Source organism: Xenopus tropicalis, chromosome 1, assembly GCF_000004195.4.
Source record: "Xenopus tropicalis strain Nigerian chromosome 1, UCB_Xtro_10.0, whole genome shotgun sequence".
NCBI classification, from domain to species: Eukaryota; Metazoa; Chordata; class Amphibia; order Anura; family Pipidae; genus Xenopus; species Xenopus tropicalis.
Window position 1 is genome coordinate 92,394,072 of NC_030677.2, and position 144,179 is coordinate 92,538,250.

Below are 144,179 nucleotides of genomic sequence, written 5' to 3' on the forward strand. Positions count from 1 at the left end.
AAACAAAGGTTGAACTTAAAGGTTGAAAAAAAAACCTCCTTATCTACTATGTTGTTATATAACAGCTATCTTAAGACAAATTAGGCAGCTTATACTTAAAACATGAGAGTTCCTTTTATTTCAGTAAAAAAATGTCAATGGGAGATAAGTTATATTAAGTGTAATAGGTGTAAAATAGGTACATTAGGTGTAAAAAGTAAAATGCTCTGCTACTCTGTATTGCTATAATCCAGACCCGTGAAAGGGACCTAACTACCAGCAACTTCTGGTTGGCACTTATCACATTAGACTTTATATCCTAGGGTGGGCCCTTGCTTGATATGGAGGAAGGGTTTCCATAATGATGTGTGCACACAGCATTCACTCTCACAATAACTTGGTAAAATGGTTTATTGAGTAACTTCTTTACAATCACTTTTGGTGGAGTGTGCTCAATTGATGATAAAGAATATAGCACAAGTGACAACTGGTCTTTACACATATAATACTCACAAGATGTCCCTTTCGTCAAATTCAGAGGTAGTATAGCCTGCCTCTTGGTGGCCAATCTCCATCACTAGACGTAGCCCACAGAGGTGAATTACTCCAGGATCGATCTTGTCCTGAGTCTAACTGCTCGGGTCCATATAATGGCAGCGTCTCCTCATCGGAGTACTGAGCTGCTCACTAGCTTCTCCTGAACCTTTCACTCCTACAGTACCTGTTACAAACTCTGACCTAACACTTGCTTCTTCTCTACTGGGCTTACCTCTGCCCAGGCCTTCTGGAGCACACCTCACTTCTTGCAGTGAGTTGGCGAACCAAAAGAGACAGAACATCCATGGGCTACCCTTTTTATTACCTTGGGAAACTTGAAACCTTTCTTACTAAGGGAACTACTTCCCCTCCCATTTTATGAGGACCCAAACTAACTAGCTAACTAGTCTCAGGGAATAAAGAACTAAAGGCTCACAAGACCTACACAAGTTTTAACAAACTTTAGTAATTTAGAAAAAGTGACTGTAAATCATTATGTTTCATTGTTTGGGTGAGACTCACAGTTATACACTACAGTGTCTGTAATGAAAATGGCAACCCATAATAACCCATAACATAAGAACATAATAAATTGAGCGTTTCTGACACTGCAGGCATTGGGTACTGACAGTCTAACTACATTATACAGTATAGTGAGAACAGTGGATATTGGCAAGACAAATATATAATACCATAAGATAAAATGGTTACTGATAGAACAAAGGGGCCTTTCAGCTTGAGAGTTCATAAAGGAAATCCTAGTGTGAGTTCATGAACAAAAAAAAAAATTCGCACATCACTAAAGAGCAACCAATGCTTGGTTTAAACAGTTTTGGATTGACATCACTGACAACCAATGAGAGTGGAGTAGACCTGTCAATCAAATGAATTTGACTCTGATGCAGAGCTGCCTAAAAGCTGGGTAGGAGAGAAGCAGCTTGGAATGGGAGTTTAAAAAAAAAAAAAAACTGTATACACTTTTTAGTACACTGTATTTAGAGATTTTAATAACTTGATGTTTACCAGTTATTAATTTTGTGATGGTTCCCCTTTAATATGGAATCATACTACTATGCTTTTTAACATATCTTCTCTGTCATGATAAAACTGAATCAGCTAGGAATAAAGCATGCCTGTTGAAAAAATCTGAAGAAAAGTGGTCTTCTTCTGACATTGAATAAATATGTTAGTTATTTTTACCCAAAATAATTTTATTGTTGCTGTTGCTTCTGGTACAAAAAAAGTTAAGTTGTACAAATGTTTCATCTTATGTGCCCAACAACAAGCAGAACAAAAAAAAAAAAATACAGCACACTTTTGACTGTATCAGAACACATTGGAATGAAATCAAAAGCTGTTTTTTTCAGAAATAACATACTTGGCTCAACACAAGACTGAAAATAAATGTATTCAAAACAAATATTATATGTGTAGCACCTTTTAGTAAGAGGTTCGTTTCTTGAATGTTTTTTTTTTTTTTTTTTTTAGAGCTAAGCCTTTTGTTTTTCAAGTTTGATTTTCGGCAAGAATTACAGTATTCACACATATGTCAGCAAGTGGCTGCCCTTAGGAATTACAATTTAAAAAACAATTTAAAAAAAATCAACAACATGTACCAAATAAAATATATATACTACAGGAATATGAACTTACAAAAAATAGCAACAGTTAACATTTGTGGTTATACATAAATATAAAAAAAACCCAAAACAAAACAAAAAATGTACAGTGCAGTAACCAAGCCGTTTCAAGCACTGGATGGGTGGTGGAAGCACCGTGGGATGGATACAGCATTGTGTCAGGTAGTATTGTGTATGTATAATACTATAGTGTAAAGTAGCACCATTCTTTTCTTTTTTTCTCTCTTTTTCCATTAAAAAAGAAAACAAAAATAGCACACTGCATGAAGCAGCTTTAGCAGCTGCCAAAGAACGAGTTTTGTTGGACAATGACTGTTTACTTGTTGTTGTTCCCTGGTGGTGATGAGGAGGGTTTATAAAAAAAAAAAATACAATGCTATGCAAACAAACTTATAAAGTATTTGATCCCATACATAAACAAATTTGTGTTGTAAAGTTATTAAAAGATGGTTTCTATACTGCTCTTTGTCATCTGTAACTGGGTCAGACTGGGGGGTGCAGCCCCCAGGGGCCCTGCAGGTGCCCCTGCTGGCCGCATCCCCCGCACCCCCCTAATCCCCACAGGGGCCCCCGCAGAGCCTCCCTTACCACCCGCAGAGCCTCCCTAACCCCAGGGTCCCCCACTTGATGTCCTCCCCTGAGTGCGCATAAGTTTAATGTGCCTGGGGAGGAACTTTCGGCCTGGGGAGCGTCACAAGAGTTTGATCTAGGTTGCCCGGCCCACTAGGTCTGACCCTGTCTGTAACAGACAAGAATCTGCTCCTTCACTTGCTTTTAAGGAGATACTCTAGAAAACTCTAGCAAAGGACTCATTTGGAACATTACCTGTTTCAAAACAAACAGATGGACATTTTTAGTATTAAAAACTACCAGGCAACTAACCATTATTTTTCCTACATCTTAACATTTATGTTTCCCACATCCTAACACTCTTAAATTTGTTTTGTATTTTGGGAGACTTTAAATATCTGCAGCGTCTAATACATTAAATCATTCTAAATAAAGCTTGAAATGATTTATTGTGACTTATTCTGATGAAAACACAATGAACAATGAATGTTTGCTGTCTTGCTTTTTCACCACAAACTTCTTTAGAAAAAAATAGCACTGAAAGAGGCAAAACCTCTGGGATCACTTGCCTTTAGAAATTACATAATCAAGTGCTTGAATTGAATATAACTGGAAGCAGTTGTTACCCTTATCCAATACAGATTTTTTTTATGTGTTTCAGAAAATAATTTGTGTTTTGCAGGTCTTCTGGTAATGCAAAATGATAAAATGCATGTATAGCGCCATATGTTGTTCTTAAATGGCAACTTTTTTGTCCACATTAGGGTGACCCAACAATACGCAGCACTCAAGTTTTAGGAATTGTTACCTTTGAAAATGTTTGTATTCTGTTTATAATCAGGTGCAGAAATTTCCAGGGGTAAGTAGCATATTAATATGTAATTAAAAGTAAATAGAACAAAAAATTGCATTATTATGTTAATTTGGTATTGGGTCTACCTTCTTTACAAATCATACCAAAGGTGGGGATTTTTGCACTACATTTTATGAAACCATAGTGAATCAGTGTCTTTTTAAAACTCTAACCTGCAGCATATGCTAAATTTTGAAGCAGGGGTTAAGACACAAAACCCTTTTCTGCCACTGGGGCTTTTTAAGCTTAATATTATATTATAAATATGTAAAATATAAGACACCAATTTTGCTATAAGTCAATAATTCTGCGCTCTGGAGGGTAAACTGTCTTTTTCTTGCTTTGGGACTGCAATATACCTGTAAGTTAAAATCCTTCTAAGCAATAGGAACCACCTCATTATTGCTTCAACAGCAAAATGCCAGTTTTACCGAACTAACAATTACAGAACTAAATGTATTTTATTTATATATCTAATAATTTGAAATTAATTTAAGTATATGTATTGTTTAGAAACTTTAAAGACACATGTACACGGTTCAGGAGGTTTTTAAGCAAATCTGTCAAAAATATTTTCACTTTTTGGTTCAAATAACCCTTGTCCAAAATGACTTAATGTTAACAGATGCATTGTACTATTAAGGCACTGTTTATAGCGGCAACTACCTTCCAACCCACTTCAGAATTATTAGGAAAGGGGAAAACCTGGAGACTCTGACACACCATCCATCTATGATTTGTATATCGGCTGGCATCTCCATTAAACTCAATGTATCTTCATTAGATTTAAACCTTTTCCTTCAATTTTATTTTCATAATTTCATTCCCCAATTATATAATAGAAAGAAGCTGTGACAAGTAACCTTAAAATGCATTGGTCACTGCTGGACCCATATTTCACTGGACCCATATTCCACATTTCCCATCGATTTTATGCTTTAGTGCTGAGGTTTCTGACACAAAAGCTTGCTATTTAAACATAACACAGAAGAAGATTTTTCCTAGAAGTGTACAGTTCAGGTCTCTTGAAGGAATGTTTATTTTTGCTTTCAATAAAGATGTATATGAAGTTTCATCTTGAGTGTCTGGCCTACTTCTCCACTGAGGTAGTTGTGGTCCTTCTCATCCTCCAGTTTCTGAAGTTCCTTCTTTCGGTATAATGGTACACTGGCAATCTCCAGGTTGTATATACCTGGGGCAACTTTCTTATGGCCTAGATGTAGATAGCTGATACCATCTTTTTGGTGTACGCGGAAAACGCCACCCTCATTACCATGGGATATTATGTAGCGAACACGGTTCTCTAGTGATTCCAAAGCTGGAATGAACTCCAAGATATGCTGCTTGTTGGCAAGATCTGAGATGTTTAAAGTCATGTTAAGTGGAGCATCTATGTCAACACTAGCAAGGCTAACATTCTGGATCTGTTTGCAGGAACAAAGAGAGAGAGAGAAAATTGATAAATGCCAGTTAGCAAAATATTAAGTCATTAGCAGTTAGGCCCAGTTAAATTGTTTGGGTCAGTACTAGGGATACACCAAACCCACCCTGATTGATTCTGCCAAATCCTAATTAGCATATGCTAATTAGGATTTTTTAAAATTAGGATTGGGAAGGGTAAAAATCCCCCCCCCTAAAGTTTAACCCTTTCTGAATGCTAATTAGCATATGCAAATTTATTCTAATTAGGTTTGGCTGAAACCAAATCCATCAAAAAAGGGCTGGATTCGGCCCGAATCCCGAACCTAATCCGGTATTCGGGGCATCCCTAGTCAGTACCCAAACATCAATCACAATATTGTTCAGGGTAGGTTTCTGTGATATAGTCAAATTTATAACAAAAACAGTCAAACTGTATGTGTAATTTAGATGGGCCTTCTGAGAACAAGGTTTAGAATCCTGCTTTAAAGTAATCACACTGTCCTCATTGCAGTTATCATAATATTATAAAATTATTATAGTCAAAATGTTTGCATATCATGTACAAATTTACTTATTGTTGAAGTGTTATATCATTTATTTGTTTTAGAAATGTATTTTATTTATTAAATGATCTCAAACTTTTTACTGGTCATTATTGGCAAATACAGAATGAAGTTTTCACCTTCAGATTACATAGACAATTCATGAGAATAAATATATATATATATAAATATTTTTTTTTTTTGTTAAATTAAAAAAAAATAGATGGCCTATTTCCCGAATGTCTTGTCTAGGCTGTATATTGTTCCTTTAGTAAAGTGTAAATAAAATATTTTGTGAGATCAAATTTGTACAGTATACATATGTGAATCCTTGATCCTTTTGAGGTTGTTATACAAAAAGTATACTATTTTACCAACTCTGTACTATTTATTTATTTTTAGTTATTTTGCAACACTTGTACAATGCAAAAAATCACTGCAAACAGTGTTATAAGTTCCATAAGAGTTTTGCTGAAAATAATATACTTAAACTAAGAAAATAAAGCATTTTCTCAGAAAGACAGACAGCAGCCCACAAGAACGGATGTTGCTCTTTTCCTGTATATCTTGAATTCGCAGCAAACTTACCAAATCTTTTTTGTTTTCAGAACAAGAAGACTGTATCAAATTCTTAGTGCAAACTAAATTAAAGCAGAAATAAGCACACAATGTTCTATTGTGTGTTTTGAAAATATGATGTTGATGAATGGACAATAATCTGGGTCAACACTATTGCTCTAAACCACACACCAGGCCAAAAGTTGCCAGCCCCCTCCTACTGAATGTGCCATCTGATAACCATCTGAAATCTTGCAAAGTTATATCTATAGTGAAGTAATCATAAATGTTGTTTTTATTCTTTGTATATATGAATTATGTGATATCAAAAATGGCTGAATCAATATTTGAGGACCTTACCTCATTTCCATTAATTTCATCTGCATTTCGCCTCTGCCTTCCTCTTTTAGGGTACCCATTAATCTTGCATTCATAGCAGTTTTCTGGGGACAAGACATTCTCTTCATCTTCTTCAACCGGAGCTTGTAGGTAAGAACCCTTCCCAAATCCCATTCCTGTGACACAGTGCCTACATAAAAAAAAAAAAAAGTTTTATTGAAAATAAACATTTTTTATACTTGTTTCTTTGTAAAGAATGATATCAGTCAAACAAATCCAATACAAAATATAAAATACAGTTACAAATATGAATTTGGTAAATTAAGTTATTAGAGAAACTCTAATTCCACCCAGTCCATTACAATCTAATACTGGCATCAAATCTAAACTTCTCACCTATAAAACTAACAATGTTCTACCTTCAACATTTCAAGCCATGCTCTCAGGATTGACTTTAGTCCTCTAATTATCATTAACTTACTTCTGTCCTAGTAACCTCTTCAAACAAATGTTGCTGGCTCATCCTCCTCAATTACACTGGGGTATACTTATCATGCTGTGTAAAACATTACTTGTTGGTCACAGCAGCCAATTAGATACTTTGCTTTGGTTTTCTAACTGTTGAAATCTATTTGCTGATTGGTTGCCATAGGCAACATCACCGGTAATGCTTTACTCCATTTTTTGCACAGCATGATAAATATACCCCTTAAATGTTTTCAAAATATATACTTCCCCCACAGCTATATAATATTATACATTGTGGGTCCATTTAGCAAAATACGATAGAAAAAAATTGTATTCATTTTCTAACTTTTAGAACTGTGTATACACACACACACACACACACACACACAAACATACTCTCTCTCTCTCTCTCTCTACTAAAAGATTCCTGATTTCCAGTGGAACACTCAGCCCTTGGCTTGCTCTAAAGAAATTTCAGCTATCTACAACTCAGAAGGTGAGGGTGCTGATAAGCATGCATAAATTGCTACTTTAAATTGACATTCATTTTTCAGCCTCTGCCTCAGTCATATAGTATTCTCTTTTTACTTACCCTTGTCCAGCTCGAAAGTATCCCCCTGGGCAGCCACAGAGGTAACCACCATCTGTGTTGGAGCAGCCATAACTGCAAGGATTTCCCCCTCCAGAAGAGCACTCATCAACATCCTGACAGCCACCAAATGACTGATCAAAATCAAAGCCAGATGGACAGACACATTTAAAACTTCCAAGTGTGTTATAGCAGGAGGCAGACCCACAGGTAGACTGGGAAGTGCATTCATTCTCATCTGGCAAGAGAAACAGAATTTTTTACTAGTGTAGTAGTGTAAGCTTCACATAACCATAGCAATCCATCAAATCAGGACATATTCAATTTACCCACACTGTAAACTGTACAAATATTCAAACATTTGGTCCACATATTTAGCTTGTGTTTTGTCAGTTTTCAATCCAAATAAAAACAGAATATTTTTCATAATATATACTGCCACACAAGGTCAACAAACAGTTAGCCTGTATGTTTTTGGAGTGTGAAAGGGAAATGAAGTAACCAGAGGAAGCACATGCATGTATATGGAAGTAAAGTCAACTATGTGGACTAACCCTTACTATAATACTTTTATAGCTTGACCTAAACAGTATATTAATACATACTAGTTGATAATGTGTCTCTGACTCATTACAAGTGCAATTTCTTGTAATGCCTGTACAGCACTGGTAGTAGCATTAAATAAGTATGTGTAGGCAATAGACTGTTGTACATAGTAATAGAAAATGCCAAATAGCACTAGATACCACCCATATCTATTGCCAGTGACATCAATGGCATCCACCTGTCATTGTGCACACAAGGTGGATTTCTTAAGGACTGGAATCCAACCCATGTGTGCAGTATCAGTGGGTATCGGTGCTTTCCCTAGCTGTATTTTTCAGCAGAGAAAACTCAAACATTAACAAAATGAGACAAACATTCACTCCAATTAAATTTGTTTCATTATTCTTCCACGTTTTCTTTGCCCTTTTCTTTACTCACCTACACACTGATTCCATTGATAATGTTGAACATAGCCCTGTGGGCACCCACATCGAAAACCTCCAAGGACATTTTGGCAGCCATGTTGGCACCGGTGGTTTCCATCACATTCATCAACATCTAAGGGGTAAAACCATAAGTATCTTATGTTTATCCCTAAAAAACAGTATACATTTGCCAAGGCATTTAAAAAAATAATATGATTATTTCTTTTCCTCTGTATATTCCACTGTGTATTATGTGTGGCTAAAACCCAATTACCTGGAGGTAAGCCATGTAAGCATGGGAAGAATATATAAACTCCTTGCATAAAGCACCTGTAGGGAAGGGTTAATTTACACTTTCCCTGAACACACAACCCTGTGTAAATCTGGGACAACCAAAAACATGGCTGCTGGCTGTACTTCAAAGGGACAGTTCCCAGTCACAGCCTGGCCCAATCAGCAGGAGGGATTTGCTTCTGACCTTGCGACCCTGCTGAAAGAGGTTTGGAGCCAAAAAGATATGAAAGGAGGCAGATCTTGTCCAGGAAGAGAGTAGATGGAAAGCATGGACTCTACACATTACTACTGAGAGCTGCCTGAGATTTCTGCATCTTTCCTGTGAGTGTTTCTGTGGATCTGTACAAGCAGGGAGCTAGGGTTCCACCTGTAGAACAACTACCCATATAGGGAACCCCGTAATCAGAGCATAGGGAGTTAGTTAACCCTTCCCATTCAGCTATTTAGTGAATGGCATTATTGCAGCATGCCTGAGCTATTGCTAGGGTAGTTATCCCTGTTGGATAGTTAGGACTTCAGCCCTGTAGTGAGTTGCCAGAGTGTACACTGGATCTGGATGTGGGATTACCCATCAGCCTCGGTGACACCTGCATCTCCATCAGGATCCCAAGAAGCCTTTCTCTAACCCAGCATCTCAAACTCAGTGAAGATTAAAGCTGCCAGACTGCTTCCCTGCGTCTGCTCTTCCCCACAGGAGCTGTTCCTCTTTTACTGCCACCATGAGTTTGGTGAGATTTTACAGTTACACACCCTGGGGTGCTACAATCTGGTGTTGCAACACATAACTCTGCTACCACTGCCTTCATACATGAAGTTAACTTGCGCAGACCCATAGTGTGCATACTCAAGGTTCTTAAAGTGACAGTGAACATTTCTTACACAGAGGGGAATATTGTCAAATATTATATGTGTTATGTTAAAACTGTTATTCACTGTTCTTATTTCATTGCATCTTGCATATATATTACAATTTGTTTCATATCTATCAATTGTGTGGTTTATTGTCCATTACATTTGGTGTATTAATCACTGCCGTTGCAGTTTCCAGGGAGTTGTTGCCCACTAGTACATGGCTTAGCCCTGGGTGGAGGCACATAAACATTCCAAACCCCGCAAATCTCCCACTTAGTGGAGGCTTGGGATTTTTCCTGTTTGCGCCCCAGTGTGGCCCTGGATATCAGTGCCAAGAGAGGGTTATACACCATTGGATAAAAGAAGATAGGACTGCTATAAATAAATATATAAAGGGAACATTCAAAAATCTTTAGTGACTAATTCACCAATTGATCTAATAGAACAGAAATAGCTATGATCACTTTCAGGCTCTGCTGAAAAGTGAAAATCTGGTACAGTGTACAACAAATTACCAGTCCACAAATAAGCCCTATGTACAATGACCTTGCTCCTTATTTTAAAGCGTAATAAAGGCTGCCATTTAGGGAAGGAAGGGGATTGTTTATACAAAGCTTTTTTCTCTATTTGAACAATTAGCCTTTTTTATGCAGTTCAGAGGAAATTATTTTTAATGACAAAGAAAGAGGAAAATATAAATGTCTTAATTTTTAAAGCTACATTTTCAACACAAGTCCTATTTATGGTGCTCATGTTTACCAAAGGTGTTTAAGAATGTGAAGTATGAAACTATGTAGCTGTAATTTTTTTTTACTGTGTGTTGACAGTAAATGAAGAGCAACGTTTTTAATAATTTGGTATTTTTAAAGCAAAGCTTCTGACCACATGATTGTCTTTGTGGCTTACGTCTTAGTGCTATTTCTTTTTGGGCATTTTTTTACTGCATAGATTTGTTAAGCTATGTATATTTCTAAAACAAACCATGATCAGAAATACTAATTAATATTATTTAATTAGATATAGTAGAAACGAATGCAACTAAAAGATATACATACATACATACAATATAAAACGTAATTTAACAGTAAATTATGTTGTTAGCACTATTATGTCTCTCACCTTCACAGTTGCTGCCGGAGCTGTCTAAAGAGAATCCTTTCTGGCATTCACAAGTAAAGCTACCGGGGTTATTCTGACACACTCCACGTGAACCACACAGGCTGGGTTGAGAACTGCATTCATTGTTATCTGTGCATAAATATTAAAAGTTCTTTAAAATTTTCCCTCTTCAATGCACTGGTTGCATATGTCTGTTATAATGTTTTCATGAGAATAATTTGGTTAATTATCCCAATAACAGAAATCAACAGTTAAACAGTTAAAACAGGTCAAATATATTTAGTCTATGCAGGATATGTCTTCTTTGTGAACCAGCCTCTAAAAAAAATGCATATGTGGTTTAAAACACAGCGGCTAAATACAGCTTTAATAGCAGTAAGTTAAATTATTCCTTGATGGAGAGGGACCTCTTTCAACATGTGAGTAATGGGCTTTACTGTAGCAAGCAATGCCAATTTTAAACAGTATATACTGCTGATGATTGGAACAGTTTTATGTAGGAGCCAAAACAATTGCATTTATGCAAGATCTATTATCTTCTACAGGGGAGTCTGAATAAGATGGTGATCTCATCATCTAAATGGTGAATGTGACCAATGTAGGAATATATTCTGGGGTTAAAATATCCAGTTTCTCTTCTGCTTGATGCAGAAGCACATATGAGTGCTTGTGAATAATGAACAGCAGAAAGCAATGCTCTAATCTGTATTAAAGGGACATAATAAATTCATATGAGTAACGTGTAATTCTTTCACTTAAAAGAACGGATAAAAGAGCTACAGAGTCCAGAAAAGTTGATAAAAGAATGGAGGATCTCTGTTATGAAGATACATAGGGTGCCTATGTTTGGATTATGTAAATTAGAGAAGAGGAAAACAGATGTTTCCAGATGACACAATACACCCCTTAAGATTAAAAGAAAGAAGGAGGTTTCTATTTATGATACAAAGCATTACAAGCCTTTCTGCTCATGAGAAAATACAAACATTTGTAGTTTAGTCACGATAAAAGTAGTACAATTTTTGGTTTTGGAGTCTTGGAGATTTGAACTTGAAAACATTAACTTTTTCTAGCTCTAAAACTATGCAATTAGAAAATTACATAGGTATTGAATCAGTAAAATAAAAATGGACTGAAAAGTTTACCAATCTTTACCAATGCAAGAGGACTGGTGCTGAGTAAAGCCTGGTGGGCACTTGCAGTTGAAGCTCCCGATGGTATTTACACACAAGAATTGACAATTGTGTTGTTTGGTTGAGCATTCATCAAGGTCTGTGGAAATAAAGTAAAACGTTAGAACAAATTCTAAATACATTTTGGTGTTATTCCTCCTAACTACATCTGACCTTCAGGGGTACTATCCATTGTGCAGGTATTTACATAAGTATAATTAAAAGTATACTGTTGTCAGAATAAATGGCTTACTCAGCTACTACTTGGAATCAAGGGGGGAAATGAAAATAATTTATTTTTCAAACACAAATATAGAAATAGTAAAAAATAAAAATAGAAAGCAGCAGAATAATTTATTAGTTATTTTATAGTTATTATTTTTGGAATACTATTTCAATACAATAAGATAGTGAGTTACAGTATATGAAAATACCTTTGCATGTCTTTCCATCTTCTTGCAGAATGTAACCTCTGGGGCAGGAGCACTGATAACTGCCTTCGGTGTTTTTACAGATGAAGTTGCATGGTTTGGGAGACTGGGCACATTCGTCCAGATCTGGTAATTTGAAGCAAATGTTTTGTATGGAGCATTTCATTTACAAAGAAAAATATCTTTCCAGCAGTTACATGTTAGTAGAAATTTTAAAAAATTGCTTAATTTTGATGCATTACATTATTTTATTCCAAAATGAAAAGCATTACAAAAGCACTTGCACATTATGCAAATATATATAAAGATATATAATACACAAGCAGCATAAATACTGTATCCTGAAAATTATATTCTATTAAAGAGCGCTTAGTGATGTCATCAGTTATAATTATTGCTTAGTAATAACATTTCTGCCCTGTGTATTTTAATAATGTACCCTCTGTTGTCAAATCTGAGGATATTACAAGTTGTCTTGTAGTTCCATAACTTGTATAAAAGCACTCAACCTTGGAACTCCTCAGTGACTTAAAATATCCTTATATTTTTTAGTTAGGTGCACATTATATTTTGTATGAGAGCCTCTGAATGAATAGGTAAAAAGGTATTATTTGCTTCTAACTGCATCATAATAGGATAAAATAATTCTCTGTAAAAAAAGGTTGCTGTTCTTGCTGTTCTCTGGCCTGCAGATCTCCCGACGAGCCTAAGATAAGAATAATGTACGTGCGCTCTGGGGAGGGGGTTGGGTGGGCAGTGGGGGCCCCCGGGGGTGTGGAGTCAACAGCCTTGGGGGTGGTGGGCCCCCTGGGCAGCAGCCCTGGTGGACCCTGCACCCCCCAGTCCGATCCTGAATGAAACACTCCATTCCCCTGGTTTAGCTTACATATTGGAGGCTGAGATAAGTTGAGATTTATGATAGTGGGCAACTGGTCTATTATTAGGTGACCGTGTACTTGTGTGTGGGGTAAATCAGGGTGATTCCTAAAAAATACTGGTGAGTTGACATATCTGCTTCTCCCTCCGAGGGCTTTACGTCTTGCCAGGTTGTGCTAAACATTAATCTGTTTTTCTTCATAAAACATTCCTATTTAGTCTAGTTAAATATGTGCCATTTTCTACATTTTAATGCTCTAAATAATTTCAGGTTATTTTTTTATTCATTTTTTAGTAAAATAAGCATTAAATATTTTGAAGTCATTTAACTATTGTATAAAGCTATTTGGCTAAAGCAGTATGCAAGGTGGGTTGCACATCCACAAATGGGAAAATACTGTCTGACATAATTAAACACAAGCGAATAAAGGTTCCTTACCTACACAGGTGGTCCCAGTAATGTCAGTGGTATAGCCCAGTTTGCAATGACAGCGGAAAGACCCAATGGTGTTGATACACTGGCCATTCTTGCACAAGTTGGGCAGAACTTTGCACTCATCAATGTCTATATGACAGAAAAGAACACTGTAAGATGACAATTAAAGGAATTCATATAGTAAGTGGTAGAAGAATTAAAGCGGGAGTGGATTGTGAAAGAAGATCAAATGGTGAATAAATTGGTGAAATAAATTAGGACTTGGGCATGTACTGTGTATCTGTTTGGGAAAATTAGCTTATAATGGGGCACCGACTAATGTTTATTGTGCAATTTATGTTCATGTACCCCCATTAATGTTGACAAATCACCAAATGTTATGTAAAATGCAAAATAATGGTCATGGATATGTAGTAAAGTTTTTTTTTTTATTTGAATGTGATCCTATGTACTAGTATTAGATAAAAAAAAAACACACTACTATTAAAAAAAACATTCTTACCTCTTCCATCAGTGGCGAAACCAGGACCATGAGGGCACATTTTTTTGAAAGCTCCAGTCCCAGGCAGGGGGCATATTTCACACTGATTGCCCCAACCTCGTCCACTATTACAACAGCATTCAGATTTAGTCACCATATTACGGTTGGTGGAGGAGAGCTGGCACATGGTTTGGAGAACTTCAGTAAAGCAAAATCCTTGACGTGTATCTGTGGAACAACATTAAACCAGTTTTATGGAAGAGAAACTAATAACACTTGACTGTATTTAAGTATTTAATCTATCTAAGGTAGTGTCATTGTCTTGTAGTTTGCACGCTGTATTGGTGCTAGGCTCTGTAGGCAGTGAATTGTGAATTTTGTTCAAATCTGCACAAATTTAAACACAATTCTGCATTATTTAGTCCAAGTGGTGCACTCTTTTGCCAAAGGAATAAATTCTAGAATGCACAAAATATAGGCAAAAGGAAAAAGGTTGTCATAACTCAAAACAAAAAACAGTGGCTTGGGGACTTCACCATCTGCTGACCCAGCTCCCCCCCCCCTCCCTTTTGGCACTTTGCCTGCTTATAGGAGGTTGAGATTTACTCCACTTTTAAGGGAGGCTACCAAACTTCAGACCCAGTGGCACAGACCCCTCTATCCACTGGGCCCCCTGCATGGTAGTTAAATGGCAAAAATGTTATATATCTTTATTTCTTTTTTGGTAGAGGGTGTTCCTCATCAAATATTTTCATATAAACTGTTGTTTCTCCTACTCCATGTAACTGGAGGAGTCATCAGTCAGACTTGGACTTTTTATTATCGAGTGCTATTCTGATAGCTACCACTTTTAACACTACAGAAAAGTTGAAGTACCCACACTGGGACATGCAGGCGAGTCAGCTTATATGTATATGGGCATATAATTCAAAATATGCACATAGCCTATTTTTAATGCTATACAGTAGCTTTATTAAAACAACTAATAGTATGTCAGTGGTGCATCTTAAGCTGTTGGAAGCTGTTATATGCACACTGAAAACCTGTTGTTAACTGCATTAAGGAAATGGCTGTGGTACTAGTACTATAGATTCCTGTATCCTTGTGCAAATTTTAAACTCTATGTGCATCAGGTGCCAAAGCTCTGTAGGCTGACAATATCTGTGCAAAAAACTATGCGAAACTAGTAACTCTATACAAGCATGTAATAATAGCAAGTGAATAATGTGCTGTATAATTGGAGTCTGTTACACACTGAAGTCATGTGCACATTGCACAGTACTTATATTTACTTACCCACACACTCTGTCCCAGAACTGCTGACTTGGAAACCTTCATTACAGTCACACTTGTAGCTGCCAACAGTATTTACACAACGCCCATTGACACATATACCTGGCTTGGTACGGCACTCATTTTCATCTAGAATAACAAAGTATAACTGTGAGGTATCAACTTATGTGACCTATCCCTTCTGTTTAACATAATGTTTTGAAAATGGAGGCTGTGCAGGGGTTGCTTTTCCCATAGTAATGGGTTTTGCACTTCTGTATCAGTTTGAGGTTTTCAAACTGACACCCACAACCTATGCTGCACAAATATTTTTAGAATCACAGATATATGACACAGAAATGTATAGACATATAGTTTTAGTATGTAACCAATAATAAACAGCTCTTTTGGACTGTTTTTCAAACCTTTAAGGCCTCTCGTTCCCAATAAATCAAGAAAGCAAAAGAAAAATATCTAAAGTATATAATTAGAATAAAAAGAATGGTTTCTATGACATAACAAATAACACTGTGAAAATCTTTTGTATATGTTTTGGTAAACTGTTGCAATTATGCAGCCACAGGAATAATGATGTTGATATAGTTACTGTAGTATGGAAAATAGCAAAGTATATGTATCTATTTTTTATTATTGTTCTTTATTAATTTAGTGCCGACTTATTACATAGCCCTTTACATAATGCTCTTATTTAGAGTCATGGTAAATTAAGTTTGTTAAATAACAAACATTAAGATATAGTAATACCTATGCAGATACAGCCATATGCTCATACCATAAGAAATCCATATTAAAATAATTTTACACAAAATTAATGGCCAAGGTTTAAATTTTTATTAGTCTTGTTGTTTTTCTTCACTTTGTTTCCAAAGTGGTACTGAGCTAGGGAATTATGCTGTTAATACTAATGTGTAGTTTATTTAAGTGAGCCAGTCAAAAAATAAGTTAAAACTGATTAAGTTTAGTTAAACTGCAGTAAGGTAGAGTCCATAAATTATTATTTACTCACCCATACATCCCTCGCCATCTGGTCGACGTTGCATGCCTGGTGGACAGATGCACATGAAGGTACCAATGAGGTTCTTGCACATCATTCCACGTGATTCACAGTCATGAAGTCCTTCGGCACACTCATCCAAATCTGAAAAATGTTGATGTGAAACAATGTTATAACTTTTTCTTGGGTAGCAATAGTCAAATAGATATATAGTCAGTAAAGATCAACCCTTCAAAGAGGTAGTCTCATAGCATCCCTGTGAGAAACAAAAATGATGTTTTCATTCTGTTAATGTCCTTTAAATACAAGAATATACTTTATTAGCCATAGCAGACACTGACTGACACAGCCTAGATTAGCAGAGCCTGACATCCATGCACCGCACCCAAACACCTCAGGCCTCCAGCATTGTCCTATTTTTCATATGACTTATATTCATCTTGTTTTTGCCTTAGCACAGCATGAATGCTGCCAATTTTCTACTGAGCCCCCATATTTATTAAAATCACACTGCAAAGTGGAGACATCCTGCATGCAGAGATGCCAATCCAGATTTGTATCCAAATTCAGATGCATTGTAGCCACGCCTAACTGACCCTATGCCTGTTCTGCCCTGTCCCTGCCCCATTCCATCCAGACCCTGCCATACACTGGCCTCCACCGCTTCTGGCAACATTTGACTATAAGAACAAAATATTTTATTCTATATTTCCAAGAAATGGGTAAATTAGGTTTTGGGTGCAAAGTAAAGATAGCAGGAGATACATCTGCTATTTGAATGACTGGCTGAGGGGGCTTACATCAGGATGACTTAGAAATATACTGGTTTGGTGACATGTCCGTGCATGGAACCTGTGCTGACTTTGCAAAATTTGGTGTCAAAAGCAAACATATAGAACAGTGCCTATCACATATCATTTCTTGGAAAGTAACAGAGTAAAGGGCAGTTTACAAGAGCTTTTAGGCCACACATGGCTTGGATAACCATCCTTCATTGTTGTAAATAAATACAAACTTTCAGTTTCACCGTTCAGTTATATGTGACATAATGGAAACATATATAATGGAGTGAATAGAAAATGATCTCCTACCTTTGCACATTCTACGGTCTTCTCGCAGGGTATATCCAGAAGGACATGTACATTCATATGAGCCATATGTATTTATACAACGGAAAGCACAGAGAAGTGGGTTTGTGCACTCATTAATGTCTGTAAGAGAGAACATCATTATTTATGTTTCTGAGGCATATGTATTTCTTTCTATCTTTAAAAATAAATACAAAATATGTAATTTTGTTATATTATGTTATAGTGTTATGTTATATTATTATGTATCCAGAATACATTATATATGTACTACATGTTTGCATTTTCTAAGGTTTTTGTTTTACCTTCGCAAGTCATCATGGGCCCGGGTTCAAAACCTTCATCACAAGTACACTCAAAGCCTCCAACAACGTTGGAACAGGTTCCATTACCACATGGGTTTCCAATAGAGCATTCATCAGTATCTGCAAAACAAACACTTTAACCTTCAGGACTAATTTAAGGTTCAGTTAAAAGACTATTAGGCTGTGAAATTTGTGGGGTCCTTTTTAAAGCCCATCTTCAACTCCCCCTACCCGTATCAGGTTTTGACACTCTAAAAAAGCTATTTAAACCTGGATTCCATCTATCCAAAAATCTGTTTCAACCAGAAATTTCTTATCCATCTAGTTGGCCCCGTTCACAGAATAACAATGTCGAGGCTACAATTGAGAAACTATATTATTTTAAATACATATCCTACGGTCCTAGTTTGAGTGACTATATATTGGTATATTTACTGCTATTTATATCTCGAAAGGAAAAGAGCAGAGACATTATACTGTTTATTGATGCTCAGATCACAAAGGATTTATACTCCTCTGTACAAAACTTAGTTTGGGTGAGGGGGATATAATTTGTTCAGCAAAATCAGTAATTTAAGTCAAACTTTTTAACCTGCAGATGTATAAGTAGGATACTTTTATTCGACTCACCAACACAATTAACTCCTGTGTAATCTAGATTATATCCAAAGGGACATTCGCATCGGAATGAGCCATCAGTATTAATACAGACTCCATTGACACAGATTCCAGGGCTCTCAGAACATTCATTTACATCTAGAGAAGAAAAGAGGAATATGTTTTTACTGCAGAGTATTTTTCTAACATTAATATCATATTTCAAGTCCACTGCATACTATAACGATATCTTAGAACAGACTAAATGTTTTACATTATTTAACTGATAGTTTATTAGGAATGCACCAAATTCATAATTCTTGGATTCTGCCGAATACTAAAACCTCCACAAACAATTTAGATGAATACCAAAACAGAATCTGGACCCTAGTTTGAATATTGAAATATGAGCTAAATCTAAAAAAAACCTTGAATTATCAGAAAAACATTTAAAAATTACAAGGCAGATGGTAACTATGCTTCTTTTAGGACCTACAAAAATAGAAAAAAAGGAAATGATTCCTTCACATGCCCAATGTTTTGTATCAGTAATAAAAAAAAACTGAAGATATTTCAGGGGGCTCTGATAAATAAGCTCTTATCATTGATGTACAGAGAGGGTACATATGACGCAAGATACAGTACTTAAAAATCAAAGAAAATATATAGGGTATAAATATACCCTTAGCCAGTGGTCTAGCTAAAAGTGAATTAAGATTTCTAATATTCTCAGACTTATTATTGTCTGATATGGTGCCAGTGGACTAAAGAAAAACTGCTGCCATCCTCATATATAAAAATGGATGTCAATCTTATCCTGGCATGTAGTCATGTATATTTGGCATTTGGTGTGACCAAGTTATTTGAAGGTTTGTTAACATATTCAAAAGTATGCTCTGAAGAATTATATAAACATTAGTAATCTATATGGCTTTACAAAGGATAGATTGTGTGAACATTTGCCACCTTCAGTCATTCAGTGTTCTTAAGTCACATTACTTTAAAGGTTTGCATTCAGTTCATCTAACCAGTATGCTTTTAGCTGCAACTGAATAAAGCAAAACGTGGTAGTATTTTCCTGTATTTAGTGCATCTGTACAGTTTAAAATACATTACAATATAATTGCTATTTTTTATGGTATTTTTCCCAGTCTCTGTATAATGTCTCGCTATTATAAATAATATTATCAATAAATTCATATTTACCTTCTCTGGTGTCACCCATGCCAGGAATGGAGCCATGACCGTAAGGACAAAGTTCCTGAAAGGCAACTGGAATATAGAAGTTTTAAAGTTTAAAATATATGAAGCTCAAAACATTTGTAAAATAAAGATACTCTTAATTAAATTCCAATAAATAGACTCATCTTTTTTTAGTATTAATTGCTTATAAAAAAAACATGCTCTAGTGTATGGACTCAAAAAGATTTGTAATGAAGACAGACATTCAACCTTCCCCAATTCTTGTATGTCAATAGGGTTTAAGATTTTTTTTATAAATATTATCATAATAAAAATAATATGAAAAAATGATTTCATGCTTAAAATAATTCTGCAGTTTCTAAATTAATAATGCTTAAGCTTTACATCAAAACTATGTTAGAGAACCCGTAATTGCTTTGTTGTCTATAAATCAGAATGGGCCAAAACGGCATGACTGCGGCCCAAACATAAGTGAAACTTATTATATTTCACCTTCCTGGTCACTCCACTAAGGGTGACAGAATTTGTTCCTTTCCTCCAGTACCCCTTTTAGCCATATTAACACAGTTTGTTATAGAGGTTTGCACTTACTCAGGCAAGATATTATTACCAATACACGGCTCACTGTCTTAGAGGACTGCTGTCCTTTGTAATAGGCTGAAGATGTCTACAGTCCTCTTTGATGGAAAATAATGCTTATTACTAGGTAAAGTAGTATTGTTGAGATTAATGAGATAGACTCCCTCCACACTAAATTGAGTCTCTTCATCCTCAAACTGACCATGAAACCCACACACTAGTAAGTTTGAAATTCCTATTCATTCTTATGTAAGCATTGGTCTCTTTCTAGGTAATGCTTCACCATCTCATTCTTACCACTTCCTTCCTGTGGACATAGTTCACAAGGGTCACCCCAACCCTCTCCAGGCATCTTGCTGCAACAGCACCGTGCCTTTGTTGTGTTAAATGCTTTTGGGACAGAGCATTTTCCATTATCGAATCGAGTAAAACAGAAACTCTGACGGGTATCTATAAATAAAATATCATACAGTTAGCCAAAAGAGTATGGTGGTGGGTTATCTTAAACTACTTTCACAAACCCACGACTATACGTAAGGCAAATATAAAAGTTTGTAATCAATATCTGCTGAATGCATATACAGCTGTAAATGCTATTTGATTTCTTCGAAGAAAAGTCTTTTAAGTGTGCCATTATAATTTCCCCTACATTTCGTCTTTATGTCCTGGCAAGTATGCACTTTTTATCCACCTTTAGGCAGGGGTGTGGGGATGGATGTGCTGGAGGGCCTGAAGCAAAAAAGAGAAGCCTGCAACTTTAAGGTAAAGGTAGGCCACCCATGAAGGGGCCAAATCAATGATTAAATCAGTGAATTAAATACTGTAAATAAAATAAACGTGAAGTAAAGTAAACACTTTACTCGGCAAATGTCTCTGTTATTTTTTTTCTTCAAATCCTTAAACTATTTAAAATTTCAGTGGCTATGTAATTTATTATTTCATTCCGCACTTACCAAAGCATCGACGACCATTATCAGATAGAACAAACCCAGGTGGACAGACACACTGGAAACTACCAGGTGTGTTTGTACATGTCCCAAATAGGCATATATTAGGCTCCTCGTCACATTCATTGATATCTGAAAGTAAAAATACATTAGGCATTTAAAGGAAATGTAACACTAAATTTTTTTAAGTAAAAAAGCTATTCTACCCTGCACCAATAACTGCCCTATCCTGCAAACCACTTAGTATTTGAAATGCTTTCATAGAAAATACCTGCTAAAACTTGGCTTCCTGTCAATTGAACTACAGCGATATGGCAAAAGAAGGAGCTGCATCCACTATGCGACGATCGATTGATCGAGCCTAGCCTGACTTCTTCCTATACAGAAAGAAGGCTAGGCTCGATCAATCGATCATCGCATAGTGGATGAGTGGATAAGAAATACAAATCAGAGGGAACAAAAGCGGCATTTAATAAATATAAACACTATAACAAGTGTTAAGGGGTGATATGATAACTATGTATAAATATATAAGGGGATCATATTATAATCTTTCTAATGCTTTATTTACAAGTAGGTCCTTCCAACGGACACGAGGGCACCCATTCTGATTAGAAGAAAGGAGATTCTGTATAAATATCTAAATATATCCTCTATATTTACGCCTCTGTCTGGTAAAACCTTCAGGGTGGTCAATCATTTTCTCAAATGGATCTTTAAATGCTATTAGCATCTAGTTTGTTGATGTTTTGTTGCAGCCTTCCATTAAGCAAATGAGCAGATACAAATGAGTTTTTAAATGAGTTTTTAAATATAAAAAAGGCTAGATTGAATTGACCCAAAGTACTGATGTGTTTAACTGAACTAATATTGGTTACCCTGATTACACAAATCTCTTTTATTTGCATTCCCCATAATTCAAAAGCTGTACGTTCTTAGAAATGTTATATCCTAAAAAACATAGAACAATTGAATTGTAAGCACGCTTTGTTTAGAAACAGCAAAAAAAAAGTAAAATGAGTGATATTACAGCACTGTGGAATATGTTGGCGCTTTATAAATAAATGTTAATAATAAATAATAATAATATGAGTGTGTGGTAGAGTTGTACCCTAGGGTAATAGGGCCAATCCACAAAGCTCCAATATAAAGGATAGTATTTGAAAACAATTGGAAATCATTTATATTAATAAGAAATTCGGTCTCAAGGCACACCACATCCAGAAATTCGAAAGAATATCTGAGCCCCTCTGATCCAAACTGAAAATACACAAGTCCCCTGCACAACATTTAAACAGGATGCTATGTACATCTGTCTAAATGACATGTACCACTTCTTTGGTAATTTACAATGTCTGTGTTACCTTCTATATTGTAGAAAACATGAGGAAATAAAAAAGAAACAAAAAAAAAAAAGCTGTGGCCAAACTATGGTAGAGGCTCAACATGATCCAACAGTATTTAGATATATGCCAAATGATCATGTCTTAGCAAGATCCAGGAAGGAACAAACCAAAAGGCTTGTTTGCTTTCTCATTTATCGTGCAATATTATAAAATGATTTCTAAAACCAGTACTGAAGTTGAAAGTAAAAAAAAAAATATTAAATTAAGCCTGTGCTAAACTACATTGACTATAAACTGAATTTACAAAAGCATAATAATGACACCTACTGGTGAGATTATATATTGATTCGCTGAAAACACTAATGCTAATTTTGTTATGGGCACCAAAGATTTATCTGTCAGAAGGGTCCAGTGTGGGACCAAAACCTTGGACTGGTAGACATGACTGAATAAACATATCAAGTGTGCTACTCCTGAAATGTTTATTATATTGTCTATCCCTCCACACTAGGACTTGGTAATAAGGCAAAATATTTGTCACAAAGTAATAACACACTAAAAAACAAAATTCTATATATACTAATATACACCAAGTTATGTGCATAATTTAAAGAACATTTTGTGTTTTTGTGTGTGCTGCCCTCAAAACTTGTGTGTATGCACCAGTGCTTGGGTCCTTTGCCGCACTGAGGCAGCCAATTTAATGGTGATGTTTTTAAGCATCCGAAAGGGTTGAGGGAGGTACGCATTGCTAGTGCAGAGTGCACAAAACATTGGAATTTTGGCTCAGGAAGTTACCCTGGTAAGTTGCCAGGCTCTGCCAACTGAGGCAGTAGCAACCCTGGTGCACAAGTGCACAGCTTAGAGAGAACATTGATATACACATACCCATAGGTAATATGTTACACTGTAAATATTCTGTATATACATACCCTGTTGTACTTGAAGCTACCTTATTTCTAGGAAGTATTAGAAATACTTTTGGAGGATTGATTAGTTACATCAATAACATGTAGGTGTTGGTAACAAAAACTTGGCTAGTCTAGTGCACATACCCTGAAGCTACTATTAGGAACTCTGTAAAGCTGTTTTTCTATGTCAAGTTGGGTATAGGTGGTGTGACTACACTATCATGGTTAGACCAATGGCAACAGTAGTGTTAGGGTATGGGTAGTCTGTAAATCAAACCAGTATAGAAATCAGAGTAGATGGTGACGGTGTAGGCATTGGGACTCTACTTGGCCATGATAGTATGTAGATATGTAGTCTCACCTATACAGTTGTCATTCTGTACTTCAAATCCAGGGGGGCAAATACAGCGGAAGGATCCTTCCAGGTTCTGGCAAGTTCCAGGAGAGCACGTTCCCGGTAGACTGGTACACTCATTAATATCTGTTAAAAAGACACAGAGACTTGTTATTTGTAAATGGCAACACACTGAAATTTGCCAAATTATTAAACATAAATCAACACAACTTTTTTGCTATATTGCAGTGAAGGGGTAGGATTAAATACATTCAGGAACAAAAATAATAATGCTTAAGATTTTAAATTTAGTTATGTACGTAGGTATTTGGATGTAGCAGCAGCACACTCACCCATGCAGTTCTTTCCATCAGGGGTGATTTCATAACCTTCCTGACAGAGACACTGGAATGAACCCACATTGTTTATGCACTGGCCATTGCGGCAGACTTGTCCCACAAGAGAATAGCACTCATCAATATCTGTGCAGGAAAGAGAAACTCAGATTAGCACCTAGACAGATACTTTTTCAATGGCAATTACTTTTACATGTAACTTGAATTCACTGAATTTAATATGAATTTAATATAAATACATTGGAAAATTGCTTAGAATTATTGACTTAAGTAGTGAGTACATTTTTAACACATATGTTTCAAAAAGTCATTCAGAAGCCAAGTTCAGAAAAGGGCAACCAGATTAATTAAGATATGTAATCATGATATGTGTGTAGATCTATGTGCCTTTAGTTTCTTACCCATGCAGTCGTTGTTGTGAGTGAGTTCAAATCCTGGGAAACAGAGGCAGTTGTATGAACCAACTGTGTTCTTGCAAGTTCCATTGCCACAAGGCTGACGATCACACTCGTCAATATCTAAAAATATGATTGATGCGCAATTATTAAAAAAAATGCCAAATATATTTGTATTTTTACCCCTGCTTAAATAGAAAAACTACTCACCCATGCACATAGTTTGGTCCCCACTGGCTTTGAACCCATTATGACAGACACAGATGTAGCTGCCTTCTGTATCCATGCATGTTCCATGGCTGCAGACATTAGGAATCTCCTGGCACTCATTGCGACCTACCGAGAAACACAATTAGTAGATGAACCAAAATACCCCCCACAGTGTCTCAGGAAAACAAAAGTACATAATGTGCATTCTTACCCACACAGGCTCCACTGGGGGACAGTTTGTATCCACTGGAGCATTCACACCGGTAAGACCCAGGGATGTTGATGCAATCAGCATTTCTCTGACATAGGTTTTCTCCACTGCTGCACTCATCAATATCTACAGGAAGTAAAATAATGTGGTTTGTTCCTCACATCATTGTCTCATGACATGTTCATTTGCATGTAGAGATGTTTGTGCAGGAATGTTTCAGTGAAACATACAGTATAGTGCTATTGCAGGTAGTTAATGGACTTTCTAAAACTCTGCTTGATTAGCTATGACTTTTCATCAGTATGTCCTTTAACACACTTCAAAGCACAGAATTCCTTTGTAAATGTAGGCCAACTTTGACAAGGGTATTAATTTATAAAACACAAAAATATCTGCATGTGCACATAAACATAAATGAAAAAAGGGGATATGGCAGGGGATATGGCATAATATGTTATTATAAGTTATTTAATATTCTCTATTTATTCTCTCTGTCTCTCTTGTGGATGTGTATCATGGCTTGAACAAAGGAGGTGTCTGAGGACCACAGAAAAAGAGTTGTTGATATCCATAAAGCTGAAAAAGCTTATAAGACTATATCTAAAGAGTGTACAAAGATAACTCCAACTGCAAGGTGTCTAATAGTCTGAGATGTTACAAAGGAACCCAGAGTAACTTCTAAACAACTAAAGGCCTGTCTTACATTGGCAAATGTTAAAGTTCATGAGTCCACCATCAGGGTCATGCAGAAAGATCCTAAACACACAAGTCATTCTACCAAATAATGGTTAAAGAAAAATAAAGTGAATGTTCTGGAATGGCCAAGTCGAAGTCCTGAAACAACAACAAGTCAAAGTCCTGACCTTAATCCAATTGAAATGTTGTGGAAAGACCTAAAGTTAGTGGCTCATGTGAGGAAACCCACCAACATTCAAGAGCTGAAGCTGTTCTGTATGGAGAAATAGGCTAAAATTTCTCTAAGTTGATGTGCAGGACTGATCAACCGTTACCGCAAATGTTGTGGTAAGCTGCAGTTAGTGGTTGCAGTTATTGCTGCACAGGGGGGTCACACCAAATACTGAGAGCGCGATTTACTTACTTTTGCCACATGCAGATAATTTTTTCAATAAACACAAGACCAAATATAATATTTATTGTTTAACTAGGTTTTCTTCATCTACTTTTAAAACTTGTTTGAAAATCAGATGATGTTTTAGGTCAAATTCATAAAGAAATATAGAAAATTTGACAGGGTTTACAAACTTTCAACGCCTCTTTATCAAGTAGCAAGATAATGAACCTTGGTCGATGGGTATTCTATAAGTAGGATTGTGAAATGTCCCTACTTGGATCCAGTAATTTGTTGGGGGAGTGATCTTTGGACTTGCCCCTATTTATATCTTGTGTGCTTTGTGTTCATTATCTTGCTACTTGATAAAGAGGCGGGAAACGTTGTAAGTAATGCAGTAAAGATTTTTTTCTTTTTCATTTAAATGAGTCTGGACCTTTTTGTTTCTTATTGTACGTGAGTTCGGACTAGGTCTTCAGACTGGTACGTTAGCTCCACTTCAGTTCGTACAATTATATATACAGTATATATATATATATACAGAACCAACTTAATATTTCAGGACATAAATTTGTCTGCTTTCATTGTCATACAACATGCAGCACAGCAAAGAATAAATGCCAACTTACCTTCACAGATGAGAAGAATGTTATTATAGCTGAAGCCCATTGGACACTCGCACCGGAAGCTTCCAATCTGATTGATACAAACACCATTGCTGCAGATGGCTGGAATCTCACTGCATTCATCAATATCTAAGAGGGGAAAAGAAAAAAATCAAGCACATTTCACATTTGTAAACTCTCCCTTATATGCTATAAATATGAAAGCCTTCAATAATGCGCATTCCTTACCCATTGGTTTTCCAGTACGGATATCAATAATGAATCCTGGGGCCTGATTTCCACAAAGAAATATATATTCAGCTGAAAAAGAAAAAAATACATATGTAGAAAATGAGTACACAATTTTTTCCCTTCTATGAGCTAGAATGGTACTTCTTAATACAAAAGTACACACATTTCTAAACATAGAAAAATAAAATAACTAACAATGTTTTTAAATTTGGGGGGGGGGGAGGTATGTCTGGGAATGTGTAAAAAAATGTAAAAACACCCCTGTTATGACTTGAGCTACAAAACAAATCTTGAGGAGGAGGGACCCATTAAGAAAACCTTGCTGCAAAAACAGGTGGCAGGAGTTAGAATAAGTCCTAGCATATCACTGATCTATAAAAGTAAAATACATACGAGTTGCAGGTGAAGGACAAGGTTCACATGGCTTGTTCCAAGCCTTGCCAATGTTATAGGAACAGCAGCACATTTTCTTGGTCATATTCGACGATAACTCATTCTCACAAGTGTCATTATAGTTGCGGTAGCACACGCTCTTTCTCATATCTACAAAGCAAGAGTAGGGGTAAGTTAGGAATTATGTTTTTACAAACAATGCACCTTTGAATAATGAACAAAATTTAACCACCCAAAATGTCAATACAGGTATGGGGTCCCTTATCTGGAAACCCGTTATCCAGAAAGCTCCGAATTACGGAAAGGCTGTCTCCCATAGACTGCATTATAAGCAAATAATTTTAATTTTTAAAAATGATTCCCTTTTTCTCTGTAGAAATAAAACAGTACCTTGTACTTGATCCCAACTAAGATATAAATGATCCCTATTGGATGCAAAACAATCCTATTGGGTTTAATTACTGTTTTATTGATTTTATAGTAGACTTAAGTTATGGAGATCCAAATTACGGAAAGACCCCTTATCCAGAATACTGTTGGTCCCGAGCATAACGGGTCCTATACCTGTACTTGTTTTAGTTGTTAAATAAGCTTTTCCATAGCATATACTGTGCTAAAATAAATCTGGGTTAAGAATTGGAAAACAGGAACTGTCAGGAATAAGTTAAAATCTCCTAGCCCCTAAACATATGACACTTAGATTGTAAGCCCTACAGGCAGGTACATCCTTCCTAATGTGTTTCATACCACATGGCACTTAATCTGTTATGTGTATTTATACACATTCATTAAGTATAAATTATTCATTGTATTCATTCACTAGTGGTTTTTGGGTTAAGAATATGACAAGAGGAACTGTCAGCAATTAGTTAAACTAACCTAGCATATGACACATATAACATTTAGGGGCAGATTTACTAATCCACGAATTCGAATCACGAATGGGAAAAATTAAGATTGGAAACGAAAATTTCTGAAGATCGCAAATATCCTGAAAATGCTTACGAAAAAAATTGTATTACTCACGATAATATCGTATTGGCAATCTGAAAGCCACCAAATTTTCGTACTGACCACAGGCAGCAGAGCCTTTCCAAATTTTTCAAGCGGCCGTGAAAAAATCGGCAAGAATACACTCGGAGCATTCGTATGATTGCTCCGAGCGTTCGTGACTTAGTGAATCTCCCCCTTAGATTGTTATATTGGCAGGGAACTCTTTCCAACTGTGTCTCATACCAAAGGGCACTTAATATGTGTATTTATAATTGTATTTATTATATATCCTTCCTGTGTGTACTTTTGTACACTGTAAGATTGTACAGTGCTGCATATTCTTGTAGCGCTTTATATATACACATGCATACATACAGCTCTACCCACAACTGATACAGTCTACTCACCTGCAAAGGTCAGGTTGGACTTTGAACTTAAAGGGAAGAACATTTTATAGGAAGTAAGGAAGAATAATAGTAAAGTGTTAAAGAGGAGAAACAACATATAGCTGACATACCCATGCAATTGTTTCCTCCATTGACTTGCATATACTCTGGTGGGCAAACACAAGTGTAATTGCCGAGTGTGTTATAGCAGGTGCCAGGACCACAAATACCAATATGTGCAGAGCACTCATCAATATCTGGAGGAACAAAACATGCTTGATTTCATGACTTGATTTCACTTTTTTAAAAAAAAGCTGATAGTACCAAAACCCTCCTGATAATAGTGTCAGGTTTTTTTAAGCAGACCCAGTAACTACATACATAACCAACATTCTAACTCTAGTTTGGCTAATACAAAAAACAGTTTAATGGCATGTACAACATAAAAGTCAAAGACGTCCTTACCTATCTCATAGGTATTCAGGGCTCTCAGAATTAACAAAATAATGTTGTTTACTACTAATGAATACATATTATTAGCATGATATTAAAATGTGACATCAGAATACCTTCACAGATTCTAGTTTCCTCATTCAGGTAGTATCCAGCTGGGCATTCACACTGGAAGCTTCCAAAAGTGTTCACACAGTTTCCTCCCTGGCACAAGCCTGGAAGTTCTTGGCACTCATCAATATCTGTAATGAGGAAAATTAGAAAATTATACAATAAGTTATTTAAGTAAAATACTTGTGAAGTTTTATATTTATATTGAACTATTGTTCCTATATTTCTTACCTTCTAAAATTACAGTGATGGGGTTTGGTCTGAATCCCTCCCCTCCTGGACAAAGTGTTTTGTATTCAGCTGTTCCACAAAAACAAAACAAAATGAGTCAGTTTTTCACTTTTAAGTAATCTCTTAATTTCCAAATACTCAATGGTTATTATGTTATGTATGGTTATACTACCACATAAATGTCCAAAGAGATTATGAATAGTTCTGGTTATTACACATGGAAGTGGTTACTGCATATTGTGCAAAATTCACCTTGTATGAGTCTGCCATTAAAAATATTTCTTGAGTGCTGTCACAACAGATTAACTATTAATTCCAGCTATCTTGACATAAGTTTTAGTTGAAACTGTTTTCACAAATCATGGCTTTTTTGTGCTAAACATTGTGGATTTTACTAATTATATGAAAACTCGAAAAATTTGTGTAATTCGTGGTTTTAGAGATTTTCTGGTTTTTGTGTTCTTTTTGTTTTCCTTCCACATTTTAATTCATTTGTGTTTTTATATTTGGATCTTTTAATAAATGAAGAGACATTCTTGGTTTTAGTGGAAATGAGTTTATTTAAAAAAACTCTAAAACCACTAAAATCAAAATGTTAAAAATTGGGTCTCCCCAGGTATAAGATATTAAATGTTTATTTTTAAAATAGTTTTATACAGTTCACTTTAACTCACTTATAAAGTACCAGCATATTCAATAAAGACAGAAAATACTGCATACATTGGATACTTAAGTAGGCAGTAGACTTAAGTGGGAAGTGGACAAAGGATAGCGAGCAGATGAGATTTGGTAAAAATGACAGGTTGTAAGTTATGAGAATAAAAGTTTGGGGTGTGAAAAATACACCTCAATTTCATGAGAGGGAACAAAAAATATGATACTTGTTATGGTATTTACTTCCTCCAGGTCAGCTCAGTACAATCTATACTCCATACTGTTAAACACACATCCAAACCGCCTGATTTCATTAGACAAGCTCCTAATTAACCCTGTTCACAAGTTTACTTAGGAAACATTTCTAATGAAAGTATTTCAGTAGCATTCTAATACAGCAACTGACTAAAGTATACAAGTGTTATCACAAATATACAATGGCATAAACCGGAGAGAAAAATTGATGAATTATGTCTGAAAGAGTCAGACTCAAATTCCCTATTCATATTTATTCATATTCATATTTCCTATCATTTTAAAATATTCAATGTGGGGTACCAACTTCTATCTTAAAAATTACAAGGGAAATTACGTGAGCAATATATTTTAATATATGGGACATATATTGCATATCATATTGATTTGTGAGGCAATGATTCTCCTCAGTGCAGTGCTACTTACTGGAGTTGGCAAAAGGGCAGAATTCACAGGGATTGCCCCAAGCACGGCCAAGGGAGCAGCAACAGGATGCCCGTGTGACACCCACTCCAATCTCAGCACTACAAGATAAGCCTCCATCACCTCGTGGCTGAGTTTCCAAGAAGCAATTTCCAACTCTTGTATCTGCAGATGAGAGGCATGATATTAAGTTCATCAAGCACAGTAAATTACTTTGTTATAAAATGGTTTTTTTCTGGTATACTTACCGACGCAGCCAACTCCAGTAGGGTTCAGCTCAAAGTCTTGTGGACAGTTACACAGATAGTTGCCAGGAGTGTTAACACACAGCCCGTTGATACAGTTCACTGGGTCAGCACACTCATTTACATCTAAATGGCAAAGAGAAAAGTGTCACAATTTATATTTTCCATCCTTTATTAATACAGATTTCTTCTAATGCTACTCCATATATTGAATAACTTGCTTTTAAAAAAAATAAGCTTTTAATTTCCTCTGTTGCAGATATCATTTTGTTTTCCTTTCCTTTTTCAAATACAAACTACAAGAAAATAAGAAACAAGAAAAAAAGAAAAAATACTATACAACAACAATACCAAATTTTCTTTCAAGTGTCTTTGTTTCTAACTCAATTTGTAGTGTCATGAAAAAATTGTTACAACTTACTTACAAATATAAAGCCATTTTTAACTGCTAAATCATAACAGAAAACATCTTACCAGTGCAGTTTCCTCCACTTCTATCCAGCTCATAACCATCATCACAGATGCAACGGAACATTCCAGGCAAATTCTGGCATGTCCCAAAAACACATATATTCTGGAACGTACACTCATCAATATCTGAATAAAAAGCACAAATTGAGTAAGTGGTGAACAGGAAAGAAAGCTTTTTTTTTTACCTCTGTTCTGCTAAAACATGAAAACTTACCTTGACATGCTTTACTGTCCTCAGTAGGAGTAAATCCCATCTCACACTCACATCTGTACCCTCCAGGAGCATTCAGACAATGCCCGTTTTCACACAGGTTTACGTTGTCTGCACACTCATCAACATCTTTATTAAATAAAAAAATAATAATCAATATATGGCTTTGCCAAAGATGGTTAAATCTTGGTTCACAAAAGACCAATTTTTTTTACAACAGTAATGTCCCTGTGGGCATTTGGCAAGTCAAGTGAGTAAGTGTTGTGTTATGTTAATAATGCTGTGTTAAAGGGCTGGTTCACCTTTAAGTTAACTTATAGTTATAGAATGCCCTATTTCTATAATTTTTGCATTTCATCTTCTCCTCCTCTAATCCACTTGGCTCCCTCCCTTGGAAATTTACTTTGATTGTTGGCTACCAGGCATGCTCACTTCCAAGCTATAAAGCAGTGAATCTTCTCAGCTCAGATTACTATACACATCCCCTCCAGTCTAGCCACCAATGAATAGATAGTATTGCTGGTTCACATAGAAACTCTGCTCTAGCTGTCTGCTCCTCTTTTTCCTCCTAACATTTAGGGTAGTTCTTGATTTTTATGAACTAAAACAAGATTTCCTCATGTTTCTCAAGCTCCATTTTAGAAATTTCTAGCATGCCATGACTTGCCCAACTGGTGGGTAAGGAAAGAAAGCAGATAAATAAACAAGGGCATTTTGGAGTGGACATGTAACTACTATCATGTTGATCAAAATTCATCTTATACTCACACAACTGACTCAACAGTAATGCATAAATAATGCAGCTTTAACTTTAACAGGAACTTTGTCCATTAATTGGCTGACATGACCTAAAATGTATGTGTGTCCTTGGTTTGTTTGTATGCACTATGAACTGCATGATCCTAGGGGGCAGCCCTTAGTACTGAAAATGGCAAGTTTCTATTTATGATTACCCAATGGCACATACTACTAAAACAGTACAATTATTTAATTAATGAACCAGGGTTTTACATATGATCTGTTTTATGCAATATATTTTATTATTGTTGTGGGGTATAGTTTTCCTTTAAGCGCTACTATTTTGCCAGGTCAACACAGCACCTGGCATAATAACCCTAAAGTCATTTTCTAAATATTACTATGCTTATGTATTTGAAGGTTTTCCTTTGTTCGAAGATTGCCTACCGGAACAAATGAAGCCATCACCATTAAATCCCTCATTGCAGGCACAGCGATATGACCCGGGGGTATTAACACAATTAGCATTTGCATTACATTTGTGGTCTTCAGTAGTGCATTCATCGAGGTCTAAAAGAAACAATAACAAAGGCAACAAAAACAAAATTAATATCTGTATACAGTATAGCAAACAAACTGTTCATCATCATAAAATGTAAATAGTTAGCTAAAGGATTAAATGGATTCTGTCTGGTGTGTGCTTCTAAGAATATGTATATATATATATATATATATATATATATATATATATATATATATATATATATATATAATATATATGGATTTAATATATCAATACAATGCATTTTTGCGCTTATGTCGCAAGTGTTCCATTATTCATTTTCTGATTTTGCTTTATGTTGTAGCACCTGGGCTTTTTGTTTTTGTTTTGGGAAGTGCCCTTTACTTTAGCCCCAAATATTTACATAAAGAAGCAATGAATCCTGACATCCTTGGGCCATTTTTACCCTTCCAAAAAGGAAGGCTATTAAAGGTTTCAGCAAATTAAAATTAAAGTTAAAATTAAACTCAAATTGTCTACATTGCTAAAAATACAAGCAAATAGGGCAAAACTGGGTTGGTAAGGATTAGAAGGTGAGGCAATAGGTGCCAGAAATTTCATTGTGCACTGTGGATTGATCTTAAAAGCACATGATCATGCATAATCACCTCAGATGCCTGCCCATGAAACCAATTTTAAAACAAAAAATATATACATTTATTTATTTGTGAATAATCTTTTAAATGGTTAAATTAATTATTTGCATTGTTTACTATATAATGTAACATTAAAAACTGCACCATAACAGAATCCCTTTAATAAAAAACATGTTTATGTATCATGTAACCTATACCTTAGAAGAAAGTCTGTTTGCATTATAAAGAAGAATATTTATTGTGCTCCTGTGTTATAATGTACTAAAAAGAGATAAGATAGCAGGACATAAAATATAATCAGCTACTAAGGCTCTACACACTTTACTTACCAACACAATTTAAGCCATCTCCCACCCAACCAGTTTGACATTGGCATTTGAAGCTTCCAGGAACATTGAGGCAAGAGGCATGAACATCACAGTTATGGGCTCCAACTTCACATTCATCAATATCTGTAGTAATAATAATACAAACACAAAATTACAAATTACAAAAGACACAAATTCACGAGGAACTAAGAAAGTATTAAATAACTATTCTAGAATAGTTTTACCAATACTAATGTCAGTCTGAAAGTCTGAAATAAAAGTTAGGTTAATCTCCAAATTGAATTAAAGTCCCTAATATCCTTAGCTCTTTTATGTATTATATACATAAAAAGTGAAGCACATTAGTGATATAACTTCTTCTTCTAGTAAATGATATAAAGAAGTTAGAAGAGTAGCCAGTATTTTTGTCTTGCTTGCTTACTCGAAACAAGATGCAATACCCTAGCGAAGCTAGTATCTTGATTATATTGATTTTCCATTCAGTCCTGCAATTAAGTAAATAAAAAGAAAGCATTGTACCCGTGCAGCCTGTGGTTCCTTTCTTCACAAAGTAACCTAGCTGACAGTGGCAGATGAAAGAACCTTTGGTATTCTCACACTCTCCATGTAGGCAAATGTTAGGGTTGAGGTCACATTCATTAACATCTGCAAAACAGGTTTGATGTAAATTGATATTAGATTATTTATTCTCAGTTTATATGAAAGCGGGCAATATATAATAATACATGTTTCCATCTTAGGTTAGTATTCTCTTCAAATGGAACCGTATTTACTCACCTATACAAGTCTTCATGTCTAGAGAAGCCATGAAACCATCAAAGCATAGGCACCTGTATTCTCCTGGGATGTTGGTACACTGCCCCCCATCACAAATATCTGGATTGTCTTCACACTCATCAATATCTAGAAGTGACCAAGAAAAAGAATATTCATATAAGAATGCTGTGAGCTGTGAGTCACAATAGCTCAACATCTATGGCTTAAACATTGCTTCCAAGAACACTATTTTTTTTTAAATGTATTTTGAGAACATTTGATCAAATATATGAAAATGTAGCATATATTACCTGCACAGGATCTCTGATCTGGCATCAGAGCATAACCCTCACTGCAGCTGCACTCATAGCTGCCTTCAGAGTTTGTACAGTGAGTATCACATCCTCCATTCATGATGGTACATTCATCAATATCTGTTGGGAAAAAAGAAGGCATCCTATAACTTTGTGCCTACTGCTCCTGTCTGGGTACGGAAGACAGCTCAAGTAATTAAATGAACTGTATGAAAATGCAGGGGACCTTTAATAAATATCTAATCTTTATATTTGTTCCTTAAACAACAGTTGGATTGTGATTAACCATTGAATATAGTAATCTTTCTGTTCTTACTTACTTCTTATTTAGCAGACTGCATGGCTATGGGGGGGGGGGGGGAGGATTGGGAGCAGGGCATGGGGTCTGCCCTGTTGTAGTCACTGATGCTGTTATAAGTTTGCCACCTGCCACAAATAACTGCAAATGGGCAAAGAATTTTTTTTGCCATTGGCCTGGTTTCTTGTAGTTATGCCTCTGCACAAAAGAAGCAGCTCTATCATGATTTGTTACTGAAATTCTATCTGGACCTTTTTGTCTATATTGACATTTAGAATGATAGCACACAGGGCATATTCTCCATAAAATTAAATACTTGAAAAAGGGGATACTTTTTATTATCCATGTGTAAACATGTATGCACATTAAATTAGTATTGGGCATTTTTTTCTAAACTATATAGTCAGCAAGTGCCTTCATTTATTGTTCTCGCCTTTTGAGAGATTTTTATCTAAACAACTTAAAACTAAGGCCTAATACTTAAGGGCTATGGCACACAGGGAATGTTCACCACTTGTGTAATTCTAGCCATCGCTTCTGCTGACCATTGCTATTAATAAGAAACATGTGCTAGCCCTAGGGGCACATTTACTAAGACACGAATTCGAATCCGAATTGGGAAAATTCCGATTGGAAAACGAACATTTTGCGACTTTTTCGTATTTTTTGCGAATTTTCGGCGCCTTTACGACTTTGAGGAAATTATCGCGACTTTTTCGTTACCAATACGATTTGCGTGAAAAAACGCAAGGTTTTCGTAGCCATTACGATGCGCTCGTATCTTGTCGCGGCTTTTTCGTATTGAGCGCTCGTAAGCGGCGGGCGAAACTTTAAGACTTAGCATGATTTTGGAAGCCTCCCATAGGACTCAATGGCACCCTGCAGCTCCAACCTGGCCCAAGAAAAGTCACCATACTGAAGCTTGAATGAATCCGAATCTTTCGTACTCGGCGCGAAAGCTGCGAAAAAGTCGCGACTTTTCACGCAAGTATTAACGCTAAGAAAAAATCGCCAGATTTTGCGCAACATTCGGAATGGCAACGAAAAAGTCGCGACAATTATCCGAAAAATCACAAAATACCGATCATTACGAAAAAAACGCAATCGGACGCATTCGGCCCGTTCGTGAGTAAGTAAATGGGCCCCCTAGTGTGTGCTCTAGTAAGTGTTTTCCACTGAATCATTTAAGCTCTGTTATGCATTTACTATTTAAATAAAATGTGGTATACTGTAACCTGGTATAAAGAGAAGCTTTGTCTCAGATTACTTACCCACACAACCTTGCCGATCAGGAGTAGACTGGAAGCCTGAGTCACATGAACACTGGTAAGTTCCAATCATATTGATGCAACGACCATTACGACAGAGATTATCACTCAAAGAGCACTCATTTATATCTATGGAAAATAAAATGCTTATTAGTTTTCAAATTGTTTTATGAGACACTTACCGCAATGTCTTTAACCACTAAATAATTACCATAGGAAAAATATTTACATAGTTGTTTATAAATTAAATAGATATGATGGTTGTCACTTCTTACCCACACAAGCATTTCCTTCAGAAGTCAGTTCATGGCCAGGTGGACAAATACATTCAAAACTGCCATCAGTGTTAATGCAAGTTCCTCCTCTGCAGAGCAGTGGGTCTCTTTCGCACTCATCAATATCTAAAAAAAAGTATAACTCAGATTTCCATATAGAAGCAGCTCTCAGATATTCAATTTGATTCACAACTATCATTTCATGTTTCAATGCCTTTATTATGTTAAAATTAAATATGTCCAAAACGATTATAAAAAAAAAAAAATGCTTGTAGTAAACATATACCTATAGTATAAACACATCTTTATGTACAGGGTTGGAATGGGCCGCAGGGACACCAGGAAAAAAACAGACCCATTCCTGCCCGGCTGCATTAAACTTATACGTGCTCAGGGGAGGACGTCGGGTGGGGGCCCCTGCGGGGGTTAGGGAGGCTCAGTGGGGGCCCCTGCGGGTGGTTAGGGGGGGCAGGGGATGCGGCCGGTGGGGGGGAACCTGCACCCTCCCGGTCCCACCCTGTCAATGTAAAATTGGTTAATATTCCAGCAGGGAAGCAAAATGTTCGTGACACAAGGCTATAACATGCTATCATGCTATAACAATGCATGATTTTTATTTACCCATGCAGTTCTTCATCATCATGAATCCACTTTCGTAGCCATCGAAACATTCACAATCAAAGCTCCCAGGTGTGTTTACACAAGTCCCATGTCCACACAAGTCAGGGGAAATTCTGCATTCATCTATATCTGTAGGAAGAAAGAAAAGACAAATTAAGTTATGGAATAAACCCTCAAATAGGGTTTGAAAAAAATAATAAAACACATGGGCTCACACTTTAAAGCATGTTAAGCAGCCTTTTCTAAATTATAAAACATGTTTTTGTATCAAAGTCTATTTACACTGAAAGCACTGAGAAAATGCATGCACAATTATGCCTCAGAAAAAATAAAAGGAAAAAGCCTAAATCTACATTGCATAAATGCTGCCTTACTTGAGTTTACATTCTTTTTTATTCTCTGTGGTATTTAAAATTTATTTTAATAAAGGCATAAGCATACCTGTACAGTTCCTTTCTTCAGCATCCAGTGCAAAACCACTGTCACAGACACATCTGAAACTGCCAATGCTGTTCCTGCATGTTCCATGAGTGCAGAGGCTATTAAACACTTTACATTCATTCACATCTATTTAAAGGAAACAAACAAACTGCATCATTAGAAGTACAGAGACCTGCATTTTTTCAAAACAAAACAAAGTTTAATAATTTAAGCCAGAGGTATCAAGATGAATGTACAGGTATGGGATCCCTTATCTGGAAACCTCTTATCCAGAAAGTCCAGAATTACGGAAAGGCCATCTCCCATAGGGTCCATTATAGGCAAATAACTTGATGGTCGTTTGTCTTTTTTCAACCCACATGAACTTTGTAACTATTATGTTTTTCACAGGCTGGCACTAACCTGTGATAAAACTTTGTGGCATATTTAACCCCCCAGTGAATCCAGCTTTCCTTGTATTTCAAAAATGCATCATCTTTTAAAATGCGTTACAGTAGAAGCAATATATTTCATTTGTAACAAAATACTTTCCTAATTTTAAGATGACCCATAGACTATTTACATTTAGTATATACTAGTGAAACTGAGACTTTATATTCAATTAAATTACTTAAGGTTTCTAAGTACATAAAATAGGTAAGGTGGATACTCTGGTACTAAACAGCACTAAACAGTATCTAGCTTATGTGTCTTTGGAAATATATTTATGTGCAAGGTCAAAACAACAAAAAAACTTTATAATAATAAAAAGCAGACCTACTTAACTAGAAACATGTAAGCAAATGTAGAAGCTGAAAAGAAAACATAAACAGAGGGGGTGGCTACCTTTATAGAAGGGACGGCCTGAAAGAACATCTCCTCTATTTGCAAAACCAGGTCCTCTTGGGCAGAGTGCCTTAAACTCATCACTGCCAGGTTTGGGACATTCTTCACAGTCAATGCCCCAGGCTGCTCCAACTGAGCAGCAGCACATGTCCATCCGGTATTTACCAGGAAGTTGGGCTGTACATTCATCTTCATCCCATTTCATATAGCACTGTTCTACACGAACATCTAAAAAACAAAAGTATGGCTTAAGCACTGTTCAATAGTAAACAAGTTTGTTTTTATTTGTTGCATCACAGTTTTTGGTTTCAGCTGAATATCAACTACTCTAGAAAAATGCAGCCAACTTAACAAACTAAATTAAAGCTCTTATTGTCACTCACATTTTATTGCATTAATTGCAACATTTCCCTCAAATTTAAAAAAACAAAACACCAAAAACGTAATTGGGTATATTCAATCAATAAAAAACTTTCAAAAAACATGTCAAGCTTTTCATTTAGAAAAAAAAATGTGATTGCAGATGAAAAAAACATTTCTTGATTCTTCTTACTTTGTATGGCCTGAACCTAGACTATGATGTTACAGCATGTAATAACTTAGCACCTAAGTGTCCAGATTCAGTTTGACTTAATATTTTGAATTTGTTTAAATCAAAGTCAGAATTATGGGATTAAGTCAAATAATCATCAAATAATGTCAATGCCAAGGTTGACACTTTTTTGAGTTTGCCTTATATTAACCATTTAGTAAATAGAGTTTGTTTTTTTCCTTACCTACACAGTTTCTACCAGAACCATCCAGCGTAAGACCTTCTGGACACTCGCATTTAAAAGAGCCAGCAGTGTTCACACAACGTCCATTTGGGCACACTCCAGGGAATACCTCACACTCGTTTACATCTAAAAAAGCAAATGGGATAAAAAAATGTTTAAAATGCTTTTACTGTATCATGTTATATTTATATTATATTATAATATTATGCTCAAAGAGTTATTTTTAAATACTACATCAGATTTTAGCACTCTCTATATACATTTCATGTAGCGGTATTGTGATGTAAGTAATAGGATTTTACCTAAAACAAGCAGAATCTACAGATAGGTTAAAAAAAAGTAAAGGATTGCACAGTATAAATACAGTATAAATATGCACAGTATAAATAAAGCCAAATATGGCTTTATAAAAGTTTACCTTCACATGCAACTCCTTTTTTCCTGGAATATCCTCTTGGGCATGCTGGATCTGAACAAAATATAAAATGTGTTTATAATAGAAACAGAGATGCAATATTTGCATGTTACAGTTAGAACTGAAAACATGCATTATTCAAGTGATGTTACTCACCAATCTCACAGCGCTCACAAGGACTTCCCCAGGCAGCTCCCAAGGTAGCACAACACTCTGACTTCAGTGTAGCCCCATTAATGTTGACCTCACAACGACCATCTTGAATATTTAGCCAGCAAGTTCCCTTCATACTGTCTGCAGAGTTAAACAGACAGTATAAATGTTTTAATTTATTTGGTACAGGTATGTATATTTTAGGCGTGTGTGCAAAGTGCAATTTCAGATGCAATTCGCCATGTTTTTTACATTGCTTGGCGCAATTGCATCTTATGCATCAAAATGTAGTGTGAAGCAGATCAATTGTGCAGAAATTGCATCTGAATAGCAAAATTTCTAACCCTTGTCATCAAAATGATTTCTGCACCAAGTGCAATTCTGCTGCATGTATGCTGCTGTCTGCATTAAGAGCCCTCAAGCTGAACCTTTAAGGTGCTTGTAACTCCAGGGTTCTCGTGGGTCAATTGGTGCATTTGCACACCAAACACTGGGTGGGATATGACACTAGGGACCAAAACACGCAAGTTCAAGGACCGTGTTTGTATGCATATACAATAAATAATAAATGGTGTTAATCTGGCCAATAACTGCGCCCATTGTAGCATGACTGCAGCTGCGGTTGCAGTCCTAAATGACTCTTTATGTGGCTTAAACTAGTTAAATAAATCAAGAGCAAAGCATTAAAAAATTACAAGAAGACAGTTTGACACTTAAGTCTGCTCAAGTGTTCAGTTCTGTTTTTCTAAGACTCTTTTCCAATGGAAACCAATGGATTGGAGGAAGATTATGTAATTACAATATTTAGAAAATTGATCTCAGTCTGGCAATTATACATCTGTAAGTTTGACATCTGTTGCAGTTGCAGGTTGCAGTTATTAGAAGGTTTGTTAGGGGATCTTTTAAAAATTATGTTCTGAAGAATAACATTATAAGTAGTAATCAGCATGGCTTTATAAAGGACAGATCATGTAAAATTTAATGTATTGCTTTTATGATAAGTTGGATCTTGGATTTTTGCCAAAGCTTTTGCTATAGTGCTGCTATAGTGCTGCATAAACAAAGGTCCGATCCTCTTGGTTTGCACATGGATACACAAACTGATGGAAAGAATGTGTACAGAGGAAGTCTGTCAAAGGTATATATTGTACAGTTTGTTAATTACTTGAGGGGGGCAATGTAAATAAAGTATCTGTGTTTGCAGATGAATCTAAACTATGCAGGCCATGAATTCTTTGTAGGACGTTAGCAATCTGGAAAGTTGAGAGATGAGACTGGCCTCATGGAAGAAACAGCACTGCTTGTGAGATATTTTAAGAGGAAACTCTTAATGTTGTAAAGTAAAATCATGGCTACCACTGACCATGAAAGAAATACTTTTAACTTAAAGGCAACTATGCATGATTCTTACCAACACAAATAGTTCCTGTTGAATCCAGTTTGCTTCCAAATGAGCACTCACAGACAAATGAGCCTGCATTATTTCGGCACACACCATTAACACAGGGGTTTGATGCACACTCATTGATATCTATAAAAGGGAGGTAATGAGTCATTATTCATTAGTAATCAGGAAAAGTGTTACTTATCTTTGTTTGTTCTTTCTTTAATAAACTCCTATAAATAAATAGACAGCAGAACATATAGTACCTAGGTTAATGAGCAATGCCTTTCTAATTTAACCTACAGATGGATCTTGTTTTTGATATTACAAATCTCAAATTATTTACCATGGCGCACCATCACAGTATTAATTTACTGGAAATGTGTGATATTGTATTTAAATGCATGATGGGTCAACTGTCCACATAAAATTTACATAAAAAAGCAAACTACACTAATGAGCTAAGCAGCTTTTAAGTAGTTGAAGCATCCTTGGGTCTAACATAATCAATCACAGCCCTTATTGGTCACACCTTAGAAACTTTTTTCAAGGTTGCGTTGCTCCTCAACTTTTTTTTATATTTAAAAGTGCTCACAGGTAAAAAAGGAGGAGCCATTATCTGAGAGAAACAGGGCCCTGCACATATAAAAGTCAGGTGTCCAATGATAATCGACACAGTAATAAAAGTGATCCCTGTTATTACCACCTACATACTATGAAATTGTGTTTAGTCTGATCCTGTCTTTAGTATATAATTATAAAAATGTATTATTAACCACTTATTGCAGCATGTATAATAAGTTGTTTGTATTAGTATTCAAATAAATAAATACACATTTTGTATAATACTGCAGAATACAAAGTTGAACAAGTGCACTATTAGAAGTAAATTAAAAACTAGGATTAGCTTCACAATCAACCAAACTGTGTATTGCTATATTTAAGCACACTGCATAGTGCAGTTGGTAACTTGCCCTTGACTAAAATAAAAAATTACAGTGGATAACCAATGAAACCATATTGATAATTACTGCCAGAAACCACACCTGTACTGAAAGCATTTCTTGTACTAAATCATGCATATCCATTATATCTTTGTCATGCTCCCTGGCATAAGTGTGAGGGGACAAATCAAAGTAAATTAACAAAACAGGGTAAAAGAATAAAAGGGATGAGACTAGTATAAGTAAAAGAAGAAGGAGGAATTAACTCTGAAAATGGCTCCCATAAGCAACAGACCTGTTCTGGTTTTTGCCACCAATATTCTAAAATTGGAACAATCACTTTATATGAGATTATTATTTTTGTAAATCATTCATTAATGAGTGTCAACAGTTTTCTATTACTGTTTTTTAGAATTTGCTATACAGCAAGTAGAGGCTTTTTTGTTCTGAATAAACTTAATGATAAATGGGCGTGCTGTTTTCTAGTGCAAGAATAATTTAAAATTAAATACTATGAAGGAAAGTAGTAACAGTACGCTGCTTACCTTCACAGGTCTCTGAGTCAATTTTGAAGACATAACCTTTAGGACAGGTGCAGGTATAGCTGCCAGGAGTATTACGGCACAGGCCGTTATCACAGAGCAGGCGGTTGACAGCGCACTCATCAACATCTGCAGGAGTGGGTTATAGGTTAAAGACACAATGCCAGTATAATCTGCTCCTCAGAAAGACTAGAAAATATGTTATAGGTGAAATGTTATGTTAATGCTTACTCTTGAGTACTAAACCAAGTTATATTCAACTCACCCACGCAGTTCTTTCCACTAGCATCTGATTCGTAGCCCAGGTTGCATATACATCGATAACTGCCACGCAGGTTCTCACAGATACCATTGGGGCAGATCTCAGAGTTAAGGGCACATTCATTAATATCTGGATTAGAAAACAGGTAAGGAGAAGGATTTCCGTCATATGCACAATGCACATATGAAATACATGAGAAACCTGATATCTCAAGTTGGTTAAAAATATGAAAACCTTCCACTTAGTATAACATGCTTAGTATATCATACTAGAGATGAGCAAAATTTTTCGACAGCCATGGATTTTCTGTGAAATTCCACATTTTGCCATTGGTGATTTTCAACATGTAATAAAAATGAATGAACAAAATATGAACTAATGTATAACAGCAGTAAAAAATGTTTAAAGGAGAAGGAAAGGCAAAGTGACTTGGGGGTGCCAAAATGTTAGGCACCCCCAAGTGACTTTAATCGCCTACCTTTTCCCCCGGGCTGGTGCCCCTGTTCAGAGAGAACAGCACCAGCCTGGGGTAGCTGCAGCGCTTCCTCCTTCCTGTATCGCTCACGCGCGCATACGCAGTAGAGTGAAAAGCCGAACTTTAACAGAGAAGTCGTCTTTTCACTCTACTGCGCATGCACCTATTGTGCAGCAAAATGAAGCCGGAAGAAGGAAGCGCTCGCTCCAGGTACCCTGGGCTGGTGCTGTTTTCTCCTAACAGGGGCACCAGCCCGGGGTAAAAGGTAAGCAATTAAAGTCACTTGGGGGTGCCTAACATTTTAGCACCCCCAAGTGACTTAGCCTTTCCTTCTCCTTTAAGGTTATTTGGTTCAGGAAAGAAAATGCTGATTTTTAATAGGTCTGGGAAAGAGATAAAGTGTATGGAGGTTCTGAAGACCTATAACCTTAGTTCTAGGGTAAACTTACCTCTGCCATCTGCTGTGATGCCAATGCCACTGCTACAAAGAGCCTGGAATTCAGCTAAGAATACAAACAGAAATATACTTTAGAATTCCCACAGATTTGCCTTCATAGCATTTCCCAAATGCTTACGGGCAGCACTCCATAATATTAAAATGCTGTTATTATCACAACACAGACAACAGCAACGTTTCAAGCCTAAGCTCTTTTGGGCAGGGCCCTCTTCACCTCCTGTTACTCTGTATGTCCAATGTATGAAACCCACTTATTGTACAGCGCTGCGGAATATGTTGGCGCTTTATAAATAAATGTTAATAATAATAATAATAATAAAAGGCTAATTGGCTTTTTATCAAGCTCATAGCATTTCCCTCCATGCAACAATTTTTTGAAAGTTCACACTATCTTGCTGTAGTACTATATAAGGTACATTAATTCATGTCTTTAGTACACAGAATTTTTCCTTGGCGCTAAACCCCATCTAGTATTGGGGAGTCTATCAATGTCAGAATCACAGAGTGCATGTCATAAAAGCGGACCCTTGAGAACTTTCAATACATATTGTTAGACAATAGACAGATTGTTCTCTTTCCATAAATGGTGTCTCAGCACAGAGCTCTTTATCACCTAAAAGCAATGATGACTAAAATTGTGTTATTTCTAATAGAAAACACTACATAATGCCTATAAAAGAATATACCAGAGTTTTTGGCCGGGCAAGGTTGACAGGGTTCTCCAAATCCATGATCAGGACTGGCACAGCAACATTCAGACTTTGTAACAGCTCCAGGAAAAGGACGAGCACAGGTGCCCTTTTTGATAGCGCCATAACAGGTGCTACGCATGTGGGTATCAACACAGACCCTTCCATCTATGCCAATGGTTAGACCACCAAGACATTCACAGCGGAAAGAGCCTTCTGTGTTGATGCAACGCCCGTTCATGCAGATGCCTGGGGTCTGGCATTCATCCACATCTGAAAAAAGAGACAACCACCATGTCTGATCAAAACTTTTAAGATTCTGGTGTCCACAGTGCCTCTTTAATTAAGAAAAACCACCCATTATGGGGGTGCTGCAAGACATTGCTTGACATTAAAATATACATACTTTATTTTGTCTAATAATATCATATATTCTGGTGTGTGCCTGCAATTTCATTAAGTGAACCATAAAATTTAAGATGGCTATAGGGCTCATTTACGGACAACTGGGCAACTTGCTTCTTTCTTTCCTTTGCTCACTGCATCTAGTTATGTGAATGCACCCTAATGTATTATGCCTTTAATTTTCTGATTTTTTCAGTTTATTCCCCCCTGACACTGCTGTCAGTGTTATTTGCTTCAGTTAACAGTGGTATGAAATAAGCCACAAGTATGTGACTTGGTGTAGATATTGGTGAAAAACATTGTCAAATATCACACTTGGCACAACATAATCCTACTTTTTTAGAATAGGTAGTGTACACAAATTCTTAATAATGTATTATTATGAAGAGGTAGACATACAACCCTCAAAAATGGAAATTGTTTCTCTATTATTAGAACAGCAAAATTATACTTTGAATAGAAACACAAATGATTCCAGTTCAGTATGCATATACAGTATGGTAGCACTAGAACCTTTGCTAACTTACCAACACAGTACCGCCCGTTTGGTGCCAGCACAAATCCTGGTTTACAGATACATTTAAAACTGCCATCCTCATTGATACACATTCCATTAAGACACATATTTGTAGTAGCACATTCATCATGATCTAGGGAGCAAATGACATAAAAGAAAAACTATGCTGAATATAATTTTAAAAAAAAATTAATATAAAGTTATCTTAATTAAATTCAATTTCATGATGCTTAAAAAAATAAATATACAGTTCATGTTTACTAAAATTTTTGACATGGGCCAACTATAATATCTTTTATAAGCATTCCTGTAGAATATTACACACTATGTAACCTGAAACTTCTGTACTATAAAGCCAGATTTCATGTCTTTAGGAGGCAATACAATATCTTCAGAAGCTGGGGGGAGGGGGTTGGATTAATAGATATGTGAGATTTCAGAAATAATGTATTATTCATAATTACTTACTGGGAACTAGGAACATTTAAGAACTGAAAAAACTGGTGCCACACAAATTGGCCTCAGAATAAGAAAAAATAGGGTTTTTGTGGTTATGTGAATTGATTTATTTTGATTGGCTTTCCAACTGAAAAAAACAGGCGTGAATCCCTTTTATAAGGCCCCACAGAAATCATTATTTTTAACAGAGCTGAAAGAGGTTACCTAAAGGCCTTTGCTGGGGTTAGAATACAACTTTTTAACTTTTTTCCAAGTAGATGGTCAATTAAGTATCTAATGGTCTAATTCACCACATTTAATAGGCAACTGAAACAAATGATATCATGCAGAGAAATACAGGGAGCTCAGGTATTCACACTTTTTGTGTTAAGCCCATTAAGTTAGTTTGAGCCCCATCTTAGCTCAAAGCAGGGTTACACATTTATGAAATATGCACATGTAGTTCTTGTGATATTCTTGATAAATCCAACCCAGATCTAAGACTGGATCTAAGGCTGCACTTGGTCCCCTGAGGGGCAAGGCCCATACTTTAGAAAACAACTCTTATAGAGCTGGTCAATGTATTTTCTTCTGCCTTCCTTATTGGACTGTATCAGTAGTGATGAGTGAAATTTTTGGCAGGCATGGATTCGTGGCAAATTTACGCAATTTACGTTTTCTCGCTAAACAGAAGCAAAGATTTCCTAGTCAACAAAAAAAGTTGCACATGTAAAAAAAAGACGTGCGTCAAAAACAAATAATGTGTGCGTCATTTTTGCGTTTCGCTAAGTTTTCGGCGAAAAATCATTACTCATCAGTATATATCAGACATGAACTGCAATATAAGTTCTCTTTACTGGAATTACATTTCATCTATCTACACAAGCACATACATTTTAGTTTGGTTATGATTGCACAAAACATTGCATTATTATAAGATAGCTGTTGAAGTATTCTATCTATGAAAATGTATCAAAGTGATTATGCTATAATGTACTGTTGTCCTGCACTGATTAAAGTTGTGTGTTAATAGAAGAAAAGGCACAGGTTACATAGCAGATGACAGATAAAACACTATTGTAGTTTATCTGTTATCTCCTACAGAACCTGTGCCTATTTTTCTAGCTCAAATGGCTGCCACCATGGCTACACAGCAGCTTATTTATATATATTGTTCCTGAAGCAAACACACCAGTTTTACCAGTGCAACAGTATATCATATTTAACTGACTTTGAAACTTTAATTTTTTTGGTGTTCCTTGAGTATAAGTGTAAATTAATAGTATGTGCTTATCAGCCCCAATAGCCTTAGTATGTAAAAAACTAAACAATGACAAGACATTTTCTGTCAACGTTCCTTTAAGAGTTTACACTTGAGGATGAGTGTATATTAATAATATGTGTTTATCAGCCCACTAACCTTAATATGTAAAAAAGTAAACAATGACAAGACATTTAAATAAACACAAATGTTCTATGACAGTATGTGAATAAACTCACCAACACAGTTCTTTCCATCTGGGGTAGTTTCAAAGCCAGCATTACAAATACACTGGAAGCTACCCTCTGTGTTTACACAACGCCCATTTCGGCACATCACACCATTCATGATACACTCATCAATGTCTGAAGGAATAGAAAATTCTGGGCTCAGTAGGTTGTAATTTAATTTCAAAATTAAATTAAAAATATATAACAATTTTCAGTTGTATCATTTATGTGGTATCAATAGAATTTTCAGTGTAGAACGAGTTTAATAGCAATAGAGGATTACACATATTTAAGCCCCTGAAAACTTCTGTATTATGACCATCTTTTGTGTATTAACTAGGCACTACTATTTCTTCCTCCCCGTTGATGCTCATGTCTTAACTCTTTTGTAGGTGCCAAAACCTTGGTATGAAGATTCAAATTCGTTTTGTCTTTTATTGCTTCTATTAATGATGGCACATTTGTAGATTTCCATTAAAATGTAATTATCAATCTGGCAGCTGTGGTCATATGATTAACAATTTTTTATACTCAATATATATTAGAATAGGTCTTGATAACAACAAATGTACAGATTCTATAGTGAGCTCGAAATTAAAAGTCTTTTGAATAAGTAGTGACCTCGAGCCAAACATTTTCTCTCTTCGTACAACATTTTGATATATTTTTGAAAGTCTTTCTGGGGTTAAATAACATCCAGTTAGTAACTAGTATATACATTTTGTCTTCTACATGTCACTATTTTACTTAGATCTTCCCACATTTTAATTTCAGAGTGAAAATTCCTTCCCTAATGTGATATCCCAATATTGCATATATATGTTTTGGGAATGGTTCCTTTGCAGTAATTATTATCAACGTATATAGCTTTAAAGTGAACCCTTTATAATGATATGGGCTCTAAATTTCTGCCTGTGGTCAATTTTAATTTAATTTGGATTTGTGAAAGTCCAAGTATTTGTTGAGTTTGCCAGTAAATCTATAAAACTGAAGATCTTTTTCTTGACCAGATTTATATACTGGATTTACTATCACTGAGGTCAATCGATTGTAAATCAAATGGGTTTTTAGGTTTAGGTGTTACTAAATAATTATTTATTTATGTAAGTGGATCCACTGTTGATGACAATTTAGGACTTGGTGAATATATAATGCTTCAAAATATTATTACATTTGTCACTGATAGCAATTCTTTCTAAGATCTTTCATGATTTATAATAATAGTAGAAAGTTCAGTCGTGTTGTTTTCACATAATAAGCTGGAATTTTCTTTTGATTCTTAATACTAAGCAAAAACTGCTATCTAGTATTTTCTTCTGTTGAACCCAGTGTGCATTAAATGAGCAAAATCAACTTAACTGATAGTGGCCCAGCAGCTACTGAATGACAATCATGACAAAATGCCAAATGTGTAAAATGACCATAATTATGATAATTCTCAGTATGTAATATTACTTAAGCAACATTTTGCTACAGTTTACAAGCCTTAGGGGCACATTTACTAAGACACTAATCTGAACCGAATTGGAAAAATTGCGATTTGAAAACGAACATTTTGCGACTTTTTCGTATTTTTTGCGATTTTTTCGGCGTCTTTACGACTTTTCGGAAATTGTCGCGACTTTTTCGTTACCAATACGATTTCCGTGAAAAAACGTGAGTTTTTCGTAGCCATTCCGAAAGTTGCGCAAAATCTGGCGATTTTTTCGTAGCGTTAAAACTTGCGCGAAAAGTTGCGCCTTTTCCGTAGCGTTAAAACATAAAAGGTGCGATGTTTCGCGCAAGTTTTAACGCTACGAAAAAATCGCAACTTTTTGCGCAAGTTTTAACGCTACGAAAAATTGCCAGATTTTGCGCAACTTTCGGAATGGCTACGAAAAACTCGCGTTTTTTCGCACAAATCGTATTAGTAACGAAAAAGTCGCGACAATTTTCCGAAAAAATCGCAAAATACCGATCATTACGAAAAAAACGCAATCGGACGCATTCGGCCTGTTCGTGGGTTAGTAAATGTGCCCCTTAGTGTAAATAAGTAAGGGTAACTAAATATATGTAAAAAAATCTACTAAGTAATATTTCATTGCAAGGAAAGTTTTAAAAATTCCAGGTACTGTTTGGTGCCTCTAAAAATCTGTTACCCATTGCATTTGATTGGAGACATTTTAATGACCTAAGACAGACTAAGAAAGGTTGTTACCGTATATACTCGAGTATAAGCCGAGTTTTTCAGCACACAAAATGTGCTGAAAAATGTACCCTCGGCTTATACTCGAGTCCCAGACCCAATGCTAGCAAATCCTGCTGCCCCAGCCAACCCTATAGCGATTCCCGCAGCCCCCACCATCTCTATAGCCCACACGCACAGCACGGACAGTCTCTCAAAACGAAACAAGTCAGTCTTACACAGTGGCGATTTAAAGTTCCTTCAGTCCCGGTTAATGTCGCTCTCAGCATGCCTATGCTGGCTTCCCACAGAAGCGTAGCGCTGTGATAGGAACCGCTGAGCGCGTGAGTAATCCACAAGACCTTCTACATTAGCCTGCTACCTGTTGGTGCGCTCCGCAGTGGCGCCTGGGGCGGAAGTGACGTCGCGCGTGTGACGTCACTTCCGCCCCAGGCGCCACTGCGGAGCGCACCAACAGGTAGCAGGCTAATGTCTGCAGGCTGTATTGTATTATGCATATGGGGTGGGACTGTAAATTCAGGCATTGCTCTGACTACTACACAGGCTCGTACTAAGTTTATGCACCTCTTATCAGAACAAGCTCGCTGTTTATGGGTTGGTGTTCATTCTGCATGTAAATACTATTTATTGTGTCTTTCGGCGAGATCACCTGATACAATATCTCTCTGACACATGCAGGACATTTGTATTTACTGCCTTAGTAACAATCACAGGAATCCTTCACATAAAGATCCTCACTCAAAATTAACTTTTTGCCTGGTAAAAATTGAATAATTTTGGCAAATTACCCACTTTGCAGACCAGCAAAGCTGGCAGAAAGGTCTGTTCTGTGATAAAGCAGTAACAAAAATATAGTTATGACTTTTTATATATCCCTGCACTTTTGGCTGAATTGAGACGCAACTAGGTCTTGTGGATTACTCACGCGCTCAGCGGTTCCTATCACAGCGCTACGCTTCTTTGGGAAGCCGGCATAGGCATGCTGAGAGCGACATTAACCGGGACTGAAGGAACTTTAAATCGCCACTGTGTAAGACTGACTTGTTTCGTTTTGAGAGACTGTCCGTGCTGTGCGTGTGGGCTATAGAGATGGTGGGGGCTGCGGGAATCGCTATAGGTTTGGCGGGGGCAGTATATAACTGTTCCCATTACTTTACATGTGACATATTACATACATTACATATATATATAATACTGTAGTATATATTTCCTATAGATCCTAATTATAGTTAATCATAATTGATTGAAGTTAAACACATATCATGTGTTTAACTTCAGTCAATCAATAATTACCTATAATTAGTACCTAAGTACAGTATTTCCCATTATTATCAATACTGATCAGGTATATCCATATCATGTGATCAGCTACTGCATTTCCCACCCTAGGCAATTACTCGAGTCAATACATTTTTCCAGTTTTCTTAGGTAAAATTAGGTACCTCGGCTTATATTCGGATCGGCTTATACTCGAGTATATACGGTACTCTCATTATCAACTAAAACATAAATGCAGAAAATAAGTTGCAAAACAGATATGTGTGGCAACTGAATGTCATTAGGGCTATTCCATGGACAAAATACACTCAAGATATACTGTAGCACCAAGAAACAAAAATGATGATTCTTTTTGATTTATATGTGAAGATTAGTTTTTCTGTGCAAACAAAATACAGCATTTATTTTGTAATATTGAAGAAACTGGTTTGCATGTAACTTACCAATGCAAGCCTGTTTGGTGGGGTTGCTCTGGTACCCTTCATGACACCTGCAGTGGTAGGACCCAGGGGTGTTCACACAATCACCATGGATACATGGACTGCTTGAACACTCATCCACATCTGCAGCAGAAAAAGGTAAGAATACCATTATACTAATGAATGTTTTCCAAGGAAATGAAAATGCAGATTTTTTTTTTTTTTTTTTACAAATAATCTGCACAGGTGTTGTTTGTACTTTATATAACACTTTTTGTGAAACCCCTACCAATACACTCCAAACGACTGTCTTGTTTATATCCCATATTGCATTCACATCGATAGCTGGCTGGAGTTGGGATACAGCGTCCATTCTGACACAGATTAGTAAACAATTTGCAGATATCGCCAGTCTGGTTCAGAGTTGCAGTTCCTGACATACAGAATAAAAACAGTGGATTATACCACACATGAAAATATCAAATGCAACTATTAGCTTAATTGTTTGTATTATAAAATACTGATTATATTCAGTACGGAAAAAAATAAGTCAATATTACTTACCAATGCCAGTGCTCAAGCCAGGCAAAAGTTCAGGCCCATTTGGTCCACCAGGTCCAGGACGAACTGGCCTTAGCCCATTACCCCCAGTTTCTCCTGGCCTCATGTCACCAGGTCCTACTTCAGGCCCAAATCCAGGGCCCAAGGGCAGTCCTTCAATGCAAAGTCTTCGAAATGCATCTGTAAAAGAAAACAATTAGAAGTTGTAGCTGGTTAATATTATAATTAAGGCTCGCAGCATCCAGGTGATATTATTCTTCTACAAAATACACATTTGCTGGTTGAGATAAAACAAATGTCTTATGATACTAGACACTGGAAAGTAAAAAATAAATAAATAAAGGATGACTTACCAGACCCTCTTACAGGACACATTTCAGGTATTTGGCCAATGGCCCAGCAGCGCCCAGATTCACAGCAGCAATGAGCCTTGGTAAACTGACCAGGTAGTTCTCCTGCACATCTGCCCCCTATCAGAGCAGAAAAACACGAACCCACCCGCTGATCTGAAGGATAGAAAGACAATACTTTAATCTGTCTGGTCTTGTTTATTTTATAGTGATCACAAATATATCTCAAATTTTCTTAATTTAAATGTCTTAAATTTCAATTTCTTGCAAAATCCTGTCCACATTAGTTAGATATACCAATATGTCATCCAGGTAAGTTTACATAGCAAAATTCATATTTGTGTAGTTTTCATATTTTTTCTATTTAGAAATTTAAAAAAAGCAAATGTTACATTATTTATTAGAAAATCCAAATAAAAAATGGAATAAAATGATAAAAAAAAGCTTGAATACCTGGAATTTGTAATTTCTGCATAATTTCTACTGGGTCTTAAAATTTAACATTTTTTTAAAAAACTCGAATTGACAAAATAGTTAATATTTTTCCTAGCACAGTTCCCACTGACTTCTACATTCCCTTGCAAGTTTTAAATTAGAGTCTATTGAGTTTTATTCGCTTAGTAAATATTGAAAATTTGCATTTTTTTAAACTATAATTCAAATTCTTGACTATCTAGTATACTACTAAAAGTAAGAATTTGCAAAATGTGTGTTTTTGCAAGCAACAGACCAAGGAAATAAGAAGCTCTAATGTGATATTACATATACATCATTATGAATTCTAATTATATCTATCAACACTGTAAACTCCATTTTCACTAATGATGGTACACTGAAATTACCTACTCTTTCCTGTTAGGAAATAAAAATATATTATATAATAGGATTGTTTTGCATCCAATAAGGATTAATTATATCTTAGTTGGGATCAATTACAAGGTACTGTTTTTATACTACAGATAAAAAGGAAATCAGTTTTAAAATTCTGAATTATTTGATTAAAATGGAGTCTATGGGAGATGGGCTTTCTGTAATTCGGATTACGGGTTTCCGGATAAGGGATCCCATATCTATATATATATATATATATATATATATATATTGCCTTGGATGTTCAGTGCATTATACAGCCACCATTTTGTGTTTCTCTAGGGAAAAGGTAAGAATGCAAAAAATTTAAGAGGGGTAGGGAATGTAGTGACCATCTGGAATGCCTTTGTTTCATTAAGGTGTATGGTTCCTAGAAGGGAAAAAGTTTCCCAGGAACCAGGTGTTAACATGTGAAAAAATGCATCTGAAATTAACCATTAAAGGCACATGAACCGTGTTTTATTGTGAAAATGTAGTCTGTAACTTAAAATACATTGATTTTCCAGGTAAACAAGACTAATTTCTTTCACATTTTTCCCTCACAGTGTTTTTAGTTTTGTTTATTTATTTATTATACTTTTGTATATACCTATGGAAAATTATGAAAGTGCCTTTACTTGCCCTACAGTGATGGTCATTAAGCATAATGACATAATGAATATTCATTTTACACAATATGTTCTCTTCCATTTCTTTCTGCTTCCAAAACATTTAAACATTTATATTAAATGCACACATTATGGAGATTCAAAAAAGAAAGTCTACGCATTTCGAATCTTTTTTTGTGTTTGTATGCCTAATAAAAACATAACCAAAATTAAGCTAGCGGGTATGCTCTTAGGCATTGTGTAGCAGTGCACCACTTCATGGTAATGCAGCTGTTCTTCACTGCCAAGAGTCCTCCTTTACAAAAGAAAAACAGCTCTATTTACAGCTCTATGTAGCTGTAGCATTATTATAAAAAAAAAGTACTAAAAGTGAATGAAAATCTTAGACTGAACTGTATAAGATTTGGGAGCTTAACTTTCACAACAGAAGAATGAGATCTCTTACCGATGCAACGGGACCCATCCCGGCTTGTAGTGAAACCTCTGGGACACACGCAGACATAACTTCCAGCTGTGTTAGTACATTCGCCGCCATCACATACATTAGGGATTGTGCTGCATTCATCAATATCTGGGGGAAAAAATTGTAGTGATACATGAAGGGTTGGGTGTTATTATAGTAATGTAAATGTTTATTCATTGGCTACTTCATTACTCATGGCTTAAACATAGGAACATGAAAATGTCCTAAATAAAAAAATTTTTTTAGCCCTCTAGGGTTCAAGCTCCGTTGGTGTTTAGGTCACACAAAATAAAACATGAGGAAAATCTGAATGACTGGGCTTTTAGAAAATGTAAATATCAAACAAACGTCATCTTTTAAAAGTATGGAGTATATTAAATTTTGGAAGGGGTCCAGACATCCATACATTTTCGAATTATCTGGTGCATGTGGAGGGACCATCTTTTTCTGGTCACACACACATCCAGCCCAGACAACAATAATGGTGATTAGGGTTTGCTTTAATAACAAATATACTAATATTTGCACAATGCAGTGTAAGTATTTTAAATCTATGGGATTTTTGTTTCTTAGAATTACAGTACTGATATTAAAAAGCATTGTGTTCGAATGCCCCTCCTTTATTTAAGAACATAGGCCAAATCTACAATTTTAATAGACCCAACAAAGCAGTATTTGTATGAATTAAGGAATCTGCAGTTAGAATACAGCATGTACAAATAAATCTCTAGACATAGACCAGTCCTAGGTTTACTATGCATAGCTCCTTCTCCTAAGGCTCTGGGAAAGGATTGCAGAGAGGTTTTGAGAGTAGATCATCATGATAAGGTGGAGAGATCTAAAGCTTCTAGCTGTACTAATAACCTGAAGAGATCCAGTTTTAGAAATGAAGAAATAATTTGAACCACAATTAAGGAGCAAAAGATACAATATGTCACTACATGGTATAGTCTTAATTAATGCATTACAAAACCTAAGCCATGTTAAATGGAAGACTCTTCTTCCAAACTGCTTTATACCCCTAGCTGGCAGTAAAAGGGTTACCAGTGAAGTCAGACTCTCAGACAGACGTTTGTGTGCGAGACAGACGTGTTTTATAGTCGTCTAGCATGGATACCACCTTCTGTTTCCTAGATTAGCCCTGCTCGGAGTAGCAGCCAAAGTCATTAAGCTTTTCAGAGCCTCATCTCATCAAATGGGAAAAGCAGGTTCTAACAGCCAGCACTGAAGGGTTCTGTGGAGCAGGCTTCAAACCAGGAATTAAGGCTGTGCCAAGCCAACTACTATGATAGGTATGCATTGGATTTTATAGGTTATTTTTTCTTTCTTTTTTTAATAGCAGCACTTATGAGAAAGTTACAGTCTATAAGGAACTTAAAAAATTGTTGAAGGTTTAAGAAGACTTTGCATGGAGTAATGGAAGAAGTTATAGTGACTTAGTGAATAAAACATTTTGGGACCAAAATTATCAGATTCACTGTCTTTTTAAAACATGTTTAACATCCCTTGTCTTTTTAAAACAAATTTAAATCTGTCAACTACATAAATGAAACAATGATGACACTGATGGGGGTTTGCCTAAGTCAAATCAAATACACAAGCAGGTCATTATATGGGTTTCTTTGATGTTCATTCTTACATAATTATATCTATTGCAAGCACGATCAATTTTACTTTATGAAACCACAAATTTTGCAAAGTGATGTAATCAGCCCTGCTTTTGTTTGAATGCATCACAACATTACTTTACCACTGTAGGAAAATACACCAAGGGTGTGATTTATCAAGATTCAAATTTGAAAAGTTTACACAATTAGATTTTTTTTGCTCTAAAAGGGCAAAATTCAAATTATGGTTAGAAAACTTGCATATCTAATATTTATTAAGTGCACAAAAACGTGACAATGTGAATGTAAAGCTTGCGAGTTTATGTAGTCAAGTCAAGGTGAGTTGTCCTAGGCAAAGTCAAGCCATATTTTCAAGGTTTTTGAGCTTTTTGAGTTTTAGTCATGTTTCTAACCTCACGTCACAAATTGTGTTTCCCATTGTATCTCAATATTAGAAAATTCTGTAGGAGAGGAGTTTAGTTTGAAATGAGCACTTCTCAAAACTTAAAATGTGCTTGGATTGAACAGGCCAGGTTCAAATTTGATTCTCCTGCTCTGCCCAACCCCAACCCAAATACAGCACTGAGTTTAGAAAAATAAATTTAAAAAAAAACCTGAAAAAATGCAGGGAGCATTGTCATTAAAATGAAAGTATATATGCTGGTCAGACCTTTCTATTCTTTAGGTTATGTACCAGAATGATTGTGTACAAGTGAAACGTCTGCACACTTGTAATAATGCACGAAAACACAGAATGAATATATTAATAGAACTAATAGAATACAGTATATAAGATGTTAATAGGTGACTAATACATTACCTTCACACTTTTGGGATGTCTCACTCTGCTTATGTCCAGCTGGGCATTTACATTCATAGGAGCCCACAGTGTTGATACAGGTGCCTCCCTGGCACAGACCTGGTATGGCTTGACATTCATCTACATCTACAACAGAAGCAACATTGAAGATTAGAAATATCTTTTCCTGGTCTACATAAAAAATAAGGAATAAAAAGTACACATAATTCCATAGAACAAGATACCTAAGCTCTCAGTTAGGAAAGATATGATATAAAAAAGCAGAGCAAGTTCAATTGAGTCAGCAATAACTGGAAGACTGGGAGCAGTAGAAATGCTGCTTTTTCCTGTGGCAGAGGAGCAGCAGAAAGTTCAAGTCCTGAGAGCAAAAAGCAGAAGAAAGGCCTAACTAGAACACAAAGATGCTACAGACCAGCCAAGATTTGAAATTGAGCAGCAGCAGTAAACAGGTCAAGCTGTAAATATGCATATGTATAGGTTGAAGTAGCCATGTAAGGCATGAATTTCAGTATTGAAACCCAATTAGTGAGCACATTAATTAATACCCCACACTTCTAAAAATTCTCATCTGGTTGTAAGGCAGGTGGATACCTTAATTTTACTTACAAGAAATCATACAATACTAATATAGATTAGCGCCTATAGCAATAGAGAAATCAGGAGCTCACATAGTTTAGTAGTTTCAATGCGCTTAAATCAACACCCAGTGTTGTGAAAAATATTTAAAAGTCTATTTCCCCTTTTAAATTCCAAACAGATGGTGAATAGATTCATATATTTATTTATATATATAGATTCATGCTGTAACCATTCAGTTGAAGTGCCTATTTACAAACCAATGGTTGCAAGTATTGCCTGTAGTTATCAATTACGCAGATCTCTCTTACTTTCAGTCTTTCTTCAGATTCTTCAGAAGAGATAAAAAATCCAAATAGTATTGTAGGGACTCATACCTTTAATAGTCCCTATGGTATTAAGGTCCCCATACACGGGCCGACTATAGCTGCCGATATCAGTCCCTTGGACCGTTTCGGCAGCTAATCGGCCCGTGTATGGGGAGAGCAGAGCGGCCTGGCTGACCGATATCTGGCCTGAAATTGGCCAGATCCCCAGGGCCAAACGATCGGATTATTTTTTTTTTTACCTAAATGCGACATCGCCAAGCGAGCGGATCTGCTCGTGTATGGCCACCTTTATTCCCTACACTTCCTAGTTTGCAGAATCATATGTTGTCACTTTTGCTATTTGGATCTGTGCATTTATTGGCCCTTAGATAGGATGACTACTTCCTGCACACTGTAATATAGTGTCAGGCAGTGCATGGGCACTTCCTCTTTGGCTTTCCTCTTCCCAGCAGAACTTTGTGTTCTATGGAGCCTGGACCAACTAGGCCCAGAACCCTTAAGCCTCAGATGAAGCAACCCTTTCGTTTTTCGCCGTTTCATGAATTTTTCAGATTCGCTCATCACTATCCATCACCTTCCAAAATATTCCAATGTAACTTTTTCACTGCTTGAGCACCTGGGGTATATGTAGTTACAAAAATACAACCTTTTCCCCCTCTCTCCTGTTTCCTCTTTTTCTCTTTGAAGAAGTCCAAATTGTCAATTCTTTCTCGTGTGACTTCTGGATTAATTTTTTTGCTTTATCCTTTTTGTATAAATCTGTCTGAAACATAACCCAGTTGTCCATATGGACAAAATTGTCCATATGGAATATCTTTTAACCAAAGTGGATTATGGTTACTAGTGCTTAGGACATAGTAACATACTAAAAGTAATCTGCTTAATTGACAACTACAGTCAATACCTCCGACCATTGGTTTGTAAGTAGGCACTTCTGAATGGTGGAGGCTTTTGGACTGAATATCAATAACCTGTAACAGCATGAATTTAAAGAAAATCTGAATCTATGCACCAGCTGTTAGGAATTTAAAAGGGGAAATATTTTACACAACACTGGGCATTGACTTATCTACTATTGAAACTGCTACGCAATATGAGCTCTTGATTTCTCTATTGCTATAGGCGATAATCTGTTTTAGTATTGTGTGATTTTGTGTGCAAGCTGGTAGACTGTGAGAAGATTGGCAAGAGAAAATAATCTTGAAGGCCTAACTCTTCCAAAATACTTGTGTTAAATTTGTGCATTCTCTTCTTACAAGAAGTTAGATCATGTTATCAGACCCTTGACCAGTTTACCTTATTTTACTGAGCAACAAGCCCTAAACTCATATATTGTCCTCTACGAATCATCAACACGCAAAATGTCTTTTTATGTGAAATAGTTTTGAAAAACTGAGATATGCTGTTTGCACAAGTATGTTTTGCAGAAGCAACAGTCTTATGGGGTATGTATGTTATAGCTTTGCACACTATTCAGGAGTCATTTTGTCTAATTTTTCCATTCCAGGCAGGCAGATATGCTTCAGGTTGTTAGGGCTATTTGGATGATGCATTAGTGCCTCAATTTGTAAACTGCAACACAAATGTTAATTTGGATTAAGATCAGGACTTTGACTGGGACATTGAGACATTCACTATTGGGTTCTTGTGTTATGTTTGCACTGAAAAGTAACTATTGCCCATGTTTTTACCAATGCTTCAGATTTTGTTCAGACTTGAATAGGTACTCTTGTAGTAACTCCCTGTATTTTGCACCTTTCCTTATTCCTTACTTTCTAACAAGATGAAAAGGTGTCACTTACATTACAATGATGCTATCACCAATATACTTCAAGGGTTAACTATATCAGGAACTCTTAACACTTTTGCAATGCACTGCATACATTATATATACCGTATAAATATAAGCCGAGGTACCTAGTTTTACCCAAGAAAACTGGAAAAAATTATTAACTCGAGTATAAGCCTAGGGTGGGAAATGCAGCAGCTACTGCTAAGTTTCAATAATCAAAATATATATTTAAAAACATTAAAAACATATACCCCACTGATGCCTCAATTAATGTAATTACATTAATTGAGGCATCAGTGGGGTATATGTTTTTAAATATATATTTCAAAGAAAAACAGTTAAACTAGCTCTGTAAGTGGAGAAGAGGGTCAACAAAAACAATATGAGTACTACCCCATGCTCATTGTGCATTGGAAAACTTGCTGCAGACCCAGTTCTGGAGGACACGTAAGGGAAAATAAGTATGGGAGTGGGTCAGGGCAGTGGAGGGTCTGGCTGTGGGTGGCCTAATTTGCACACAAAGGACAAAGGGTGCTAGCCTGGAGGGAACCATGGCACCTGACTTGAGTATAAGCCGAGGGTGACTTTTTCAGCACATTTTGGGTGCTGAAAAACTAGGCTTATACTCGAGTATATACAGTACCTTTTGAATTCTATAAAAATAATAACAAAGATTTATAACTACCACTCCATTCCTTCCTGGCTACCAATTTGAAATGAATGTAATCATTCTTTGCAGCAATATCTGATTATCACGATTATCATGATCATGATTATTGATTGCAAACAAAATCATTCTATATTGTTTCCCTAGAACCAGAAACACTAAACTATCCTTTAGTTAGGATCTAGGACCATTATAATTTCCAATATATGGGAAGCAGCCACGAAAAAAATTAGCTGGAAGAATTTGCCTAAAGATGCATTTGAAATGGTATTTGTATAGAATTGAAAACCTGTGCATTCAAAAAGAATGACTGCAAACAGATGTGGAGAACACCACAGGGATTAGGTTGTGCATTCCAGACCCAGCTATGCCTGGCAATGATGCTATATGCTATAAAGAATCTCCTGTTTGCAAACTTCTGCTAGAAAATTAAGGCAATGTGTAGCTACAAGATTAACATAGTTTTGTAGTGGCTCTAAGCCAGTTATGTTTGTTCACTGTGGTATCTGTATTCTTCTATGCCAAAGGGGCTCTCTGATATAGGGGGGTAGCAACAGGCTTCTGCTGTCTAATTATGTACACTAATCAAATTTTTAAATTTTTTGCTGAAGAAATGTAGGTGTATAAGTAAAGGACATAAAAGTGGTGTTCAGGTTTAACAGAGAAAATGACACTGGTGGATTACTAATGCTGATGATTCATATGTAGTGATGAGCGAATTTGTCCCATTTTGCTTTGCCGAAAAATTTGTAAAACTTTGAGAAAATTTGTGAAAGTTATGAAACATTTACAAAACGTGAAAAACACTCATCACTATTTATATGATTATATATATATTTATTTTCTACTTGCAAATCCCATAGTACTAATTTAAAAACATAACTGCATCTAAATGTTCATCAATATACTGTATGTTCACACTTCTTTTTTAAGTGTAAATCTAAGTAATGATTTGGTACATTTACTGATGCTCACTATCATTAAGACATAATTCATAGATCAGCACACCAATGCAAAAGTTGCATAAAAACAAACAGAACTTCTAGGTTGCCTCACATTAAAGGAACAGTAACACCAAAAAATGAAAGTGTATAAAAGTAACTAAAATATAATGTGCTGCTGCCCTGCACTGGTTTTTTCAGAAACTCTACTATAATTTATATAAATAAGCTGCTATGTAGCCATGGGGGCAGCCATTCAAAGAAGAAAAGGCACAGGCACATAGCAGATAACAGATAAAACACTATTGTATTCTACAGAACTTATCTGTTACCTGCTATGTAACCTGTGCCTTTTCTCCTTTTTTCCAGCTTGAATGGCTGCCCAGCAGCTTATTATATAAATTATAGTAGTGTTACTGTAGCAAACACACCAATTTTACCAGTGCAGGGCAACAGTGCATTATATTTTTATTACTTTAAAGTTCTTTCATTTTTTGGTGTTACTGTTCCTTTAAGGGGGGAAATGTAATAAAAGTCGGTAATGTAAAAATTATTCGCAATGCAAAAATGTACAAACAAATATGCCTTTGCACATTATGGGCTTTGCAAACGTGAAAACAGTTTAGAAACCACAGTTTGCAATGCACAATTAAAATCTGCAATGCAATAACAGTCTAATGAACAATATAACATTGGGAAATGCGGATTTTTATTCTTATTTGTGCACATTTTTTTTCCATTTACGACTTTTATTACATTGCCCAAAAAATCTTTAAATCTATAAAAAGGTTAAGAATAAGACAGAACATATACAAGACTAATTTGAAAATAATAAATTAAAATAATAGCAATAGGACCCAGGGCTGCTTCAGACTTTTTAAGACAATAGTAAGACTCTATAAGACAAAAGTTTTTAGTAGCCCCAAAAAACAGCACCAAGCTGCCCAAAAGACATGAATGTAAACTGCCTGACAGCATATTTGTCGCCACTTGTAGGCAATAGTAATTAAAATTGCATAATGTCCCACACCATCACTATCAAACAAGAAACAATGTGATGCACAGGGCCAGTATACCCTTAAATTCTTCTGCAGAATTGTGTTTAGTACCAAGCAATGCATTTTGTTGGTCTGATGGTATCCCTCTGTAAAGTCTATGAGGAAATTCTACTGCTGTAGAATGTTTTATTTAAAGCCCTGCTCAGGGAGTTGCACACCGGTAACATTATGGCATATCACCTAGACTGCTAGAAATTGTTCATTCTGACCTGTTAAGGAATGATAGCATCACAGGAGGTTTATAGGAGGCAAAAAAAAAGACTTTATTGTTAACATACCTCAAAGACAATGGCAGTTTGGGCATGTCTAAAACAGAGCCATTAACAAATTGTGAGTCTTTTAAAAAGGCAAATTCACTAATAGGCACCATTTCTATAACTAAGCTGTGTAAAACTCAATTATTAATTATTTTGCTCAAGAAACTGGCCTTAACTCTGAAAGTTCAGAACACAGACAAAATATAAAAATGCACAAATGTGTACAAATGTACAAAACCATACAAATGTATCAATTCTCAAGCAAGGTTAACCAATATTAGAATATCATATATAACAAAACAGACATAAGCTCATGTATCAAACCTTGACTACTGCATCAGAGACTGCTAGGAGAGAAGTGTGCCTTTGTAATTGAAAGTCATTGTTAAAGATTAATACCCCTTTAAGTAGGCTTAAAAAAGCATCTCCCATTCATACCTTAAACTGATATGAAGCACATATATTGACTAGTGATGAGCGAATCTGTCCCTTTTTTTGAAACTATGGAAGAATTTGTGAAACAGCAAAAGATTTACAAAACGCAACTTTTTTTTTACGTGACCGTGACCATTCTGGCACCCAGTTTGACTCAATGTAATAACAGTCTAATGAACAATTGCAAAATGCTGATTTTTATTATTATGTGTATGCATTTTTTACATACACTAGAATTCGTTTTGACGTGCGTCATTTTCTGTGTTTTCACAGTTTCAAGAATTTTTAGGCTAAGCAAAACAGGACAGATTCGCTCCTCACTAGAAATATATATGGACTTCAGTAGCATGTTAACAAAATGAACTCTTCATCCTGAAAAAGGAACCAGAAATATAACAAGTGTTGGCTAAGACATGCTATATATTAACGACATTGATCAGAAACAAAAAAATCAAGTATAGAAATGTGACAAATTACTCAGGGTTTGATAAATGAATAAAATTATTATTTTAATATATAAACACTGTATCTGCCACACAGGGTTTTATCTGCTTTTTTGTCACTAAATTCTTTAAAGGTTTTGGTTTAGGTAATTCCTTCCACGTGAAAAGACAGCCTGCTGGTTCTTGGAACAGTTACACTTGTGTGTTGTGTTTATGTGTTATCTAATATGACTAGTGACACTGAGGTAAAGTTCCACAGAGCTTAGCTTTCACTCTTAGCATGTGATTATTCTCTGGTTCCTGCTGCCCAGTGGGTGGTTGGAGGAACTCTAAACAAGAGTTAATTTACAGTTGATTAGCTGACCATTCACCTACTCAGCTTTAAACGCCTGTGGTTTCTATGGATGTGTTTTTAGTGCCACAAATGTTGAATATTCTTTACTTAAGTTAAACCACAACCTTGTGGCTCATATCTGTGCACATTCCTGTTTAAAGTACAAAAAGCAAAATAATAAACAACTTTTTTTCCTACACCCAAAGCAAACCTACGCCCCCAAAAGGAAAATGTTTAAAGATGTACTGGATAAACAGTTAGTATGATAATTAAAAGACAATTCAAAGGCATTAAAATTAATTAGAAATTGTGTAACAGTCAACTAGGATGTAGCACCATTCTCCATTAAACAATTTTATACAAACTGTATTTGGTTAAAAATGTTGAACACTGATTCTGAAAAGAAAAATAGATTCTAGAGTTTCAAACTGTTCTGAGAGAGTGAATAAAATTAATAAAAAGAACAGAATAATTGGACTATGAAGCCTGATCAGACATGGGCGACTGTTTAGTCTAGAAAATGTATCCAAAGTAAATATAAAGCAATATCTAGGGAACGTTACATCCCATAGCTTAAGAAAATAGCTTGAGCAAATTTCAGGTTAGAAAAAAAAAGAATATTGTTTTACTAGAAGAAGTAATTATTAAAGTAAGAACAATAATACCCAATAAGGAGGTTTGGCAGCTTTAGTAGCGATGGTTATATGATAAATATAGTCTCCTAGCTAAAATGTCATTCTAACAGGTCATTATTCATTATAATGTCTAATGCTCTTTATCTGTCTTACATTGCACTTTGTATAGGCATCAGGTGATGTAATTCACTAGGGTTCTGTCCATTACCATTGTTGCTCACACCCACCAGCCAAAATTATGGGCAAAGCCACTCTGCAATATAGTTAATATAGTTAAAGGAGAAGGAAAGGCTAGTAAAGCTCAATCTCAAGCTGCAGGCATACCTTCAGTTCTCTCAATAGTGCCCTTAAGTCTCCCCATATTTCACCTGTTCATAGCAACTAAGTTGTGGTGTGAGTGGGGCATTGGCATATGAATAGGAGAGGGCCTGAATAGAAAGATAAGTAATAACAATACAATTGTAGCCTCACAGAGCAATAGTTGTTTTGCTTCTGGGGTCAGTTAAAAACCATTTAAAAGGTGGAAAGAGTTGGAAGAAGAAGGCATTAGGCAAATAATTCAAAAACTGTAAGAGAAAATAAAGGCCGGTTAAAAAGATGCTATGAATTGCTCATTCTATAATATATTAAAAGTTGATTTGAAGGTGAACTGTTAATGTAGGAAAATTGATAGTGAGTATTCCCTTTTGTTGTAATGCAACATCAACATTTTTACCTTAGCATCTTACAGCGTCTTATCAAATATGCATGTGGCAGGATAGGCACAGCATGCTAGAGCCCTATTAATATGGCACACTTTGGCTAATTAAAGGACCAATAACACTAAAGAATAAAAGTCATGCAGCAATGAGGGAAGCCATTCAAGCTGAATAGGTTTATTGCACTCATGTTCAGATTGCAGATAACATGAAGACTGTTTATACCACAATGGTTTTAGAACTTAACCAGAAAGAAAAATATAGGTCCAATCTAATTTACTTCTTTGCAGTGCAGAGCTATGGGATTAAAATCTTTCAGATATATGATAAAAAAAATTACTTTTTGGTGTTATTGGTCCATTAAATTGTTCCTTAGGAAATGAGTTTTCTCAAAATACACAAAATATTGGATAAGGCTATTTACCTTGGCAAGCTCCAGTGCGGATGTTGGGTATAAAACCTCTGCGGCAAGGGTTAGGTTGAGCAGGACACATTTCACAAGGGTGACCCCAGGCACGACCAATGGTAGCACAGCACAAAGTCTTTGTGCACACAATACCACTAAGCTGGCCCTGGCACATCTGATTGCTAATTTGTGTAAAACATGGACCAGTGCGATAATCTAAAATAAAAAAAATAATATGTTATTATAGTAAATTGACTTAAACCCAGATAAACTAAACAACCTATGGTGGCAGGCTTTATATACAATTAACTTGCGAGGAGAAAATACAAATTTGATTTAGTTATTACTACAAATATTTGTTATTAACAAACAGAACCTATTTATAGGCACACATTTAATTTATACTAACTATTCCTTTAATGTTCATCAAAGTAATACGTTAGAAGAATGTTAGCTATCTTTTATTATTAAGCAAAGGTTCAGCATATCAATGTAAGTTAACACAAGAGCAATCTTTATCTTACCCATAGTTTGTTTTCGTTTTTCTAATCCAAAACTGGGTTTTTCTTTTAAATAAAAAGTGTGCCACCTAAAACCTAGTAAGCCCTTTTATTTATTTATTTTTTTTAAATCCAAATAAGCAATGCACTGCCAAAAGAGGGCTCAATAAACAATGGAATCTCAGTTTCTTTTGCAACTTTTTTTTTATTATTATATCATTTTAAACTATACCCTCAAACAATGTAGGTCTTTATAAATATATATTGCATAAACAAGCTCATATGTAAAACCCTGCTTCATCTAAATAAACCATTTTCAAAAAAATATACTTGTTTAGTAGTATGTGCTATTGGGTAATCCTAAATAGAAAATTGCCATTTTAAGAACTAAGGGCCGCCCCCTGGGATCATAGGATTCACAGTGCACACAAACAAGCCAAGGCACACATACATGCTAGGCCACATTAGCCAGTTAATGGAGAGAATTCTGCCTTTTGCTTCCACACCTGTTACAGTTTGTGCTGCATCACTTCCTGTCACAGCCCATCACTAAATGGTGGCTCAAGGGAAATGATGTAAAAGGGCAATATTTACTGATATATATGTTCCAGTTTGGCAAGATTCTTTAATAGGTCACTTAACATAATATAAACTCTTTGTTGGTTAAGTATTCATTTTGGGGGTATAGTTTTCCTTTAACTGGCTGAATAAATTACTTTAAGCAGTATTAAGTAAGTGATTAAGCTTCATTTGTTTTTATTCTTGGTAATATATGACATGGCTGTACATCTAAACGCAGCACCACTAGTAAATGCATGAATTAAAAAGTGTCCCAACTCCACGAATTCTAGCTATACTGGTCCCCACAGAGGCATAGCTACTGTAAGGAAACCGACGACAAGTTCAAAACTATACTATGGAAGACTGGCAAGCCCATATGCTCTATATACAACTAGAAAAAAAAAAATAATGTTGTGTATTTAGACTTTGCTAAGGCCTTTGCCATGGGGCTTCAAAGTGTGTATTATGCAGAATAGAGGTTACTATGTAACCAATGCCACTCTTATATATAGATAGAATATTGACTTTCATAAAAGTATGGAGAGAGTAATGGAAATTGCTCTAGTTGGGCAAATGTAATAACCTTGAGACCCTGTACTGGAGTTTTTCCCTGTAATGTGCACAGAGTAATGAATTTAAAATCTATAAATGTTAAAGGGATATTACCATAGTTTTTTATTTTCTTTGGTTCACTTGCTTCCCCCAAACAGCAGGTTGATGTATACTTGTTGATGTAACATAGTAACATAGTAACATAGTAAGTTGGGTTGAAAAAAGACATACGTCCATCAAGTTCAACCATAATGCCTATATATAACCTGCCTAACTACTAGTTGATCCAGAGGAAGGCAAAAAAACCCCATCTGAAGCCTCTCTAATTTGCCACAGAGGGGAAAAAATTCCTTCCTGACTCCAAGATGGCAATCGGACCAGTCCCTGGATCAACTAGTACTAAGAGCTATCTCCCATACCCCTGTATTCCCTCACTTGCTAAGAATCCATCCAGCCCCTAAGAATCCATCCAGCCCCCTAAGAATCCATCCAGCCCCTAAGAATCCATCCAGCCCCAACACAGATTCACTCTCTGCATCAGCGTCACCTAATTCCCTGCATTTACTACATATATGTACTGTATATAAACATGCAGACACTAAACATTAGCATTCAATAAGGTTTAATCTCTCATACAATATTGCAAATGTTATTAGTCAAAGAAAGCCATGTCAGGAGGAAAACCATAAAAATTTCTCAGATTTAGTTTATGTTGCTTGTCCTTTAAGATCAAACGTATGATTTCTGCAACAAATGGCCATCTGCCAACAAAAACATTGGCAATTCTTGGAATTGGAAAATAAATAAATGCAAGTAAATGGTGTGTTGTGTGTATTATTTTTTTCTTAAATCAAGAGAAAGGAATTTTAAGTGGTTGTTAGACATTTCGTTTGTCATATGTCTTGTAATGCAGTTTTTCCTGTCTCAATGGAACTTCACAGACGGAAATTAGTCTAAGCAGTAATGACTAGGAGAAAACAAGGGGTTGGGCTTATTTTTATAAGGCTGTACAGCTATAACTATTGGACATTTCATTTCTTGACTGTATTTACTTAAGATGAGTTTAGAATAAACCAGAACTTTACATTTCTAACATTGTATAGTGTTTATGCATTGCAAGTCTTGCTCTTAAGCATTTTGAGGGAAATGGGCCTAAACTTTTTTTTCTGTGGGGCCTAGGAATATGGAGTTAGGCCCCTGTTATAACTGGAAGATGACTTTTTGATTACTGAGATTATCTACACTATAATCCCAGACACACTGGATGCTGTTAATGTTCCCCAACAATTTGATTGATGGAACAAGGAAATTCTAATTGCCCACTATTTTAAAAACGTTATAGTGCCACTTATAACAAAAATCGCCTATGCAAATTGGTGGATTACCAATAAGTTCTTGTGCTTAACTAAACTGGCCGGTTATGTTAGGGGTGCACATTTGTTCTTTAAATCGATACCTGTTTGACCATATTACCATTTTGTAAGAGCACTGTAAAATGTATATATACTCCTTTCAAATGAAATAAAGCAGTGAGTTATTGGAACCCTTTACAATATAAGCACAATTATTTCAGATTTCTTTGTTCTAAAGTATAAAATAAATATGCTGAGGGTTATTTACATTACACAGGGTCAGTTCAATCAGCATTAATGCGTCTCTAGCAATAGGAAAGAGTCTCTGCATCTGTTACTGATCTTTCATACTTCTTCCTGCATAAACATTTCAAATTGTTATGGGGGGAGGGAAGATGTAAATGTAACATTTTGGCTCTATTGAATTTCTTGGCAGCATTAAGCTTACATTTACTATAAACAAACAGCTGGGTAACCCGAGTAACTTGTAGCAGGTATTAATTCACTATGTCCCACTCAGTGAGGATATAAGGGCTCATTGTTAATTGCTAGACACAACACTAAGAACAAAAGTAGAGCTGAATTCCTTCCTTTAAAATGTCATACAGAAAAGTGCTTGCTACTTCCTACTAATTTAATCTGTTGTAGTGCTTTGCACAAGTTTGCTGGTTACATGTACTTTGGTTCATGAGGAGCAAGGTAACCCTTTACCTAACATCTGTCTTCCCCAGGTTGTAAGTACAATGCTACCTTTATGTGTTGCAAAACTAGGCTATCAGTGTTGCACATACTGAACCATACATGCTCATGTTGCAGCCATAACATATATGTATAACATAATACATTATACTGATATTTAACTTTTTATAGTTGATGGGCCATGTAAACCCTTAATACTTGTCATAGAAGATATCAGGTTTAGTGTGTCTCAAGCAATATATTTATTTGTTTGCAGCATATTTGTCTACCTTTTGTTTCCAGTGGCACACAGGCCTGTTCATTGGCTTTTCTCCATCTGCATTTTCTATGCAGGAAGAGTAAAGCCAATACCCTCCGATCTGCTCCTTTTTTTGCAACAAGTGCACTGACACACTGAGGGGATTTTGGCACAAAAACACAAAGGTTGTTCTTGTTGGGACACTTGTAGGAAGATGCAAAATGGATGGGTATGAAATGCAACCAGGGAAAAGTCACTGAATAACCTTTTGTGCCACTAGCTTTGACTATGAAATATGTAACACATATTTTGTTTTGTTTTTCAAACTAAACAGCCACTCAGAGCTGATTTTCATCCATCCATTTCTTGCAGTAAGTCTACTGATAAGCACTGCATTGGCCTGTGTATGCAGGTATGCTTTTTCACACCACGATCCACTCATTGTGCATGCAGGCCAATGCAGTGCCTGTGAGTGCACTTAATTCAGGGTGTGGATGAATGCAGATCTGCTCGCAGGCAGAGAAATAGCTTCATCTTACATTAAATAGCCTCATCTTACATTTAAAGTGATACCGACACTAAAAAACTACTCTTCCAAATATTCTTGTACATCTAGGGCCATATTTGTTAACAATGGAGACAAACATCACTGGTGATGTTGCCTATAGCAACCAATAAGCAATTCGATTTGCAGAAAACTGCAATGTGACTAAATAAACCCCTATATCCCTAAAAGTTATCATGTCATATTGATGATTTTTTGCTGATAGGTTTGCTTTTGTAAGCAATTGTTATTTGAAGTCCCTTCTCAGCCTATCAGTTATAGCTTCTACTGCTGCACCTCATAGAGGAATATAGGGGTCAGATAGAGCAAAATACTTTTAGGGCAAAATTATAAATGTAATGCAAAGACACTGTAATGGTAGATGTAAAAAAGGTTTAAATTCTGCATCAGTATCTCTTTAAGGAGAAACTGACAAACAAGGAACAAATGCAGTTAACCAAAAACAAAAACCCTAAAGCAGGTAGTGTAAAATAAAAGCAGTTGAGCTTGTTAAAAAAGGGCACCTTGTCTGTAACAGGCTGTAAAAGAATGAACTTATCCAAAGTAAAGTAAGAAGGTTAAGTAAAGTAAGAAGTGCTACACTTATACCAGAAGTGAACCGATGGGAAGCCTTTGATGCAGATCACTGTTTGATTTAGTTTACAAAGTGTTAAAATTCCAATGGGAGATGGAGATCTCTGTAAGATTTCCCATGCCTTCCATATGGGAAATACTGTAAATCCCCCTGCTCTCAGCATAATGACAAAAACACATTACAATTTCTTCTTTGCGTAGGGGTTGTGGTGGGGATGGTTAAAATTTCTAACTGCAGCGTTCATGCAGGCACACACAAACACACACATTGTTTAATCTGCACATATGTGTACTGCAAGCTGTCCTTGGCCTCCTTTCAAACACCCCTTTGTTTAAGGAACTGCTACAACTTAACATCTGCTTTTCCCTCTTCTTGTTACTGTGTTTCCTTCTCAGTGGCTGTAGACTGTAGTTCTTTTTAAACCCTCTCACTGCCAGAAATTCTTCTCCACCTTTAAGTGCATGTATTCACTTGGTAGTATACATTTATATCACATATAACTATTCACTAAAAATATATAATACAGTTGTAGTAAAGATGCTGCTATGTGTTATCAACTATACAACAGACATACCAGCAAATATCCTTAGTAGACTCATGGGCTTTATATAGATGGTACATTTTTATTAAAGTTATGGAGCTGAAACTCAATATCACATAAACTTGGGGAAATTTGACAAAATGCATGTGTACTTGCATTCATTTTGGTAAACCTAACTCAACTGTGGTAAGTGCAGTGCAATTGCACTAAGAACATCAACTTCTTGCGATCGTAACGTCATTGGAATTCTTTATTACCTGTGTATTCTTTTATAATGCTTTATTTTAACCTATATAATAATGCAGTGAAGTGTGCAACTTTCACATCCGTACGTAGGTATAAACACGCCAACTTAGTTCTATCAGTACACAAATGTAGCACAAAAACAAACAATGAAAATTATATTAGGTGAGCCAGAAAGGTATGAGCATAGCTTACCTCTTTCACACTGAGGACCAGTAAACCCGTAGACACAAGCACATCTGTTAGGGCCAATGCAACGCCCTCCATTCTGACACCCATTTTCACAGATAGCTGGTAAAACACAAAATACATTTAAAGTCAGTTTTTTTTAATATATCTACCTTCTTATAATAATGCAATTTTCATTTAGATGTATGTTTATATTATATAAACTTGCATTGAAAAAAAAAAATGTTTAGAAGTTGAACCATTGGACATCCAGTGACTGGATATAGAAAGTAAAACTTGTAGGTGATTTGTGACCATGAGAAATTGGTAAGAATATTTTCCCCAGCTTTCCAATTCTGTGTCCATGAGAATTTCTTCCTTCTCTGTTATTATGTGGTAATTTTTAACAAATGGTTTCCTTTTTATCAGGACAGCAACTTGACAGCAACAAAGATAAAATGCCAAAATAAAGTCTGAAAAGGACAGCAAAGGAAAAAGTTTGATAGCATGAAGCATAAACTACACTAATTAGTTGCTTGGTATTGGATACCATTCAAAGCCACAAACGACTAATGCAACACGCTTCACAAGTCTAGCCATAAAAATAGGACATATACATTGAAATTCAAAGATTTAAATGTAAAGATGCAGAGTATTGCTTGAAGAGTTTTTTTGACAGTCAAAAGATGTTTTCTATGATAGTTATAGTGTAGCGCTAAAATGATTGCCTTCCATTATTAGGGTTCTTCACTTCTGGCATTATTAGCATGGAATTTGTTCTCTTTACAGTTATACAGTATATTAGAGCCCGAGTCCCATATTTCCTGGGAACAAAGTTATACCTCTGATGTTTATAGTTGCTCTTCAGCAATTGGTTATAGAATCATATGGCCTTCAATAAGTCTAATACAAACATGAATATAAATGTCAATATATTCCCCCTTGTAAGGAAGGACAAACATTGCAAAGAAAAACCTTTATGGTTTCAAGTGTTGGTATTTGATGAAGTTGAGGCTGGGAATAAAAAATGTGTCTGAAAGACATTGAAGTTAGCTGGGACAGCTAAAAAAAATTCAGACAAGCTAAAATAGAGATGGGAAAGAATACTGCATGGAAAAGTAAAATGAATCCAAAATTATTTTATAAATATGTAAATAGTAAAAAAAAAAAAAGAAGCAGTGGTGGGACCCTTATTATCAGAGGAAGGCCAATTGGTTGATGAGAGCAGGGAAAAAAGAAGAGATTCTGAGCTGTTACTTTTCATCTGTCTACACAACTGAGGAACCAGCTAATGAAAGCCTCCTTTTAAATAAACCCAGTTTTAATCTAGTCTCCCTAAAGTGGGAAGCAGAATGCCAAAATAAAAATAGTAGCCTCTATTAATACATAACATCCTGATTCAATATGTTAAAAACAAAGCAAAATGTATTAAAATAAACCGGTTTCATTTCCTATGTAAAGGAAGTAAATTAGTCCAAAAGGATGGACTGTAATATGTAAGACTTCTCCTGAAGAAGTCTAGCTGAAAATGGCTAAAGAAGCATATCTACTGCTTTCTGGTCATCATGACTAGGAGTCAATGGAAATCATTTAGCATGGACAGTGATGCAAGTGCTGTATCAAAAAATTATACATCTTAGATTCCATACATTTAGAACTTGAGCAACAACATAATTAGTGAAAATGTACTTTGCATTTTGTGCTGGATTTTAAATTTAGGGTGAAAAGCTCATCACTGCGAGGGTAATGGCAAGATGTATGATACGCAAAGAAACTGACACTGTTGTTATCCTTTGCATTTTTTTAATGTTTCAGTATTTTGCTACTTTATAACTATTTAACTTTTAGCTAAGTTAATAGCACACCCAGATTCCTTGTATGAAAATTTATGCCAAATGAGTAGCTTGTGGTGTATTCAAAGACCACTACTTTCTAACTATGTTTTTCATCTTATGCAAGATTTTATACATTACAATTGTTCAATAAATCTGGGCTAAATATATATGCCTACCTATCTTCAATAAATTGTAATGGCTTCTTTTGTATTGGATTTTGAAAAGGCTTTTGGTGAGGCAGGAAACATATAATGGTAATGGAAAAACATTCATTCAAAAATATAATCTTAATTTTCAAAGAGAACTGAGAGAAAATGAGTTTTAAAATAAGGAACAGTATAGATCAGGGATGGAGAGAAAAGGTGACAGGGCAGGATGATAGATAAAGGAAAGAAGAATAGTTGAACAGCAATTAGGACTAGAAGTAAAGTGAGCACACTTGTTCTGGCCCAGGAGTATACTTATACTCCTGGGCCAGAAAATATGAGAATATGAATATGAAAAATGTGAGTGGAAGAGGGTGGAAACAACAGCAATGCCTATATGAGTAACAAAAAAAGAAAATTAGAAAGGATATTTGGGAAAAGAAAATGAGCATCTGGTGTCTACTCTGCCTGTTATCTGTTAAATGAATTATACATGTATAAGTGTATAAAGAATTTTCTAACTATTTAATGAATAGTGTTATGTAACCACACATACATATGGGCTGGGAAAACTTACGCTGTCCACAGTGGGTGCCGGTGTATCCTTTCTGGCAAGTACAGGAGTCTTCATTACAGCTTCCTCCATTCATGCACCGAACATTACAGTTCATAACTGCAAAAACATCAAGGGAATATTGTTTTTAAGCTCATAATAGTGTTCATATATCTAATACATAAAAAATAACTTTTAGATACCACCCAAAAGAGAAAGGTTAAATAAAATGAAGGCAGATTTGTAGCACAGTTCTTTGGCATGGCAGATTATAACCATGGTGGATATGATCATAGCCTAAAATTTTTACATTTTTCATGAATGAAGGGAATCACAGACAGAAGAAACTTTGTGATGTATTTAGGGAGCACAATGCAAATAGCATATTGCTGATTTCAGTGTGTGTTTATGGTCAGGGAGGACATATACATGAGTGTGTGTAAGAAAATAAATAACAATACGAAAATACTAAGGCAGTAATTACTGAGGTTATATTGACTCTTGGATTCCCATTTCTGAATGTTGCTTTAGTCACACAAAAATGGCACTACTTTTGAGGTCTAGTGACCATAAAGATCTTTGTTTTCTAAATCTATTGGTGGACTATGGCACCAGAGAACTTCAGTTTAGGAATGCCTTCAACTCCCTAATCTCTCTTGTCAGTGATAAAAAATACATCTTAAGTGCAAGAATGCATTAAGAGCACTAGGAATTGCCTATTTAAGGCTACATTCATTGTAAACATTCCTTGGGCTTCTCACTGGCTGGCGTCTTAGGAGTGTAGCAACTGATGTGCTTCTCAGATTGCTTCTTGCTTCCCTGTAGCAGAAGTTATTTGAGAGTACTTCTCCCAACTGCTAATCCCAAAAGTATAAAGCAAGTGAAAAAACATACATATAATCATAAATGCAGCCCAAAACTGGTAAGTGACTAACATGCATGGCTGTGCCACATAAATAAAGGATAATAATTCTAAAATAATAATGAATGTTAGTGCCCCATAAAAAATAGCAGATTTGTCTATTGATCTGTCAGCTCTACTCAAAATAAGCTTGCCCTACAGAGGTCAATAAAACCTGCCAACTGGGCCTTTTCAGTGGATGAATGAATTGCACCATGTATGACCAGCTTATCCTGGAAAAAATCAGGACACTAGAATGACAATTTGCATTTAACATCAAAATTATTGATTAAAACACAAGTAACATTTTAAATATGTATAAAGATTAACATTTAATCCTTATACCAAGGATGCTAAACTAGACCATGAAACTTCACTATTACAATGTGTGTTTATTTGTAATATTTAAACTTTATTGTAAAAAATGTAAATGCAACAATTTGGTTAAGAGATGCAGGAAAATGAGTGGGGGAGGGAAGAAAAGAAAAAGAAAGGAAAGGGAGGGGGTTTAGGGAGTAAGAAAGTAGAATAAGGGTGGAGTGAGGGTCTGATGGGGGAAGTAGAAAAAGATATTGAAAACAGGAAACAATTATACCAGTGGGCAATAGCAGATGGTGGCCCACTTTTTGTACTCTAAACTTATTTTTGTGCTTGTGGTGTTGCTGGTGTAAGTGCCAAAATATTAGAGATGAGTCATTATAAAATTATTACAATACCTATACACCAAATTTAAGCAGCGTAGTAAATATAATTTCTATGAACTGACAACAACTCCTCTAAACCAGTTACTATTACTTATAGGGTTAAAGAACAGTTAACACCAGGGGTGAAGCTAAGAAACATTTTGATGTATTCTCCTGACCTTAGGAATGTTCTTGTTATACACAAGAGTGTTGTACAAATAAAGAGAGATTCTGTAGACCAAAGAAAAGCAAAGCATGCAATAAAAAAATGCTTCTTTCTCAGAAAAGCATCTTGTTTTCATTTCTAGGGAGTGTGATTCACCCAAAAAAAGAGTTTAATAGATCTATGTGCAAGTTCTATAAATGCTTTGTCATATAGTTGCAATGCATGAGTAGGCTGTGCCTGTCATATTACTTATTCCCAAAGAACACATGCTATAAAAATGATTCTAAAGAATTCCATTCCGGGGGTTACAAGTTCTATAGCACCTCAAGTAAAATAAACTGCTTTATTTCTTCTTGTTCTAGGCAACTTGGAATTTTACTAATACTTTTTAATATTCTGAACCACATCATGTCCAGGGACTAAGTAGGATTTGGTATTAAGAGGATACAGTACTCCAGATAAAGACTTATGTTGTGGATTCTCTAAGGGGCACATTTACAAAGGCACGAATGCTTGAGTGTTCATGCGAACGCTCCGAGCGTATTTTTGCCGATTTTTTTTGGCGTCCGCACGACTTTTTCGTACGGCGCACAACTTTTTCGGACGTTTGCACGAAAAAATCGGAAAGGTTTTACCGCTGTTTACAATTGTTCGGTACGAAAATTTCGTGACTTTCGGATCGCCAATACGATATTATCGTGACTAATACGATTTTTTCGTAAGCATTTTTGTGATATTTGCGATCTTCCGAAATTTTAGTTTCCAATACGATTTTTTTCCATTCGTGATTCGGATTCGTGGATTAGTAAATGTGCCCCTATGTATTGGTATTGCATATTTTAGAATTATTGATGTATTTGTTAAGTAATATATTGATGTTAGTTCCTATGATAATTATGCCCATACTGTCGGGGATTATTATTGTTGATGGCTATAATAATATCTGTACTGCTCTTTTCCAGCTACCGTTCAAATGCTTTTATATCCAAACATATTCTGATGTGCCTGAACCACATCCTTCATTTTATCATTATCATCATTTTAACACATTAAAAACATAAACTATTTAATGGGTTTATTATGATATTAACTTTATTAATAGTACTGAGCAAATCTGCCCTGTTTCACCAAAAATTTTACCGCTACGGTTTGACGCAACTTTTTTTTACATGTTTGCAACCTTTTTGATGTGACTGTGACTTTTTCCTCACTCGCTATATAGATTGTAAGCTCTACGGGGCAGGGGCCTCCATCCTCTTGTGTGAGAGTGAGAATTCGCTGTTACACTGGTTCTTAAAGAATTTGGCAGGGATGGGTAAAGACTGTTTCTTAAATGTTTCTGTGGTCTTCTATGGTCGATTGTCAGTGGAAAAAAGAACACAAAATGTAAGAATTTAAAAGAAAAAAAATCCCTTGGGTTTGCTAACAGGTTGTTGCTTCAGCTGTGGCTCTATGCTTGCCGTAGGACTAAAATAATCACTTTCTTTTTATACGTTCCAAAAAATACATATATATTGCAAAACGTTGGATTTGTAAATGGAAACTGCTGGTGCCAAACTTTTCCTGAATCCCAGTAAATGCATCCAGAGATCAAACTGCTTTAACCCACATGCTTCTAGAAGAAACTAAAAGGAAAAACATTGTTGCTATGGGCTGTAGTCATGTTCTAACTTATATTTCCATGCTTATAATTATTTTATGCAGAATTATTTCTAGGGTGTCTGAACTCTTTACACCGTATGATAAATATGATCCAAATAAAATTCTGCAGGGGGTTCAGATGTACTTTTTTGAGACTGCACCGGTCATCAGGCTAGACATGCCACTGAGCAGTGATGTCAGTGCCATTGCATTTAAGAAAAAAAAACAGCTTCGGTACACACTAGAAACCAGGGATTACATAAACAGGAGGTGTGCTTCAGCAAGTGGTTCAAAGTTCATAAATTAAAAGCCCCAAATTATGCCATTGTACTTGTCAGTTTGTTTGCCCTTCTGCTATCTTTATGTACACACGCTATATATATTTCATCTGGCCTCTGTCAGGACCTGGGCCTGGTTCTGGGCTCTGCATTGTATGTTGCTTATACCTGGACTCTGAGATTGTTCAACCCTTGTGCACTTTGTTCTAGGATTTTTCTGTTCACCCTGCCTGTGCCAGTGTCTACCTGTACCTCATTAGTTTCTGTTTGGTTGCTATGAGATACTAGACAGCCCTGGAGGGTCAAAAGCTTTGGCAGGAGGATAAATTATTATTATTCACACGTATTTGTAATGCTTTAATATAGGATACTGTTGTTATCCATTAATTGAGACTATACTCACTGGTTAGTGTCACTTAAAGAAAGAGAACTGAAAGAAAATTACAGTCCTCCAACTGTCATTTTTATAGTTAACTACACATCCATTTACACATCCATTTACAGTCTTTTATGCTATCTGAGAATTTATAAAATCCTCCCCCTTCCCCCCTTATAGTCCGTTAAGTTTAGCAGATACAATTTTCATATAAGTATAACTTCTTCCAGGTGCAATGACAGCATACAGCACTTATATTGTAACACCCATACTGGTTATGGCTTATGGAATAGAAGGTTCCTTGGCATCCTTATTGGAAAATAATGCTCCATTTGTGAAAATTTCTAAGAAAATTTGGAGTACCTCAGTAACTTCGCTAGGCTCCAGCTAGAAAACTACCATTATTAATATTAAGAGTAACCACGTTTGTAAGGTCATGCACCTGGGATGTAAAAATATGCAAGCCCCGTATACCCTTAATGGGACTGCACTAGGCAAATCCATAATGGAGAAGGACCTTGGAGTCCTTGTAGATAATAAACTTGGCTGTAGCAAGCAATGCCAGGCAGCAGCTGCTAGGGCAAACAAGGTTTTGAGCTGAATTAAAAGGGGTATAGATTCACGGGAGGAGGGGGTTATTCTTCCCCTTTACAGAGCACTGGTAAGACCCCATCTAGAATATGCTGTTCAGTTTTGGTCTCCAGTGCTCAAACGGGACATTATTGAGTTAGAGAGGGTCCAGAGAAGGGCAACTAAGCTGGTAAAGGGTATGGAAAGTCTCAGTTATGAAGAAAGACTGGCCAAGTTGGGTCTGTTTAGAAGAGGCGCTTAAGAGGTGACATGATAACTATGTATAAATATATAAAGGGATCATATAATAACCTTTCTAATGTTTTATTTACCAGTAGGTCCTTCCAACGGACACGAGGGCACCCACTCCGTTTAGAAGAAGGGAGGTTCTATTTAAATATTCGGAAAGGATTTTTTACTGTGAGAGCTGTGAAGTTGTGGAATTCCCTCCCCGAATCAGTTGTACTGGCTGATACATTATATAGCTTTAAGAAGGGGCTGGATGGATTCTTAGCAAGTGAGGGAATACATGGTTATGGGAGATAGCTCTTAGTACAAGTTGATCCAGGGACTGGTCCGATTGCCATCTTGGAGTCAGGAAGGAATTTTTTCCCCTCTGCGGCAAATTAGAGAGGCTTCAGATGGGGTTTTTTTGCCTTCCTCTGGATCAACTAGTAGTTAGGCAGGTTATATATAGGCATTATGGTTGAACTTGATGGACGTATGTCTTTTTTCAACCCAACTTACTATGTTACTATGTTACTATGTTTGCTTCAACATCCACATATTCATAGTAAAATTAACTACCCTACTGTTGTAATCTTCACATGGCCTTGCGGTCAACTGAGTGAAAAATAGATTGGTATCATTGGACCTATGGACAGAAAAAGAAACCTTTTGGCATGGAATAGGGGACAGACAAAACGTTCCCCTATTTCAGACTTAATTAAAGCAAGCAGTGCTTCTTGGACCACTGTTGTTTAATGTCCCCTTGTTTTAAACTTATAGGAACATGTTTATAAAAGCTGGCACTCATACTAAGTTACTTAAAACTAGTAAATAGAGAAATTGCTATTTTCCTTTAGAAAGTGTAAGTTCTTCCAAATTTAGACATTAACATGTTTTCTGTTATCCAAGAAATACAAATTAGCTAAATCCCTCCTGATTTGCTTTCTAACATTCCTAAAAGTGCAAGAGGGACCGTTTTCTCTGAATCCGCCCTTAAGACACGCTCTATGTTTCCTGGAGGGACCTAGTATTACTGCCAAAAGAAACAGTCATTTAATTAGTGCAGACTGGGAGACCAGGCTGAGTCTGAGAGTGAGAGAAATCAGGTTTCACAAAATAAGTTTCTGCTAAAGGTGACTTTACAGTTGTGATGTAAAAAAACAAACCCTGTAGTTGTTTTATTTACAAGCAGAGTCACTACCTCTGAAAAAATGTAAACTTTTTTTTTACTGTTTATAAGATTCACTAAAGCTCTCCATTTTGTTTACAATTCTATAACCACACATCTAAATTTCTAAACTGAACAGTTGACTTAACTAGAACTAATCTTTTTCATGTGTGTGATTTTTTTCAGTATGCTTTTCAGAAAAAAATTTAACTTATCCACATGAAACAGCAGCTGGCTATATAAAAAATCAGTTAATTTGTTCATAGCACCACAGGGTTATTTGCAAATAAGTAGCTGACTAGTTCACAAATATAAAGAGTTATTCCTGAGGTGTGTTAAGGTCCAACCAAGGAATGTGATAGGCTAGAGGGAGTGGAAAAAAACATATATTGGAAGTTTTTATGTTAACAAAGGTGAAATCTAATATTATGGCACAATGTCACCTGAGAATGGTGGAGTGATATGTAAAGATTCCTGTAACACGATGGCTAGGCTTTTGTTATGGAGGTTAAAAGTTCTATTGTGATGAGCGCCGGATTTCTAAACCAGGCGCCCTGAGGCCGCCCCCATTCTGCACCTCCTAACACACCCCACAGCTGCCCCCCCACACCCAGTGGAGAGAGGTCCCCATTGCTCTGTATGAGAGCAAAATTTCAAAATTTCGCTGTGGCGGGGCGGCATGGCACCCCTAAGTTTGTGCTGAAAACTATATGCTTCAGAAAATATATTTTTACAATATGTCAACACATGTTCATTGCAATGTCCAATTAGAATGCAAAACCACAAGGTTTGGTCTAAGTGTTTTTCTTTATAAAATGTATTTATTTTCTGCACCAATGATGTGTTAATTTTTAAAGGTTTAAGTTTGATTCCACTGAGTTGAGCATTGTCTTATGCTTTGCGCATAAGCAATTTTTCACCGTTAAAAGGCAAGATCAAAGGAACAATTTGGGAGTGTAAACACATAAATCTCTAATGCCTCTATTCAGGTAGGACAATTTTGATTCATAAACCAGAAAAACCAGAGAAGCAAATACAAGGATTTTCGTCATGCAAGAGTGTCTGGATGTAACTCAGGGTGATGTGATTTAGGTTAGGGAGCTACTTTTTCCATTTTTTTTCAGTTAGGCGTGTTGAGAGGATGTAATAAAGATTTTGACCAGTAAATTTATATAATCTAGTAGGTTGTTCATATGAGTATATTTAAGTATTTCTTGATATGTCTTAAGTTTTCTATATGTATATTTTATATATATATAAGTTTTCTCTTGTATATCTGCAAAAAATTAAACATATGAAAGATCTCTGCCTGCATCCAGGTAATGAAAAAGTTCAGGGGCTACAGTTCTGTAAAGTTATCAGTTGTACATGGGTTTGTAAATTTAATGGACCAGTTTTTCTCTTGGCTCTGTATTGTCATTTCTCATTGTTAGTACCCAGAAATGGAGGAGCAATTCCCATAAACTACTGGACAGTTTTTCTCAGTAAGTATTAGTTAGAATGGTTATTTTTACTTACATATGTATGAACTGTGTTCTCATTGCAAATGTATTAGACCTTAGAAAGGTTATTATGATGAGATTGTGAAGTACTGGATAGGCGCTTACATAGTATAGGTAAGGGTAAAGTCCCCAGTCCAAGTTGATTGACAGGATTTGCCGGTATAAGGCTCAACAATATGTATGTATGTAACAGTATTTTTGGAAATGTGCTAATATGCTGACATCATAGTGTGGCAAATAGTATCTGTGGATCTATTATGTATAACTTGTGAGTTACGTACAGGAGCTACTTTGAGTATTTGTGTCAAGCCACATTCACAAGATTTGCATCTTACCTATGCCAGCCCCACAATTTGTAGATAACTGTCCATTAGAACAAGTACACATGTTAGGGCGTGAACAAAACCCATCTCCACACGAGTTCCGACAAATTGCTGAAAGAGAAAAAAATGCTGGTTAGCAATAGTTCAGATAAAAAGGAAAACTTCCCAAGAACAAAAGTTTCTCAAATGTATTTATTGGTTTTAAAAAGTATGCACTGACATCTTTGGGAATATTTTGTCAGTTTAGAAAATGAAGAGGCAATTCCATATAGTTTGCCCTGATATTGGGTCATAATAGTTAAATGTATGTATATATGTATGTATGTATAACTTTATTTATAAAGCGCCACAAGGGTACGCAGCGCTGTACAATCTTACAGAATACAAAATTACACACAGGGAGGACAAGTGATATAATAAATAAATACAATAAATATATATATAAGTGCCATGTGGTATGAGACACAGTAGGAAGGAGGTCCCTGCCCCGTACAGCTTACAATCTAAGTGGTTGGGTAACATACAGGCACAAACTGGAAGGTAAGACTGCATCAGGTATGGGCATTTGCCCTTAAGCGCAGGACTGGGCAAAATAATGTTTTAGTGCTCCAGAAGGTAACGGCTAAGCTTTTTCTTAAAGAGAGTGGGTGAGTTCTCCCTACGGAGGGATTCAGGGATAGAGTTCCAGAGGTAAGGAGCAGCGAGGTAGAAAGATTTAAGATGAGAGAGTGCAGTGGGTGTGGATGGTGTAAAAAGATGGAGGCTCTGAGAGGAGCGGAGGAGACGACCAGGAACATGCAGGGAGACCAGTGAAGAAATGTAGTGAGGAGCAGAGGAGTGAAGGGCTTTGAATGTTAGCAGAAGGATTTTGTAAGCTATCCTTTGCTTAACAGGCAACCATGCAAGAGAGCTTAAGTGAGGCTGAACAGGTTCCCTCTTAGGAGAGAGCAGGAGGATCCTGGCAGCAGAGTTTAAAATTGATTGCATGGGAGAGAGGTCAGAGTCTGGGAGGCCGGTTAGTAGGAGATTGCAGTAATCTAAGCGGGAAAGGATAAGGGCATGTATTAGTGTTTTAGCTGTTACTTGTGAAAGAAATGGGCGTATCTTGGCAATATTGCGGAGGAAAAAACGACAGGTTTTGGCAGTGTTATTAATATGGTTAGAGAAGGAGAGTGACTGGTCAAAGATAACCCCAAGGCAGTGTGCAGAATTTACAGGGTTGATGGTCATGCCATCAATAGTAATGGTGAAAGGACGAGGAGGGCCAGGTTTGGGCGGGAAGAGCATGAGCTCTGTTTTAGCTAGTTTAAGTTTGAGCTGGCGTTGGTTCATCCAGGAGGAGATAGCCAGGAGGCAGTTACCAATCTGGGTTTGAACATCAGTGGTTAGTGCAGGGGTGTCTAAATATATCTGGATGTCATCTGCATATAAGTGATATTGAAGACCAAAAGAAGAAATAAGGTCTCCTAAAGAGAGAGTGTACAGGGAGAACAGCAAAGGACCAAGCACAGAGCCCTGAGGCCCCCCCACACTAAGCGGAACCGGGGTAGAGGATTTGATAGCAAGAGCAACAGAGAAGGAGCGGTTAGAGAGATAGGAAGAGAACCAGGATGCAGCCTGATCCCGGATACCCAGAGAATAGAGAATTTGCATAAGGCGGAATGGTCGACAGTATCAAAAGCAGAGGAAAGGTCTAGTAGAATGTGTTAAAGCAGTTAGGAGATAAAATGTGTAAAAGGCAGGAAGTTATGTAATTCTTAAATCATACTGTAATTCTTGCATATCAGCATATTTACATTATTTTACTATATATTATTCAGAGTTCATGAGTATGACTTACATCTATTATAAGTAAATGGGCATAATTTACAACCACAAGTAAAGTTGAACTCCCACAGTGAGTTATATGTTATACCCCATTCATAAAAAATGAAAAAAATTGCATCAAAACTAGCTTATCACTTCCTTATAGTTGTTCTCATTGCTGCTCAGTTCTTCCTGCTTTCCATTCCAAATCAAGTGCTCTTGTGCCTATTGCTGCAGGTGAACCCTGGAGCTACCACCACCTCCCTACCAGACAGTAGCTCCAAGGTCTCCTTTGCACCCAGCATTAATAGGCACAGTGCACTTCCACCTAAAGAATCAGGCCCAGTATCCTACACTGGATACTGTAAATTTACGCTCATATTTGTGATGAAATGTGATCACGGGTTTGCTACTTTGACTAATTGGACATGGGAAAAAAATGCATTGTGGTAAAAAAAAGCATGCCAATTGTGCTTGAAATTGCACTTGCAGACATAAATAACCAATCTGGTATTTAGTCATTATTGCATGTAAATCTGAATGTTTAACGTATACACCCATTTATTGTACAGTGATGCAATGTCGGGGCTTTATAAATAGGTGATAGTAGCTATTTACAACAATTTATAAATATGGCACTAAGGGACACATTTAGTAAAACTTTATTTTAAAAAAAATCGAATAAATGCATTTCCACGAATGTCTTACATTTACTAAAAAAGTCTGAACTGAAAAAGTCATGAAGATCCTGAATTTTTCAACTTGCTGCATGAGAACTGCACCTTTTTCTGTTACACACAAAAAAACAGAACCAAAAATCCGACACCTCTGAAGTTTCGAAGCAAAAGAAGGATGTTCCAGGAAAGGGAAGGGACATCTGTAATTGACTTCTACACAATCTCAGCAAGTTTTAGCTGGTGAATTGTTGGATTCAGAGTTTTAGCCTTTTGGATGCATAGTAAATCTAGAAAAAGTCAACTTTTTTTTCCACCTCACCACTTTTAGTTCTAAAAATACGAATTGAAAAAAAAATCAGATTGGTTATTAAATGGAGAGTACAACTTAGAGTTCAACTCTAAATTGTTTGTTTTGACTCTGGAGTCATTGTTATGAGAGAACTAGCCACCACTAAAAGGGTAATGTCATTTGGTCATACTCTAAAATTAACTGGTTGGATCTAATCCAGTGTAGAGAGAAATCTGCAGTGTAGATGATCACTTGGTACTTGAATGTAACTGAAATAACAAGAGCCAGTCAATAAGAGCTAAACTACATTGGAGATTTTGTCGGATGTAGTTGCATGGGTTTCAAAGTTATGGGACTGGCATTAAAATCTAAATGTAAACTACATGATAGCTTTGCCATCCGTCATGACATGCCATGATGCTGAGTCTGCATCCGACATACAGAATCTGATGATGTTTAAAAGACTTTTTTCTCTCACTGAAATAAATTTCATGTTGTATGTAGACAAAATAACAAAACACACCATCCAACTTTATCTGATCCAATTTACATTACAGCTGCAAGGATTAGATTTTTTTAGTATCCTATAATATCTCATGCTGTTGTGTACTGTTGCATGACAATGATTTTGTGGGCCAAATTAAAAAAAAAAACAGTCTACCCGAGGAGATAGAACTAAAAACTTAAAGGACAACTATACCCCCGAACAATGTAGGTATCTATAAAAATATATTGCATAAAACAGCTTAGATTAAAGCCCTGCTTTATATAAATAAACCCCTTTCTTAAAAATATACTTTTTTAATAGTATGTACCGTTTCGTAATCCTAAATAGAAAATTACCAATTTAAGTACTAAGTGCCACCTCCTGGGATCAAATAATTTATAGTGCACACAAACAAACCAAGGGCACACATACATGTTAGGTCACATCAGCCAATTAATGAGCACATTTTTGCCTTTTAATTTCACTCTTCTTCCTGTTACAGTTAGAGCTGCATTATTTCTGGTCAGGTATTCTTTGAGAGAGCTCGCAGACAATCACAAAATGGTGGCTCAAGGGAAAAGAGGTAAAAGTACTGGTGCTGATGCAAATATTCCAGTTTGGTAAGATTCTTTAATAAGCCACGTAATAAGTGTTCTTTCTGGTGGTACAGTTTTTCTTTAACTGTGTGGTACTCCCCACTCCAATAAAATCCATTTAATATAAACACTATAAGAAAAAGATGCAGTAACCTTTGTCACCCACTCCTTCAGTACAAATACTGAACTACAATGTAATACTAAACTGTTATTACTTCTCTGATTTTTTATTTTTTGGCACATACATATTTTTGCCTATAACTGTATCTTTGCTAGATAAACTGGGTTATAAGGATTGCTAAATTCTAGCACCAATGTTATTGCCTCACCATGCCAAAACTGATTAAAATTTCTATTGGCACCTCAAGTGTGACATTATTGGGGAGATTGATCAATGCTGGATTTTTGTCCACAATTTGAGTTTTTCAGTACTAAAACTCACACCATTTGAATTATAATTCAAAAACTTGAATGTCTGATATTTAAGTGCAAAAAATACCTGAAAACTTGAAGGTAAAATGTCAGAATCTAAAAGTTTGCAAGTTTATATAGAAGTCAATGGGAGCTGCCCTAGGTAAGGTAAAGCCATATTTTCAATTTAAGATTTTTGAGGTTTTTTGAGATTTGTAAACTCACAGATTTGAAGTATTAAAGGTTTTTTATTAAAACAAATTTCCCTTATTAATAAATAAGCAAGCATTTGAATTCTTGTTGCAGTGCGGGTTTATTCTAATTAGAAAAACATTCTCAAATTCACAAAGTATAAAACTGATAATCGATAAAATTTAAAAAATTGATTAAAAAAACTTGAATTGGGGAAAAAAATCAATATAAAGTTGCTAAATCACTCCCTAAATGTCAGTTTCAAACACTCATTAGCATGTAATAGTGTTATTAACCTATGTAACAAACTATTTATTAATGTTGTCTTTTGAACAAAATTCACAAGATTTATAGCAGAAATGGAATTGATGTAAAATGGTGCCAAAAAACAGCAACAAATATTTTAATGCAGAGTGCCACAAAAATAAAATGATCTGATAACCAGTTGTACCTGTGTAGACATGTACGATCACTTTTTTTCTGAGATTTTTGCAGAAAAAATACCATAAAAAAACCCACTAACTGTGTGAAGGACTACTGTAACTACAGCAAAATGTAACACGCAATTAATTTGTCATATAAATGTATATGACTAAAAGCTATGGTAACATGAAATAGTTGAACTTCCATAAGAAAATCTTCGAATGGAAAAGATTAAAACTGCAACCAAATTGTTCCTCTTCAAGTGACTGCATCTGAAAGTAGTAACATATGTGGATTGCAGCCTCCTGTGAAAGCAAGACTGTTTTTCTCCCCTATATAAGCAAAGACAGGAAATCATCCCCTGGCCCCTTGCAAAAACATTTTCCATGTAAGGCCTGCCTAAATAAATAGGTACATACGCACAACTGTTACACCTCCATGGCCATTCCACTCTATTGCTAACCTCTTAGTCATAAATGTCAAATGGTTAAGCAGAGTTTTTGTTCTTGGTATCTAAGTGTCAAATGGTTAAGCAGAGTTTTTGTTCTTGGTATCTAAGTGTCAAATGGTTAAGCAGAGTTTTTGTTCTTGGTATCTAAACAAAAATGACCGCAAGGAAATCTGACTGTTTTCTTCTTCCTAGAACCTAAACTTTTAGACCACCCTGTTTCAAACTGTATGACTTCACAACTTTGGGATGAGGAACAGATGCCTGAGGCAGATCATTTAGATAACATTTGGCCCATTTTATCACTGTTCTGCATACCTTTTTAATTTTTGCTATTTTTTTAAACCTTTTTTGTCACAGTCCTAAAATGAAAAGATATGTGTGCATAGCTTGATTTGATCTATGAGGTTTGAAATGATATATTTCTGTACAAAAGAGATTCCTGTGATTTTTGGCATTTTTTGTGTGTGAAGACAAGACCAGTGAAGCTTGAGAAACTGTGTACTTATAAAGGCAAGATAATAAAAAGTCTTTGGAAGTATGTACAATACAGTATATTCAGTCATCTGTTTAGAAAAAGTGCAATAGAGCATGTTAATGCAAATAAATGGCATTAAAAAAATGACTTAAGCCAGTTTTCTAAATTGCTATCCATTTTCTATTATGGGTTTTGTTTGGTGTGCGTAAATACTTTTGCCTTTTATCACATTCACACTACACGAGTTGCTCACAAAATGTAGCTCCAACACCAAAACTGACTCCAATTTCTCAACCCAGAGAGTGATGTTAAGTCAAATAATGCCATGTAATTGTCTAGGTGGTGAGATTTAATATGTGTGAGTCTATTTAACAAACAATACAGTAGGATTGTTTTGATACCAATAACCATTAATTATATCATTGTTATGATTAAAGTGATACTGACACAAAAAAATTTATTTTAAAAATATGAACCTGCTTCCAAAACTACCTATAGGTCATGCTGACTGTTTTTTCCTAAAAGTCCTGTTTCTCTACATAAATCCTACTGAAGATCCTGAACCCCACTGTAGCTTTTCAATCTGTCAAAAGGACTACGTCATAAACTGGGAGGATTCAGCTTGCCGTTTGCTTCAAAGAGTTCCCCCTCGCTCCTCGCATCGCATGGCGTGTGAACTAGATAGCAGGTAGGCTTGATCTTTCAATTGCCTGTCTGCTTCAAAGGGCTGCCCCCCCTTTCTGCTCTTCACACAAAGAATTTAAATAGCTTTCCCGTGCCTGCCTGCTTGCTTCTATGGGCTCTCCCTTTCCCCCCCCCATTACACATAGACAATGGAGCTGAGCTTATGTCACACACCGGCTGAAAGCAGAAAGGGCGGTGATTGGGCATATTTATTCACTTAGGAGGCATTTAAATTAAAACCCGGAAGAGGGGAACAAACATGGCTGCTCTGTTGGTCTGTAATTTGTGCTGCCATAATTATGAAGTGAAAAGACTTTGCAGATTTAGTCTATAAGGAATTTAAAGCTGATACAAATTAAAACACAACAGCAGGTGTAAAAAAAAAATTCATTGGCTGTCAGTATCACTTTAAGTATAAGGTACTGTTTTCTTATTACAAAGAGAAAGGAAATTATTTTTAAAAATTGTAATTATTTGATTAAAACTGAGTCTTTGGGAGATGGCCTTACACATAATTGGGAGCTTTCAAGATAATGGATCTTATACACATAGAATGATAAATTGCTAATAATTTATAAATACAAAGTATTACCAATTGACATGAAACTATTCATTAACATTGTGTTTTGCAATAGTTTTATGTTCACACCAAACTATTTCTTGTCAGCAAAATTTAATATGTATTATTCTTTTAATTTATTATTACTCTTGTAAGAAGCCTTTTAATTTTATCTTAAACTTTTCATTATTGTGCAGATATCTACAGGCAACTTTACATGGTAAATGCATAATTCTAAAACTTTAAAAACAATGATTTTTTCCCTCAGACAGATTTACCACAAAAAAAAAATCCTTTTCACATTAAAATCATCACTGAGTTGTCATGATTGACAGAAATGGAAACGACAGCAAAAGCCTTCATGAATGTGAGAAAATAGCAAATTCTTGACTGAGTGTAGTTACAAAATGACTGCTTATATATTCAGGTTGTTTAAAAGAAGGAAAGTGAGGGGTTCGCTAAGTTTTAGACACTCCCCGAATCAGTCGTACTGGCTGATACATTATATAACTTTAAGAAGGGGCTGGATGGCTTCTTAGCAAGTCAGGGAATACAGGGTTATGGAAGATAGCTCTTAGTACAAGTTGATCCAAGACTCCATCTTGGAGTCAGGAAGGAATTTTTTCCCCTCTGCGGCAAATTTAAGAGGCTTCAGATGGGGTTTTTTGCCTTCCTCTGGATCAACTAGTAGTTAGGCAGGTTATATATAGGCATTATGGTTGAACTTGATGGACGTATGTCTTTTTTCAACCCAAATTACTATGTTACTATGTTACTATGTATGATGCTTCTTCACAAAATCACCAGCCCAATGTACTGTGCATTTCCTGTAAGCAACACAGAGCTTCACTATGCTCTGGATTGCAGAGGATTTTGGAACAAAATGGTGGCACTGCAAATACACTAGAGGTGCCTTACAATTATTCTACCATTACTTCTCATTTAAGCATCAATAAATCATTCTCTGCTGCTGGGAGTAATTTATTACAGTCCACATTTATCTGTATGATAATATATTTTATACACATAATGAATCTGGGAATTCATTCCAGAAAAAAAAATCCACTTACGAACAATGCATTGATTTCCTCCTGGTAATGTTTTCCAGCCAGGACAACAGTATGAATGAAATCTGGATCCACAAACATTAGGCCTGAGAAAAAAAACAATTTTAATTAAATTAGACTGTAGAATGAGACTTCTCCTTGCATTTTGTTTTCATTAATTTAGCAAAGCCTATTTCCAAAAATATCTTTGCTTCAGGAAAATATGACTCTTTTAAAACTCTCCCATAGAGAATGTCACGAAACCAGCTAGCTCCATAACTAAAGCATATCACTGATCTATTGTTAACAAGATGAGCTTGTGATCTTCAGATGTTCATGTGCCTGAAAATGAGACAGCTTGGTAAATTCTTTCAGGCAATGATCACATCAGCATGTGTAAACAATCATCGGCCAAATGGATTTAATGGCTCTCCTGCTGAATTAACTGGGTTATCTGGCATCTGTTTAAAAAGCATAGAGAATGTAGGATTTTACTGGGTCATCATATCTATTGCTGACTGATCAGGCAAATTTGCTTATGATTATTGAGCTTTATTTCTAAGGAGTAAGCATTTACAGATTTCCATTATGCTTGATTCATAAATGTCTTAAGCACCACTACCCGTTTTTTGGCCAGGCAGTCCAACAAATCCAATCATTCGTACTATCATTCATTCTCTCTGTAATCCCAAAGCTGTATTCTTCAATATTGTGTTTATTTGATGCCTGAATGACAGTATGAGCAGACAAGGGTCAACAGATAAGACATACCTTTTACTACACTAAAAAATGGCCATACACTGAGACTACTGACCCAATGTCTGTCTTCATACATATTTGACCACTTGCAACACTTAACTATTGACAGCTAATGTACAGTCATAAATACATGGATGTTTTACCAGAGAGGTCCAAATCTTGTGTAGGTATCTCAGAGGTGAGGAAAGGAATGTATATTTTTTGAATTTGTGTTTTAAAATGCAGCATGCAGTCTTCAGTAATACTGAATGTTCTTCTTGGCCAGACACTTGTGGGAGAATTTATTTTAAAGATTGATAAGAAGACACATTATTAGTGTGTAAATAGATGGAATTTTTAATACAGTTCTTCTGAGTTTAATAAGATCCCTATATATACACTATATATTTATCATGATTGAATTTGTATGAACCAGTAGAGCTCCAGGGACCAGAGGTTTAGTGCCTTTTTACTTTAGTCCTAAAAATGTTTACTTTTGTAGTACTGAGTAGGGATAATGAGCAGTTTTCATGATCATTGATTGATTGAACAATTAGAGCAGCTGCAAAAGCATTAAACACCCTCTTTAAAAAGAATGTTCACACCAATAAACCTAACCAATAAAACACTCATTGCCAGACAATTTTTGACCTATTTGCACCCCCAGGTGACAATTCGTAATATGATTGCTCCACTTTGCTTGTCAGTCACAGGAAGGGGGCATGGCATTAGCAGATATGTGATACTAGGCAGGCATCATTGTGTTTGAGCAATACTGCAAGAGCAAAAAGTATATAACATTCTATAGAAAAAAAAATTAAGCCAGTAAATAATGTGCTATACTGACATAAAAGGACTTCTGCTTACATGCAGATTCTTACAAGTACAAACATTAATTTATTAGACGACCATAAAAGTTGTAATTGGCAAGTTTTTGAAGACCACCATTTTTTCCCTCGTCTAATGGAAGGGAAAGGTAATCACTGATAACAATCTGTGTTTTTTTAAAGATTTAAATACATTTTCAGCTGTCCTGAGCGCCAGCTGTTCTTGGATACACGTTTACCTGTTTAGTGTTATCTTTCTTTTTTAATTTAATAGTAAAGAGCTATGCTGTAAAAGTAACATACGCAATTAAGTTTCCTTTCTGAGAGCGTCACATTACACACCCTTCATAATATGGATCTGTGCCTTGTTCCTGGAAAATACGGGCACGTGTCTGGCACCAGCTAACGTGGCATCACGAAGTGCATTTCCAGGGTGGATCAGAGGTCTACTATACCAATATCACTATCCAGAAATGATGTACAGTTTGGAGTCTACCCAGGCATACTCAGAAGCAGCAGTATGGGTTTTTCTTTTGGTTGTGTATATGTTTAGTCCCCATAGATGCTTTTAACTGAAGAAAGATTTTGTTCAGACTTGAACTTGTTCAAAATGTATTTATTTTTGCCTTCCTCTGGATTACTTAGAACCGAAGCAGGTATTATTTGAGAAAAACTTTTCCTTCAAATAGAATGTAAGTATATATAGCATAAGCATGAATTTTAACACTGGAAGTACTTTAGCACTCAAACCAAAAGTATACTATTCTTGAATCAAGTATGTAAAATCATCCATGCTCTCAAATGACCACAAAAAAAGACATGCGTTAAAGGAGCTTTACAGCCTTGGTGTTGTCTACTCAGCCCCAGTGTTGGACATGGCCCAGTGCTGGATAATTAGCAGCCTGGTCAAAAATGCAATGATAGACAATGTAGGAATAGCTTGATGCAACCTATTACTATAGGTTAGCCTGCTCAACATGAGACAGATCAATATTGTCTGACCCAATTGTCTGGGACACCCCAGGATATCCTTAAACACACTCTATTCGATTATGGCACAATGTGATTCTCGCTTGTGTTCAAGTTTTTTTTCCACAAAACACAGACCCAAGAATATTTTGTACTTGAGAAAAAAAATGTAGCTTTGTTTTGTCTACGGTTTTAACTCTTGAATTTTTTTTCCTTAAACACAAATTTTAATAAAAAGGCCTGTAACATTTTTAGAACAAGGACAAAGACACTGATACACATGAAATACACATATTTCATTAAACACTTACCAAGTATAGAATAAAACTTTGTTTGGATCACGCTGTAAATTATAGTTTAAAATCTCTTAGCCTTTTATCTTTTCCGAATAGGGGGAGATTTATGACTAAATGTTTTTAATATGCCAGTTCTTATTAACACAGTGACATCAGTGCAAAGAAATCCAACAAGGACACTAGCAGACTGGGACCCAAAAAATGACCTGGATGATTTTATTTCACCACCAGGCCTCTATTAATACTGCCTTGTAGCACAGGAAATATTACTGTTCTATAACTTAACCAAGGATATTATTTAAAACTTGGTGTTCTTAAGTATTTTTTGTAACCAGTGCATGTCAATAACTACAAAATAAGCAGGTACTCTGAGCATTATAAACGAATGTGCAATAGCAAAGCTTACAATTAACCTGACTATTGCTATTGCTGTGACTATTGCAGCATTTAATACACCATTTTAACACAAATAAATGTAAAATTTTGTCCATTGTGACTGGGTGGCAGTTTACGAAATAATTGGTGAATAAGAGGCAACAGAAGCAACTGCAATAGAGGCAACAGCATCACAATTACACAATTACACTCCTGGGGAGGGGGGGACTGCTCAATTGTGGGTAAGAACATGACAAACCACATCCAAAAATTACATTTTGTACCACACACTGTGTTCTTAAACAAGGTTTTCTAACTGTATCATTAACAGTAATTATGTGTGTCAAATTTCCTTCTTGTTTGAATAGCTAATTATCAGGTTTTCCTTAACAGATAGAAATGATCTCCTGTACAGAGATGCTCTTTTTAATTGTTGGTGTTATTCAAATAATATTTAAATGAAAGAAATCTGTGGCTATACTGGTCTTCAGACTTTAAACTGGGTGGACATGTCCTGGTACATAAAACTCATGGATCCTTTTACATTTTCCAAAACATTGTATTTTTATGTACATATGTTTCACATAACAACTGCTGCCCCACACTTCTGTTATGTTTTTCTGGTGAACACAAGGACAGACAGCCAAAAAGAGTGCATAGTACAAACTGTACAATTAAGATTTAGGATGCATCCACTACTAAGCATTAAGCACTACCTGCTTTTGTTACAAGTCTCTAAGTTGTGCCATTTAATATTTGCTTTATAAACTCTCCTGTTGATTTATTTAGCCATATAATTACACTTTACATCTTATTAAACATTTTTATATGTAATCTGAGACTATGGCACAAATTAATCTAAAATCCTACAAATAGGCAAGGGTACCCTTCAGCCTCCTCTTTGTAAGTATTATTGTTTTAGCTAATGATAAAGAGAGTTATATAATTTGGGCCTTCTTAATCAAGTATAAGTATCAGCATACAATATTCTCAGTGAAAATTATAGGGCAGTACGGAACAGCTGTATCTAGCAGTCATCTCCCTTTGCTTTTGGTCATGGCTGTTAAAATAGCCCAGGCTTGTTCGCTGACTTCAAAGCATAATGGAACTTTGAGGCCTTGAATAGTAAAACATAGTACAAAACAATGTACTTTGACATGATCAAATATACTTTAAACCTGCAGGTAAAAAAAAGTGTTGAAATTACTGTTAGAATATAAGAGACCAAAAGATTTAGGTGAATCACAATTGGCCACATTTTCTGTGCAAAAAGTAGCAGAATGTCTAAAATAATTGATCCTTACTCTTATTATCTTTTTTATATTTGAAGCCAATAATAACACAAACTGAGTGTGTCCTGAAAACATTTGCATAAAATATTTACTAGTCTGCATAAAAGCATAAGCATAAAATATTTACTTAGTAAAGACCATTTTTAGAATGGTCTTTATTTAAAAATAATAGTAGTTTTTATTTAGGCCTTTTGTAGGTGAAGTTTATGAATGTAATAGGGATATAGCACACAAGATATTTTTTATCCATCTTGAGCATTCTGGCATTGAGGCCTGCCCATTACCATGCTCTGCACTTTTCTTTAATTTCTACTGGGGGCAGAAATGGGCAGACAGGGGAGATTTGGTCACTAATCTCGGGCAGATGGCTGTAGTGGTAAAAATAACTGTGTGCCATAGCTTTTGTATATTCCCATTTAACACATCTGACATAGATAGCATGCAAGATCATGGTTGCTCAGTGGCTAGTACATCTGCCTTGCAGTGCTGGGGTCTTAAGATTAATTCTGGCTTGGGCACAATCGGCAAGGAGTTTGTCTGTTCTTCCCATATGTGTGGATAGTCCCTGGCTACTCTCTGCAAAGTGCTGTGGAAATGTACTATATGCAGGAAATAGATAAATAGGACATCTTTCATTTTTGGAGTTGCTGTATGTTGTTGTTCTTCTTCCTTCTATTGCCAGAAGGTAGAGCTACTCTGGGGGGTGGGAAAGCTGAAATAAACAGCAAAGCTAGAGAGTTACCAAGGTCAGCTCTTAAAAGCATCTTTTTAAAGGAGAAGGAAAGGCTAAGTCACAGGGGGGTTCCAAAGTGTTAGGCACCCCATATTGACTTTAATTCCTTACCTTTTACCCCAAGCTGGTACTCCTGTGAGAAGAAAACTACACCAGCCTGGTGTACCTGTGAGCGAGCGTCTCTTCTTCTGTCTTTGCGCACTTGCGCATTTGCAGCAGAGTGAAAAGTCGAACTTTAACAAAAAAGTTGGCTTTTTCACTCTACTGTGCATGTGGTGGCCCGGGTTTCAGAAGACAGAAGAAAAAAGAAAGAGAAACACTCGCTGCAGGTACCCTGGGCTGGTGCGGTTTTCTCCTAACAGGAGTACCAGCCCAGGGTACAAGGTAAGCAATTACAATCACTGGGGGGTGCCTAACATTTGGCCCCCCCCAAGTGATTTTTTTACCTTTCCTTCTCCTTTAAGATCTGCCACATGGGTGGTCAATGATTGATTTATATATGCAGGCCTATGGGTACATGTCATGCGAATACCAGATCAACATCCTGATGTACTCCATTAACAGACCAATAAACTTTAACCAATTTATGCATAGTCAGCTTTGGGAGGAAATATATTAAGCAGAACTGTGGCTAAAAGGGTGTAGCGATTAACAATGCATAAACAAAATTTGAAAACTGGAAATAAATACCTTGATTTTATTAATTTTATTCAATAGAGAATAAAAATTCTACCACCTCTTGCATGCTTTGCTAACTTTTTCACTAATGCCATTTAGTACATTCAGATTCCCTCACCATAATCTTCTCTTACTGAACATTCTGACTGCGTCCAATATGACATATATTCTAGATTACAAGAAAGAATGTTTCAGATAATCATGTCTGCAAAATACTGGCATAACTGGCCATATGATGTAGTACATTGTATTTAATAAATATTTTACAAAAGAACTTTACAAAAGCTGTATGTATCTCATTCGGTTTTCCTAAATACAAAGTTTTAATGTGGCTTGGGTGGCATGCCGCCCCTAAATTTGTGCTGACCTAGGCCCGGGCCTTTGTGGCCTCTCCACAAATCCAGGCCTGCATACAAAGAGAGAATAAGTAGGGAAATAAGTATCTTTATTGGGGACAGATAATACAATACTTCTTTGTTGCTGTTATATATTCAGGCTTTTACAAGCATACTGGATTAATAAAAATAGCATTCCTTTGAATTAAATCTGTTCCATGAAATGTGAATATGCACCAAACGGATTAACCACAAGCTGAAGATGGATAAATATTTTTTAAACAGAGAGTTGGACCTGTGTTGGACACAAATCCAGGAAACCTGCTCCAGTTCCCTAGTTTCCTTTGATGTTAACAACCAAATAAATCAGCAAAATATTGAGGATATACTAAACATGGACATTGTAAGGTCAGTGCTGGTTGTATTATTAAGTTATTAACACAAGCAGCATATTTTACCTCAGAAATTAAAATACAAAAAGTCTAAAATACCAAAAATTTGATTTTCTGTTCAGAATAATGCCAAACAGCATATGTAGCTTTATATATCATTGTTATCATTTGTTTATAAACACATTTTGCATAATACACAAAACCTATTAATTGCCTGTAAAATATAGTTTATATTACATTTTTTGATCATACAGCCTACAAAATAAGTTAACATTGTATACGTGTGTTAAACAGACTCTCAAGAGAACACTGATCTAATTTTTTGTACCTTTACCACATTTTTTGTAACTTTACCAGCGAGAATTTTCTGTATAAATGTAATGTACAAAGATCAAAATTGAGATGTTAAGTAGAAGACTTTCTCTACTTCATAAGTGAGCAACTCTTACAGTAATAAGCCATACTAAAATGTATAACAAAGGGTTATTTTTAATTTGTTTTTAAGATCTTCTCTAAAACATGTTTGTTGGGGTTTTGCCAGCCAAGTTTGTTGCTGCTCATTATCCATGTCTACAGCAAGATGATAGATTTTTCATGTGATATCTGAATATATATATATAGAGCACATATTTTTTGCCTACCTATTTAGACATAACATTTTTATAATGCAAAGTACATATAACTGTTTGTACATATAACTGGAATTTGACACAGAGACCCAGCAATTTTAGTTTTTAACAATCTTAGTTTATGACCAAATAAATGCAGTCAGAAAAGATAAAGACGCACTATATACATCAATATGGCAATATGTTAAAGGGTTTGTGAATTAGTTGAAGAAAGAAGACAGACTATTGTGTAGGAAACATGCTTCTCAGCCTGATCTCATGATCCCAAGATGCTTCCAGTCCCAAGATGCAACCATGTAGATACAAATACAAATGCAAGATCAACAAGATATACTCAATAAGCATTTTTGAACTTAAGTAAAGAACGAAAGATGGCCTAATTTGTAAAGGGGTATAAGGGGTATATTTCACCTTGGAGTTCCATGACCCTATAAAGTCACAATAAAAGTTTTTATACAAGTCGTGGAACACTGAGGTAACTTCTAATATCCTCATACAAGAAAGGGTACATTATTTATTATAATACACAAGTTTGACTGAGTGGCAGATGACATTACTAAGAACCAATTATTAACTTGCGACATCATTAAGGATCATTTATAAGCATATAATTTACAAGATGTTTATAAATGGTTCTTGTGTATTATATGATAGTACGAAGGGTTCTTAAATTGTTAAACCTTGTCCATATTCAAAATACTGATAATGATATTGTGATAACCAATTACAATATATGTAAGTTGGAGTTTAATCCTTTAGCCTGTCAGCATTTTTCTGCCCCAGAAAAAAAAAGTTTTTCAGGAAACACTGACGAGTGTTACTGATATTAACACAGTGATTCGAATAATTAAAGGTTAAAATGATTCATTGGTTTCTTTTGCCCTTAGGAGATGGTGATGTATTCTTTTTAAACTTAGTAACTTCAGGTGAGAATGTTAAATGGAAGGTATTATACAATGCGTCACTAACTAGCTGCTATTAGTCAGAAAAGGCTCAACTGACTTTGAAGCAAAAATACTTTGAAATATATATAAATTACTCCCTTACTTTAACCACAGGGTTTTCAAGTGCGCAAGTACTGATATGCCCATGGATGGAGAGTGTATGAAGTGCCACCTTTCCATTGTAATGATAATGCACAAATGATCAAAACAAAGTGAAGTGGATCTGAAGCTTACTTTAATTCATGTCCCCCTAAATAAATTCCTGTTTGTCAAAATATTGCTTAAAATTCAATGATTATTTTTTTATCTTGAAAACATTATGTCTTTTCTACAGGGCACAATGTCACATCTCTTAATCTCTTAAGCCTATGCCTTATGTGCATAATATGAGTTTTCATAGATTCAGGAGGGCTCCATACCAATGAAAATCTTATGAAAACTTAATACAAATGCAATTTAGCAGGTGGATATGAAAAAGAAATTATACTAATGATAGATAATGATAGATATTTAAAAGAAATGCACCATCCTTCCAAAATTCTTTTTATGTGACAGTAAAGGGCCATTCCATACTAAAGGACTTAATCAGAACCTGTGTACAAAAGCAATATGACATGACATACCCTCTCAGAGTGTCTTGTCCCCTCCTCCGTACTCTTTGGGGAATTAATCTGTCTTCTTGTCCTGCAAACCTGTCCACTTGAAGATCTCCTTGCTCCAGCTGACCCTGAGCTTGTTTCACATACCATAACGCTGTACATCCCAGCATGAACTTAGCCAGCCATATAAGCGCCATGACGGCAGGTTCAGAGGAATCCTGCCTTTCTTTGTGAAGGCTCTTCCACTTCCCCTGTCACTGTTGAACTAGTCACAGCTAATAACCAGGAGCATAGAGATTTCCTGTGATGTGCCACTCCTTTAAAGAAAAGTTAGAAAAGTCTGATGTTAGTACTTGGTTCAATAGTGACATATAACACAGCTATAAAATGTATTTTTAAAAAAATGGTAATTTATATTAATTGCACAAGTTAAGTTATCCTTAGCAAGCAATTAACAATTAGTTTTAATCAACCATCTATAAATTTTCTGATATTTTGTCAAATTTTTGCAGAAAACTTTTTGCCAGAAATGGTATTGACTTTGTTCAATTATCAGAGCATTTTCCCACACTTTATAAATGGGTTTATAAACCAAAACTGATCATTCCTGTCTTGTTTTTTTCCAGTGGCACACATCCTTACCTATTACAACCAATAACCAACAACTATGCACCTAACTAATCTTTTTGGCCAATATGCATTATGTGAAAATAATATTAATTTTCTGTCTGTCACAGAATATATTTGATGTACATTTAGAAAACTACATATTACATTCATATGAATTTGGATTGAATTTTGGCATATGTGTGAACCACCACTGTTACCTTTCATTACATGCATCACTGGTACTGCTGATTTTCAGCTCCAAAGCACTATCTAGAGCGGTGATCCCCAACCAATGTCTCGTGAGCAACATGTTGCTCACCAACCCCTCTGATGTTGCTTCCAAGCAGGTTTTCATTTTTGAATTTCTGACTTGAAGACAAGATTTGGAGGCATAAAGACCACGTGTACTGTCAAGCAGAGCCTCCTTTAGTCTGCCAGTCATCACTGAGCTATCAAATAACCAATCACAGCCCTTATTGGCCACCCCCTAGGAAATATTTTCATGCTTGCATTGCTCCCTGACATTTTTTACATTTAAATGTTGCTCAGAGGTAAAAAAAAGGTTGGAAACCCCTGATCTAGAGCATCTTCTGAAAATCTGATGGCCAAGAACAATTCATGTGTGCCAATAGGCTGTGGTTGCCAGATGGAAGTGTAAATGTGAATGAAGTCTACAGACTTAGGGGCGTATTCATTAACACTAGAGACAAACATTACAGGCGATGGTGCCCATAGCAAACAATCAGCAATTTGATTGAAATGGTAGGTTATCCCTTTAACTGCAACAAGATGAGCAATTGTCAGTTAATAAACCTATTGGGGACAGCATTCCTTGAGCACAAGTTAATAACAGAATGCTGTGATGCTGAAATGCATAAACATTCTTTAGGCCAGTATTGGATTGCACTGCAATACTTGAAGTCTATCACTGTGATCTTTCTTTTGACATCATCAGTGACATCATTGGGTCTTGTTTATCGGCACACACCCACAGCAACAGAACCCTCTGTGTATTCGTTTCATATTCCTTACCAGAACAAGCTACAGTAATATGGCTATGCTGTTCAACATGTCCATGCAACCAATCACACCACAATGTTCTGCTTAGAACAGTGGTTGTTTAACTTTTTGATCCTGTTTGAGCTCCTAAACTTGGTCAGGGCCTCCTTTCGCTCAAGAAGATGTGACTGATATATCAAAATAGCAAAATTTTTCAATTTTAGCATTAGTTCCATGAAAATATGTGACAGAACATAAGTATTTACCCCTAAATGTTACCATAATTAACCTTTATGCTAGTTTCCAGGTGTAATTAGGAGAGCAGACTTGCATTCTTTTCAAATTCCACCCTACCTGCCTTTAGTGTATATTTCCCTCCACCCACTGCTTTAAGCCCTCCTAGGGGCCACAGTTTGGGAACTACTACTAAGAAGTTGTTCAGCGGCTGTGTGATTTGCATACACAATTCACCTGAGCAACATGTAAATAAATTATTGTGCATTTACTTTTTCTCTAGAACATATAGAATACATATATAGTATACATTTTTTCCACATATACTTTCTCTAACTTTCCACTGCATTTGATTGCTACTACAACAATACAACTAGAGCAGGCAGATAAAAGGCAAAATCCTAAACTCAGTGCAAACGTAATTCCACATAAACAAAGCTGTACTGTTATTTGAAGAACAAACAGTCTTATACAAATATAAAAACTGAAACCGTACTAAACAATATGGTAATTTTTGTAATTAAAGGAGAATAGCAGTTTTCATTCAACAATTTGTATGTTTTAGATGGAGCTTTTCTAACTGATCTTCATTTTTTAATTCTGTATGGTTTTAAAATTACTAGCATTGCTCTTTCTGAGGAACTGAAAATCCTACATTGCTAACTGGCAGCTGAGGTCACTGACAGCAAAAACAGAATGTTACATTTTATTTGTGTTCACATGCTCATAAAATGAAGACCAATTGCAGATTGTCTTACTTAAAAAAACCAAACTATAATATGTATCAAGAGAGTCATGGATACTCAAGTCTAAATGTTTAAGGTACAATGTATTTAAATAGTAGTGGTGTTTAAACTCTTCTCCTTTTGAGACACAGACAAACAGGGTGTATTTTATTTGCTTTTGAAGAACGTGAATACATGAATAGTGCTTGTTTTATGCAGTTTAGTGGGGCATCAGCATGGGGATATATAGTTCTCTACAGTCATTTATGCAACTTAATGTGTTATCTAGTATAAATAAATCTAAAGCAACTGGACTTGTTAAGTAATCAAGTCCAGTTGTTTTAGATTTATTTATACTAGATATACCATGACCTGAATGAATGAAAATCTTCATAGTCATAACATAATGTGTTATTTTCCTAGAGTGTCGAGGGCATGAATACATTTTAGTTATGCTGCATGCTTTATGGAAATATGTAGCTGGTCACTTTTAAAAAGTTAAGAGATTACCACAGACAAAATACCATGGGGAAGAAAGTCAATAAGCAAGGAATCAGAGACATTTTATATGTATTTTATCTCCTTTCTTGTACTATTGTCAAATCATTAACCACATACTAATTATGCAACAGTTAAATTACAAACTTCTACTAGCACCAGTCAGCTGTCACTTATGCTACTTCAGTTGTTATTCATAAAAAGAGTGCAGAAAATGTAGGTGGTTGTCATTTGAGAAAAGGCCATTTCTTGCTACTGGCCCATGTACTAGGACATACTGTTGGGGAGGTGCCTTTGATCAACAGTTACTAAAAATATGTTGTAGTGCTAAATGCCTGTACAAAGAGGGTTTGTACCTACTGCCAGTCTAAATGAATGTACAGGACCCCCGGGCCCTTTGCACTTATGTCCCTGTAGCTGCCAACAGATCCTGGTAGACTAATTTAATTACCTTTTATGAGGAGGTGAGCAGGACCGTCAATGCTGGAATGGCAGTGGATGTCATCTACTTGGACTTTGCTAAAGCATTTGATACAGTACTGCACAGAAATGAAATTTAGTAACATTGGTCTATAAAATAATATTTTTACTTGGATAGAGAAATGACTGAAGGATAGATTACAAAGAGTGGTTGTAACTTTTTCTAATTGGGCCAGTGTTGTTAGTGGCGTAACACTGGGGTCAGTCCTTGGTCCTTTGCTTTTTAACTTAATGACCTGGAGGTGGGCATAGAAAATACAATTTTTGCTGACGATACTAATTTGTGCAAAACTATAAGTTCCATGCAGGATGCTGCCACTTATAACCTAAATGGTAATGTGTTGGGGGTATCCTTAATTGAGAAGGATCTGGGAATTTTTGTAGATAACATGTTGTCTATTTCCAAGCAGTGTCATTTTGTGGCTACTAAAGCAAATAAAGTGCTGCCTTGCATAAAAAAGGGGCATTGAATCAAGGGATGAAAACATAATTTTGCCTTTTTATAGTGCAGTGCAGTTTTGGGCTCCAGTCCTTAAAGGGATACCGTCATGATTTTTATGGTGTACTTTTTATTCTTAATTACACTGTTTACATAGCAAATACTTCACTCTATCATTCAAAATTTTATTTTGGGCCTGAGCTTTCAAAAAGAGTCAGCGCTACACATTAGAACTGCTTTCAGGTAACCTATTGTTTCTCCTACTCCCATGTAACTAGGGGAGTCTACTATTGAGTACTTTTCTGATATCTACTGGGAGCTGCTATCTAGATATTCCCACACTGTTCTGCTGATCGGTTGCTAGGAGGAGGGTGATATCACTGCAACTTGCAGCTCAGCAGTAAAGTGTGACTGAAATTTATCAGCACAGGCCACATGGTTGTGGCACCTTGGGAAATAAAGAACATGGCTAGACCCACGTGAAATTTCAAAATTAAATATAAAAAAATCTGTTTGTGGTTTTTAAACAATGCAGGATTCTGTGGAAGAAGCTCTATTAACTGATGTGTTTTGAAAATAACATGTTTTCCCATGATAGTATTCCTTTAATGTATTACTTGTTATTAAAGTATGATTACATTTTATCTACCAAAGCCAGTAGGAAAATTAAATATGGCACATATATAACTTAAGGTGACCATACACTGAAAGACCTGGTCACCTGGTCAGAAGTTCTTTCCCCAATATGGTTTGATCTGACATTGGGTCAAAATGATCCAAATTATTGGATCACATTGAGTTGATACAGGCCACTGGGACAAGGGCCACATCAATGTGCTCCTCATCTGGATTGGATTTTTAAATCTTTAAAACCAATGGGCTGATTAGTTGCATAATTGAGAGGTCTGCCCAACTAAGTAACCTTCAAAATAATTTTGTTAAGCTGGGAACTAAAAAGATATTGTAGTTAAAATAGATCTTTTTATGAGGTAATATTTCATACACTCTTCTCAATTAGCCATCTGGCTTTTGGCCTAGTCAAACACTGGTCTTACAGCTCCTCCTATTTTCATCAACAGGCTCTGACATCCTAGCTAAAATGTACCAAAATAATATATGCACTGATAAAAAGTGGAACATCTGTGTATATTGTTACTTACTGAAACAGCTATGTGCATAAAATTGTAGTGGTATTAGAAAATAAAACTGTTTTGCTGCATCATAGGTATGTGACTTTAGGTATATTTCATTAGGGACGCTACTTTCAAAAGCAGGTCACTGATTTTTTTTTTGCTATGCCTGTTGCTGTTTCCATCTCTGTGCAATGTTTAAACTGCCTTTTCTCAGCCTGTTAAAAAGTAAAATGAAAAATAATATATCTTTAATGCTTTGAAAATATTTAATTTAAAATAATTTGAAAATCATTTAGACTGGAAGATGTTCTGCTTAGGTAATATGTTCTGTTAAAATATTGGTTCTCTAGCCTGTAACACTCCTGCAGTTTCTGAACTCTTAGCTCCTGGGTGTGGGTCGTTGTTGGGGGTGGGATCGGACAGAAGTTGAGCTTTCTTGAACAATCTTAACTGCTTAAGGGGAAAAATTCATATGGTGCAAGAGTCTCAAGTGTGAACTTCTAGGGCATTCACATTAATATGAAAAAGACTCAATTAGTAAATAAGTAAAATGTTAGAGTTAAGATTCCATCCTTTTTAAACCGAGCAGCTTTTATCCTAGTTTAATGTTTTCTTAGCTGTCAAAGTTGAAGCTTATATAAACATGAAGAAGCATATGGTAGCTCTACAGCATATACTTGTAGATGAAGCATAATCTAAAATGGCATACCCTCATTTTATTTAGTTGTAGAGCTCTACAACATGTCTATTTTCATAGAAAAGGGTCTTACTATGGTTTAGAAGAGTTCAGCCAAAACTGATCATACACACTACAATGTTTAAAGCAGTTTTATGTTGGTACACTAACTACACATATAAACAGATGCACCATGGTGTTATAAACTGGTCACTCTGCCTATGTATATATTTCCTAAAGTAAGAAAATATACGTAAATAATAACATATAACAAATGCTCACAAATACAACCAGGATTTAAAAAAATGCACATTTTCTGAGTCACCATACAGCACTAACATGAACTTGTTCCCCCATGGTAAAATGGTAAGATAATTATAAGAAGAGGTTATTATTCAAATCTGCATGGTCTGCCATAATTCTAAAATTCCATGTTCTGGATGAATTACAGGCTATGAACTTCTTTTCTAAAATCAACACCATAGCTGAAATGATACACAATAAGCTGGGTTAACCACATTATTTTTTTTACTACTAACGTAGTGGGGGGAGTTACACAAGTCAGTACATGCATTAGACACAGACAACATCTGGGAAAGGTTTTGCCATTTTGAGGGAAATTTGTATTTTAGCTATTTCAAAGTTTATATTAGAATGAACATAACATTTTCAGTTCTTTCTTTGTAAATAAACTTAATACAAAATTTTCTTCATAACACAGGAGTGGATATCCAGCTTGTGCACATAACAGGAATCTTTAGGTTTTGGAAAAGTACTCATACATGAAAGAGTCCAGTGAGTTATGTACATCTGTCAAACCATTAACCTAAGATTTTGTATATATAAATATATTTTGAACATACTATATGCTAGTGGAACCCCCTATCAGCTTGAATGGTCTGGTGATCTTTTTAGAAGCAGTGTTATATAGGTTTGTGTCAATGTACCTCAGTAAAACCCTTTATAAAAATACATCCACGTTTTTTAACAAAATCCATTCACTTTTGCAATCAAACAAATCCAAATATCAAGGAAATGAATCTAAAGCAATGCAGCAATGTAATTCAAAACCCTCCCTCCTCCAGCTGCAAAGCACAGATCATGCTGGGAAGAAAGTACATTGCAAGAGGTGGGGAGAACAAATCTGACTTTCACTAACAAAGAAAAGTCCAGCGGCAGGGTGGAATATTTTGTCTTGGTCAAATGTCATCCTGTATTTTTAGCAGACATTCCATTCCAAAGGGTTAATTGTAAAATTCCAAAAATGGTCCATTCTGCAGCTTGCAGTGCATTCTGTTCTCTGTACTGCAGCTTTCTTATCTACATACACATTTTTTCATGTTCAGCATAAAAAATAGCAAACCCATTACAGAAACATTGTAACACTTTTATAATACAGTGCTGCCTCCAAACGAAAGAGAATGTGATGCAGAAATGCTCCTATTGTTCCCAGCAGCATAAGCTGCCCTAAGGAATGCACTTTAATAAATATCCATTCATGACTGCCTACAAGTAACACATCTGTATGTGGGCAAAATTAGATTTCAAAGTCTCTTAATATCTTTTTATAGCATTGTCTCCTGATTTTCTGATTGCTACAACTGATTCCAATACACAAAATGTGAAAACACAAGCCTAGGAAAATTCTATAAGTATTCAGTGACATATTTTAAAAACTAGTTTACAAAACTTAGAATGAATTACAAGAAATAGAGTTAAGGGCTTTGCAGTCACAAACCTAAATATAAAAAAAAGAAAATGGAATAAATAAAGCGTATACCTTAAGATTCTGGAGAGTGGTAAAGTGTCCAGAGCTTCTTTTGTTTAGTGGAGACTGGACAGAAAAGAAAGGAATAAAGTAATGTTCCCTGGGAGGGAGGCAAAAAAAAAAAAAAAAAAAAAGGTAGTGCTTCCCCCAAATTAGGCAGGGGGAGTGTCTTCAAGTTGGTGCAGAAAAAAGTACAAACCAACCACATTCTTCATCCAAAAATTTTAACTTTAAGAAGAGAGGAGGGGTGGGGGCACAGAAGGAAGGGAGGGGGCAGGGTATGGGGATTGTAGACATTATCACCTAAAGGATTCAGTATACATTCAGTACAAAGAAAAGCTGAATGTTTTCCTTTGTATTAACACAATCCAGCTCTGACATTATATTGTTTCTGGCTTGCAAACACTAACTGCTGTGCATTAAACACAGCTGTTTGTTGGGAGAGAAAAAAAGCTATGCATCCTTTGTGAAACCTATCTTTTCTATAACAGAACCAGGTACAGAAAAAAATCTGCATATGCGATGCCCATCTTTGGAGAAGTTGGAAAATTTTCAATTGGAAATCTCCAATAATATGGGCATATGGGTTAAATCTGTCATAATGTTAGTCATATAGCAATGCTAATATATATATATATATATTTCAGTGTTAGCGAAATTGTTCAAGACATCACATTTGATTTTTTCACTGTCACATTTTTCATCTTTTTGTTCTAAAAAAATGAAATGATGTAGTGTTAATCTGGTGTTCAGCCTAATACGAAGCACTTTATGGAACAACTTATTAGTTTTGTATGTAGGTATGTGTACATTTATTTGTAAATGCTTCACTTAGATTGTAAGCTCTATGGGGCAGGGACCTCCTTCCTACTGTGTCTCATACCACATGGCACTTATTCTCTGTGTATTTATACTTATTTATTGTATTTATTCTAACACTTGTCCTCCCTGTGTATAATTGTGTATGTTGTAAAATTGCACAGCGCTGCATATACTTTATAAATACATACATACACTAACCATATATATATAATAAAAGAAATGAGGCTCATTTATAAACAGTGGACAAATTTGCACCTGGGAAGTAACCCAATCAAATGTTCAATTTCATTGTCAATCTGCGACTGGCCAGTCGCTGATAGGTTGCTATGAATTTCTAACCATAGGGAAATTTGCCAAGTTTTTATAAATAAGCCCCACAAATTTTGCTAGTGTGCAATAACCCATAGCAATCAATGAGATGTTTGCTTTTAAATGCTACCTGCTGATTGAATGCTATTGGTGATAAGAACAGCAACATTTGCACCTTATATTACATAATCCCACATCTACATCATTCTGTATAGACCTGCTTACAACAATACAGATTTGTGTTTCTCCCCATTCAAGTCACCAACATTTAGATTTAGATGATACAAGTGCAAAAAAGCTATATGTCCGTTTAAACAATGCAATTTAACTAGACAGCAATAAAACACATGCTCTCAACATAAATGAGTGCAAATAGGCAGAACATAATAGAATCAATTCAATTATGCATTTAAGTGCGCTCAAACCTGTGTCTCAAATGCTTGACAAATGCACAAAAAATATCTGTGTATAAGGACAAAGTCACACACGATGGATGAATTGCTTTTCTTAGCCTATATTTTTTACACAGACTGAGAAAAGCATATCTGCTCTCATCAGCAGCTCCATGTATAGGTTCACAATCAGGGTGGGAGAGCGGGTACAGTTGTGCCGGGCCCTGCATATGAGGGTCCAGTCCCGTCTCAAAAACAATGCAAATTGCATAAGTTACGCACAAAGTTACACAATTTATATAACTTCCACAAAAACTGCTTAGAAAACTACGTAACTTGCCTTACAACTTAAATAACATGCGTACCAAGCAAAAGACAATGCAGAGAAGCTTTGCAGGGACAAACTCTACTGACCACCAATGAATTAAAAAACTTAAGGTAAATTCCACTGCCCCCAATGAACTGACTGACTAATTAGCACATTAAATTTATATATAGTTATATAGTTATATAGTTATATAGTTACATAGGGTTGAAAAAAGACCAGTGTCCATCAAGTTCAACCCATCCAAGTAAACCCAGCACACTTAACCCACACCTACCAATCTATACACTCACATACACATAAACTATATATACAACCACTAATACTAACTGTAGATATTAGTATCACAATAGCCTTGGATATTCTGATTGATCAAGAACTCATCCAGGCCCCTCTTAAAGGCATTAACAGAATCTGCCATTACCACATCACTAGGAAGGGCATTCCATAACCTCACTGCCCTCACCGTGAAAAACCACCTACGCTGCTTCAAATGGAAGCTCCTTTCCTCTAATCTAAAGGGGTGACCTCTGGTGCGCTGATTGTTTTTATGGGAAAAAAGAACATCCCCCAACTGCCTATAATCCCCTCTAATGTACTTGTGCAGAGTAATCATGTCCCCTCGCAAGCGCCTCTTTTCCAGAGAAAACAACCCCAACCTCGACAGTCTCACCTCATAGTTTAAATCTTCCATCCCCTTAACCAGTTTAGTTGCACGTCTCTGCACTTTCTCCAGCTCATTAATATCCTTCTTAAGGACTGGAGCCCAAAACTGCACTGCATACTCAAGGTGAGGCCTTACCAGGGACCTATAAAGGGGCAAAATTATGTTCTCATCCCTTGAGTCAATGCCCTTTTTTATACAAGACAGCACTTTATTTGCTTTAGTAGCCACAGAATGACACTGCCTGGCATTAGACAACTTGTTATCAACAAAAACCCCTAGATCCTTCTCCATTAAGGAAACCCCCAACACACTCCCATTCAGTAGATAGTTTGCGTTTATATTATTTCTACCAAAGTGCATAACTTTGCACTTATCAACATTGAACCTCATTTTCCAGTTTGCTGCCCAGTTATCTAATTTTGTCAAATCGCTCTGCAAAGCGGCAGCATCCTGCATGGAACTTATAGTTTTGCACAATTTAGTGTCATCAGCAAAAATAGAAACAGTACTGTCTATGCCCACCTCCAGGTCATTAATAAACAAGTTAAAAAGCAAAGGCCCAAGGACTGACCCCTGCGGTACTCCACTAACCACACTGGTCCAATTAGAAAATGTTCCATTTACAACCACTCTTTGTACTCTATCCTTCAGCCAGTTCTCTATCCAATTACAAATATTATGTTCTAAGCCAATATTCCTTAATTTGATCATTAACCTTCTGTGAGGTACTGTATCAAACGCTTTAGCAAAGTCCAAGTAGATGACATCAACTGCCATTCCAGCATCAAGGTTCCTGCTCACCTCCTCATAAAAGGCGACTAAATTAGTCTGGCAAGATCTGTTACGCATAAAACCATGCTGGCACAAACTAATAGTATTGTGAACTGCAATGTATTCAAGTACCCTATCCCTTATTACCCCTTCCAAAAGTTTTCCTACTACTGATGTCAGACTAACAGGCCTATAGTTTTCAGGCTGAGAACGGGATCCCTTTTTAAATAACGGCACCACATTAGCAATCCGCCAGTCTCTTGGCACCATGCCAGACCTCAATGAATCCTGAAAAATTAAGTGAAGAGGTTTGGCAATCACAGCGCTCAGCTCATTTAATACCCTGGGATGAATCCCATCCGGCCCTGGACCTTTGTTTACCTTTACATGTTCAAGTCTCTTTTGAATTTCCTCCCGAGTGACCCATGCACCAGTAGCTAAATTACTAGAACTGGGCATATTACAAGGGAAGCCTTCATTATCTGGCTCCTCAGATGTATAGACAGATGAAAAATAAGAGTTAAAAATTTCAGCTTTTTCCCCGTTCTCATCAACCAACTTACCCCCCCGTGATAATAAGGTTCCCACCCCTTCTTGCTTCATTTTTTTACTATTCACATAATTAAAAAATAATTTAGGATTCTTTTTACTCCTAGCTGCAATATCCCTTTCCATTTCTATTTTAGCTTGCTTGATAGCTTTTTTGCATGCTTTATTTGCTTCCTTGTACCTGATGAAAGTTTCTGCTGTCCCAGCTAACTTGAATGCCCTAAAAGCACGTTTTTTCTTACCAACCTCGACCCTAACACTTTTATTCAGCTTATTATAGAGTAACAACAGCTGTTTATATTGGGATATATTTAATGAATTATATCAGCGTATTCTACATGGACTTTGTAGCAGGGGAATAACTGGTCATTGGGCCCGACAGCAACATCATTGAACCCCTATGCTTACGCAATTTATGTAACTTATGCAAACAATTACATTCCCAATTAAAATACTAACTCCACTCACCCCTTATAAGCTGAATAAATTCATTAGCACATTAATCAATGGAACTCTTTATATGAAATGCTTATTATAGAGTAACAACCGCTGTTTATATTGCACACACAGGGGGCATGTCCAAAATTTTGGTACTGCGTGCTTGTGTTCATGGGTGGATCCATATAAGTAACTTGTGCAGGCCCCAAAGTTTCTGTTGGCGGTCATTCTCCACAGACACTGGGTTGCCTGAGCGTTACTACACTGAATAGACTTTGGCCTGAAAAATGAGAAAGCATGCATTTTTGGGACAAACATCTGCTTAGTTTGGCTACATATAGGCCAACCCAATGCCATATGTGTGAAGCCACACATAGCTGTGGATGAGGACAGATCCACTTTTCTCAGCCTACTTAGGAAACGCGGGCTGAGAGAAGTCGATCATCCACCACATGTTACTGAGCATAATCATTATCCCCTTGGCTCTCTAAAACAGGTTAATGCCTCCCCTAGTACAGTGCCACCTGAGAAAAAACACCCCTGAGTGAATTCATAATTTTTCTATTTGGCCAGATAACAGATCTTCCACAAACAATTCGACTAAATACCAAATTGATTTAAAACCTCAATCTGCATATTTACCGTATATACTCGAGTATAAGCCGATCCGAATATAAGCCGAGGTACCTAGTTTTACCCAAGAAAACTGGGAAAAAATTAAGCCTAGGGTGGGAAATGCAGCAGCTACTGCTAAGTTTCAATAATCAAAATATATATTTAAAAAAATATATATTTAAAAACATATACCCCACTGATGCCTCAATTAATGTAATTTTTAAATATATATTTCAAAGAAAAACAGTTAAACTAGCTAGTAAGTGGAGAAGAGGGTCAACAAAAACAATATGAGTACTACCCCATGCTCATTGTGCATTGGAAAACTGCAGACCCAGTTCTGGAGGACACGTAAGGGGAAATAAGTATGGGAGCGGGCCAGGGCACTGGAGGGTCTGGCTGTGGGTGGCCTAATTTGCACACAAAGGACAAAGGGTGCTAGCCTGGAGGGACCCATGGCACCCGACTCGAGTATAAGCCGAGGGTGACTTTTTCAGCACATTTTGGGTGCTGAAAAACTAGACTTATACTCGAGTATATACAGTAAATGTGAGCAAAATACCTATGAAAAAATACAACTGCACCTTTCAGTCTCCCACAGTTTTAAGTAATTTATCTTTAGGGGCTTGTACACAAGGGTGTTTCGTCTGTGGTGGAGTTTTTCTTTCTTATGGGACTGTCTTGACAGGCGAATGTAAGCGCTGAACACAGGTGGAATGCAACTTGAACATATTTATATTCTGGGAACACTGTATCAAGTAAACCAAAAGTAGATTGTCAGCTTGTCCCCATGCCAAACGGGACTGATTCTCTGCCTGCAGATAAACGTAGGCAGAGAATCAGCCCCTGCACTGGCATTTGCCATTCCCTATGCCTGTTGGCCATGCTACAGGCACACAGGGTGGATTTTAAAACTCAAAAACACATGTATATGCACCCAGCTGGCTTGGCCCAAGCACTGGCGACAACACACAAGCATGATACTATGAGTTTCTCAGCTTGCAGTGATGTTTTCCCAACATGCATTTCTGTTTTTTTCTTGTTCCCCACATTTCTGTTGTTATGCGTGTTCCTAATGACGCTCCATAACGACGTAATGATGTTACGTATCAAAAAAAGCCTTGGAGGAAGACATCTGAAGAATTTTATGAAACTTTTTTTTAATAAAGTATAATTCCTAGTGATGTTGTAATGGCAGATTCTGTTAATGCCTTTAAGAGGGGCTTGGATGAGTTTTTGAACAAGCATAGTATCCAAGGCTATTGTGATACTAAAATCTACAGTTAGTATTGATGTTGGTATATATGGTTTATGTATGTGAGTGTATAGGTAGGTCAATATAGGTTTTGTGTGTGCAGGGTAACTCGCCCTAATGCCAATGTAGGGGCTGATTCTCTGCCTGCGTTTATCTGCAGGCAGAGAATCAGTCCCTTCTGGCAGAATCCTAATACAGAGCTATATATATGAACCAGGAGTATTTAGAAATCCACCTAACAGTCTTGATATTTGTGTTCTGCATATGAACTTGTGTATACTTGGGCATGCCTAGTCTTAATTAGGTAGGGATAGCATAATCAGTGTGTTAGAGGCAGCACTTGGAAGTTCTTGGCAGGGGGCAGGACTGTCTAGCACCACTGATTACTGGCTGAAAAAAATATGAATGATACTCAAACATAATTCCTTTTCTGGCCTGTAACAGAAAAAACATGAGATTATGCTTTCCAAGCATGAGAACATGAGTAATGTTAAAAAAAGGACTGACTGTAATACTAACTGCAAAACACTTGACAAAGCTAGCAGGGAATAGTTTGATATTCATTCAAATCCATTAGGGAATTTCTAAGTAGTGGCAAAACTTTTTTTTTTGGGTGTGGGGGGCTGTGGTTAGGACTATAGAATGATACCAAGCACCGTTTTGTGCCTCGTTATGAGTAGGGGGGTTGGGGGGAGGGGCTCCTGCTGTAAATCTTGCACCAGGCCTCTACAACTGTAGTTATATTGAGCTAACGCAAGGAATCAGCAGTGGTGGAATCTTAAAGGAGAACTATACCCCCGGGCTAAATGAGCAGAGTGGCGCAGCTGCGTACCTGGACAAAATCTTTTTTGCAACTGAACAGTCTTCGGGTCTCACCGCTGACCCATAGAGGGTTCCTATCGGCGGAAGACTGTTCACTTGCAGGGAACATGTGGGCCAGGTATGCAGCTGGGCTTGTACAGATACCCAAAACATAATGTATAAACCTCATCAACCTCGGTGACTCGACTGGGTTTTAGAGAGGGTTATTAAAGGACTGGATTAAGTTTTACTGTGTGCATTGCTGCAGGCTGCTGTGGGAATTCTGGAGCTAACCCCCCCCCTCTTCAAGAGTGGTGATAGCTTTAGGGTTCCCCTACATCAATAGATGCACAGCATGCAATTCACAAGAGTTGGCAGGATGGAGGTAGCATAGCTCAACTATGCAAAAGTGCAAACAATAACTTGAAATGCAACTAGGAACACAAGACATAAAGATCTGTTATTGCAGCTGCACATCCTTCCCTAATGTCAGGTGAACAAAGGTGAGCTGGAGCAGCAATTTTCTTCAGATTCTTTAAAAAAAGTCATAAGTAACCCCTATGGATGTATGGCCTGCTTTAGTTGGGAATAAATTAATTCACACTGGAAATTTAAATTTTTTGAGTGACTGCAGAATGTTATTAGCACAACAGCTAAATGAATAATTAAAGGTGGGCATACACGCACCGATAATATCGTACGAAACCTCGTTTCGTACGATATTCGGTGCGTGTATGGTATGTCGGCGAGTCGACCGATATCGCAGGAAGCTGCTGATATCGGCCGACTCGCCGATCGGACCAGTTTGAAAATTTTGATCAGGCGCCATAGAAGGCGTTTGACCAAAATTCTCCCTTCAGCGCTGAATCGGCAGAAGGAGGTAGAAATCCTATTGTTTCTACCTCCTTACCTGCCGATTCAGCCCTGAATGGTGTGTGGCGGATCTGACGATGTTTCGTGTGACCGATGGTCGCACGAAACATCGTCAGATCGCCATGTGTATGGCCAGCTTAAGGAGTGCAATTTTTACCTTTATCAAACCAGCTTTTACAGCTATGCCTGGCTGCCAAGGACAACACACGCTGATGAAAATATCGACAACATTTTCCTTCTTTTTGTTAACCTTTTTGGATAGGAACCAGATTAAAGGTGGCCATACACACACTGATATTATAGTACAAAATAAAAATTCCTGTACAGTATTAGACAAGGCGCCCTATATAGATAAATGCCTTGGATATCAGTTGCCTCTTAGTGGAGTGGACTTTTAGTAGAGTGGATCTTTTCTACAACCAATGGTCATGGGAAATTGTAATTGTAGCATGTATGGCCACCTTAAGTCTGGAAGTCAACTCTACAACCCACAATTAATTTAATTGCTAAATATGTTTATACTTTAGGTGCTTTTTAGGTATATCCCTTTAACACAGTAAATGAAGACTACTTTCTTAATAGGATATTTCTTATATACTATGTCATGACAAATATAGCTGCTGGACAATTTTTAAAGTAGTGCTATATACTGTATAAGTTAAAATTCTTTATTATCGCTTTGTAAAGTACCAAATAAATAGTCAAATAGATACTCAGGACAAAAGTTCAGAACATAAGAAATGTTTTGTTAAAGGAGTTCAAGAATGAGCACACACACCGAAGCAGTCTGTGTATTAAACAAATACTTTGTTGAGAGGATGGTGCTAAAAATAAACATGAACATCCATCCTAACGCTTCCTACTTAAAGCAGCTGTGTGCTGCCTCAACCTAAGTACAATCTACCCTAGAAATTATGCACACTATAAACTCTAAGGGGCCCCTATAAGCTCATGTGCAGGCATGCAACCTGCATGACTTTCCCAGGGTTACAGATTGCTGTTTAGAATGTTAATCCTAAGTACAGCTATTTTGTGTTCTTAAGATAAAAAACTGCATGTATGTCTTGAGTAGTCTTGAGGTTCAGGTTCAATTCTGTTGTATGTATGGCTGCAGATATGAATGATGTCTTTACTTTTGCCAGGTCTATACTTGCACACCACATTACCTATAAATAAAAGAATATACTTCTATATGTGTTCTCTTGCTATGCGCCAAACACTAATGAGAAACACATCTCATCTAAAAAATTAGGTCCGCAATCTATCCTCTGCTATTGTACAGAGCTATGGAGTATATACGTGCTTAATAAATATGTGTAAATAATAATACTAATAATAATAATTATTATTATAAAGGCAAGCTACAGTGTGCTATTCAGTGCTGATTCATACAGTCTGACTGGTTGTGGAACTGTTTAGTTTCCTCAAAGTACAGGTATGGGACCCATTATCCAGAATGCTTGGGACCTGGGGTTTTCTGGATAAGGGATCTTTCCATAATTTGGATCTCCATACCTTAAGTCTACTAAAAGAGTATTTAAACATTAAATAAACCCAATAGGGTGTTTTGCTTGCAATAAGGATTAATTTTATCTTTGCTGGAATCAAATACAAGCAGCTGTTTTATTATTACAGAGACAAAGGAAATCATTTTTAAAAATTAGAATTATTTGCTTATAATGAAGTCAATGGGAGATGGCCTTCCCATAATTCGGAACTTTCTAGATAATGGGTTTCTGAATAAAGGATCCCGTACAACAAAATGCTGTGCATCCCTCTGCTGGAAGAATGCCCATTCTATAAAATATCTGTCATGGAGGCACCCATATATAATGTCCCCCCTATTGCCCCCTACCTGTCCCCTAACACATTATTCAGATGCACAAGTAAGAAGGGAGTAGGAAATTGGAATGGGGTTGCAGCTGATGTGATCTATTTGGATTTTGCCAAAGCTTTTGAAAGGACTGCTTTCTAAACTAAGGACTGTTGGTCTCTGTAATCAGTGTCAGTGGTATATTCTCTACATGGTGTAGGGTGCTGCAGGGTTCTGTATTAGGCCCGCTTTTAATTTCTTTATTATTGACTTTTAAGTAATTTTCCAAAACAGTGCACAAAAGTGCACAAAACAGTATAAACAGTGCATGACATGCTACAGATTTTACAGGCACACCTCTCTTAATTGTTTACTGTGGCGCTCAATGCTAAGAATTGATTGGCACCCAGCATCCAAAAGTCACCATACAGAAGAAATGGACAAAAGGTATAACCAGGGGCTGGCCAAGCCTACTGTGCACCCTAGGTCTCTTATAACAGTCTCTAATAACAGGATCAATGGCTCTGAAAATAAAATATTAGGGGGTTTTATGTAGATATAGCATGTATACAAAAATTTGGGGGGAGAGTTGGTTTTACCAAATTGACATTCTGGTATATAATGAGGTGATTTATTGAATATAATTTACTAGGACAAGAATTAATTGTTTGAGCCTTAACATTATCAAGCAGTGCCTGCTGTGTACATAATACTGTTTTCAATGAGGTGCAAAGTTTGCTGTTGTTCAGCTGTTGCTGAATTACACCTTTAGATCTGCTTGTAGACATAAAGAGCTGAAACTCAGCAAACAGCAGTAGGGGTGTGCGTATTTTACACCTCTTCTGTAGCCACCCCCTGCCCCAAAATGCACAAAATGAGCAAGAAGTGAGTATTTAGCTTTAGCCAGGAAGTAAATTCATTGTCATTCCCACCCACATAAATATACCCAGACAGCTGGAGACAGCAGCTGTCATAGTGCCAGATTACCTGCTGCACTGAAGCACAAGAGGTGGTAGATCTATTATGTAATGAATAATATTTCCCAATTGTAATGTCAAAGGATATAAAACATTTTATAAGTTAAGTACTGTATTTTGTCTCTAAAATGTATAAAATCCATGTAACAGAACCAATGATATGTAAAGTTATTTACAGAATTAATTATATATATATAACCTTCAACAAACTATATAATATTATAAATGACTACCATATGCCAAGCTAGACAATTAATATCTAACTCAAACTTGCTAGATATAAATTACAAAATAAATACTTATTACATTAAGGAAAATAACATATGACATCAAAATTAATACTGTGTTCCACAAAATAAATGTATTCATTTCCACAAAATCAGTTCTGTAAAAAAATGTTGACAGTTCCACCATTCCACCATTGTAGTCACCCTAATGAGCTTTGTAGGTGAGCATTATGGTAGGCATACACGGTAAGGTCACCAAACGAGAGGACCTTCTTCCAATATTCCATCTTAAGGTGGGCGATATCTGGCTAATTCAGTGGGTGTATGGGCCGTTGGACTGAGGATTGCATCAATGAGCCAATTTTAGGCCAGATATCAGGTAGGCTTGTCGGGGGTGCCCATACACAGGCAGATAAGCTGCCGAGTCTGAAAGTCTGAAATCAGCCCAGAACACCTTTAGTCTCCATTGTTTAGCCTCATGCTAGCTGTAATATTGCACCAATTAGGTGACACCAGTATCTTAATGAGGTGCCGACCTGTAGTTCACCTACTAAATAATAGGTGTATAATCATCTAACTTCAGAGACTTTGTGTGTAAGCCTTATGGACAGTCTCTTACTAATTTAGTAGTAGTTCAATATATAGGCATTGGCAACTAGGTGTGTTACATAGTTACATAGTTACATAGGGTTGAAAAAAGACCAGTGTCCATCAAGTTCAACCCTTCCAAGTAAACCCAGCACACCTAACCCACACCTACCAATCTATACACTCACATACATAAACTATAAATACAACCACTAGTACTAACTGTAGATATTAGTATCACAATAGCCTTGGATATTCTGATTGATCCAGAACTCATCCAGGCCCCTCTTAAAGGCATTAACAGAATCTGCCATTACCACATCACTAGGAAGGGCATTCCACAACCTCACTGCCCTCACCGTGAAAAACCACCTACGCTGCTTCAAATGGAAGCTCCGTTCCTCTAATCTAAAGGGGTGACCTCTGGTGTGTTGCATAGTTAATTATGACAAATCTGCCCTGTGGAGTTCTATGTCAATGGGCACTTTTGGTGCATATCATGCATCTCCCACTCAGTCCAGTATTTACAGTTCAATTGAGCTGTGAGCATGGGGTGCATATCTGACATAGTCAGCATGCAGACCTAGAACTTTTGCAAAAAAAATGAAAGTTGTGCTCCCCACTAAACAATTTTCAACCATTAAGTGTGGGTACAAAAAGGTAGCGACCACAAAATTCATACAGACAAAGGCAAGAGGTCATCTGCAGTTCCCCATTATCAATATATTAAGGACATTAAGACATTTTGTGCTTTAATGTGTTGTCATCCCCCCCCCCCCCCCTTTAAACAAAACAGGGATTTCCATATATTTTCCATATATTACAGTATATAAAAGCTGGCTAACTATGTCAATATCCCTAAAATTCTGCCACCCTAAGCCCAGGACTTTGTGGCCTTCCACACACCTGGAGTGTAAATAGTTATACTATTAATGTTCAGGAGATAAATTCTGAGATATAATCCCAAGAAACATCATTAAATCAGTCTTGGGCCAATAGAATCATTCTATCAATACAACATTATAGGTGCCATCCTTTTGTTATAATTTTCAAATAACTTATTGGTTAATAAGAATTCTTACTTTAAACATTAATCTTGTAAAACATAGTGTTAAATTTGTGGACATCATGAATTCTGTGAAATGTATACTTCCTTTAAAAGCTCTTACAGATGAGTGTTTTGTCCTTCATTTCCTTGCAACTACTTTTATTGTATTCCACATCAATGAATGTGTGATTTGATGGTGGGCTGGCGGATGGGTTGCTTTGCTTTGGATGTTCTATTAGTGACAAGGAGCATGCACAATTAAAGACCGGTCCATATAGCTTCAACTTTGCATGCTCCTGTGGTGATCTCCAACATAGCAGGATACAAAGCAGCATGAGATGACACCTGCCAACCACCCTGCACAGCTTTGCCTTTTAAAAAAAAAAATTGTGTCTTTGTTTCCATTTCCCATTTTATGTACAAAAGTGACTGATAAGATACGTTTCTGCATGTCATGGTGTTATAAAGAGATTTGCGCTAAATAAAAATCAACAAAAGTAAATTTTTAAATATCTAAATAATAATAAATATATCAAAATGCTCATTCCAGTTCAGTTGGCGTTGCTGGGAAGATTTTGTTTACAAATAAGTTGTCAAAGTGTATTTATACGGTGAATCCTGGGGGATGAATTTGTTGATTGCCTGTCCCCTTGGTTGAGCCTTTAAATGTATTGACATACTTCTATAAGAAGTGATTTGTCTTTTAAATATTTTGTCTTAACATGTAGTATGTTGAAGGTTTATATTATAAGATGGTTTATGAAAGCAATGACATGTATAAGGACCAAGTAGTAAAAACATTTCTGTGTAATATTGTTTCCTAGTTATTCTTTCTAGCCAGTCCATGTGAAAGACCTGATGTTGTTTCTCCAGTGTAATAGATATTTCTTGAATATTTGTTGAATAGCCATTCATGCAATTGTTCAGCAGCTCCCCAGTTGGGAATTTTAGCAGCTATCAGGTTGCTAGGGTTCAGTTTAACCTAACAATCAAGCAGTGGTTTGAATAAGAGGCAGGTATAGCAAAAGAGGATTGGCAAGATAAAAGGATACGTAATAAAAAGTCAGAATAAAAATAAAACTGTAGCCTTACAGAAGGACAGTTTTTTGGTCAGTGACCCCCATTTGAAAACTGGAAAGAGTCTTAAGATGAAGGCAGATAATTAAAAAACTATACAAAATAAAAACTGAAGACCAACTGAAAAGTTTTTAAGAAAAGGCCGTTCTAAAACATACTAAAAGTTAACTTGAAGATGAATCACCCCTTTAATCTAAGGACATGTCCATAAATTGGATATAAGGTGTGCACTAGGAACTTGGGCATTAATCTGAGGGAAGGTTGCCCATCTTATGGCATCTGTGTGGGTTAAGTATGAGTTGTGAAGGATTTGGATAGACATATCCTAGTATTTGCTTGCTGGAAATATTTTCACAACATAGATTTAAAATTTTCTCTTAACATTTCTGGTATTGTTGGAGATGTCTGCAGCCCAATTAAAACTAGATATGTGTTTGGTATCTGTGTTTATTGACCATGTCATTTGTTTCATGTTTAGATTTAGCCAAATATAGTTGATATTGATATTTCTGTCTTTGTCAAGCAAAGGAATATGTGGGTGGGGGGCAAGGGAAATGTTTCCTCCAATTCAGCCATGGAGAACGTTGTAAAATCATCTTTTAAGTAAGTAGTTTTTCTAAGCCTTTTTCTCTCCGTTAGTGTTAAATAGGGTTGTAAGCCTATGGGAAAGTGTTTCCTACCCACATTTAATGGCAGTGCCATGCTTTATAGGCATCTATAAATAAAGGGTTTCTTTGCTTGGTAATTGGAATGTTTGCTAGGGGACAATGAAAAAGGTAATTCAAAGAATAGCTGACTGTTGCGTGTTGGTCTAGTTGTTCTGTGGTGTAAGGGCTCTGGTACACGGGGAGATTAGTCGCCCCCCGGCAAAACTCCCTGCTCGCGGGCGACTAATCTCCCCGAGTTGCCTTCCCCCTGCCATCCCACCGGCGAACATGTAAGTCGCCGGCGGGATGGCAGACGCGGAGGCGCGATTTTGCGCAAATCGCCAAAAAAGACTCGCAAGGCTTTTTCGGCGATTTCCCAAAATCGCCCCGCCGCGTCTGCCATCCCGCCGGCGACTTACATGTTCGCCGGTGGGATGGCTGGGGGAAGGCAACTCGGGGAGATTAGTCGCCCGCGAGCAGGGAGTTTTGCCGGGGGGCGACTAATCTCCCCGTGTACCAGAGCCCTTACACCACAGAACAACTAGACCAACACGCAACAGTCAGCTATTCTTTGAATTACCTTTTTCATTGTCCCCTAGCAAACATTCCAATTACCAAGCAAAGAAACCCTTTATTTATAGATGCCTATAAAGCATGGCACTGCCATTAAATGTGGGTAGGAAACACTTTCCCATAGGCTTACAACCCTATTTAACACTAACGGAGAGAAAAAGGCTTAGAAAAACTACTTACTTAAAAGATGATTTTACAACGTTCTCCATGGCTGAATTGGAGGAAACATTTCCCTTGCCCCCCACCCACATATTCCTTTGCTTGACAAAGACAGAAATATCAATATCAACTATATTTGGCTAAATCTCCCCGTGTACCAGAGCCCTAAAGGTTTCTGTTCAGTAACCAAGCAAACCAAACCAAAAAAAAAAAGCGTTTTCTCATTGGCTTTGCCAATCAACTTTAGCTTTGCCAGCAACAATAGCGAGTATCTGTAGCCTGAAATAAACAGCAATTTGCAGACTGGTGAAAACTTTTCGTTTCACATTTACCAATGCTGAAAAATCTTGGAGCAGCAAAATGCCGTTGTTTTCATAATAAATGTCTTTTCTTTTCCTATATGCTGTTAGAATGTTCATTTTGTATGTGTAGTTTAGTACTATAAATATTACTTGTTCTGAAAGTAATTAATCAGAAATGAGGAGTCATTTTTCTCCATTTTCAGCATTTTAGGGGAGAAAAGTTTCAGTTCTATGCCCTTTACCAATTCTGGGATGCTGACCAGTCTTAAGTTGTTCCTGTTGGCTAGTGTTTGTCCAGCAAAGGTCCTAACATTAATAATATGTCATTGTCATGAGTATTGGGCCATTTGTAATTCTGCAGGGATTGCAGGTTCTGGTTAGGTTATTTAAAAATCTTGTATTGATTTCTTATCCTTAGGATTTGATTTTGCTGACCTCTGGGGCTCTGTAGGTGCCCATGAACTTTGTGGCTTTGAAGGTGGGCCCAAGTATTTTTCCAAGCTGGGGCACAGTTGTTATTGGATGTGTTTGTATTTTTTTTGCTCAGATCTGCTGTTACTCGTTTAATCTGTAAAGGGTGGGATGAAGACATTTGATAACCTTTGCAGCACTAAGGAATTTAGCACTGCCCCAGCATGATGTGGTTGTGTGCTGTTTTTGGGTTAGCCTCAATTATATAATAGTCAGTATTTAGCAGTAATTAAAGAAAAGACAGGTCTTATATTTCAGTCGTTTATTACTGTTATTGGCGGCAAAGCAGCATAGGCTTGTACACCACTGACTCCTTTCAGGCTATGATGTATTTGTAGAGGATTCCCCTCCAGTGACTAGACCTACTTGGTTTAAAACTTTGGGTCATGATTATGCAAGGATTCACTCTGGTTGGAGCTGTCAGCTCAGTTCAGTGTTGAGTATGGCTCCAGATTTGATCTGGTCTGGGTCCACGAGCTTGGTGTGAGCCAGACAATGTTCTGATGTCTTTTACCCTTATTATCCAGTTATCAGACCCAAATGAGCTGAATGGTTTTAAGACTTATTTCAGGCTCAGGTGGTTATAGATTGGGCAGTGATGTGGGTGTTTGTCTAAAATACGGCCATCAGCTGGGTCAATCAAATTTCTGAACCAATAAGAAACAAGCATATTCATTATCCAATAATATGCAGGTTTTAACTGGAGTCAATTTACTGGTCTTCCCACTGTTTTAATTTGTCTATACACACACGCACAAACACACACACACACACACATTTGTTTAACAATATGAAAATCTGCCAGCTAGTGCTAATATACCCTCATTAACAAACAAGTTAATAACACAAAATATCTTAATTCTATCATATTAACAATATTAGCACATTAATCATATTAACAGCATAACTACTGGGTGAGGGGCCCCTCGGTAAAGTACAATACACCAGATATTTATAGTAGCAATGTAACTCAGTATATCTGAGATATGCACCACGTGAGTACAGTATAAACCAGTGCTGGCTAGACTTCCTTCCATTATTATATAATATTGTACTAGTTAGCATACAGCAGTCTCTTGATAATGTGCTTATCTATAGTTCAACTACTACATTATGTAGCCACAGAGAAAAAAAAAATCCAATGGGCCCCACTTTGGGCACACAACCCCCAACCCCAATAGCGGCAGCAAGGAGTGTGCAGTGTGCATTACATACAAGGTGGGGGTGAAGGCTGGCAGCGGTGGAGAATGGCAGCTGAGGTGAGGGACTCCTGGGATGGCAGCCATGGTGAATCCTATACACCCCAGTCCAACACCACGCACACACATAATACATCATATAAATAAATGATGATCCTCCTGAAGTACCAATATGTAAATTATCCCTTTTGTTTGCACATAGTACTCATTTATGTTGTAGTTGAACTAGTTAAAACAGCTAACTAATACTGTTCATAAGGCCTACACATCATACTATACAACCAGGCTTGTCTGCATCAAGTTCTGAAATGGCTGAATCACATGGCTACACATATTATGTAGTAGTTGAACTATAGCTATGCACATTATTAATAGAGTGCTATAAGCTAACTGGTGCAATATTATGGCTAGGAGAAGGACAGACATTGGAGCTTAACAATCATCTACAAAGCTTATTAGGGTCACTACTACAGTGGGGGAATTGTGCAACTTCATATTGCAGTGTAAAAGATATGAATATGAATCAGCTGGTATCCTTGGAGGGAGGAGCTTATGCTATATTGGGTTGTGCTCTACTCACTGGTGTATTTATAAGTGTCTCACATATACTGAGTTACACTGCTACCATAAATATCTCTTTGGAATATTGAACTATACTATAATCCAAAAATCCTTGTACAATTTATTGCTACTTTTGCCCAAATGCTTAAACTTAATTTTATCAGTGATGACCCCATTGCCAGTTTGCTGCACAGTCCCCCAATTTATTCAACTTACTCTGCAGTGGAAACATTCTGCATGGATCCTATTGTTTTGCACATTTTATTATCATCCACAAATGCACACAAGACCTGCAAAAGTTATGTATATGGTTGACCATACAGTTTGTTCCAGTTGTTACCATAATACCCGACTGTCTGGACATCTGGGTCAGCATGGGAGTTAGTCTTTACGGACCATTTTGTGATCCTATTGAATTGTTATAGGAGTTATCCATATGTTTGCCTGATACTGTAGTCTAGGTTCCTAAGAACTACTTGGCAGCATTCCAATGACAAAATGAGGATGGAATTTTATTCTGTTTTTGAGACGGTGAACTAAGATTGTTAAGACCCATTAAGATCTAAAAAACACAAAACTCTAGTCTAAAATATAAAGGTGGTATTTTAGGGAAATAACATTAGGTCTATTTCAATTTAATTTGAAAGCGGAAAGACTGTTTCACTGTGCCTTTTCAGTTACGGTACATTACATAACTTAACTGAGATTATGGAAAAACAGCAGAGCAAATAGGCTCTCCCTTCCCTACAGAAAGGGGGTGGGCAGTGTCTACGTGATATTGCTTGAGTCTGATAATGATTAAAAAGGAAACATATTTTAAAAGGACATTACTTAAAGCTATGTAAGAATAGGTGGAAGTTAAACAAAGCAAAATAACAGAAAAATGTGTTGTTGGTTTAAAAAAAAAAAACAAATAGGAAAAAGCAGGGAAAGAGAGACTGAAATTTAAAAAAGAATATATTGTACACAATGTGCAGCATTACTCTTGTGTTGTGCAAATGAGACTATATATACATACATACAGACGTACATATATGTTGGACATCCATTCAATTCAATGTATTGTGGTTAGTCTACATTTACATTCCAGGGCCCCCATTAGAGTAACCAGCAGGTTCTGCTTTTCACAACTATTTCTGTAGCATGTGGTAGTTACATTAATGGGTTACTTGCCACTGGTGAAAAACATCACAGATCATTTCTGGATCTGTCACCAGAGATGTTGTATGGTGCACTTCAGGGCAATAATCTTGGACACTGAGTGAGCTGCAATTGCAACAGCCTGCCATAGCCCTTAGCTAATATATGCAGATGCGTTTGGAAGCATAAGTATGATGCTCAGGGGCTCATTTTTCAGCACATTTGTGGTGTCAGAATCCTCTAACTCTCTCTGGGAGTAAGCTTTCTCAAGGGGGACAAAGTAAATGGGATGCAGTATGAGCAGTTTTGCCTGCTTCACACCTTTTAAAAAAATAAAATGGTTTCTCTACCAGCACATGCTCTTAGGACAATGCAGGTAGAATCATAGAAACATGGAACATCATTTCAGGCAGCTAAATCATTCTGGGAGAGCTGTTATTTGGCTATCTGCCTTTTGTTCTGTTAATAGGCTATGGGGGGGGGCAGGCAATGTCGGGCTGGGACCCCAGGGGCCCACCAGAAAACCTTAGACCATGGGCCCACTCTCCAAACTATTTTTCCTCCTTTCCTCACTCAACCCCTTTATTCTTCAAGTCTCTTTTATTTTATTTTATCCTTTTATCCTATGCATCTATTTCTCCTCTTTGTTCCCATTCAGAAATAGGGAATGACCATGAAGTAGGCCAAATGGTTAGGAGCAGGAGAGCCCACTGACCCTTGAGCCCACCAGGAGTTTTCCTGGTATCCTGGTGGGCCAGAAGTACGGGTGGGACAAGCCCACCAGACACCCTAGGCAATCCGGTCGGGCACCTCCTCCGTGCACCTTGCCCCCCCACTCGCGTGTGCACGCATGCGCAGTTCCGGGAAGAGTGGGGGGGGGGGGTCATTGCCCCCACCGCGTAATGACAAGGGAAGTGCAGCTAGGGGTAGGCAGGAGAGGTTCCTGCTTGGCGTCCCCCAATTATTGCGCCCTAGGCATCTGCCTCTTCTTCCTACCCCTTGTTCTGGCCCTGTGGGGAAAGTCTTCTTTTTGAAGAATTCTGATAGAGAAGGGCAATAATTGATGTGTTTTGAAAAAACACACATTTAGCAGTGGTAGAATCCCTTTAACACAAATATCAAAAATGCTTTTTCATTAAATAATAAGATGGAATAGTCCTTCTTTGCTGATGGGAAAGCAATCCTATCATTCTTTTTAATGTTTAGTATCCTTGGTGTACTTATTACAGTATTCTTATCTCTCTTTTAAATTTTCAGTTTTCTGCAATGAATTGTGGAGATTTAAATGATTGATTTTAAATAGCCTCCCAAAAACTTGCATTAAAGTTCTTCAAAGAGCCCCTCTATAGACTAACATTATAATTGCTTGCGTTTTAAGATATAATTTCCATAGGTTGTAGAGTGAGACAAGATGCAGAGAACTGATTTCTAGTCATTAAATTATTGAAATAAGTTGCTTCAGTTAATCAGTATTAAAAACAGGATGATCTCTGCCGTCAAACCAGGGTCCCTTCTGGGAAATCCGGCTGCCATTTTTGGATTATTATGAACCAAAGGATTCAACTTTGTGTGAATTTCATAATTTGATAAAGTTTGATAGCAAATCCATACCGAGAAATAAAGTAATGCATGTTGTACATCCCTTATTTGCTTTGGAACTGTGTGGAATCATTAATCATTTTTTATGCTAAGCAAATTTGCATTTCTTGATCCTTGTGTTCCTTGTGCACTGTGCCTCCTAACAAGTAAAATGCCCTATTGCCCTTTATCTTGATGTCTTTCTTTGCCACTCTGATAAACTACCTCCCATGCTGTATCACTCAGATGTGGCCTTTAAGGCTAATATTTTTCTTTGCAAAAACATGAGGTAATGTCTTTGGTCATATACAAAGGAGCATTGTTTATTTAAATTGGATACACATATCTTTAGCCCTTTCCTGATACTGAAGTAGCTTTTCAATAAGCCACTTAAAGACTTAAAAGTAAAGGGTTTTTTTCATCCTCAGTATGTAGAAGCAAAGAACAAGCCAATTTAATGCATAATATAGTTTATATTTTTGATTAAAACAAGAAAAATTTGTTTAGTTCAAAAAAAGTTTCAGTGTTGTAAATTTTACTACAAATCTTTTGGACCATTTATTTATATTTTTCCATTTCCAGCAGCTTTTATACCTGCGATGTAACTACATGAAAATCAAAGACTATGGGCACAAATTATCTGATTATTAGAAATGTTGCTCCATCACAACTCTGTCTCTATGTCACAAATCTGGAGGTGGAGTCTGTAGTGGAGTGTAAGCCTCTCCTACAAATCCCAAAAGAGAACCAGTGCCTGAAGTTCGGAGTAGGTCTAGACTCAGGAACAGCAAGAGTGCTCGGTACAAGTACTTCCGCGATAACAGATGAGACATAGTCAGATGCAGGCTGTTTACGTTTGGCCTAAACCATTTTCCTCTATAATTTTGTAAACAGTAGTGCTATATTTATCATAGCTGAAAAACTGAAAATGTGCCATTATATTAGTGCTGCACTTTGGACTTTTTGTTACTGCAGCTTGGTCCTCTGTCCTCAGTATCAGCTTTTCCACTGTAACAAATAGGCTCAGCCTAAAGTAAAGATTTTTGCATATATATATATATATATATATATATATATATATATATATATATGCACAGTAGATACTTCTATTATTTATTCACACTTTTTTAAGGAGAAAACCCAAATGATGAACAGTATAACACTCTAAAGCAAAAAGACCTACATCCTGTTTACATTGAAACAGATCCAGCCAACACTGCAGTTAAGGTCATGAAACTGTGGGGTTTGTTTGCCTTCCTTTGGATAAATGTGAGTTCAAAAGTGTTGAATTTGGTATACTTATATCTTATTTACACCTTAACATTCATTTATATAGTGCTAAAAATGTTATGCAGTGCTTTACTTTAAAGCTAAGGTTCCTGTTACATTTACATATTCACACATATTCTAGGGTCAGTTTAATCAAGAGTCATACTATTAAACAAAAGAACTTAATGTGTAGTTAATGTGTAGGTCTGTGTTCTTTGGTGAAACAGACAGTTGTAGCTCTCAACTCTCTTCAAGTAGAAAAGCTAATTTGTTTATCAATATTTTAGCACTACACAGATAAATTATTAGGTATTTGGTGTGTAGACTGCAGAATTATAGCATGGGTTAGTCTCCTCTGTTAATTTGACATTGTATCTAATGGGTTCACACCATCGGGGCTACAAATGCAGTTCATGCTGGTTGCTGGGTTACCTTACTATGATGCAGACTTATATACAACGTTAAACAAAATTCATACAGAATGTCTTTTCAAACTGTGAAAAGACCAAGAACTCTTTCTTAAAGACACTATACAAGACAGCTTCCTTTCTGACATCTTATTCCCAGACAAAGGCTTGATATAAAATCAGGCTTCCCCTTGCCTGGCTCACAGCAGTGTTCTAATTTATCCTACAGGTGTTTCCACTACCACCTTAGCAAATCATTCTGAAATACTGCTTTGTGTATAGGGTCATTATAGTGATGATTGTTGCCACAAAGCAGTGAACACAAAATTGTCAGGAATGGCTTTAATAGACAACCAAAAATCTGAAAAATATAAAGATACAGTATTCACTAAAGTGAACCTGTATATTCCGGGGGCCTGGGTGTGGGAAAGGGCAACCGCAATATTTAATGTAAAATGAAATCCCTCAGAGATCAGGACTGTAAAATCAAAGTAGTGCTTATTGTATATATGAATACTAATAAAACTAGCCACACAGTCGCAGGGTTAATTAAATGGATAAGCATATAGTAATAAACATTAAGGGCTTCAATCAAAGTAGACAATTCGTACCGAACGAATTAGTGAGGTCTGGGTGTAAATACCCCGGACCTGGCGCGGTGCTTGATGTTCTCAGAGGCCCAAAAGATTAAACAAATAACATTTAGTCAGAAAACGCTCACCAGAATCCAAGATTGGTCCGGGTGCTCAGGGCCCCGAACCCGTAGCTGGAGGGAAAATCTGTATGCAAGACAAAGGAGCTCCAAAACACCTCCGGACAGAGTTGCTAAAAACAGGCTTTTATTAATCCATCTAAAACAAAATGCCTGACGCGTTTCGTGCACTTGCGCACTTACTCATAGGCATACATACATACTTATTGTATATATGCCATAAGTTTGGTCTAATGCATTTCATGCCCTGTCTGGCATGAGCCTATGAGTAAGAGGCAGATAGGGCACTAAATAAATAAGAAAAAGTTTATAGTATACCTGCAGTAAAGGCTTCCTTATTTTTACAAGCCTAATCTCTGAGATATTACATTTTAGAATTGCCTTTCTATATTGTATATGGAACCATTGAATGGAACTAGAAGCCTAAACCATGCATTATAGCATCAGACCAGAGTGCCTTGACATTGCTCATAGTGATGTTAGGCCTATTTGCCTCTGATCATCCATGAAAACCCTATGCTATCTACAAATAGTTCTTGAGCTGACATTGCTTCCAGAGACCGCCTGAATTAATTCATTCAGTGAGTGTTGAGGACATGTCATTTTAAATGGAGCGTCTGCATACTTTTGGCTAAATATGGGTCCAGATACTTTTGAGTATGTTCATTACTATGAATGATAAAAATTCCATTATAAATGTAACAATGGATTTTAAATCAAACAATCACATTAAACGTAAAAAAAGGGGCGCTATGTAAAGAGCAAAAAATACATAAAAAACCAAGGCAAATATAAATAACAAAAAATAAAAATAGAAAGTCAGTGTTCTTGAACCAATACACAATCCGAATAAACGAAGTGTAATAAAAGTTCACAGAAAATATACAGCTTTCCAGGTGCGTAGTCAGTGGGGGGTGCAGCCACCTCACATAGCGAATCAATCTATTTCTAAAAACACATGAAAACAGAGAGGCGTAGTCCCATAGTGTAAAATCAAAAGTAAATAGTTTAATGCATAAAACACTACCAAGTTGGTCTCCAGCACAAAAGGAATGTAGCAATCATTTTAGAATTCTGCTACTTTCATGAATTCTGTTATGAGGAGCATGGTATGGGATTTTACCAAGCAGTAGAACTGAGGAATGTGTAATAGTTTATTTAAAGAATATGATCTGCAGCTATTACTTGCTCTAGCATGCAGACTTAGCTGCCTCTGACATCTAGTTTCTATAAATGTTACTTATGTATAGTGATGAGCAAATCTGTCCCGTTTCGCTTTGGCATAAAATTTGCGAAATGGCAATAACATTTGCATAAAGACGAAAAATTTGCGAAACGCATTGTCGTGCAATTGTTTTTTGTCGCCCGCGTCTATTTTTTGTCGCTCGTGTCTATTTTTTGTCACCCACACTTTTTTGGCGTGCCCTCTCCTTTTTTGACGCGAAACAATTTGCCAATAGCAAAATGCGGAGATTCGCTGTGAATCCATGCCTGGCAAAAAAAAATGCTCATCACTACTTATGTGGACTGTTTGTTGCTCTCTTAATAGTTGCATGGCATAGTTGATCTTAAGCTTCTAGGTCTTACCTCTAGGTGCGCTGATTCACGGGCTTGTCCTCTTTTTTTGCACATTGGTGCACATTCTGGCATGGTGCGGCCCAGACCGCGCATCTGTGCAATTGGGTTGACACCACTTGGCGCCGTATTGTGACATCATCTGACGCGCATTGTGACATCACTTTGGTGCCAAATTAAAAGTTAAAAAGCTAGTATAAATAAATTTAAAGCAACTGGACTTGTTTGGTAAACAAACAAGTCCAGTTGCTTTAAATTTATTTATACTAGATATACCATGACCTGGAAGAATGAAAATCTTCATAGACAAAGTTAAAAAGCATTAGTTTGTTTGTTTTCAAACCCAAAAGGGTGTAAGTGAAAACCGGGGTTGCCAGGGCTCTTCTATTTTACCTAAAAGGTTGGTAGTAACAGTCTACAGGTAAACATTACTTCAGGCATCTGCAAAATATGTATACTGTGAATGATATCTTGAATGATACAAAATATGTACATTTGGAATTGCAGATTTGCCTGACATATTAATCTTTTGACATAGAATTTGGCATATGATTTCTATGCTAATAAAAAGGTCTGAAACATGTCTCAGCAGGGCATCAGCTAACTAAAGTATAAACATTGTTTGTTTACAATTAAAACTCTTTTAATTTGGTTTTAATATAATATAGTAGATCAGGTTGAATTAAGACACATGTCCATCATGTTAAACCTTTTTACCAAAGTGAAAATTGCTTAACTGCTCATTGATTCAGAGGAGGCTGAAAACACTCCATCTGAAACCTCTGTAATTTGCCTCAAAGGGGGAAAAATTCCTTTCTGGTTCCCAAGAGTGCAATTGAACCACTCCCTGGGCCAGCATTAGAAGTAACTCTAATAGAGCCACACAAGCAGACATTGTCAGAGCCTCAACGACCAGAGGAAGATAACATGTTTGTGTTACCTTATTAATTGCTGGTTACAATTGCATGACTGTCATAAATAAATGCATTCCTTTACCATAAAAGGCTCGCTAGTTTCCTATAAGGATTTTTACTCATGTGGTATGCAAGTACACAGATTATGGTACCCTTACCATAATTAAATATTAATTAATTAAAGTGGACCCTTGATATTTAATTTTCATTAAAGCATAAAATGCACTATTTGTAATAAGATGCATAACTAACTAAAAGCTAAACTAGGCCTCTAGGACTGATGTTAATGATATATAATGTCTGTAGAAGCACTACAGAATACAGTGGAACTTTAAAAACAATAACAGTAATATCTCACACACAAAAAAACTGAGCAATCGAACAAGCAGAAAGTAATAGAGATATTTCTCTTTTACAAACAGGAATATCTGTTTTAGACGTTCCCACTTCATATGGGGATTCCAGGACACAGCTGAAGTGAATACGGTGAAACTTCTTGGAAGGCAATATATTTACTAAGCATGGGGGTTAAATAGGGATGGATAGCTAATGTTAACTGATAACAGAGGAAGCCACCTTGGGTGATACTGAGATCTAAAAATATTCTAAAATATATTATTTTGCCTTCCGACTGGTTGAAAAAAACACATATTTCTAATGTTTGTCTTGATTAAACTATATTAACTGCTAGTTGATCCAGAGCAAAATAAAAAAAAAACATTTGAAGCCATCTCCATTGAAGAAAAAATTCCTTCCTGACTTGAAGAAGGCATTTAGACTAGTCCCTAGTGTTAACAATATCCCATCCCTAGACTAGTGTTAACAATATCCCATCTGAGCACAGGAGATCAAAACTGTGTTATAAATGAGACTTTACCAAAGCTTTGTATTGCTTGCTCCAGTTGAATTTATTTTTAACAAGGTCATTCAAAGATTTGCTTAACTTAGGGTATAAGTGGTAATTAAAGGGTATAAGTGTCTTACATATTTCTAAATCTAAGGTGTGTAATATTTATCAACATCTCATCTTTCACATAGCCCATATTGCTAGCTTGTCTGTAACATAACACATCCTGGATGTAAATAGTTGGTCTTCATAGTTTAGTGTGATCCTCAAACACTGTACACTGCTCACAAGACGCTCCGCCACATTATTACATTACCAAATTAACTAAATTAACATACTAACTAACTAATAGAGAACCCCACTAAGAATTAATCCTCCATATGTAATAACAGGCACTAAGTTTGCCCAGAGAAAGTAACCCATACCCAAAATGATGCTTCTAAACAGACCAGTTAATGCTACCTACTGATTGGTTACCATCTGTTACTGCACTTGAGCAAACTTTTATTACAAATGCTTTATTGTCTTGAAACATCAAATAAACAATGGGAAGACAGATAGGTTGTATATAGGCAGATGCGTTTCGGCTCCTAATGCCATTTTGAAGTGGCCTAGGGGATGCCTAACCTCCCCTCCCCCTTGGTGCTAACGTTTCTTTTTACAATGGAGGTGGCCGCAGGGGGCCCGCACCACTAGTGCAGAGAGCACAATAGCACTCTCTGCACTAGAAGAGTCAAAATGTTGATTGAAAAATTGGAATTTTAACTCTTGAAGTTACTAGGAGTGGCTTTTTACCACCCCTGGTAACTTCAGGGGCACTGCTGCCTGAGGCGAGTTTTTCAACTCACTTCATGGCAGCATCACCCCTGTATACAGAATCCAGTTTATTAATGGTACAACCTCATTTTCCCATCTTGGCAAATCTGCCAAGATGCCGTAGAAGTCAATATATATTGGATCTTCTAAAAAATTGGGGGTAATTACTGCAAAACTAAATGTATAGAATAAAAAAGAAACATACCCCCAGAGGACCCCAGGACAGCTGATTTACATAGTTACATGGTTAAGCTGGGTTGAAAAAAGTCCATTAAAATCAACCCTTCCAAGCAAACCCCTACACAGACCCATACTGACCTATCTATACACACTAATTATAGATATCAGTATCACAATAGGCATTCTTAAAGGCATTAACAGAATCTGCCATCACAGTATTACTCGTAAGAGTATTTCACAACTTTATTACCCACACCGTTAAACCACCTACACTGCTTCAAATAAAAAAAAGAATACCCCTTATCTGTCTTGAACCCTCTAATGTACTTGTACAGAATTATCATGTCCCTTCATAACAGAGAAAACAGCCCGTTGACCAGTGATCCTCAAACTATGGCCTGTGGTCTGGGTCCGGCCCCCCAAGGTAATTTACTCAGCCCTCGCTGTGTCCTCATTTTTGGCAGGGGGGACTGGGGGAGCTGGGAGAGGGAAGACTGAGCGGGGAGTGGGAGGACACAGCAGAGAGTGGGAGGATGCAGCGGGAGTGGGAGGACGCAGCAGAGGAGTTGGGAGAGGGAGGACAGAGCAGGGAGCGGGAGGACACAGTAGACAGTGGGAAGACACAGCGGGGAGCAGGAGAATGCAGCAGCGACCAGGAGGACACAGAGGGGAAGTTGGTAGAAAGAGAATGGAACAGGGAGTGGGGCAGCTGGAAGAGAGAGAACCATGAACTGGCCCCCTGTTTAAAAAGTTTGAGGACCCCTGCCCTTGACATAGTTCCTATCTCCTATCTGGTTTACCAGTTTAGTTGCACATCTCTGCACTCTCTTCAGCTCATTAATATCCTTCTTAAGGACTGGAGCCCAAAACTGCACTGCATACTCAAGGTGAGGCCTTACCAGAGTCCTATAAAGAGGCAAAATTATGTTGTCATCCCTTGAGTCAATGCCCATTTTTATGCAAGACAGTACTGTATTTGCTTTAGTAGCCACAGAATGACACTGCCTGGAATTAGACAAACCCATGCCTGCAAAAAAATCCACGCAAATAACAAAATTACAATGGTAACATCTATGTTAATCAAAAAGAGCTTAGCAAAATAGAAACAAGAGTGCTTGTGAATTCTAGAACATTTCCTAGAAATATCTACAAAGTAATTTAAAGATGTTCACAAAATCAAAACCTAAATGAAGGGTGAAATAAATTGAAAAATTTGGACCATAAAGAATGGAAGAGAAGATTTCATTTTTCGTTATTGAAATTATGGCACAGGGCTTCTTGTAAGCTCATATGACAAAGTAAGTGTAAAATTCCTTTAATAGAGGGTACTGTCTTTTCTATCGAATAAAGAAAAATATGTTTTCTCACAGAACTCATTAATAAATGTAATAGATTTACTAATCAAGATTTAGGGGCACATTTACTAACCCACGAACGGGCCGAATGCGTCCGATTGCGTTTTTTCGTAATGATCGGTAATTTTGCGATTTTTTTCGGCGTCTTTACGATTTTTGCGTAAAAACGTGAGTTTTTACGCAAAAATCGTAAAGACGCCGAAAAAACCGCAAAAAATACGAAAAAGTCGCAAAATGTTCGTTTCCAATCGGAATTTTTCCAATTCGGATTCGAAATCGTGTCTTAGTAAATCAGCCCCATAGAGTAATCTGGTCGTGAACAATTTTTCCTTCAAATAAATCTAAAAGAGCAAACATAGGATTAATCTTAATTTTTAAATGTAAATTAACATAGTAACATAGTAACATAGTAAGTTGGGTTGAAAAAAGACATACGTCCATCAAGTTCAACCATAATGCCTATATATAACCTGCCTAACTACTAGTTGATCCAGAGGAAGGCAAAAAAAACCCCATCTGAAGCCTCTCTAATTTGCCGCAGGGGGGAAAAAATTCCTTCCTGACTCCAAGATGGCAATCGGACCAGTACCTGGATCAACTTGTACTAAGAGCTATCTCCCATAACCCTGTATTCCCTCACTTGCTAAGAATCCATCCAGCCCCTTCTTAAAGCTATATAATGTATCAGCCAGTACGACTGATTCGGGGAGGGAATTCCACAACTTCACAGCTCTCACAGTAAAAAATCCTTTCCGAATAATTAAGAAAGGATACTAGTTCCTTCCATTGTTGAGAGATGACTGGGCAAGAACCAGATCCTTCTCAATTAAGGATCCCCCAACACACTACCATTTATATTATTTCTACCAAAGTGCATAAGTTTGCATAAACATCATTTTCCATTGTGCTTCAATTTTAATGCCCACCTCCAAATCATTAATAAACAAGTTAAAAAACAAGATTGTAAGCTCTTTTGGGCAGGGCACTTATTGTACAGTGATGCGGAAATGTTGGTGCTTTATAAATAAATGTTAATAATGATAATAATAATAATAATAATAATAATAAGGACCAAGAACTGACCCCTGTGGTAATCCACTAGCAACACTGGTCCAGTTAGAAAATGTTACATTTACTACCACTCTTTGTAATCTATCCTTCAGCCAGTTCTCTATTCAACTACAAATATTATGTTCCAGGCCAATATCCTTCAATTGTATTTTTAACTTTTGTGCAGTACTGTATCAAATGCTTTAGCAAAATCCAAGTAGGTGACATCCACTGCCATCCCAGAGTCCAGGTTCCTGCTCACCTCCTCATAAAAAGCAATTACATTAGTCTGGCTCTTGCCAGACTCCACTAACAACACTGGTCCAGTTAGAAGATGTTACATTTACTACCACTCTCAGTAATCTATCCTTCAGCCAGTTCTCTATTCAACTACAAATATTATGTTCCAGGCCAATATCCCTCAATCTGTTACGCATAAAACCATGCTGGAACAAACTCCCAGTACTGTAATTTATAATGTATTCAAGTATCCTATCTATTATTACCCCTTCCAAAAGCTTTCCTACCATTCATGTCAGATTTACAGACCTAAAGTTTCTCTGCACCATGCTAGACCTCAATAAATCCTGAAAACTAAGTGAAAAGGTTTGGCAGTCAAAGAGCTAAGCTCATTTAATACCCTGGAATGAATACCAACCAGTCCTGGACCTTTGTTTACCTTTATATGTTCAAGTCTCTTTTTGATTTCTTCCTGAGTGACCCATGTATCAGTATTCATATTACTGGAATTGGGTCTATTAAAAAGGAAGCCTTCATTAGCTGGCTCTTCAGATGTATAGCTGCTTTTTTCCTGTTCTCATCAACCAACTGACCGCTCTGTGATAATAAGTAGTCTTGGGCGAAATGTTTCGCCAGGCATGGATTTGTGCGTCAAAAGAATAGTCGGGCGTCAAAAGAATAGTCACTGGCGTCAAAAAGAATAGTCACTCGTCAAAAGAATAGTCGCTCGTCAAAAGAATAGTCGCGGGCGACATTTTTTTTGACGTGCAACATGTTTGCCGTTTCTCAAGTTTTTCACGATTTTGAAAGGATCTTTTGAAAGATTCACACATTTTTTGGCCAAGCGAAACGGGACAGATTCACTCATCACTAATAAGGGTCCCACCCCTTTTTGCTTTACTTTATTTTATGTTTTCAAAATATTTATTTACTCCTTTACTTCTTGCTGCAATACATTTTCCATCTCGATTTTAGCTTGCCTGATTTTTTGCATGATTTCTTGGCTTCCATGTACCTGATGAAAGATTCTGCTGTACCGGCAAACTTCAATGCTTTAAAAGCACATTTTTTCTTACCAATCTCAACAACAAAACTTTTATCAAACCATAAAGGTTTTGCTTTGTGATGTCTTTCCTTGCTTACAAGGGGAATATACTGATTTGTATACTTATTAAGCAACATTTTAAAAATATTAAATTTTCCTCCTGTGTTTAACCCCGTAAAAAGCCTTTCCCAATGAATATATTGCAATGTCTAAAATTAAGTGTTTTAGTTACTCCCTTATAGAGTTGTCTCTGCAACATTATTTCAAAGGAGACCATGTTATGATCACTGTTCCCTAAATGCTCACCCATGCAAATGTTAGAGGTCAATGGACACTTTAGCTGCAACTTTTTTGTGTCTTGGCAACATTTTTGTCTTGCCAATTGTTTTGTCTCTGAACATTTTCTCAGTACAATTTGCCAATGCAGAATGTCACTGCAAATCCATGCCTGGTGAAAAAAATCGCACATCACTATTCTTTAACTGCCTGAAATAAAAGGTTGTCATTAGCATATTTACAAAGCTGCTAGCTTTTCTGACTTGGCCACCCCATTACTCCAGTCAATGCCTGGATAACTGAAGTCCCCCATAATAACAACTTGACCTAGTTGTGAAGCCTCCTCTATTTGTAATTGTAGGTGGGCGTCATTCTCCTCACTTGTACAGGGTGGTTTATAGCATACACTAATGATAATTTTCTTTGTAACTTTTAGCCCTGCTGAAATTTTTACCCAACACCCTCCCATGTTCACCCAGAGGCCAATTCAGTGCATCCAGCTATCAGTAAAAAAGAAAGGATAATGACAAGGGCATATGGTAAGTAAGTGAAAGCATCAGGCCAATGTCAAGACTCAATTGCAAGCAGGGGTGAATCGCAACAACTGTGCTGGTTAAAAAAAACACACGCCATGGCCATGAGGTGTCTTGCAACAGCTATTAGCATACGTTTGTAGGAAATAAACATGGCCATTATCCTGCAGGATGTTTGGTTGGTAATCTATAATCATGCCGGATGTTTTTCACTTTAAAGTGGACCTGTCACCCAGACATAAAAAGCTGTATAATAAAAGTCCTTTTCAAATTAAACATGAAACCAAAATTCATTTTTATATTAACACATTCAAACCCATTATAAATGCATTTAAAAATCCCAGCTGTCAGTCATATACTGCCTGCCCCACCTCTATGTCAAAGGCATAGAGGCGGGGCAGACAGTTACTTAAACTTTCCATTTAGCACTTACATTCCCCCTACCTTCTCACCATCTAATTGTGTAGCCAGTGCATGTGCAAGGGCATCAGGCCCCCCATTCTGGCACATAAACAAGATTTTGGGATGATACAAAGCTTGGCTTAACAACAGTGCCCACAAAATGTCAGCTGCCTGCTGGCTGTGATTGTATATTTCCAAGGTTTATATCATTTATATAGTATGTAAGTTAATTTTGCTTAACAAACACAATAGAAAAGAAATTGGAATTATTTCCTAGGGTGACAGGTCCCCTTTAAGTTTTTAGTGGCTTAATTTATTTAATTTTGTTCCTAAAATGAAATGTGATGATGACATGTTGTATAATGTTCAGAGAGTGGCAACATATAGAGTACATGTGATTCAGTATAGGAGAACAATGTGACTAAGCTTTTGCAGTGTATATAAACATAGTTCTAATGTATTTTGGGGTTTAGGCTCCTCAGCTTAACATGTTTTTAGCTCCTGTCTGAAAGATTTGGAGTGTGTGTCCAGGTATCTTCACTCACAAAGGATGCAATTAGCTCATAAATCAATGCTTAAGGAATGCAGTTGTCAAATTAAATTGTCAAATTTATATGTACGTTTATCTTATCTGGGATTCAGTTTGCCAGATGCATAACTTGAGTGTGAAGCAACATCATTTCACTAACAAAAGACTTAAAAGGTGATTTAGCATTCTGGGATGTCTGCTCCATAAATATTTGCTGGGTAGGTGTTGTTTCAAGTGGCAGGGGTCAGCTGTACACAATTAGAATTGTTTACTGATCCATCTGGAAGTATTGGAACAGCTGCTATTTGCAAGAATAGTGATGCCAAAATGAGGTTCTAAAGCATGGTTGAAAACAGACTTGAACTGTAGACTTGCTGATTCTGTTGGTTCTTTGAACATGGAAGTGTTTTGGGGTAAAACAGTGTAACTAGGAAACTATGGGGTGGCCTAGTCATTTAAAGATCGACATTATGAGGTGTTAGTGTATGGTCAGAATGTTCACAAGAACCATGGCTTCATATTCAGCTTCATAGATGTGAAAAAATATATTATGGATAAATATGAAGAATAGAAAAAGGCTGCCAAATGTTCAATAAAGTAAAATAAAGTAGGAATTTTGGTGGGTTGTAAATTTGTTTTTTAATTGGACACATTCTAGTAATCAGAGTTGTTGTTTAAATGTACAGTGAGGGGATTTAATTATCAATTTTGTCATGGCAAAAGTAATGAACAAGATTTGACCTATTTATATTGATTAGAGGTTTATTCCACAAAATTTTTGTTTATAGTGGGGTGATTTCAAAAAAGTTTTCCATAGTGTTCTATTTCAACAAATAATTCTTCAAGTTCAACTGATTTTTTGTAATGAGACAGTGTCTTGAACTTAGTGTTAACTAGGATACCATAAATCCATATTGATGGTAAAACAAACCTTTTGGGTTTTAAGGGGCACTCCAGCTTCCAAACCAAAATTTGTTAAAGAGCCCCACACAACACAGAAACCCCTAATATACCTATCACTGTAATCTGTTTCTTCAAAAAGTATGAATAAATACCATTTTTACATGCAAAAATCCAACTGCAGAACAGTTCTTCTCTTGTCGCATCATTTGAAATCCTGGCAGAAAAGGAGAGACTGAAACATTGATGTTACAAATTGTAAAAACTTCTCCACAGCTTACAAACAACATGCAGGAACTACATAACTCAAAATGCATTGCACTGTGATATTACTTTCCTTATTGACATCACATGTGGTAAAGGAATTGAGGGATTTGGAGGATGCAGATTGAAGGCAGGTTAAGGACAGTCAACTACTGTTACATTTATTTGTTTCAGTGTTGTTTCTGTGATCAGCCAGATCAGCAGGAGAACAGGGAGCCAGGCTTAGGTAACTGTTTCAAACCATATTATTACTTTAAAAATCATCAAATGTATAATGTATATTGTATAGTTGCTTGATATTATGTTTACTTTTCAAAAAGCTTAAGTTGTGTTTGGGCAGAGTTGCCCTTTAATGTTTCCAATAGCCTAAAGCTATGGCCACAGGGGACTGATTCTCGGCCTGAGGATAACACAGGCCAAGAATAAGCTTCTATGGTCCGAATAACCTTTCTCTGCACCTGGAGCCACTGCTTGGGGGGGGGGGGAGGGTCATTTATCAACACTAGGCAAATTTTCCCATGGGCAGTAACCCATGACAGCCAATCAAATTGTTCCTTTCATTGTTCTACCTGTAGCAGACTGAAAAAAAGCAAATCACTGATTGGTTGCTAAGGGTTACTGCCCATGGGCTAATTTGCCCAATGTTGATAAATGAGCCCATTTTGGCACCAAAATGCATACTCAAACGTTTTGGTGCTGATAGTTGCTTTGTGTGCCTGCACCCATGCCGATGCATTGGCTCCAGGTGCGGGCATATAGAAAGGCTGTTTGGAGCGTGGGGGCTGATTCTTAGATGTGGAGATTAGTAGCCTGCAATACATCTCCTCTACTGCAGGCGACTAATCTCCTACAAATGCTTTCCCACCAGCGATAATGTTAATCGTCAATGGGGAAACATGCACCTCACTTTGGTTTCACTAAGTAACTCTAAGGGGCACATTTACTAACCCACGAACGGGTCGAAATGAGTCCGATTGCGTTTTTTTCGTAAAGATCGGTATTTTGCGATTTTTTCGTATTTTTTGCGATTTTTTCAGCGTCTTTACGAATTTTTCGTTACCAATACGATTTTTGCGTAAAAACGCGAGTTTTTCGTAGCCATTACGAAAGTTGCGTAAAATCTTGCGATTTTTCGTAGCGTTAAAACTTACGCAAAACTTTGCACCTTTTAAGTTTTAACGCTGCGAAAAAGGCGCAACTTTTCGCGTAAGTTTTAACGCTACGGAAAAATCACAAGATTTTACGCAACTTTCGTAAAGGCTACGAAAAACTCGCGTTTTTACGCAAAAATCGTATTGGTAACGAAAAATTCGTAAAGACGCCGAAAAAATCGCAAAACATACGAAAAAGTCGCAAAATGTTCGTTTTCAAGTCGGAACTTTTCCAATTCGGGTCGGATTCGTGGGTTAGTAAATCAGCCCCTAAGTTTCCTAGAGTCATTGCCCTTAATATATTATACCATTTTGGATTATTTTTATTATACCAAATTGCCTCAAAAATGAGAAACAAGGCTGGCACTAGAAAAACTGGACCAAATAACAAAAACAAAAAATGGTGCAGTTAAAACATATTTGTTTTATTCAAAGAAAAATTTTCTGTGCAACAAAATTTCTCGTGCAGGACAGAAAATTGAAAAAATATCTCAAACACAGACAGCCTAACACGTTTCATGCCAAAAGGGGGGCACTTAATCATAGCCTATGATTAACTGCCCCCTTTAGGCATGAAACGCATCAGGCTGTCTATGTTTGAGATATTTTTTCAATTTTCTGTCCTGCACGAGAAATTTTGTTGCGCAGAAAATTTTTCCCGCCAATTATTTGCACCCGTTTCACGAACAAATATACCAATGGTTCAAATTCTCCACAAATCCATGCCTGGCTTGATTTTTTTAATATGCTAGTAGTTTATTTTACAAGTCAAAAACCTCAACAGTGACATTTTCTAGAACCACAGACAGCATATAGATATTTTTTGCAGTAATAGGAAGTTGCCAGAGACTACTTTAATTATAAGCTCATTGGCATTTTTGTTTTATAATGTTACATCACAGAACATACATAAAAATATTAAGCATTGAAATACCAAACTAATCGTGTGCATGCATGGGACTTTCCATATTCTAACATCATCAGGCTAGACTACACAATCAGGGTGTGTCTAGCTTGCAATTTTCACATCAGCACCAATATTTCTCCAGCACAATGCTAAAAAAACAGGGTGATAAGGTTTCTTCTGATTTGGCTCTGGAATTAGCCCACATTTTCTAAGAATCTGATTCCGCTCAGGAGGGTAAACCACAGATTGTTTCCATGTGTCTGGGCAGGAAGCAATGCGAATAGTCTTTGCAAAATATGAGTAACACATTAAACAATGCCCTCTTCTTATGCATCATTAAAACATTTCTCTGTTTTAGAATCGATACAGCAGATTGCTGCAAAAAAAATTATGGTCTGAGAGATATGGGTAATGTTTTAAATGCAAAATTTTTTTTTTTTTTGCTCTGTTGTGTTAAAATGTTTTGATGTATAGAAAAATAAAATTAAACAAGCTGTAAATAGATTAACATTATTTATAGACATGACCCATAATATTTCCTCTCAAATCATAGGATTTGCCAAATATTTAATTGCTGTATAATTTAAAGGAACAGTAACACCAAAATATAAAAGTATTTTAAAGTAATGAAAATACAATGTACTATATTGCTATAGTTTAGGTAAACAAGTTGCTGTGTAGCCATGAGGGCGGCCATTTCTTTTCTCCGTATTCCAGACTGAATGGCTGCCCCCATGTCTACACAGCAGCTTTAATTATATAAACTATAATAGCATTTCTATAGCAAGCACACAACTTGTTGTTGTAGCTTTAATATAAACATATTTTGAGATAAAAAATGCTTTCTGAATTTTTCTTGGATTAGGCACAAACACATGGCAGAAAGAACTAGTGTGTGCCTTTCTTGCATGCCAGGAATGGCACTAAATGAAGGACAATAGATGGACAAAGGAATGACACTCAAGTTCTACCCCTTGTAGAAAACATACTTTTGAGCTTAATAAATAAAACTCACCCTCGTTCTACTCATTCATATGGGATTTTTAGAAGCATATTTATCAGTGGGTGAAAGTCAGGGATCACCATTTGATAAATACATTTCTAAAAACGCCTGAAATATTGATACCGCAATCACAGGACTTAGACCAAAATAAACATAATTTATTGAAGCAAAACTTACGTTTCGGCTGGCCTCCCAGCCTTTCTCAAATTTACAGAAAAGTGGACCCAAGATAAATAGTCTATGGCGGGAAATCACAGTGACATCACAAGAATGCAGTGTCGGACTGGCCTATCAGGATACCAGGAAAACTCCCGGTGGGCCCAGGTGGCAGTGGGCCCTCTTGCTTCTAACTATTTAGCCTATTTCATGGTCATTCCCTATTTCTGTATGGGAACAAAGAAGCTTGATAGATGGAAGAATAGAGTGCAGTATGTAGAGAAAAGAGACTATGAGAATAAAGTGTTTGAGGGAGGAGGAATTAAAGTTTTGAGAGTGGGCCCATGGTTAAGGGCTTTCTGGTGGGCCCCTGCCATCTCAGTCCGACACTGCAAGAATGTACCTGCAATTTCAAAAAATGCGCTGGCACAACGTGGCAATTCAATGCAGGGCAACCCCCTGTGTGTTTATTAGTGCAAGTACAAAAAGTAACATTTTGGAGCACGCCCTTTCGTCAGACATACTTACTATGTTACTTTTTGTGCTTGAACTAATAAACACGCAGGGCCCACGTAATGCCAGCACATTTTTTGGAATTGCAGTGCTGTTTGAGGGGGTGCCGATCCCTCATTTGCACATTGAGCACTGGGCTTTTTTCAGAAAGTGCGGGTGAGTGCTTTCTCATAGATTACATAACATCCTTACTGCACACGAATATATGGGAAATTGTCTACAGAAAAGCAAGTGAAACAGTGTAGCCACTTCACTTTATATACTTATGACTCAAACAATGTAACAAGTTGATAACCTAAAGTTATGTTATACTTGGTATATACTCAGACACCCAATCTTAATCTTTTAAAGATTAATAAGTTCCATAGGAAAGGTGGGTTAGTTTTTATGTATTAAGCTCTGAACTTATGTTTTGATAAATCTGCAACATACTTTAACCCGTTGATAAAAACATTTAAAAAATATTAAAAAATAAAAAAATCCCATATTAATGAATAGAACATGAGTGAGTTTTTATGTATTAAGCTCTAAATTTACGTTTAGACAAGGGGGGGTGGGTGATCTAGAGTTTTATGGGAAAGCTAGTGTTGAGGGGACAGTGGGATTAGCAAAACGTTCATGGGGGAAGAGTGAGGGGGCATACAGTTTACCAGATAAGGAGCTTCCATTGTTACAAAGGAAACAGACTAATATTCACCTTAGCTCTAAAAAAAATGAAGCTAGAGGGGGTGGCAACCTTATTATTACAGGGGGTCAGTTGGTTGATGAGAACAGGGAA

At 36.5% G+C, this 144,179-nt stretch overlaps 1 protein-coding gene across 1 annotated transcript; it reads right to left on the reverse strand.

Annotated features, from left to right (window-relative positions):
* Positions 1-1,706: 1,706 nt before the first annotated feature.
* On the reverse strand, positions 1,707-106,298 carry fbn3 (fibrillin 3). The gene is given in 65 exon segments (NM_001127424.2): positions 1,707-5,003; positions 6,462-6,630; positions 7,501-7,735; positions 8,482-8,601; positions 10,734-10,862; positions 11,889-12,005; positions 12,340-12,462; positions 13,652-13,777; positions 14,151-14,357; positions 15,426-15,551; positions 16,429-16,560; positions 17,508-17,627; positions 17,810-17,929; positions 18,440-18,565; positions 19,613-19,678; positions 20,486-20,638; positions 21,142-21,267; positions 23,754-23,873; positions 24,080-24,208; positions 24,484-24,600; positions 24,688-24,813; positions 24,899-25,024; positions 26,597-26,722; positions 26,822-26,893; positions 27,218-27,367; positions 28,728-28,853; positions 29,166-29,291; positions 29,392-29,460; positions 30,727-30,888; positions 30,972-31,094; positions 31,443-31,565; positions 31,654-31,779; positions 32,836-32,958; positions 33,876-33,998; positions 34,395-34,520; positions 34,653-34,778; positions 34,943-35,065; positions 36,515-36,640; positions 36,787-36,912; positions 37,408-37,536; positions 37,849-37,974; positions 38,674-38,901; positions 39,450-39,575; positions 39,868-39,918; positions 40,021-40,158; positions 41,429-41,548; positions 42,891-43,016; positions 43,153-43,278; positions 44,074-44,127; positions 44,768-45,043; positions 45,703-45,825; positions 47,631-47,756; positions 51,528-51,647; positions 51,793-51,936; positions 52,068-52,244; positions 52,418-52,570; positions 54,338-54,463; positions 56,783-56,908; positions 65,372-65,569; positions 71,374-71,469; positions 73,905-74,000; positions 81,729-81,827; positions 89,837-89,919; positions 98,644-98,936; positions 106,193-106,298. Coding segments are annotated over 64 exon segments (8,604 nt in total). The 5' UTR covers positions 98,817-98,936; positions 106,193-106,298; the 3' UTR covers positions 1,707-4,628.
* Between the last annotated feature and the right edge of the window lie 37,881 nt (positions 106,299-144,179).